Source organism: Ovis aries, chromosome 16 (genome assembly GCF_016772045.2).
Source record: "Ovis aries strain OAR_USU_Benz2616 breed Rambouillet chromosome 16, ARS-UI_Ramb_v3.0, whole genome shotgun sequence".
NCBI lineage: Eukaryota > Metazoa > Chordata > Mammalia > Artiodactyla > Bovidae > Ovis > Ovis aries.
The window spans coordinates 21,111,878-21,256,056 of NC_056069.1; positions in this window are offsets into that span (position 1 = coordinate 21,111,878).

The following is a 144,179-nucleotide window of genomic DNA, read 5'->3' on the forward strand; positions in this document are numbered from 1 at the left end:
TTGGTTTTGCCATACATCAACATGAATCCACCACAGGTATACACGTGTTCCCCATCCTGAACCCCCCTCCTAACTCCCTCCCCGTACCATCCCTCTGGGTCATCCCAGTGCACCAGCCCCAAGCATCCAGCATCATGCATCAAACCTGGAGTGGTGATTCATTTCATGTATGATATTATACATGTTTCAATGCCATTCTCCCAAATCATCCCACCCTATCCTAATTTTTAAAATGAAAAATAATTTTTATATTGTATTCTTCCTATGTTCTATATTTTTATCATCTTCTCTCTGATGTTTCTATATCTTTATCCTTTTTCCTCTGAAACCTAAGTGATTGTTTTCAAAACAATATTTATCAGAAATTCAATCTTCTACAACATAGATTGCATTTTTTAATTGATACTATTTTAATCTGCGATGACTTTACTCTTTAAAACTTTTCATTAGCTTGGCCAGCTATCATTTTATCTCAAGCCCTTGTTTTATTATTTTCTTTACATTGTACCATATTTTCTTAATTTTTTGAAGGGGGTCAAAGCATTTTCTACCTAAAAATTTAATTCTTCTTCTTGAAGTAAATCTTCAGAAGTTTCTTCTTTATCTGGTCCTTTCATGCCATATTTATCTCCTTTCATGTTGGCAGAATCTCTTCAGAGACTTGACGGCGATATTTTTCATTTTTTTGGTTCTCCATTCTTGAATGAGGACAAACTTGTCTGGTCTGGGTAGGTGGGCCAAAATTATCTGCGCTAATTCTTTTGGAGTTTTCTTCCTTTTGGGGGGTGGGGGAGCTCTGATTAAAGTCTTTTAAAAAAAGCAATCTGGATTTCTGAATGAAAATTAAGAAAAAAATTCTTTATATTACCTCTCCAAACTTGGTTGTCTATAGTAGCAGAGGAGCTGAGCAGGCATGGGTAAAGAGTTAGTTGCAGGAGGGCAGTTTTTCTCTGCGTGGTTTTCTTTCTTCGTCAGTGCCACTGTACCGTGGACCAGCCTCCTGGCTCTGTCTTTCTCTTGGCCTAACCTATACTTCAGATACAAAGTGCGGCTATGTCCTTCTGGATCTCCTTCATGGAGCAGTAGGCTTCTAGTTGAGAAGCAGCATTCTGATTTATACTAGGGATGCTTCTGTTTTTGAAAGCGTTCCTCCCAAGTCCAGGAGGATTGGCACGCTGACAAGAAGTTCAGTCTTGGGAAAGCACTGGCCTTGCTATTCTCCAGCACGACTACTTTGATTGCTCTTCACATGCAAGCAACCCTGAGTAAAATGGTCCCCATCTCTCCACAGTCCAGTAACACCTCTAGTTTTCCCCTCTTCAGGTTAGAGGATCCCTCTTTATTTCAGAAAGTGCTGTCCCCTGTTGGAGTCAACTCCTGACTCCACTGAGAAGCTGGATTATGAAAATCTATAATAGCCCCAAAGCATCAGTTGGGCATAGCTGTCATTTTCTCTCAAAGCTCTGTTCCTGGAGACACAGAGTGTTCCTAATCCCTGGTTGTCAGAGGTCCCTACAGAAGCGATGCATGATTGTCCAGTGGGCTCCAGAATTCCACCAAGCCCTCCAAAGTATGACTTTCTGCAATAATCTGCCAGGGCTTCCATCCCAGGGTTTCTTTTACTTATTCTCTGTAATCTTGCTCCATTCTCTTGGAAGAAGATTTGTGAGTCAGTCTTTGATGTTCCAAATCCACTATATCAAACCAAAATTCCTCACATTTTGTGGTTAGGGGTTGTTATGGGTCCTTAGTTCCATTCCAATAACAGTTTTTTACTTTAAAGATTTTACTTTGGTCTTTTTTGGTTAGAAGCTTCCTTATATTATAATCTTGTTCGGGGTTATAAATTTCCTCATATTATGGTCTTTAAAGAATTCCTGCATTCTTCCAGTAAAGTTTCTAAGATGTTTACTTGATCCAAAGAATTCAGTGCTGTATTTACCAGCTTTATTTAATTTGAGAATTGAAAGCCTGTTGCATCAGTAATGTAAGTCAGAAGCAACAACTATGATTGTCTCTTCTGTTTTAGAGATGAAATGTCTATAGTCTAGAGAGTAAGGTCAGTTGACTGTGCTTTATAGTGACCTGGCCAACATTCAAGCCAAGTGTCCTGATGCATCTTCCACTCCTGTTTTTTTTTTTTTTTAACTTTTTCACTATGATCTTGCCTGATAGTCTTTGGCTAAGATCAAACAGGTATATATTCTTGTTGGATCAAATAGGAAAATACCTATTTTGGCCATATATTAGTGAGCATCTTATTCAGAAGGTTTTAAAAACATATAATAAATAAAAAACTTTGATTATATTAAGAGCATGATGGTCTAATATGAACAGAATATGATAGTAAGACCTAAATGGCCTGGTGAAGTTTGTACTTTGCTCTCAACTGCTGACGGATCATAGATTACTCATTACCAAAGGTGGATTTTCTAGACAGCAATATTCATGTAGAGTAAATTAACTCAGGCTTGATTTCCACATCTGGTGCTACTTAGCTGCCTCCCCTCAGGCTTCTTTACTAGGTGTTCCAGCATGAAAGCTGAATCCACAGCCATCCAAAGGCACCCTGTGCTTGCAGCCATAAATGGAGTTTTCTTTCTGGAGACATCTGCTCGTCTGTCATGCTCCCTGTCCTCGTGTGAAATTTCTGTGTCTGATGCTTGTCTGTGGGTTTGTTGAGGTACCGCACTGTAATTCAAACCTACTTGCTGAGAAAATATTCTGAGATGATACATTTCATAATTATCTTGTTTAATCTTGCAGCATTTGGCCATGATGGGTACACTTTCTTTCTTAAAACTCAACTCTTCCAGAGAATTCCCTGGCAGTCCAGGGCTTAGGACTTGGCACTTTCACTTCAGGAATCTGGGTCTGTTCTCTGATCAGGAAAATGAGGTCCCCAAATCCATGTGGTATGGCCAAACACACATAGACAAAAACAAAACCCACAGAACCCCCAAACTCCACTTGTTTGATATTCCTGATATCTTTCAGGTCAGAGAAGAGCACAGAATTCTGGAATCATCTACCAGGGTTCATTTCTCCATCAGTTAGCTTTTCTTAAATAATGCTGGGTAACACACAACCACACAGTCTTGATGAATTGTAACAATAAGCATTTGTTTCTCATATTAGCTGGGATGGCTCTGAGGCTCTCAGATGATTCGGTCCTATGTCTAGGCATCAGCTGGGGGTCTGCTGATCTAGACTAGGTTTGCTAGGTAAGGGTAACTCAAGTTGCTGGTCCAGCCAGCATCAGATAAAACTCAGGTAGCTCCTTGTATAACCATTCTTAGAAGCAAGTTAAGGAAACCTGCAGGCTGGGAATGATGCCGGAAAACCAAAAGAGCAAGTGGAACCATGGCCTATCTCTGAGGTTCTAGGTTGGAACAGGTACACTCTCATCTCTGCCCATTGTCCTTTGACTATAAAACACAAATGGCTGAGCCCAAGGGTGAGGGGTAGGGGATCCACCCTGACTCCAGTAGGAGGGGCCACAAAGTCACATGACAAAAGGTATAGACACAGGGCATCATGCAGGAGTGGGGTCCGTGGTTTAATCTGCTACAGAATTCTAACAAGATTGTCCCCAGTGCTGTGACTGAGGCATATTTCTTACTCTTTTCTAAATCTTGTCTGTACTTTTGGGATAATAATAATAATAATCTCTACCACATGAGGTTGTTTTGGTGATTAGGATTAAAAAGTGCATGTGAAAAGATTAACATATGTTCTAGCACATAGAAATGTCAGTAGATGGTAGCGGATGGTGGTGGTGGCCTTATTCCCAGTTCTCTTCTCACCTCTCTGAACGCATCCTCTGCAGGCTACTCTTCGCTGCCCTGATCCTCACATATCTGTACTTTCCAGGAGTTCCGCCCAAGACCTCTTGTCTTCTCACATGTGCGGCTGGGTGATATCTTTTATATCCACAGTCGTCCATAGCATAAAGCCATGCTGATTATTTATCTCAAATCTCTTCCCCAGACCTCTGTGGAAGTCCTTGGGGCATTTGTCTGTGTTCTCTCTTCCCTCCTGGTTTTCATTTTCCGGCCATTGTACTTTTCCTGCAGTTAGAGCAGTGCCTTGTGTCCCCAACAACCTGTGTTTAAAGTAGATAGAGTCTAATGGAAGAGACTTCAGGGGCATGAATGAGTCTGTCTGAGCAACTGGTCCCCTCATTTGCCTGCTAGTGACAGGAATAAGCACAGTTGCTCTTCAGATTTACCTAGCGCTTTCTACAACTCCTTTGAATGGCCGGCCCAGTTTATCCTCCTAACCCACAGGAAGGCTAGCTTTTTGCACTAGGACTGAACTAAAAATGCTGTCTGCCATATCAGTTAAAAGAAGGATGCTGCGGCCAACAAGCCACACAGACTCATCCCTATGGTGCACCCTGAGGGGACCCAGGAAGAGCAGCACAGGATGCTGGCCCCAGATAGCTGAGGTCCACATCAAAGGCATAATTTTAATGAGCCCAGACTCTTGCACCTTCCTATGCATAGAAATGTGCTAAATTCCTTAATTTGAGATATCTGGTTTTCTTTAATTAACAGTAAACTCTTGATATTCTGTCCATCCTGGTCTTTGTTACAAAAACTCCTGTATATCCTGGCTGTCCCCCTTGCCTTTTTGGAGTGGTTCTTCAGAGTTATCTGAGATCCTGCATCTCAGGTTTAAGTCCTGAGTTTTGTCTGCCAAGTAAAACATAACACTCAACTTTAAGACTGTGCTTTTTTTTTTTTTTTTTTCACTTGACAGGACTGATGAAAATTCCTCTTAAAATGCAAACATGACAAGGAGGAGGAGTAAGACAGAAGCCCATTTTACCCACACAAGTCATCACTGAAGATTGGTGTACCTGGCTAGCTTCGTTAAGTGATCAGACCAAGGGATAAAGGACAGGTCTGGTGTATTTTGACAAGAGAGGTGGAGCCTGAGAGACTGGGAAGACTGGGATGGAGGAAGCTTATGGGAGTGAGTAGGTGCTGGGAACAGTCAGGAATGGAAGAGCTAAGGGCTCAAATAAGCAAATAAATATAATTAATTATAATATATAATTTCAGGGATTTCCCTGATGGTCCACTGGTTAAGACTCCATGCTTCCACTGCAGGGGGCTTTCAGCTGTTCAGAAAAAAACAAAAAAAAATTAAGAAGAGGACTAAAATTGAAGCTGAGAGAAGCATTAAGGGATTAAAAAAGGCATTGTTTGTAGAGTCTAAGGAGAAAGAACAGAGAAGGCAATGGCACCCCACTCCAGTACTCTTGCCTGGAAAATCCCATGGATGGAGGAGCCTGGTGCGCTGCAGTCCATGGGGTTGCTAAGAGTTGGACACGACTGAGCGACTTCACTTTCACTTTTCACTTTCATGCATTGGAGAAGGAAATGGCAACCCACCCATGTTCTTGCCTGGAGAATCCCAGGATGGGGGAGCCTGGTGGGCTTCCGTCTATGGGGTCACACAGTGTCGGACACGACTGAAGTGACTTAGCAGCAGCAGCAGCAAGGAGAAAGGAAATATTTGTTAAAAGTTAAAATGAAAACTGATAAAGCACAGTCCCAGTTCAGGAATACTTCATGGCAAAAATAGAGGCAAGAGCGGGCTGGAGGAGTACAGAAGTGCTTCCAAAGTGGGCCTGTGTGAACCCAAGTTTCCTTACGACAGTTGTCTGTGCCTAATGACAAAAGCATAACATGATGTTCTGTCCTTCTAGCGGAGGTTGCTGCTGGCTGCTTCAACTAAGCAGATGGCCCACGTGATTTTTTTTTTTTTTTTCCACATGATTGTTGACACAGGTATTTCTTTCTACTCATCAGGTCTGGAAGAGCATTTAGCAGATGTCTTCCATGTGCTCTGTAGAATTCCATCTTATAACCTATTGAAAGAGGAAAAAGGAAACTTCTTCAAAAAAGACACATGGGCACTATCTTTATAACCTAGATATGGTGGTGTTTTAGTTACTAAGTCATGTCTGACTCTTGTAACCCCATGGGCTGTAGCCCGCCAGGTTCCTCTGTCCCTGAGATTTCCCAGGCAAGAATACTGGAGTGTGTTGCCATTTCCTTCTCCAGGGGATCTTCCTGACCCAGGAATTGAACCTGGGTCTTGTGCACTGCAGGTGGATTCTTTACCAACCAAGCCACCAGGGAAGCCCCATAATCTCGGGATAAGACAGAAAATATTTAAAAATATAGAAATCACAAACCATACATGAAAAGAATAATGATTGACTCCATTAAAATTAGTAACATTTGTAAAATAAAAGAATCATACCACTCACTGTGAATTTTATTATTAGCTTTGGCAGAAGACAGCATTGTAAAACACTGCTCTACAAAAATATCTTGGTGTTTTGAATTTACAGACAAACTTGGATTTGAATCAATATAAACTTGAATTACTATGTTGATAATATATCTTTACATTTATGAACACAATACAGCTTTTCATTTATATAGGTATCTGTTTATGTTTTTTAAATAAAGTTTTATATATTTTCTCATAAGTTCTTATACTTTTATTAGATTTATTTATTCCTAGGCATAAAATAACTTTTGTTATTATAAATATTTAAAAATATATTTTCTAATTGTTATTGGTATATAGAAATTAAAAATTACGTACTGTATACATATAGCATTTTTAGTCCTAGTAGTTTCTCTACAGGTTATTTTAGCTTTTTATTTCACAAATATTGTCTGTGAGTAATGACAATTTTGTTAACGTCTTTCTATGGTAGTTAATGAGGCTTGCCACTTTCATATGCATTCTATCTTCCTAAATGATAGCTCCCAATTTTATTCACCAAAACCACAACTGAATTTCCTAAATTCCCTTGTATTGCAATCAGGGAAGGTGTTGTGGGTACACAGGCTTCCCAGGTGGCTCAGTGGTAAAGACACAGAAGCAGGAGACATGGGTTTGATCCCTCAGTCAGGAAGATGCCCTGGAGGAGGAAATGGCAATCCACTCCAGCATTCTTGCCTGGAAAAATTCCGTGGTTAGAGGAGACTGGCAGGCTACAGTCCATGGAGCCACACAGAGCAGGACATGACTGGGCATGCATGCATGCGCACTCTTGGTACATAGTTCTGACAAATATGTCATAAGTAGAAAATTTCCAAGAATTTTTTGGGTGTTTTGAAAGGGACAGGTTAATTCGGCATCTTAGCTTTTGCCTTTTACCCTTTGCCCGGAAGGTGCATGCGATGCCTAGGAATGCAGCAGTTATCTTGTGAACATGAGGACGAAATCGGCACACTGAGGATGACAAAAGAAAGATAAGAAATGCCTGATGACATTTCATAACTCTAAAAAATTTTGACTATCTACTTCTAGACCTCTTCTAGAAAGTGAGAAAAATAAACCCACATTTGGTTAAGTGCCTACCTGAGGTTTAAAATAGACAGCTGAACAAATATACTTTTAATTTCTTAGCTTTTATTTATTTTATCCTGTTCTAGTGTTTTGTTCTGTTTGGTTTTCCTCTCTCTAAACTGGCTCAATTTCAATTACTTCTTAAGATGGATAGTCATTGTAACCTTTTCAATGTATTTTAAAAATATTTTTTAACAGGCAAACAGTGGGTATAATCTTTACAACAAGGTAAATGCAGAAGAGATATCATATATTTGTATATGAGTTCATTTATCAATTGAGAATTAAAGCTGGCTGAATATATTTAGTCAATTTGTACTATTCAAGCCAGTAGGGATTAATTTATTTTTTTAAACAAGAATCAGTAATAAAAAAGTCATAGCCCTTCATCTTCTGTTATGTATATATAAAAATCACATGTACACTGGCTTGGTTATTGATTATCATATAAAAGACAGCAGTGTCAGTTGCTCAGTCATGTCTGACTCTGCAACCCCATGGACTGCAGCACGCCAGGCTCCTCTGCCCAGGAAATTCTCCAGGCAGGGATACTGCAGTGGGTAGGCATTCCCTTCTCCAGGAGATCTTCCTGTTCCAGGGATCAAACTCAGGTCTCTTGCATTGCAGGCAGATTCTTTACCATCTGAGCCACCAGGGAAGCCAAGAGTACAGGTTTTGTTTCGAATCCTTGTGCTGCTGTGTTCAACTGTGTGCCCTTAGACAAGTCACCTAGCCACCACTTCTGTAATGATCTCAGAGCTTGTCAGGGAGAATATGCACACTAAAATATGATTGAATATTGAGTTACTGGAATAAGATAAACTAAGGCTGGAGGTTATGACTCTAGGTGTGATCAGAGTGCTGTAGAATAAACAACGTAGACTTTGAAGCCAAATCAGAACTAGAACCACTACATTAAAATGATCCCATAATCAGCAATATTTGATCTTGATTTTTTTTAACTTTGTCTTCTATTTCCTGTGCCTCTGTTTTTTAAATTTTTATTGTGAAGTATAGTTGATTTACAATGTTATGTTAGTCTCAGGTGTCCAGCAAAGTTCTATACATATATCTGTGTGTACATTATTTTTCCTGTGCCACGAGAGTAGGTCCTTCATTGGTTATCTGTTTTATATGTAGTAGTATTAATCTCCATTAATCCCAAACTCCTAATTTATCTCCCACCCCACCCCCATAGGTTTTTTCGCTTTTCTGTGAGTCAGTTTCTGTTTTGTAAATAAGTTCATTTGCGGCATATTTTAGATTCCACATATGTGACATTATATGGTATTTGCCTTCCTCCGTCTTTCTTACTTCCTCCTGTGCCTCAGTCTTAAAAACTAAGCTAACATATGAATTTATTTTGTTGAGGGTTAATCTTGGCTTGCCTTGGGAGATACTATGTTCTTCAGGGGAAAGCACAGAATTCTAGCTGGAGTCCTTATTAACCAGAACCCCTTACTGATTCTGGAATCTTGGGAAGGTTATAGAGCTCTTAAAACTTCAATTTATTCATGTATGATTTCTAATATTACTTGCTTTAACTAAGGTGTAGAATTTTCATGATGATCAAATAAAATAATTCCCATGCAAGTTTTTCTGAGCACTACTCAAATGTCACAGGGCATTTAGCTTCATGATAGATTTATAGGACATTCTCAATAAAAATCAGATTATTGACTTCTGGATCCTTCCTTGTTTTTATGTTAGAGTTAGTTGCTAAAATAATTTATCTTGAAAGCATACAGATGAAGCATCCTGAAATGTCCAATAGGTTTGACCTCTGTGAATTCTCTATTGCTGCATCAATTTTGTTCTACATTGTCCTTTCAAGATTCAGGGAATGAGACCTGTAATACTAGAATAACCCACACCCCAGCTCATCAAAGAGGGAAAAAATGTCTTCACCAATTTGTCTCAGCTACATTTTACTATCCTGTTTCTCATGCAGGCTCAACCAACAATTAAAATATCCAGTGGGTACCTGTCTTGTCAACACCAGCTGACAGCCAAACTGATTTCTACTATTCTGAGCTTGCAAAATATTCTCAGCTCTTAGTTTTCTCATTCATATAACACTATGAAGACTCCTAAAGTGCATATATTAATGTTAGGCATCATCACTATTGCTCCACCTGTTTGTTCATAATAATTATTCAGTCTCATGAAAGCTACTGTTCAAATCTGTGATCGAATTTCATACTCATGGAAATTATTTGCATACGGAATTATCTTTCAAGTAAAGTATTAGTGTCATTGAAGCTTATATCCCATAAACTAGCCTGGGATTCTCCCCAGTCAAACTGCAGGAAATAACCTGGCGCAGATCTCAAAACTGGACAAAAATGTAACTCCTGTTTCTCACATCTTCCATACCTAGGAGAATTAGAAGCAGAGTTTGGAAACAGAATTTTAAAGTTATTGATTGTGAATGACTGTTCCTTACAGAGGAAAAGAGATTTTAGATGGCTAATGATTTCAAGTAGGTGATTCTTCACTCTACTATGAAAGCCAGTCAGATTTAGTTGAAACCATTACTTGCTATTATATCCATGTATGGATTGTCATATTGCTTCTTTCTTTGTAATGTCTTCTGTCTCTTGCTGTTTTAATTTCCAAATTTCTTGTCCACATACTTATCCATTTACCTGTATATTACTGCCTGAAAAACCTGATTCCTTTCTGATCTCCTTACACTAAATCCATACATCTCTAATCTGTTTGATATGTCACTACAGCTTATTTTTTTTCTTTAAAAAAATCCATTTTGTTGTGTCTCTTGAACATTTAAAAATCCTTAGTGGCTCTTTCTGTTTTTATCATGGGAAAGAGAGGGAATGGAGAACCAAAGACAGCTCTGAGGTTTGAGGTACGTGAAGGCGACATCACTCACACTGGGGTCCTGGGAGAAGGAGACAGGTTTGGGACCCAAGGGAGATCATGAAGGCAGTTGAGTTTAAGGAAATTGGTGCAACACAGAGGAAATAAATGGAAACTCAGATCTGAGGCTCAAGAGAGAAAGCTGGGAAAAAAACATATAGGAGTCGTCATGATACTGAGAATTATAAAGTCACAGGATAAATGAAACTGTTCAGGAAAGTATACAAAGTGAGAAGAAATAGCCTAAGATATATCTCTGATAATAGAAAATTTTCAATATCTGAAAAAGCTCACATGTGGAAGAAGAATCAACTTAGCATAATTAGGGCCAATAGGAAAAGGCATAAGAAATCAAATTTTATCTCTTTATTTGAGAGAAAAGTATACTAACTGGATCTGTCAATGGCAGTGAATTCACTATCCTAGGAAGCCCAGAAGTCTGGGCTGCCTTGGGGTAGTTTTTTACTATGTCACAGAGAGAATACCTCCTTGGAGGAACAATGCTGATCAGAGAGCTTCTCAGGTTCTTTCAACCCTCAGATTTTGTGGTTCAACATATGTTCCATTTCCCCCCCACCCCCGCCCCACTCTATAAACACCTTGAGCACCAGGATTAGTTCTGAGAACACTGAGAAGTATTGGGCATTTTGATTGCTAGAACTTTGAAAGGCTTTATAACATAAAATTTGCAAATGCTCTTCCAACCATACCTGTTTAAGGAATAGTGGGAAAAACATGATAGAATAAAAAAACAAATAGAATGAAGGAGCTAGGACTACTGGTGAAAGAGAGGTGGAGGGGACAAATAGTTGAAGGAGAGAGATAAGTGCTAGTAGAGGGGAAGATTGTGGTTGCTCGCTGAAAAAAAAAAAATCTGTATTCTAATATAAGCACTGGGAGATATTTGAACAGTATAAAACGCCGTTGTTGTGCTAGTCTGTGGGAGTGCCTAGCATATTATTAGGAGCAAACAACACACACACACAAATGCTTATAGACAAGCACATAGACTTCTGAGTTTCTCTTTTTCTGCCCTGCATTAGTCTCCTTATAAAAAAGAAGAGAGTCATGTTAAAAGAGAGTATCCTCCATGATGTTATTTTAAACCAAATACAGATCAAACCACATGTGTACACACACGCTTAAGCTTTAGCGGAAGATAGAAGGAAACCACATTTTATAGTTAACCAGGGCTTCAGTCCATGGGGGCAGATAGAGTTGAACATAACTGAGTGAGCACACACACGCACAGGAAGCTCTTTTGGCTTTTAGAAGCTGAAAGCATCACAGTGGGTCAGTACTTTGGAAAAGAGCAGAGTGCAGTCAATTGGTGAAATAGTTTCTTCAATCAGCACCTTTGGTGACATCTGGTGCCAAAATAAGCAGTTGATTTTTCGTTAAAACCTTAGTTTTCAAAGGAGTTCCTCTAGTTGCATTAACTGAAGCATGCACCAGCTAAGGCAAATTGCAGTTTAGAAATGTGATTTTTCCTGTTTTTTCCTATATTTTAAAAGGCCCATGAAACAACATAATTTCCCTGCAAAATGGCTGCATTTCTTCCCCGTCTTTGTTTTGTTGAAGACAATTATAGTCACTAAAGCAAACACTTATGCCTTAGATCTTTTGGTTCAGAAATAATCCTTTTGAATTGGGTCATTTTGCATGTGTCTGGCAGTTGTTTTCAGGGCTCAGCCAGTAGCTCATTTCAAAGGCAAATGATAATTTGCAGATTCCATGCAATGGAACTGAAATTAGTCTTGTATGTCCTAAATATTTTGTACTTTGTCTGCAGCTGCCAAAAATGATCATCTTTTCTTAATACTGAGCTAAATTGGGCTAAATTCAATTTAACAAATCTCCCATGATTGCATTTAGATTAATTGTTTAGAGAAATACCACATTGTCTTCTCAGAAAACCGGGCACTGACCGATCATGGATCCCAACACTGCTCTGAACCGTAGCTGCGGTTGCAAAGTGACTGGGAAGGAAGTGGATTTCCTGTGGAGGAAGAGACAGTCTTGCTTCATGCACCTGGCTGTGAGCACAGAACATTCCTGGTAATTTCAAAATGCATGCAAATTCTGACTGGTGGTGACGGGCAAGATTGTCAGATGACTGCTTATAAATCAATTCCTTAGAATGAGAAGATCCTCAGAATCACTGACTTGGTCCCAAAGAAACACTGGAAGCTGTTCCCACCCCCTCCATTGACCCCAACAAACAATAAACAAGAAGAAGTACCACCATCTTCTGCTGTTACTGCTGCTGCTAAGTTACTTCAGTCGTGTCCGATTCTGTGCGACCTCATAGACGGCAGCCCACCAGGCTCCCCCGTCCCTGGGATTCTCCAGGCAAGAACACTGGAGTGGGTTGCTATTTCCTTCTCCAATGCATGAAAGTGAAAAGTGAAAGTGAAGTCGCTCAGTCATGTCCGACTCTTCGAGACCTCATGGACTGCAGCCTACCAGGCTCCTCTGCCCATGGGACTTTCCAGGCGAGAGTACTGGAGTGGGGTGCCACCACTTTCTCTGACCACCATCTTCAACAAATTTCAATTCCAATAATAGTAATAAAGAGCCAATATGAAATGATGCTTACCTTGTGCCAGGTACTAGTCTAAGGACTCTGTGTGTACAAACACATTAAATCCCCACCAAGCCTAATAACTAGCTCGTATCAATATTTTCCCACATTTTACATGTGGGGATACTGAGGCTCAGAGTAGTTAAGGAAATGGCTCAAGTTTATGCAGCTATTAACTTGGGGAGTTAGGATCGGAACCAAGGCAGTAGAACTCCAGTATCCTAGCTCTTGACCACTTTATTGAAGTTACTTCCATTTTCTGGTGTGTAATAATTCTCACTATTGAGAAATCATTGTTTAAATCCTTTTTCAAGCATTTCTATTATTATTCAGGCTGTTTTCTTGTGGGCATATTTTTACCTCCCCAATCTGCCTTTCTCTTTCCTATTTTCTATCCTCCATTTGATCCTCTATCAGTGATTATGCACTAAGTACTTTTCTATGCACAGTTCCCTAACAGACACAGTTTTAAAAGAAGCAAGTTTGCACACATGCTCCATGTTAGTTCTTTGACGATTAACTCTAGTAACATAATGTTCATATTATATGTCATATGGAGTATTTACATGGTATGAAATTACTTTGAATACATTTTTTACTTCTTCTAAAAAAATCTTAGTTTTATACTTCCTGATCTTATGCCCCCACCTCCCCCCTCCAACAATGGAGCCCCATTGCCTTGTTTTAACTCCTGGTTAATTTCTTGAGTGCTTACCAAGCGTCGTGGATTGTTGTTTTCAGGTCTCATAACTATAAGCACTTCAGTTTGTCTTTAAGAATTTTACTTTCCTCATTTCCTCTTAAAAACAGTCTCTAAAATTTTAAGTTCTTCTAGACACCAAGTCATGTTTCTTATAGGTTTCTGCTCCATCCCCACTGCCGCTTTTGAAGAACTGACCCAAGTTACTCCTTGTCTGAACCACTGCAACAGACAATAGCTAGCTGCCTTACCTCTCTCTAGTTATATTACTTTAAACCCATTTTCTACCCAGATATTATAGGAGTTTCTCAAAAATACCAATTTGTCTTTATCATGTTCTAGCCTAAAATCCTTCAGCAGTTCCCTAGTGCTTATCGGGTAAAGCCTCCAATCCTTTCCAGGGATCTTCCGGCTGTATTCCCAGACTTGCAGCCTCTGTACAGGCCCTGAGATCTTCCTTGCTGTCTCTTTGCTCGTGCTTTCTCTCCATCTGAGCAATTTCCCTTCTTCTTCACCGAATTAACTGCTTATCACCTTTGCAGAGGTAGCTCCCAGGGTATTTCCTCTAGGATGCTTTGGGTCTCTTCCCTAAAGAATCTTAACTGCAGACCTCTCCCACTGGATCAGCTATTTCTTTATTTAAAAAAAAACAAAAACAAAACAACCTTTTAATTTTATATTGGAGAATAGCTGAATAACAATGTTGTGATAATTTCAAGTGGATAGCAAAGGGACCCAGCCATACATATGTGTGTATCTATTCTCCCCCAAACTCCCCTCCCATCCAGGCTGCCACATGACATTGAGCAACATTCCCTGTGCTATAAAGTAGGTGCTTGTTGATTACCCATTTTAAATATAGCATCTCCTGGGTCAGCTACTTCTTTCTGTGTTTTACCCAATCACACATTTATCACATGGACTCTAATGATCTGTGTCTTTATCTGTATCCTCTACTATATTAAGTCTTAGTCAACTTTCTATCCATTAGGTCGTGTTCATATTCAAGTGCTTAGCTCAGAGTGGTTGTAATAAATATTTGTGGGAACTGATGTTTCCCCATATTCTTCAATAAAGGAGGAGAACAAGAGTAGACTCCACAATTCTAGCAAGGATTGATTATTTTGTGAAGAGAAAGGAAGATTGTTGGAGTCACATAGACTCTGTTCCTTTATTGTGCATTTTAAAACTAGACTTTCTTTACCAGTACTGTCACAGGACTAAATCACCCAAGAAAAGATAACAAAATGATGATGTTAAAACCTCATTCCATTTGAATTTAAATCTCCTTTTGCCAGAAAGTGTCAGTGCTGATGATAGAATCAGACCTGACTTTTGCTTTCTTGCTGAGCTTAAGGGAGTCACAAGTAGGTCAAGTGTCTCACTCCCTGAGTCAATGGCTCTGCCTGAAATAGAATGCAGATGGATAAACTGCTTCTCTCAAGCACTGCTCAAAGCCAGCATTTCAATAAAAGACCAAGCATTTCAATATCAGACCAAACAAAGCTAGAAATCAACAAAGATGCCAATCCTGTTCACAAAAAAACATTTGTGACAAGGATTTATGATGAGGTGAGGATACGGATGTATTCCAAGTAGGTTTCAAAGAAAGTGATGCATTACCAATATTAGGGAAAATAATTCAATTATGCAGATTTGGCCTAAAGGAATAAACTTTGTCCATAAATATGACTTAATTAATCTTCTGCAAAAATGCTGCTGGCATTCAGTTGTCAATATTTAAAAGTACTATTTTATGTGATGCTTTTTAAATGGCATGACTAAGGAATGGCTGTAAGGAAAATTCAGTTCTCGAGGAGCAAATAAAAGAAGCTGGCCTTGCATAATCTGGTTGCCTCCCTCTCTTTCTTCCCTAGTTCTTATCTCCTGGCCAAAACCTCTAGATATCAGCCACAATATGCTATGTCTTGCCCCATGCCCTTGTTGTTGCTGTTATTCAGTCACTCAGTCATGTCTGACTCTTTGCAATCCCATGGACTGCAGCACACCAGGCTTTCCTGTCCTTCACCGTCTCCTGGAGCTTGCTCAAACTCATGTCCGTTGAGTCGGTGATGCCATTCAACCATCTCATCCTCTGTTGGCCCTTTGCCTATGCCCTAGCACATACTATTCCCCAAATTTTATCTGTCCTTGTCCATCTCATTATATCCCTTACAGCCCATTATTACCATACTTACTGTGTCTGAAAAGATTTTGTTTACTTTTTGCTCTTGTGGTTATTCAGTTGCTAAGTTGTGTCTGACTCTGTGCGACCCCATGAACTGCAATAGGCCAGGCTTCCTTGTCCTTCACTATCTCCTGGAGCTTGCTCAAACTCATGTCCATTGAGTTGATGATGTCATCCAGCCGTTTCATCCTCTGTCACCCCCTTTTCCTCCTGCCCTCAATCTTTCCCATCATCTAGACCACCTTACATGCTACCTTACTTGTATGCAGGTTTCTCAGGAGGCAGGTAAGGTGGTCTGTTATTCCCATCTGTTTAAGAATTTTCCAGTTTGTTGTGATCTACACAGTCAAAAGCTTTAGCATAACCAATGAAGGAGAAGTAGATATATTTTTTTTAAATTACTTTTTATGTAATCCAACAGATGGTGGCAATTTGATCTCTGGTTCCTCTGCCTTTTCTAAATCCAGTTTGTACATCTGGAAGTTCTCCTTTCATACTGTTGAAGTCTAGTTTGAAGGATTTTGAGCATTACCCTGCTAGCAAGTGAATTGAAGTATAGTTAATTTATGATGCTGTGCTAGTTTCAGATGTATAGACTGATTCAGTGATTATATATATGTGTATATATATAATATATACATTATATAAATTCTATCTTCAGATTCTCTTCCAGTATAGGTTATTATAAGATGTTGAGTATAGTTCCCTGCGCTATACAGTATGTATTTGTTGATTATCTATTTTATATATCGTAGTGTGTGTTTGTTAAACTCAAACACTTAATGCATCCCTTTCCCCTTTGATAACCATAAGTTTGTTTTCTATGTCTGTGGCTTGTATATGTTTATCCCAAACTCTTAATTTATCCCTCCCACCCCCACCTTTTCCCACTGGTAACCATAAGTTTGTTTTCTATGTCTGTGAGTCTATTTCTGTTTTGTATATAAGTTCATATGTATCATATTTTAGATTCCATATATAAGTGGTATCATATGGTATTTGTCTTGATCTGTCTGACATACTTCACTTAGTATGATAACCTCTATGTCCATCCATGTTGCTGCAAGTGGCCTTATTTCATTCTTTTTTATGGCTGAGTAATATTCCATTGTATATTTATATACCACATCTTCTTTATCTATTCATCTGTCAAACAGTTAGGTTGCTTCTACATCTTGGTATAAATAGTGCTTCAATGAACATAAAGGTACATGTATCTTTTTGAATTATAGTTTTCTCTGTATATATGCCCAGGAGTCAGATTGCAGGATCATAAGGTAACTCTACTTATAGGTTTTTAACAAACCTCCATACAGTTTTCCATAGTGGCTGCACCAATTTTTATTCCCACCGACTGTACCCTGTCCAGAATTTGGGGCTTCCCTGGTGGCTCGGAAGGTAAAGAATATGCCACAATACAGGAGACCCAGGTTCAATCCCTGCTTTGGGAAGATCCTTTGGAGAAGGGAATGGCAACCCACTGTAGTATTTTCCCTGGAGAATTCCATGGACAGAGGAGTCTGTCAGACTACAGTCCATGGGGTTGTAAAGAGTCAGACACAACTGAGCAACTAAAATACACACAGACTTTTTAATGATGGCCTTTCTGACTGGTGACTTTTGATTTTCACAACTGGGTGGGGAGGAGGGGCTTGTGCTATTGGCATTGCATGGGTAGAAGTGAGGGAAGCTGCTGAATAGTCTACAATGCACAGGTCCAGTAAAGCGATTCACTAAAGCTGATGTTGAGAAACTCCAGTTTAGAATATTTGCTACACCAAATAAGCTGAGCTAATGTTTAAGGAAAAAAGAAGGATCATTTAACCAAAAAGTATGTTTTTAGCAATTTCAAAACTATAATGATAACTTTTTTGAAAGTGATTCTTAATCATAAGAATCACTTATAAGGTCTGTTTAGGTTATGACAATTCAGTCAACCCAAGTTTGCAAAAACATTTTCAAGAAAAAAAATCTAGATCAGCTTGATTTTATTTCCAGATATAATACTTAAAAAAAAAACTCAGTTTGATGACTGAGTCTGATATATATATATTTATTTAATTTTAGTTTTGGCTGTGCTGGGTCTTTGTTGCTGCGTGCAGGCTTTTAGTTGTGGAGAGGGGGGACTACTCCCTAGATGCGGTGCTCGGGCTTCTCATTGTGGTGGCTTCTCTTGTGTAGCCCAGGTCCTAAGGCACACAGGCTTCAGTACCTGCAGCACATCGGCTCAGTAGTTGTGGCTTATGGGCTCTAGAGTCTGGGCTCAATAATTGTGGCACGCAGACTTGGCTGTTTTGTGTCATGTGGAATCTTTCTGGACCAGGGATCAAACATGTCCCCTGCATCGGCTGGCAGATTCTTACCCCCTGTACCACCAGGGAAGTACCGATATTTTTTTCCAAGAAGGAAAATGTTAGATTCTAGGAGGCCTAGACCTGCTAATTACACATTTCAATTTGGATAGGATCTGGATTTTTCTAAGGATTTAAAATATGGCATCTTGCTTTTTTGATAGGTGAAGCTCATTGTTAAAGGAATTTAGTTCAGTAAGTGTATATACTCTAGGAAGCATTCCTAACACCTTCCATTGGTCTAGGCCAAGGAATGTGGTACATCTGGAATAACTCCCCTCAAAAGGGGGGAATTCCTTTGCCATTGTATCTCTTTCTTTTTTTTTTCTCTTTTGAGTTGTTCTTTTGGCTATTGTGAATAGTACTGCTATGAACATTTGTGTACAAGTTTTGTCTGAACACCTGTTTTCAGTTCTTTGGGGTTTATACCTAGGAGTGCAGTTGGTTGATAATATGTTTCTTTTAACTGAAGTATAGTTGATTTACAATGTTATATTAGTTTCAGGTGTACAACATATTGATTCAATATTTTTATAGATTATTTAAAGTTGTTATAAAACACAGTCTGTATTCCCTGAGCTGTGTATTACATCCTTGTATCTAATTGATTTCATGCCTAGTAGTTCATACCTCAATCTCTTTTCCTTATCTTACCTCTCCCCCGACCCTCTTCCCCCTGGAAACTACTAGTTCTCTGTGAGTCTGTTTCTGGTTTGTTAATATACATTCATTTGTTTTATTTTTCAGATTCCACATATAAGTGAAAACGTACAATATTTGTTTTTCTCCGTTGTTGCAAATGGCAAAATTTCATTATAACTGAGTAGTATTCTATTCAATATGACTATATATATATATATATATATATATATATATACACACACACACACACACACACACACACACACACATTTTGCCTATTGTAAATAATGCTGCTATGAACATATGAACATTGGGGTGCATTTTTTCAAATTTGTGTCTTTATCTTCTTTTAGACATATAGTCAAGAGTAGAGTTGCTGGAACATATGATAGTTCTATTTTTAGTTTCTTGAGACCTCCATGCTGTTTTCCATAGCAGCTACACTAATTTACATTCTTATCAACAGTGAACTAGGCTTCCCTTTTCTCCACATCCTTGCCAACATTTATGATTTGTTGTCTTTTTTTGTATTTCTCTGTTCTTGTTTCATCTTCCCTGGGAAAATGGACTCTGTTCTATGTAGAAGCAATACAGGATAAAACCTGTCACTGTTTTATCACAGCTCAAACTAAGTTCTTTGTTTTTATGGGCAGGGAACATATTCAGGATGGACTTGGCCTACTGTACAAATCAGACATAAGGAATATGTTTGGTTCTGCATATGCTGGTTCTAATCTTCAAATCTGCAGTTATCTTTAAAAAATTCTTCCGGATTTATATAGAAATTAGAACATTATAAAAACTATCTTACATAGTCATATACCCAACAGAAAGAAAACTCACTATATAGAAAATTTGAGAGTCAATGCCTCTCCAAATTGAAATGCTCTTGAGCGATTATGGAGGCCTCTCCATCTTGCATGCTTATTTAAGATCAAAGAGGAGAAAGGAACATTTACAGCAACCTTGCTAGCTAGAACCCTGGATTTTAAAAGCCCTTTAAGAGCATTTAATGTCGATGCTTCTATGAAATAGCCTCTCACTACACAGGCAAAAGAACTCTTTCTACTATCCCTTCTTGGATTCTTAAGCCCCTTCAGGCTACAAGGGCATTGCTGCTGCTAAGTCGCTTCAGTCGTGTCCGACTCTGTGCGACCCCATAGACAGCAGCCCGCCAGGCTCCCCCATCCCTGAGATTCTCCAGGCAAGAACACTCGAATGGGTTGCCATTTCCTTCTCCAATGCATGAAAGTGAAAAGTCAAAGTGAAGTCGCTCAGTCGTGTCCGACTCTTAGCGACCCCATGGACTGCAGCCTACAAGGCTCCTCCGTCCAAGGGCATTAGTGAATCTCTAACAGTTCTGCTTTGGTCACATAGGGAATGGAAAATCCCACAGACATTAACAGTGCCAACCGAGGGTGGATGTGGAGGGTGGGGTTACTTGGGGTTGTGTGGGGAAGGGAGAGGCCCAAGATTCTGAGATGTGTTAAAGCAGAATTACCCATCTTGTCCATTCTGCTTCTTCCATTCTTACTTACAAAGAGCCATGTCTTAATCTGTCCAGAATGTAAAAGCCAGTCTGAAGGATTATGCTTTGATCAAAGAGGATGTAGGAGGCGGGGAGATTTGGCCCCGTTTGCAACTCAAGATTTTTCTCTAGGGGGAAGGCAAGGGAGCACTGAATCTGTTTGCCTTCTTTATTAAACATCAGCTACCCAAACAAAATTGGCTTGTCTAAAATTCACTGTTGGTATAAAACTTTCAAGTTCTAGTTATCATAGCTAGTGATGGAGTAAAATTAGAAGAGAAATTCTAGAAAAATCATCCAGTCTAGTTAATATTATAATAAAGCTCTAGTAATAGAAAAGAGCAAGTGCATGCAAATGAAACTACCTTAGTAGCAAAAGATAGAAATACAGTTTTGAAATTTAATTTTGTATTGAGAAAAGTGATAGGCCAGTCCAGTGATGGTATCACTAAGGTGAATGAGATTCCTGGAATGATGTGAGGACGTTTGCTCTCTCTGTCCGATAGAGAAACCTAGATTAGTTTTTCTGTATTCCACTCAGTATAGCCGTTCTAGATAGGAGTTTCTATTTCAAAATGAATCACGGTACAAGATATCTTGCTGATATGGCTGTTAATAGGAGAGCATTTCATTTTAATATTTCCCAGTAGAAGAATGCGTACCCTCTTTTCCAAGAATGCATGGTGAAGGTATTTGGGCCTTGCATTGCTGTTCAGTATCCTTAGGCAGAAATATGACAGATTTGCACTCTATTGCTGCCCTTTTCCAACAATGTATGCGTCATCCAAAGGAATGAGTGAGTCTGGATCATACCACCTTCAATCTTCTTGCTGGCTGTGCATTCTTGGTTTTATACTCACCCAGTCAGGCTGAAGTCATAACCTATACATGTTAGGAAGAAAGAACACCTGGATAGTGGCTGATGATAATCTACTTTATCCACTCAACTAAATTCCATGTAATATCCAACAACATATACTCCACCCTCCATAGTTTGACCAGACTTTGGAGCTATTAAACTGTTTTATGTTCTTTACTTTGCAAGTAGTGTTGATGTGCAAGATTTGTCTAAGATTTTTCTCTGGGCAGTTGGTCAACTCTGCATATAAGGAATTTGAATGAATTGACATATACCTTCTTGAAATTAATTTTAAATTCTTTAGTATATTTAGCATATCATATATGAATAGAGTGATCATCGAATTTATTACGGGGGCTTCCCAGGTGGCGCAGGTGGTAAAGAACTCGCTTGCCAGTACAGGAGATCTAAGAGACCTGGGTTCGATCCCTGGGTTGGGAAGATCCCCTGGAGGAGGGCACGGCAACCCACTCCCGTATTCTCGCCTGGAGAATCCCATGGACAGAGGAGCTTGGAGGGCTACAGTTCATGGGGTCACAAAGAGTTGGACACAGCTGAAGTGACTTAGCACGCAGCATGCACATAATTATGGTATTAGGAAAGCTTTCATCTGGGAAAATGGTCAAGGAGAAGGAATACTAGGTTAACAAACACGCACTGAGATGGCCCCAGGCAAACTGAAACTATAGGTCATCTCACATATGATGGGGCAAGGCCTGGGAGCAAGGGACTGGACTCCAGACATGTATTTTAAATGAAGGGTATGACAGAGAACTGCATCTTCTCCTCAACAAAGGTACAGAGTGTTTTTAAAATGAAATCTATGCCTATGAATTGTCCTAGTTGTTTGGTCCAAGAAAGAATGAAAGCCAGAAAGAAACAGAACCTGTGGGATGTTGGCTGACCTCCCAGATCATGGGAGATCTCTGGAGGTATAAGAAAGGTCTCTGCTAGCATTTGATTTCAGTTAGCTTAATGGAGAAAGCTGAATTTTGAAAGATGGGGCTGAAGAAACATATTCTCTCTCATGGTTCAAAGAACATACCACTAGTTCATCCTCAACACCAAAGGAAAAGTGAGATTATAATCTTGTCATTTTCACCAACATCAACCATGGTGTTATGAGTGAATTCTCCCATTCCTTTCTCCTTTTTCTTTTCACGGGACTTTAAGATGTATCACTGATTTTAAAACACCTATAAAACTTACTCTACACCTTTTATACCCTATGATAATGAAAGTCTTAGCAGCGTTAAGACTTTACTGTGAGTGCTTGAATATACATATGTTTTTACTGGCTGTTCCTATTTTGTTAAACTCATTGGTGGGTTGAAGCTGTTTTACTGACTTAATTTGGAATTTGACAGTTTCTCTCTAATGTTAGTTAGAAGCCATCTGGCCCTGATCATTTCCCTGGCAATAATCCGAACTAGCATTGAGCGGGTCATGTCATGTCAACTTTGCCAAGCTTTGGAGATCTTGAGCTCTGATGTGACTGATTGGTGGTTCCACTGCCTTCTTCCAAATGGCCTGACAGATGACAACCTTCTGCATTTAATAACTTTTCATTTCTCTGCTGGATTAATTTTTAAGGTATTTCGAATGGCAATTGGTGAATGACAATTTTGACTGAAATTTTTTCACAGGTAGTACTACAATTGTTAAGTATTACTACAAATATCTTAGCAGAGGTGATTTTACACGGGCAGGTACCTTTTTACATAATTAAGTTTGCACATGTTCAGGTAGTTATCACAAAGCCTAAGTTATGCTTCTAGGAGCTGGCAAGTGGCTTTTCATTTAATTATGCAATGAATACCTGATTTCAAAAAAAAAATCTTAAAATGTTGACAAAATATGCCCACAAAGCAAGAAAGAATGGTCGTGTATTTGTCTGGTTAGCTTCGCACAGGAAGTAAAAGCCACTGAAACAACCAAATGGCAAGAATTTTCATAGTGACAAAATAGACAAGGTAACAAAATAAGCCTTCACTTATCCTTTGGTTGTTTATATCCTGCTTTTCAGAACACGGAATAATTTCAGGTGATTGCACATTTTATTTTTAAGAAGCTCGACTATGGTCATAACTTTATAAGGTAGTCAAATCAGTTTTAAAATGGTATATTAACAACAGCAACAATGGATAACATATGAACTGTGAACAGTAGTGACACATGGATCTAGGGATATTGTGAAGCATGTGGTGGGGCCTCGTGACCTGATGGAGAGGATGACTAGATCTGCTCAGGATCATCACTCTTTCTTCTCCCAAATGATGACATCAATTTGCTTCTCATTATCTTTAAGGGACTCTGCACAATCCTTTTGTATGAGTTATGCCTAGAGCTTCCTCCCTGTTTGCAGAGCCTGTGTGTTGCGTTCTGCAGGCTTACCCTCCACCTGCTGTATCGATGTATCTTTGCATGTTTCACAAACTTAGAATGGCATTTGGGCTGCTTGGCTTCAAACCTCGCTTGGTGATTATGACAACAGAGTTGCTGCTGGAGAACTAGTGGGAGCTTCTTGTTTGCAACTGAGTAGGAGGTGGCACCTGCTGGGCAGGACAGTGCAGGGACAGTGAGGACAAGGAGGCACTCCCCCACATTTCTATTTCTAATGAGTCTTCTTCATGCTGCAGAGCCTATTACTGCAGAGTATTCTGCCTTGTTCATGCTCCCCTACTATTTACTGGATGTTTCAAGAGGCGCCAACTCAGCATTGCCCAAAAAACGTGGCCAAAAATCAATCGTCTCTTTAAGTGATTGCATGACTTCTATCATCTGGAACATATATGCTCCTGTATATTAAGAATGTACTCAAATACATCAAGTCCAAATGTGCCAAGAACAGACACCATAGGATAAAGATGTCCCATGAGAGTTGTAGTGTCTTAGCCTGTCGCTTGTCTCAACAAGAGCAACCTTGAGGCTGCCTGTAGATTCAGAAACTGGATGGCATCTCAGGGAGGTTGGGTACACAGGTCAAGATGAAGAGTGGGTGTGTCTGAATAGGATTAAATGAACACAGCAAAATCTTTGTATCTAAAAATGAAATATAAATGGAAGATAAAGTAAAACTGAAATAAAGGCCCTCCTCCCGTGAGTCTAGAGTTCACTAGACAGAGAGAGGGCTCAGTGCAGAGTGATGGCCTGGTCAGAGACACAGCAAAAACAGCCCCTTGAATGATGGAGGAGTTGGAGGGTCAGGTTGATGCGGGTCCCTAATGGTGTAATTTAAGTTCGCCATGTGAACAAAAGCTTATGAAACTCCCAGAATTATGTGGAGTCATAAAAACATGCATACATACACGTCCCAGCTTCGAGCAGTCTCGCTTATCATTCTTTAAAAAAACTTTAAATGCTAAAAGTCCTAGCAGTTGGAAAAACCACCATTTGCACACAGCACTCACCAGAGCTGTCTCTCACTGACTGGATGTCCATCCAGTTACATGGATTCTTCACGGGATTCTTGTTGATGCTACAGTGAACTGCACCATATCCCCACACCTGTGGAATGCATTTGCCGCTTCTGCTTTTACAGATGAAGATAACGACCCCTGAGGAGTGATGTGCCAGTTAAAACCTAAGGGGAAAATGGTAATTGGAATCCAAGACCTGTCTTACTTTTCTTTGGCCCTGCCTGCTGTGCTGGGCTGTGCTATTCACAGCTCTCACACTTCGCTTCCAGGATCTAGTGAACCTTGATATCGAAGTCTATAGAAACTGCAGGAAAGAAGAACTTTTTAGTTTATTTTTAGAGATTTGCTACCGATGAAGAACGACCGGGACCAGATGTGTTTTCTGAGCTGGCAGACCACTGCCTGCAGGAGGGTGCTTCTGTAGTCTCGGTCACTCTGTTCGTGTTTTTTTCTGTTTCCTCCCTTCCTTGCTTTGTTCCTTTCCCCAAGTTAAACCCAGACATGACATACGCTGATGAGAACAGGAAGAGGAGGAAAAGGAAATGCCTTTGATGCTTTTCCCTTGGAAGGTCTCATCCACATGAAGCTCTCACTCCACTGGGGTTGGAAGGTCTACGAAATAGCCTTTTTGGGAAGGCTGGTCCCCAGGGAGGCATCTACTGGCTTCTCTGGTAGTCACTGGACAGGCCGCATCACTGTGGTGCTGCAAATCAACGCGCCCTGCCCCTAACAGAGAGAAGCTCACAGTGTGGGATAGAAGTGTTGGTGAGGAAATGGTGTCTCCAGGAAATGGAGCTGAAGGAGATCACTGAGAAAGAGGAGTGAGAATGCAGGGTCTACTTTTCTGCTGTGAGGAGTAATAACTGGAAGCCTGGGGCAGGCTGCTCCGGGGTGGGGTGAGCTGGGGGAGTGTCTGGATGCTAAGACACTCATCCTGCTGCTCTGCACTGATCCACCCAGAACCTGCCTTTAGTTTAAAGGGGAGTGTGCTGGGTTCTATATTGAAAGGCTTCTATTTCCTCCATTGCTTTGAATGGATATCATCTCACATGCTCCCCCAGGGTAGCTTCTATTGCTCTCTTGGCATGATTATCTTAATTTCACACCGATTCTAAACTCAAAGTAAGAAATGTTTTAGACTTTGTTTTAAAAAGCTTCTTTTTAGCATCCTGCATGTTTCAAGATTCCTTTGTTTTTCTGTGGGTAGCCAGAGCATTTAGAGAAGAAAAGAAAGTTGTAGCTGGCTGTGTTAGCTGGTACCATCACATTATTAGACAAAATCATTATTAAAACACTTACTCCAATACTATACACTCCGCTTTGATTTGTGCACTAACATGTAGTTAATTTATTGGCTCCCAACACATGCATGATTAAAATGAACATCACTCTTTTCAGTATGAGAAAGTGACATAAGTTAGATATTGTAGAGAATTTGCAAAGGATAATCAAGCAAGCTTATAAAATGGTTAAAAGATTTAAAAGAAAGAATCACTAAAATATGGTATGATTAGAAAAAAGAGAGGAAACAACATATTTAAATAACTCAGTATGCTTTTCAAATTATAGCCTTTGAAAGGTCACAGTGGAATTTAACAGGCTTGTGTTGAATACTAATGCATTACACTGGTTGGGTTTCCAGCTGGAAAAGAGTTGGTTCATCTTGCAGTTCTGAGATGAAGTAGCTGGAAGCCAATCCCATGAGCATGCAAGAGTGTGTGCAGACAAGTTTTACTGGTATGGGCATTGCTATGATAGCCTACATAAGGTGTATCAACAGATGAAGGAGCAAGTGATTGACAGCAACAAAACAAACCCAGACCAATCCCTGGAATCGTGTCTGTCCGCAAGAACTTTTCAAAGGGCTGATATGGTGGGGTTTTCATTATTGGCCAGAGGGTGATGGTACTGGCAGTCTTACTGATCTCAGTGTTATTCATGTAAGACACTCAGGGTTACCTTGTGGCAAAATATTATAGAATGAATGCCCTAAAGAGAGTGCATTCCTGAAGTCAAACCTTGTTTCAGAAGGAATTAGTGAGATCCCCTGATAAAATTAAGTGTTTGATTCTTATTTTCTTACCAAAGAGCAGTGCCCAATCGAACCAGGGTTTACATTCTGTTTGTACCACTCAGAGTACCCTTGAGCAAAACCCTTAACCTCTCTGAGCCTGAGTTTTTCTCGCCCATATATGAAAATAATGACAGTATTTCACACAATCACTGTGAACTTAGAATCTTAGATGCACGACCCATGCTTAATATAATATTTTAAGAAAGCTTATAAGCGACCTCTAAGTGAGGTCTGTGAATTTGACTCCATAGACATGTACTGTGCACCTATCACTATTGTGAAGTAGTGAAAAAAGATTTTGGAGACAGAAAGATTAATTATACATAGATTCTGCTTTCAAGGAGCTTGCAATCTAGTGCAGTGGAAGAATGATGCATGGTCTTGATATGGTTGATGACAAAAGTGAAGTACAAGCAAAGTGGTACTGGATGGTCGATCAGGGAGCAATAGATTCTGATGGGTGGGACTGCAGAAGACTTCACTGGGGAGGTGGCATTTGAAGTGAGGCATGACTAATGGGTGTGTATTTTTCCCTAGTTCAATTTGTCAGCTCAATTGATTCCTGATCAGTTTGTCATGATAATTACGATGGCAGTGAATGGCACACCCTGGGCTAGGTGTCTTATTTGGGACATAGAAATCATATTCCTTCTTCCATATATTTTGTCTACTTCATCATTACCAATTGTATTGATTATCTATGGAGTAATATGGGTTTGAAGAGGGAAGATGGTCTGCAAAGTCATTTTGGGGGGATATGAAAGAAAAGGAACAAGAAAAGATTTTCAATTCTCATCCAAGATTCACCACTACCTAGCAACTAAACAGTCAAAGACAATAACTTGAAGCGTGTTTTAAAAAGAAAATTAATTGAAAGGCAAGGTCAGTCAGTTCAGTTCAGCTCAGTCACTCAGTTGTGTCCGACTCTTTGCAACCCCATGAATCGCAGCATGCCAGGCCTCCCTGTCCATCACCAACTCCTGGAGTTCACTCAAACTCATGTCCATTGAGTCGGTGATGCCATCCAGCCATTTCATCCTCTGTTGTTCCCTTCTCCTCCTGCCCCCAATCCCTCCCATCATCAGGGTCTTTTCTTGCATGAGGTGGCCAAAGTATTGGAGTTTCAACCTCAGGCAAGGTGGTAAGTAATAATAGCTAATGTTTACAGAGTGCTTACTATGTGGCAGGTGCTCTTTTAAACAATTTAAATATATAAATTTATCTATTCCTCATAACATCCTTGTGGGTTAGATATCATTATGCTGCCTATATCACAGCTCAGGAAACTGAATTAAGAAAAAGATCAATAAACTGTTCCTGAGACCACACTGCTAAGTAGAAAGAACTGTGCTCATGCTCAGTCGTGTCAGACTCTTTGTGACTCTGTGGACTGCGCTTATCTGCCCATGCAATTTTCTGGGCAAGAATACTGGAGTGCGTTGCCATTTCCCCCCTGTGGGATTTTCCTAACTCAGGGATCAAACTCATGTCTCCTGTGTCTTCTGTACTGCAGGCGGATTCTTAACCACTGGGCCATCAGGGAAGCTCAGTAGAAAGAATATTAATTTGCAAATTTGGAGATTGTGTTGTTTTCAGATCTGAATAAGAGATCTTGGACAGATCATCTAGATTTGCAGAGGAAAGCAATGAAGTGAATTTTCTTCTTTCTTCTAATTGTGCTAAAGCTTTTTATAATCATTGTTAGATGTTTCAAATAGTTTTTTATGTCATGCATTTAATATTTTAATTTAAAGAAATTTAATTGAAAGTAGTGAGGGAGGAAACAGAACAGGCTCTATCTTGAAAGCAGGACTCCATCTTGGGCCGGACTGTGGGGTTTGAGCTATATGCCCAGTATCTATGGAAATGATATATCAACTGGAAAACCAGGCCCTTGGAAGGAAGAGCCCCAGGGCTCTCCATTGCCTAAAAGAATATACTAATTATCTGTGTAATTGAATAGAATCATACATTCTATTATGCTTATTGGGGTATGACCACAAGCCTATTGATAATTGTCCACTGTTAATTACCTAGGCTTAAGGCATATGAATCACGGGTTAACTTTGATTGTATCTTTCTTTTTCTTTTGTTCAGACTAGTTTCAGGGAATTTGGAGAGGTGGGTTTGGGCACCTATGCTTAGGGTATATAAGGTTTTCACAAAAACTGGTTGGGGTCCTTGGCTAAGAGAAGATTCTGCATTGGGCCTGCTGGTGTAATAAACTACACTCCACTATCTGCATTTTCCTTCTAAGTGAGTTTGTTTCCTGGAAGGTGTGGCTACAACAGTAGCTGTCCATATTTCTTTGCCTTCCTTTGTAGGACAGTTAAGAACATTCACACAAAGGTTTTTATTAAGAAAAATTAATAAGAACTTCAGTTAGGAGAAGACAAAATGGAAAATACACCGATAGCAAGGAATGTGAGAATCATACCTATTGATTTTTTCCCTTGCATCTCTGCTTCCTATTTGTTTGCTTACATTTCTCTCTTGCTTCAGAGTGTCTCCTGGGGATAATATTTGTACTCAAATACATTAGAATTTAGATACATACTCTTAGTTAATATAGGACAATGGGGTCATTATTTTTATGCCATCTTTTTCTTAAAATTACATCCCTATTTTCATTGGGTCCTAACTAGACAAGTTAAACAACTGTATTTTATCATCTGTATGAATGAGCAATCCAAACAGAAAGCTGAAGGGGACAGGCGAAAGATCCTCACATGATGAGAAAACATTAAAAAAAATTGCCTGAGTCAAAATGGCAACTCTCTTCTAGGCTTTCTCAGAAGGCTTCACTTCAGTGAACTGGAGAAGAAGAAAGGGTCACACAGTCTGGCTGCCCGCTCCGATGAAAACCCGCCTTCCTGTAGACTGGGCTGGCTGAGTTACTCGGCCTCTGGCTTCCCCACACAGGCTGTGTTGTCAGAAAGCAGCCCAGAAAAAATTGATGGAGGAGCATTGTCTCACTCTGCGAGACTCCAGGAAAGGCTTCTGGGGTCCCACTTGGTGTGATTTCAGCTCATCCTGGAGGCAATATTCTCCTCAGAAGAACTTTAGAATGCACAAAAGCGTGGAATTGGCCCCAAACAAATGCATGAGATTTGGGGAGGAAATCTAAAAACTCCATGGGACATGATATTTTGCCAGCTTGTTTTCCTGAGAAGCCTTTAGCCTAACACAGCCATCCCTCCTGTACTGAGACATGAGAAGTTAATAGAAATTCTTGACATCTTACGTTTGGATGGACAGTCTTCTCTCTGACTTACTCTTAAAATGCGCTTCTCAAGTACAGGGATAAACTCGTAATCCTTTCTGATTTTAATCATGTGTCTTTCCTTCAGAAATGTCTGGCTTCCTTAAGGTCACTCCCTCAATTTAAACCATTCATACTTTATATTTTTTTCCTACTTCTCAGACTGTTTTGATTAGTCAGGACAGCTATCCCTTCCCTTCATGATTCACTTGTTATCCCTCCTCTCGTTTCCATTACTGGCATGCTTTAAACTTTGCTTCTTGACCCAGGTTATATTCCATTCCTCACTTCAGTGCTGGGGAGGGATCCTGTTTTATGCACCTTGTTCCAATTGGTGGCTGCTCATCCATTAGGAGCCATGAGGAATGTCGTGAGTGAGACACCCATAGTCAGCCCCTGAACTCACATGGTGCCTGGGCCAGTCCATGGCTGGGTGTAATTTTCCACTGCAGCTGACAGTGTACTGCAAACACATGCACAGTGCCCCTGGGCTGTGGCCACATCTGTAATGTGGGAGTAGGACCAGCCCAACTGCAGGGCCACTGCAATTCTAGAGCTCTAGGACCAAAGAAATTTATCATGCTTTGATGAAGAAATGCGAAATAGGCAAGTCCTCAAATTCCTTTCAGACTAACATCCCTCTCCTACATACACTCTGCCTTTGAGGATGCTCTGGAACAGTCAGCAGCTATCACCACATCTGCTTCTCTTTTGCTTTTCATCCTCATGCCTTAAAACCTCCTACAATCACCAGGGGTAGAAATGGAAATTGAGTTACCTATATTTGTTGATTTTACCTTTTTCTTTTTTTCTATCTCCCTGTCTTTCTTCCTTCCTTCTGCTCTTTCTTTCATTTTTATTCTGCCTTTCTTTCTGTCTCTCCTCACTCCCTTTCTTCCTTTCTCTTTATTTAGTGGAATGTGGAATACTTTTTCTTAGTAATAATTAAAAGATTTATTTAGTCTCTTTATTTAAGATAAGCTTGTTTTAAGTCATTAAAAAAAACCAACATTGTAATCTACTCTGTTTTATATTACTTTTGAAATGGAGCTATCTGTTGCTTTTATGACTATCCCTAGTATTGCTTGTTTTTGCCAGAATGTCAGTTACATGAAGCTTTTGTAGCTTCTGGAACTTGAGACATAAGATAGAATACCAAAGCTTAGAAAATTCTATAAAGTGTAAAAATACCTGTCTCTCAGGATACTCACAGGTCCTTCCACATTTCAAGAATGCCTTTCATATTTAAATCCCTTTAAAGAGTCATTCATTCTTTAAAATGGCAACATTAATACCTTTCTATTGTACCTGTTCAACAATATTGAGCTCCACACACAAAGCTAGCACACAGTCACAAACTCTTATTATCTACATCCTTGAGTAATCACATTGCAAGAAATAAAAACTTAAAGTGGTCCATTTTCAAGGACAACTAGCCCAGAGTGACAGCCTGCTGAGGAAATAGCCCTTAGGATACTTGCCTGGGAAATCTAAACAAAGGGAGAGTGGAATGCCTAGGACTTTTTCATGGGCTCATTTTATTGGTGAATTCAAAACATAAGAACGGGGAGAAGTGCATGGCAAGGTTAATAAATCCAGGTGACATTCTGGAAAGATTATTAACCCTGTAGTACCCAGCCAGTGAGGAACTAGGGGAGGAACTTGCCTGCGGAGAGGATAAAAAACCCACTGTAACGACTCCGGGTGTGCCTGCCCACCAGACACCAGCTCTTGCAAGACCGTCAGTTATTAAGGCCTCACTTCTTGCTGCACCTGGTTTGCCCCCAAGTCCATTCCTTGGGTTTGGGCCGGTGGGCTTTATTTCCCATAATGTAAAAGGATTTGTGTTTATTTTCTATAACTTTCTCTAGCTGGCTCAGTTGGTAAAAAATCTGCCTATAATTCAGGAAACTTCCTGCAGTGCAGGAGACCTGGGTTTGATCCCTGGGTTGGGAAGATTCCCTAGAGAAGGAAATGGCAACCAACTCCAGTATTCTTGCCTGGGAAATCATGGGTAGAGGAGCCTGGTGGGCCACAGTCCACGGTGTTGGGTTGCAAGAGTTGGACACACTTACTGATTAAACTACTACATAAAATAATACATAAAACATTAAAATGTATATTCACAAATATAGGGAGTTTGCTTTGTTTTTTTTAAATTTTAGTTTTGTTTGTTTTTACAAATACGTGTGTATAATTTATTCAACCACTTCCCTATTCATAGACATTAGATGTTTTTTGTTTTGTTTTACTTCCTTTTGTAACTACAAGCAATGTTGCAATAAATATCCATCTATATTATATACATTTAAAAAATCTGTTATTGCCTGGCTTCCAGATTTGGGTGATGGATTCCGAAAGTTGGCCCTTATATAAATCTGTTATGATACTTTTTCCTTACATAAAAAAATAAATAATGCCAAATCTCTGTGACCTTCTTGATAGACGATTATAGCAGAGGTTGGCATGACTTCAAATCATTTTAAATTTTATTTAGATATACAACCTTCTTCTTAGGACAAATTACTGCAGACTTCCACTCCTCTACCTCCATCTTTGAAAAATGTAAAATCTCCTGAAAATGAATAGATTTAAGAGATAATAAATTATATGTTCAAACTTTAACCATGAAGACAGAATGTCAACTAAATAGGGATAAATGTGTTAATGCAAGAAATCTATGATTTTCTAAAAGCAGATGTCAAAGCTTTATTCAGCCTAATTAAATTTTGTTTTATTCAGTCTTGCTTGTTGTACTGCATGAGACCAGCTGTGTGTTGAGAATTCTTAGGAGTATATGGGACTCAGTAGGAAAGATAATGATTATTTCATTCTTCCATCTAAATTTAACTTCACTAAATCAAGCAAATATCAACTTTACCCAGGCTTGTTCTATTTGTAACCAGTGACTAGGTGAACAACTTGTCATTTAATCATCAATACCCCTTGGAAGATCAAGCCAACCCTTAAGTACTGAATCGCCCAGCCTGGAAAGGGAAGTACCTTTGGCCTACATAGCAGCACGATTGTCTATCACTAATTATCTGTTTAGACACACACCAGCCTAATACAAAGTCCTTACATACTCTAATCCAAAATCTTAGATCCTTGCCAGGGTGGAAGTTCTAAGAGTTCAAAGAATATTATGCAATATTCTTTTAAAATCTTCTTTAGCGTGTCTCTGCTCTTTAAACACCTCCTGTTGACTGCTACCTCCATTCCTAAGCTTATTTTCTATATTCAAAAAATTTCTACTACAACTGTTATAGTTAGGGCATAAAAATGAATTTTTTTCAATGCCATTTTTCTGGGCTTTCTTGGAATATAGCTTCTGCTTGTCAAGAACTGATTCTAAACACACATGTATGCAGTACTGAACTGGTAGTCACTGAGTGCCTATTTGCAGTCATGCACTTATTCTCGCAAAAAATGATGGAGGCAGTTGCTATAATTATCTCCATTTTATAGACAAGGAAGTTGAGCCTCAGAGACATTAAGTAACTTGCCTTAGATCACATTTTTTGGTTATTGTGGCAGAGCTAAGTATTAAACCCAGCTCAAGCTCTTTCTACTAGAATTACTGGACGTCATAGAATGACTGCTAGCTGCTATAACAAGTAGACCCACCAATACGTGACAGCTCAAAAACAACTGATGTTTGTTTCATGCTTTGGTAATAGTCCAAGGCAGATGTTCCTGGTCTGTGGGCAGTTTTCTCAACAACATGATTTCAAGACCTAAGCTCCTTCCATCTTGTGGTTTTGTTATCCCTAAGAACTCCTTCTTGGGCTTCCCAGGTAGTGCTAATGGTTAAAAAAAAAACCCATCTGCCAGTGCAGAAGATGTGGGTTCAATCTCTGTGTCAGGAAGATTCCCTGGAGGAGGAAATGGCAACCCACTCTAATTATTCTTGCCTGGACGAGCCCATGGACAGAGGAGCCTGGCAGGCTACAGTCCATAGGATTGCAAAGAGTCAGACACAACTGAGGTGACTTAGCATGCACACAAAGACTCCTTTTCAGAAAAAGGAGAAAGAAACATGGAAAGGGCAACATAAGAGGTGTAAAAGGAGCCAGTCTGAGTATTGTACAGTCTAACATGGGGCTTGAACACCCTGCTGAGGAGGCTGGGATATGAAATCTATCTATTTGTCTAGAAAGAAGAGAAAGCAAATTTGAATGAACAACCTAGTAATCTCTGCCACAACCTCCCTATTGGTTCACTGGGTGTTTACAAAATGTATGTGTGGTGGAGTATAAGGAAGTAAAGATACAGAAAATAGTACTGTGCCCTTCAGGAATTCATAATTTAGTTTGGGAATGAGAAAACTAGTCTATAATGAAAAACAAAGGACAAGTTTACGTAATGGGAGACAATTGTGCGACAGGAATTCAAAGAATGGAAATTTGATTACGGGAGGGACTAGACAGGATTTCAGTTACATCTTGAAGGGAAAAAGCAAGGAAGATTTAGTTCCTGAGGGGAAGACAAAATTATCTTATAGTGAGGAAATAGTCCATATTTGAACTGAAGTCGAGGCCTCATATTAAAACTTCACTAAACACCATTTTGTCTTGGGCTCAGAATAGATGTAATACTTCTCTAATTGACCTCGGTCATGTCATATTCTAACATTTACATTCTAATAGCAGAGTAAACAGATCAGTAAAGGTGACTGGCCACAATTAGGAATATGAAGGAATTTTGCATGGATGATTTTACATTAAGCAAAAGGCTTGTTTCCATTAAGGCTTATTTCAGATAATCTATAGAGTAGTATTTTACTCTGAACTGCATTCTCCATTCCTTGATCTAGAGACATCATTTTGTCTTTAACAGAACCATACAATTCTTCCACTGATAGAAATAGTTTTATCACATTCTTAATTTATCTGGTTTTGCCCTAGTATGTAAAAGTCTCTTTTCAGACAGTATCTAATCACCTTCTTATTTTATCCTAGGAAGTGAGAATAGTGCAAAGACTATCAAATGCACAAATCTCCTAAAGGCATTTTCACTGGTGACTCAAGAACATATGTATTTGTTAGCAAGTGTGTAGGAGAAAAATATCCACTTCATCAAGGAATGCCATAAAATCCATATTCAACCTGTGGGGAAAGCCAGGGATATAGTTGGGATTGCTGCCCAAATATCTAAGACACAGAACAAGGAAGTTAAAGCAGATACCTCTTAAACGTGTTATTGAATTAGAAAAGAAGAAAAAGATTAGATATGGTGGTCTGTGAGGTTATTAATGGCTTTCTGAGCAGTTTGGATATCCCCGAGTGCTTCCTCATTAGAAGCGATGGTGAAGGGTAATCTTGGCAAACACATATTAGTTAGTGAGGTTCTATGTTTGTGACTTTGATTTGATCACATCCTATTCCAGAGCCTGCTTATAGAGAGAGTCACCTCTCTAGCATTCATTCATGAGTTGTGTCTACATTTCTTGACAAGTATTTCATATCATATCAGCGATTCCAACACATGCCTCTTATTCCAGTGGGAGTTGATCCGGGTCAGACATCAAGGATAAGACTGGGGGTTGTATATCTGAATAAAAATAAGATTTGGAGGGGGAAGGAACACACTTTGTAGATCATAGGAAAGATCAGTTCAGTTCTAGGTGGGTTTCTCTAAAAGCAATTATCCATCAATTTATTCACATGGAATCTCTGCTTGTGCCAGAACGATGACTCCTGATTAACTTGGGCTCTACACATGGAAGGGGGCTTCAGGACAAAGTAAATAAGGTGTGTGTAAGTGTAGCTAAGAAATTAAAAGATGCTTACTCCTTGGAAGGAAAGTTATGACCAACCTAGACAGCATATTAAAAAGCAAAGACATTGTCAACAAAGGTCCATCTAGTCAAGGCTATGGTCTTTCTAGTGGTCACGTATGGATGTGAGAGTTGGACTATAAAGAAAGCTGAGTGCCGAAAAATTGATGCTTTTAAATTGCGGTGTTGGAGAAGACTTTTGAAAGTTCCCTGGACTGCAAGGAGATCCAACCAGTCCATCCTAAAGGAGATCAGTCCTAGGTGTTCATTGGTAGGACTGATGTTGAAGCTGAGACTCCAATACTATGGCCACCTGATGCAAGGAGATGACCATTTGAACAGACCCTGATGCTGGGAAAGATTGAAGGCAGGAGGAGAGGGGGACGACAGAGGATGAGATGGTTGGATAGCATCACTGACTCAATGGACATGAGTTTGGGTGGACTCCAGGAGTTGGTGATGGACAGGGAGGCCTGGCGTGCTGCAGTCCATGGGTTCACAAAGAATCAGACACGACTGAGCAACTGAACTGAACTGAAGTGTATAGCAAGTTGTGTCTTTTCATCTCAGCCACATGATAGTAATCTCTGATGATGTTTGCTCATTTGACAAATATGAATTGAGCTCCTGTTATGTGTCTGTCACGGCAGTTAACTCATGCAGTGCTGTACAAATGAAAACCTCAGGACTCATCGAACACACAGTTTTATGGGCATGATAGACAAAATCAGTCAACAAACAAATAAAACTCATAAATTAATAACTTGTGGTAAGTGCAGTGAAGAGAAAGGATAGGGTGTGGAGAAAGAATGGAGGGCAGGTCCCTCTGAGGGGGTACCTGCTCCGAGAGGGTGGTGAAGAGAGCTCTCTGTGAGGAGGTGATATTTCAGAGGGGTCCTGAAGGGGGGAAAGGAGAAGAGGAGCCAGCCCACCATCTACAGAACAAGGGAGAAGAAGAATAGAGAGTTCAGGAAGGGATGCTACTAAAAATACTGAACTACTAGCAGAATAGATCCGGAGAAGGCGATGGCACCCCACTCCAGTACTCTAGCCTGGAAAATCCCATGGACGGAGGAGCCTGGTAGGCTACAGTCCATGGGGTCGTGAAGAGTCGGACACAACTGGGTGACTTCACTTTCACTTTTCACTTTCATGCATTAGAGAAGGAAATGGCAACCCACTCCAGTGTTCTTGCCTGGAGAATCCCAGGGATGGGGGAGCCTGGTGGGCTGCCATTTATGAGGTCACACAGAGTCGGACGCAACTGAAGTGACTTAGCAGCAGCAGCAGCAGCAGCAGCAGAATAGATCACCAGCAACCACAGTGCTGGAACGGTATCTCTGATTGTCAGATGTCAGTTTTACGTGTCAGTATACCTGGATGATAATAAAAATATTGAACTACTTACTAGTAGGGTAGACAACCAGTGACCACAGTGCTGAAACAACGTCTGTGATAGTCAGTGTAGCTAGTCTGACTATAAAATAGTCCCCAGTTATGCAAACACTAATTTAGGTGTTGCTGTGAAGGTGTTTTGCATAGGTAATTAACATTCATGATCAGTTGATTTTGAGTAAAGGAGATATCCTATACAATCTCAGTGAGTTTGATTCTATCAGTCAAAAGGCCTTAAGGACAGAACTAAAGCTTCTCAAAATAAAAGTTCTGCTATAGACTGCAGCTTCAGTTCATTCTGACCCTTCTAGTCTGCCCTTCCTGCCCTACAGATTTGTGGCTTATCTTGCCAGACCCTACAAGTGCATAACACAGATCCTTGCTATAAATCCCTTATTATATGTCTCCTGCTGGCTTTGTTTCTCTGGTTGAATCCTGACCAATGTAGGGTTTACAGGCCTCACATAGAGTCAGGCATTACTTCTTTAGGAGTGTGGAGATCTAGGACATTCCAGGAAAGGGGCAGGATGGATAAATATGGGAGTGGGTAGGGACATGATGTACTATCACTTCCCAAGGGGGTAGCGAGGTATTTCCCTGTTTTCATGACCAATCAAGTGTATGAGAGTATGCTGGCTGAATATCAGCTAAGTTTTTCAAAAAGAGGGAAAAAAATGTATTTTGACCCTGAAGACAGAAAGTATCTGGAATATTCGGAGAAACTAAAAGGAGGGCAGAGAGGCTGGATATTGTAAGCAAGAGAGAGTGGAAAGAAAAGAAGGAAGACAGGGCCAGGTGGTACAGGGCTGAGAAGTACAATGGCTCTTATCTAAAAGCTCAGTGGAGCAATTGAGAGGCTGCTTCCTGGGTAATAAATTGGCCTGGGGCTATAGTGAAGCCAGATGCGGGAGGACATAGAGTGCCTAGGCAAGACTTTATAGTGGTTTAAGTAAACATGACAATGGTGAAGATGCAGAGAAATGGATGGTTTCGAGATATACTTTGGAGCTAACAATGTGAGTCATGTGAGTGCTTGCTGATAAACAAAATAAAACAAAACAGTAGAGGAAGCAGATGAGCCCCCATTTCTATGGGGGGTGATAAAGAGATGAGTCTCTGTGAACGTCTCGGGAAGGCTTTGCAAGTCCCAGTTGGTAATCCACTAAGTGTAGGGTGAGGAGTGGTGTTGTTTAGGGTTGGGGGTGTGACAAAAGAGCCTCCTGCACTGTGACCAGGCATCTTGTGATTATGGGATGGAGATTTCACCTCCCCTTCAGATTTCCCACACCCAGTCTTTGTTCCTCTAACCCATTTCCTTCTGCCTTGCGTGTAAAGTGCTCGTTTCCCCACGGTGATTTCCATGTTGTTGTGAAGGAGTGTGTTGTATGTTTGATTGCTGGACTTGTTTCATGCTATGGAATTTTTGAAACACCAAGGTTGTTTCTATATGACTGCCAGATATATTGGACCAGGCCCAAGAAATGTGTTTTGTCTTCATGCAAAATGAGTGAGGGACTCTTTGACATCCTCCAGAAGAATGTTTTGTGGTGAGGTTTTAAATACACCTTAACTGATCCTCGAAAAAGATTAGAAGCACAGGGTTAGTTGACATGGACCTGCTTAAGAAAAACATCAGTGAGACCAACATGATGATGAATTTTAAGGGTCTGTGGCTACTATTTTGATTTATACTCAAATATTAAATGTTATGTGCTGAATTATGTTACTCTGAAAAAAAAATGTGTTGGAGTTCCAATCCTCAGTACCTGAGAATGTAATCTTATATGGCGATAAGATTTTTATAGTGGTTATTACATTAAAACAAGGTCATTAGGAAGGACCTTAGTCCAATATGACTGGTGTTTTCAGAAGAGGGGAAGTCTGAACACAGGTGTGCATCGAGGGAAGGTGAAAGGAAGAGACAGAGAGGAGACTGCTGTCTACAAGCCAAGGAGAGGGGCCAAGAGCAGTCCTTCCCTCCCAGCTCTCAGAAAGGGACTACCCTGGTGACACCTTGAGCTTGAACATCTGTCCTCTAAACCATGAGACAATACATTTCAGTCAGCGAAGCTACCCAGTTTGTGGAACTTTATGAAGGCAGCCCTAGAAGACTGATTCTGCTAAGTCTATATATTAAACATTCAAAAAGACAGGCCAGTGCTTGGGCTAATCAAATTCAGCCTCTTTAGCCTAGAATATCTAGATCAGTGCTGATTTAGAAAAGAAGTGCATTCATGTAGTGTTATTTTGCTAAATGAATTTAGATAAATGTTCTATAAAAATTGGCTTCATCTGATGTAAATTATATAATTACTATGTATGATTAAGGGCATTTCTGGATTTTCTGTATGGTCATACAGATCAACTTTGGCAGCAATGCTGTATCATTTTAACGTCTGTTATCTTACAATATTAAGTGAGTTTCTTCTTTTTCTTTGTTGTTTTTCTTTCTCATGTTATTATTTGATACAGCCCAGTGTCATGGCTAAGTATTCAGTCTTTAGGTATACTGATTAGCCTTGTGGACTTAGGCAGATTCCTTTAACCTCTTGGTGCTTGTACTCCTTGAAGGGTTGCTATGAAGAAAAATAAATAAATATAAAGTAATTAGAACAGTGCCTCATGCATAATAAACACCCAGTCAATGTTACCTGTCATTGTTACTATGAGCCAAGCATTATTCTAAGGTCTTTGCAACTCTAATAGATGGTACAAATAAAACACCTGTTTGTAGATGAGACAGTTGAAGCCATAGAGAGGCTCAGTAGTGAGCAATTTGGGATCCAGAATTTACCTGGCTGTTTAGAGGCTGTTATCCTCACCAATATACAGTCAGTCCTCATGAAAAGTCTCAACAAAGCTAGCTTTTTAAAAAAAATCATATCCTTACATGTTTATTTTCCCAAATTAACTCTAGAATTTTCTAGAGTTCTAAAATGCCCTGGTTGAATTTCTATTGGTTTAGCTTTAAATTCATGAATTAACTTGGAAAGATTGTTATCACAGTATTTGTGTCTTCTTTTGTATCCCTCAACAAAATTATTCTGTTTTTTTATGCACATCCTTTTCTAAATGCATTCCTGAATATTTTGTTTTTGTTATGTCGAATATTTTCTTACCCTTTTGTATTTCCTAGAGAATGAAATTGAAGGAAAAATAAATCATTTAGTGTGAAATTACCTGATACATGCATTATCTTACACATTAAATCTCAATTAACGCTCACGAAACGTTGGCTAAGTACAGCTCCTTGCTTACTTTGTGCATATACCTGCCTGTGCAGTGGCTTCATGTTGTCAGAAAACGCACAAAGCTCTTTTGCTTGAGTTGTTTCCAGACTCACAAGCAATCATTCCCAGTGGGATTTTGATGCTGCCTGGCAGTTCTGCACATTTCTTCAGTCCTTGCCCTCTGCCTACTCCCCTGCACAACTATTAATACCGCAAATCTGTGCTTTTTAATGAAACTCCCAGTACCTCTTTCCTATCCTCCTTTTCATTTCTACTTATCTGAGAAAAAATGAAGAACTCAGAAGAGACCACACATCATTCCCAATCCATCTACCAAGTACCCGCCTGTGGTCCACACACTCCTCTTTCAGTCCTGTCCCCCTGGATGCACTGCCGTGCTCTGACTTAGGCCAGCTCTTCTCTTTGTGTACTAGGTCCATTGCCTCTCACCTACTCTTGGGAATTGTTCCAGTAATTCATTGCTCTTCCTCTGTCCTGCCTCATCAATTTCCCCTTCTCCACTGGATCACTGTCAGCACACATAAAGCACACTGTAACATCTCCTGCATTGAAACACAACCAAAACAAGAAAACAAACTTCTTTCTACTCCACACTCCCTCTCCAGCAATCACAGTGTTTCTCTTCAAGGGACTGTGCATTTTTATTGTTTCCAGTTTCTCTCCAGTTTGGATTCTCTTTCTCAAGTATATTATAAATCTAAAGATGTTTGTATATTAGATAGTTTTCCATCTATTGCAGCTGCTGTTCTTTTTGATTTTAATATTGTCCCTCTTTCTTCCACAGTGAGAGCCCTTTCAACTTGGCTCCTGTGTTCTTTTGATAATAACCCATTACTCTTTTAAAAATTATATCATGAGTCCATACTGCTTTTACAAATTCAAATGTAAGATTACAGACTTTTACTTGGCTTCTTTGACTTTTTATTTGTATCCCATTTCCTTAAATTGAAAAATTTTGATTCCTAGCTGTAATATTGACCTAATTATTTATTTTCTTCTCACAATATATAATTTTTATTTCAAAGACAAAATATAAATACTTTAAAATTAAAAATATAAATAATTAATATAAAATAGTAAATGAATATCAATACTAATGAATGCAATTCAAGCTTTATCTGTCATTCATGTTGCTCTTCAGTTCAGTTCAGTCGCTCAGTCATGTCCGACTCTTTGCAGCCCCATGGACTGCAGCAGGCCAGGCTTCCCTGTCCATCACCAATTCCCAGAGTTTACTCAAACTCATGTCCATTGAGTCGGTGTTGCCAACCAATCATCTCATCCTCTCTCATCCCCTTCTCCTCCCGCCTTCAATCTTTCCCCAGCATCAGGGTCTTTTCCAATGAGTTAATTCTTCAGCTTCAGCATCAATCTTTCCAGTGAATATTCAGGACTGATTTTCTTTAGGATTGACTGGTTGGATCTTCTTGCAGTCCAAGGAACTCTCAAGGGTCTTCTCCAACACCACAGTTCAAAAGCATCAATTCTTCAGTGCTCAGGTTTCCTTATGGTCCAATTCTCACATCCATACACGACTACTGGAAAAATCATAGTTTTGTCTAGATGAACCTTTGTTGGAAAAGTAATGTCTCTGCTTTTTAATATGCTGTCTAGGTTGGTCATAGCTTTTCAGCCAAGGAGCAAGCATCTTTTAATTTCATGGCAGCAGTCACCATCTACAGTGATTTTGGAGCCCAAAGAAATAAAGTCTCTCACTGTTTCCATTGTTTCTCCATCTATTTGCCATGAAATGATGGGATGGGATGCCACAATTTTAGTTTTCTGAATGTTGAGTTTTAAGCCAGCTTTTTCACTCTCCTCTTTCAATTTCATCAAAAGGCTTTTTAGTTCCTCTTCACTTTCTGCCATAAGGGTGGTGTCATCTGCATATCTGAGGTTCTTGATATTTCTCCTGGCAATCTTGATTCCAGCTTGTGCTTCATCCAGCCCAGCATTTCTCATAATGTACTCTGCATGCAAGTTAAATAAGCAGGGTGACAATATACAGCCTTGACATACTTCTTTCCCTGTTTGGAACCACTGTGTTGTTCCATGTTCAGTTCTATCTGTGGCTTCTTGACCTGCATACAGATTTCTCAGGAGGCAGGTCAGGTGGTCTGGTATTTCCATCTCTTGAAGAATTTTCCGGTTCATTGTGATCCACACAGTCAAAGGCTTTGGCATAGTCAATAAAGCAGAAATCGATGTTTTTCTGGAATTCTCTTGCCTTTTTAATGATCCAATGGATGCTGGCAATTTGATCTTTGGTTCCTCTGCCATTTCTAAATCCAACTTGAATGTCTGGAAGTTATGGTTCATGTACTGTTGAAGTCCAGCTTGGATAATTTTGAGCACTACTTTGCTAGCATGTGAGATGAGAGTAATGGTGCGGTAGTTTGAACGTTCTTTGGATTACCTTTCTTTGGGATTGAAATGAAAACTGACCTTTTCCAGTCCTGTGGCCACTGCTGAGTTTTCCAAATTTGCTGGCATATTGACTGCAGCACTTTCACAGCATCATCTTTTAGGATTTGAAATAGCTCAAGTGGAATTTCATCACCCCCACTAGCTTTTTCATAGTGATGCTTCCTAAGGCCCACTTGACTTCACACTCCAAGATGTCTGGCTCTATGTGAGTGATCACACTGTCATCATTATCTGTGTCATGAAGATCTTTTTGGAATAGTTCTTCTGTGCATTCTTGTCACCTCTTCTTAATATCTTCTGCTTCTATTAGGTCCATACCATTTCTGTCCTTTATTGTGCCTATCTTTGCGTGAAATGTTCCCTTGGTATCTTTAATTTTCTTGAACAAATCTCTAGTCTTTCCCACTCTATTATTTTCCTCTATTTCTTTGCATTGATCACTGAGGAAGGCTTTCTTATCTCTCCTTGCTTTTCTTTGGAACTCTGCATTCAAATGGGTGTATCTTTTCTTTTTTCCTTTGCTGTTAGCTTCTTTTCTTTTCTCAGCTATTTGTAAGGCCTCCTCAGACAACCACTTTGTCTTTTTTCCTTTCTTTTTCTTGAGAATGGTCTTGACCACTTTCTCCTGTACAATGTCACGAACCCCTGTCCATAGTTCTTCAGAGCACTCTCTCTGTCAGATCTAATCCCTTGAATCTGTTTGTCACTTCCACTGTATAATCATAAGGGATTTGATTTAGGTCATACCTGAATGGTCTAGAGGTTTTCCCTACTTTCTTCAATTTAAGTCTGATGTGACAATAAGGAGTTCATGATCTGAGCCCCAGTCATGTCCTGCTGTTGTTTTTGCTGACTGTATAGAGTTTTTCCATCATTGGCTGTAAAGAATATAATCAATGTGATTTTGGTATTGACCATCTGGTGATGTCCATGTGTAGTCTTCTCTTGTGTTGTTGGATGAGGGTGTTTGCTATGACCAGTGTGTTCTCTTGGCAAAACTTTGTTAGCCTTTGCCCTGTCTTATTTTGTATTTTAAGGCCAAATTTGCCTGTTACTCCAGGTATCTCTTGACCTCCTGCTTTTGCATTCCATTCTCCTATGATGAAAAGGACATCTTTTTTGGGTCTTAGTTTTAGAAGGTCTTGTCGGTCTTCATAGAACCATTCAACTTCAGCTTCTTCAGCGTTACTGGTTGGGGTATAGACTTGGATTACTCTGATATTGAATGGTTTGCCTTGGAAATGAACAGAGATTGTTCTATTGTTTTTGAGATTACATCTGAGTAGCGCATTTTGGACTCTTTTTTTGACTGAGGGCTATTCCATTTGTTCTAAGGGATTCTTGCCCACAGTAGTAGATATAGTGGTCATCTGTGTTAAATTCACCCATTCCAGTCCATTTTAGTTCATTGATTCCTAAAATGTTGGTGTTCACTCTTGTCATCTCCTCTTTGACCGCTTCCAATTTCCCTGATGCATGGCCCTAATATTCAGGTTCCTATGCAATATTGCTCTTAACAGCATCAGACTTTACTTCCATCACTAGTCACATTCACAACTGGTTGTTGTTTATGTTTTGGCTCCATCTCCTCATTCTTTCTGGAGTTATTTCTCCACTCTTCCCCAGTAGCATATTGGGTGCATACTGACCTGGGGAGTTCATCTTTCAGTGTCCTATCTTTTTGCCTTTCCCTACTGTTCATGGGGTTCTCAAGGCAAGAATACTGAAGTGGCTTGCCATTCCCTTCTCCAATGGAACACGTTTTGTCAGAACTCTCCGCCATGACCTGTCCATCTTGGGTGGCCCTACACGGCGTGGCTCATAGTTTCATTGAATTAGACAAGGCTGTGGTCCATGTGATCAGTTTGATTAGTTTTCTGTGATTGTGGTTTTCACTCTGTTTGCCCTCTGATGGGTAAGGATAAGAGGCTTATATAAGTTTCCTGATGGAAGAGACTGACTGGAGGAAAGCTGAGTCTTGTTCTGATGGGTGGAGAGGTCCAAGATGGTGGAGCAGAAGGACGTGCGCTCATGTTCTCCTGTGAGAACTCCAAAATTACAACTTGCTGCTGAAAGCCGTCAACAGGAGAATGTTGGATCCCACCAAGAAAATTATCCCACTTCCAAGGGCAGAGGAGAAGCCCCAACAGGCAGTACGGGGGGTGAAATCATGTTTAGAATCAAACCCCATACTCTCCAGTGATGCTTGGAGGGCTCAAACAAAATTTTGTGTGCACCAGGAGAACCCACAGAGACTGAGCCAGACCTGCTTTTGAGTGTTTGAGTGTCTCCTGCAGAGGTGTGTGTCAGCAGTGGCCTGCTGTAGGGACAGAGGCTTTGGGTGCACCAGAGCTGGGAATGGCATAAGCCCTTATGGAGGAGGTCACCATTAACCCCACCATAAAGCCACCAGAATTTACATAGGACTGGGAGAACAGATTCTTGGAGGACACACACAAAACCACGTGTGCACCAGGACCCAGGAGAAAGGAGCAGTGACTCCACAAGGGACTGGCCCAGACTTGCCCATGAGTGTCCAAGATTACCCAGCGGAAGCATTCCTTGGTGGTGGCCTGCTCCAGGGGTGGTGGCAGTGAGTGTGGCAGTACAAGGGACCTTTTGAAGGAGGTCACCATTATCTTCATTACCTCCACCATAGTTTGGCCTCAGGTCAAGCAACAGGGAGGGAACACAGCCCCACCTATCAATAGAAAATTGGGTTAAAGATTTACTGAGCATGGCCCTGTCCATCAGAATAAGACCCAATTCTGCCCATCAGAACAAGACTCAGTTCTGAGGGGGAACTTCAGTCAGTCTCTCCCATGAAGATGCTTCCAGAAGCCTCTTATCCTTATCCATTTTGCTCTTATAATGCGTTTTACTAGAGATATACTAATGATGTTTTCTGAACATTACATTTAAAAGTCATTTGAAAGAATTGTCTGTGTGAGATCTTAATATGCATTTGGGCTCCTGCCCCTCACCCCCTTCATTATTTTGTAAAATTGTTTTAATCTAAATTTCTTTTCTTATGATTGTTTTTATTATATTATGTTAATATTTCATTTAAATTTCATTTCACTTAATTTCTTTTGAATTTTTATTTTATAATTATGTAAAACATTTAAACGGTTCAAAACCAAAATTATGCATAAATTTGAAATTGTACAAGGCACATTCATGTAAGCCTAACTAGGATCCTGTCTCTTCTATGGTATTTCCTTCCTCCAGCTATAGGTAACTATTTTATAGTTTTATTTTTGTATTCTGTTGTTACTCTTTTTAAAGTATAAGCATTCTCTTACCTCTTCCACAAGTAGTATTACATGTTAGACTACAGTATAACACTGTTCCACACATTGCTTATTAACTGAACACTGAATCCTGGAGATCTCCCTTAGCAGACAGAGATCTTTCTCACTCCTTTTTATACCTGCATAGCTCTTCAGCCTGGTGGGAGTTCATGGGGCCACAAAGAGTCAGACATGACTGAGTGACTGAAGACACACACACAGCATTCCAGCCACTGTTAATGAGCACTTAGATTCTTTCCAGTCTTGGCTTTTTCAAGTATTGCTGCAATGAAAGCATCTTATGCATCTATCATTCCCTCCTTTTGTCAGATTATGTTTGAGATAGTCCTCAAGCCTATTCCTATGTTTGAGCTAGACTTATAGATTGAGATTTTGAGGTTAAAGAGGTGAGAATAAATAAATAAATAAACACACACACACACACACTATGAATAAATAAATAAATAAATAAATAAATATAGGAATGGCTACTCATTCCATTCTTGTCTGGAGAATTCTGTGAACAGAGAAGTCTGGCAGGTTATAGTCCATGAGGTCACAAAGATTTGGGCAGGACTGAGAGACTTTCTCATATATATATATATATATATGTCTATTTCTCCATAGCTTTGCAACAGAGTTTTTCATTTTAAACTTTTAGAATTTCACTAAACTGATAAATGGTATCTGAATATGGTTTTATTTTGTATTTCTCTTATTGTGAGTGAAGCTGAACATGTTTTCTCTGCTTTGTGTTTTGTTTGCTACATGCATTTCTTTTTCTGTGAGCTTTTTTATGTCCATTTTTTCATTTTGCTATTGATTTGTTAAGTTTTCCCCTAATGTTTACCCTTATCTTTTGAGCACATGCCATGTAGTCCTTTGCATCCATCACTCCACCATTGCCTCCGTTTAGCTAAACTCAGTGATTATTTGCTAGGTCTCGTCTTATTTGAGCTTTCAGCAACACTGGATACAGCTGACTTACTCCCTACCTACTGGCACTGACTCAGCCTAGTTATACTCCCTCCCAGAAAGCGTTCAGTCAGTCTCATGGCCTTCAATATCATCTATAGCCTGATGACTTTCCAGTGTAGACCCTCTATCCTGAACTCTACCTCCATGTGGCCAATTGCCATCTCAAAGTTAACATGTCTTAAGTCCATCTTCTCTTCACACCCAGCCTCCCAAGGTTTTTTTTTTTTTTTTTTTTAATCCTTCTATTAATGTGAACAAAGAATTTGAATTCATGTTTGATTCTTTTCTTTCTTTCAGTGAAAGTGAATGTGCTTGTTGCTTAGCTGTTGGACCGCATGGATTAGATAGCCTGCCAGGATCCTCTATCCACGGAATTCTCCAGGCAATAATATGGAATGGGTTGCCATTCTCTTCTCCGGGGGATCTTCCTGACCCAGGGATCAAACCCAGATCTCCCATAATGCAGGCAGATTCTTTACTGTCTGAGCTACCAAGGAGAGTCTATAATCCAATCTCTCAGCAAAACTCATTGAGTATTTCTTCAAATCATATCGGACTTGTTTTAATGATCATCTCTCCTAGGTTACTGCAAAATCATCTTAACTGGTCTTCTAACTTCCACACTTACTGCCTTTATACTTTATTCCAACATGACAGCCAGAGTGATCCTTTTAAAATGTAAGTCATTGTGGCCCTCCTCTGCTCAAAGCATTGCCATAGCTTCTCATTTTATTTAAAAAGAAACCAACGTGTTCACAGTGGCTACAGATCTTAGAGGATATCCCCCTGGATTCCCTCCCTGGGCCCAATCTCATTCTCCTGCTTTGAGTCTGGTTTACTTCACTCCAGCAACATCACCCCTGAGCTGTTATTCTAACACACTGAGTATGTTTTCCCTCAAGGGGGTTTGGCTTGCTATTTTTCTGGAATGTTCGTACCCCTCACTTTCTTCACATATCTGTTCAACTATCCTTTTATCAGTAATGCCTTCCTAGGTTACCTTATTTAAATACAAACCCATCTGCCCCTATCTCTTTGAGCTGGTAATACTACTCCCATTCTCCATTTTTGTCTGTGGTACCCAACATACTATATATTTACCATTTATTCACTTATTATCCCTTTGTGCTCACTGGGATACAAACTCCATAATGGCAAGAGTTCTCATTTTGTTCATTGCTGTATTCCCAGTGCCTTAAAAGAGTGATGAGCTCCAAGTAGCTGCTCAAATATTTGTTGAACAAACTACCATAAGCACAAATGTTATCCTCATTTTCAACTTCGGAGACTGGGGCTCAGACAGTTTAAATAACTTTCACAAGGTCTTACAAACGGAGTCGGGATCTGTGCTCAGGTACAGCAAACTCCCAAGTGCTTCCTTCTTGTTTGGTACCGTGCCACCTCTCAGGAGGAGGGCTTTGTATGTACAGTTCAATTTTGAGGAAACAGAGTACAATAGATAAATCTTTAGAGAATCTGGGCTCTGGTCCTAGCTTGGCCACTAAATGATGATGATATCCTGGGGAAGCAATTTAAGCTTTTTGGTTCTCAGTGATCACCTTAGTCTTGAGTAATCTGAAGATAAGAAAAATGTCTATAGTCGCTTAAGTTTCTTCCAGAAAGCATAGTCTACAACCCCTGGCATTTACACTAGGCTTAAGTGGATAATATACCCAGTTCTTCAGTTCTTAAGGTAAAAAGTACAGAGAGATCTTACTTTTGTTTTGTTTGTTTTGGTTTAAATCCTTTTGCTAAATGAGATGGCAACATACGACAAGGGTTTCATTGTTTTTCTCTGAAGCTAAAGATACAGCTGAGATGCAACTTAAAAATAATAATAATAACTTGCTCCATATCCTTGTCAGTGTTCGATAGGGTCAGTCTCTCTCTGTCTCTCTGAAATTAGATGTAATTTCCTATCACTGCCCTCAAAAGTTGGTGCATGTTTTACAAAATCTGTAAATAATATATCATACCTTGCCAGATGAAAGGTCTTTTACAAAATTTGTTAAAAATGTAGGCATGCAAGCATAGCACAATAATTATAACTTGAAAAGCTTCTTTAAGAGCATGTGGAAGATTAAAAAGACTATAAAAGTGACACAGGTAGCAACAGATTGGCTGGTCTCTTAGCAGTTACTGGATTCTCCCTCTGTTCCCAGGTCTCCACTCTGCTAGTTAAAAACAAAGAGATGCTCACAGAGAAATCTCAGAACTGACAAGCTGGTTCCTGCCACCACTGGAGAGTGGCACTTGGGATTGGAATGTGTTAGGTGAATTATAAAGGAAATGAATCTCATTTGTAGTCTCTCCAGTCTTTCAATTAGAGAAGAAAGAGCAAAGGCACAACAAGCTGTCCTAGGCCCCACAAACTACAGCTGGCAGAAAGTGATTATTCTTGGAGCCTGTGCAAGCGCTCAGGGGCCAGGTATGAAACCAGCTGCAAACAGGCACACACAGTATTAAACAGCATCAAAGGTCTTGGTGCAGTGATCATGTTTTACTTTCAGAGAACTGGCTTCTTGTTCATTCTTCCCGTATTTGAGAGGGCCAAATGGGAAGCCCCTTCCTCACCTTGGTTTCTAGAGTCTCTTTTGTGATTTATCCAGGGTAGGATTTCTGTTCTAGAATAATTTCTGGATGAACCTGAAAAAAAAAAAAATCCTCTCACTTGTCCATTGCAATGACTCAACAGGTTAGGGGGATTCACACCATGTAAAATTAATTTCTAAGCTCCTATTTCCTCACTGAAATTGTCACTGCTATCAATAACGCAGAAGCTAATGGTGCCAGGCATGTAGTTTTCTGGATAATTGGTCAATTCCTCTCGTTTTCTAGTGAGCATCAGGATCACTGGTTCATATATTCAAAATTCAGATTCGTGGGCATGTCCCTCAGAGATTATAGGATATTTAGTCTTGTATAGTGCCCAGGCATCTGCACTTATACTGGCAACCTAGGGGCTGGAGGTCACCCTGGATGCACCTTCTCCCAGACCCTGTGTTGGGTTGGAAGAGGGGGTGAGAACCACTAAAAAACAAACCAAGAAGTCTCTCTCAGGTCTTCCTGGAGCTCAGTCCAAGTCCTCTTTTAAGAATGTGTCTCTCTGATGTTTTTTTTTTTCTCTTGCTAGTTGCTTCCAACATTTGGGCACTTGGAATTTTTATCTCTGCCCCTTTCTCCACACCAGCACTTACACAAAGTGGGACAGACAGCCCAAGGTTCCCCTTCCTTGCATCATCAAGATAAGCAAACATATTCTTTCCACTGTTAAAACTTGTGTTGAAAATACTATGGATAACAAACTGGACACAGATGCAGGGAAATTAAAAACACCCTGAGTTTAATCAAAGGTCTTGTAAGCTTTATAAAGCTCCAAGTCTGCTTCCCACCTGAAAGGACTGAAGAAACTTAGGGTTTTAACCTTTAATTCTTGGGCTTCTCTGGTGGTGCTAATGGCAAAGAACCCATCTGCCAACACTGGAAATGTAAGAGAAGCTGGTTTGATCCCTGGATTGTGAAGATCCCCAGCTTGTGAAAATACCCTGGAGGAGGACATGGCAAACCACTCTAGTATTCTTACCTGGGGAATCCCATGGACAGAGGAGTCTGGCAGGCTGTGGTTCATAGGGTTGCAAAGAGTTGGACATGACAAACGATTTAGCATGCACACTCTAATTCTTACTCCTGAAACTTGAAATTTCCAGCCTTTTCTTCCTTCCTCCCTTGCTCCTTGCTCCAACTTTGGTAAAGGCCCTAAGATCTGCAGTATTTCAGGGACCTCTGCCAACTGAATCATTCATTCTCTTTATTTCAACTGTTGGAGCAGTAAGACAACAACCAATTTTCATGTTCTTAGGAGACAAATTTCCTTAGTCAGAGGAAATTTTAATTTTGGAAAAATGAGAACTATCAGGAAGAAATAATTTCTTTTAGAAATTGGCCATCTTTTGTAACTGGCACTTCTTTATGATTCTGAGAACAAGAGCCCACTGGGACAAGCCTTTATGTTCCTTGAAAATCTTAACAAGTCCAGATTTTTAAAAGTTAGCTTGGCAGTTTAAAGCTCAAACATGGCCAGCGGGGTTAAACTGCCAGTTACTTGCTATGCCATAGGGAACTCTTTCCTTCCTTCCCTCCACCCATGATTTTTTTTTTTTTTTTTTTGCATTCACAGTACGTTAGGCCCCAGAGGAACAGAATTCAACTGGTCAGAAAGAATTCCTAAATTAATAGACAATTTAAAACTACGCATAATTAAATAATATTTTTCATAATTATATGCACTTAAAAATAGGAAAATGGGATGGAGAATGATGGACATATCAGTCCATTAAGATATGCAGAAAGTGGAATTTTAATTTAATTCAAAGTATTGATGCTTTTGAACTGTGGTGTTGGAGAGACTCTTGAGAGTCCCTTGGACTCTAAGGAGATCCAACCAGTCCATTCTGAAGGACATCAGCCCTGGGATTTCTTTGGAAGGAATGATGCTAAAGCTGAAACTCCAGTACTTTGGCCACCTCATGCGAAGAGTTGACTCATTGGAAAAGACTCTGATGCTGGGAGGGATTGGGGGCAGGAGGAGAAGGGGATGACAGAGGATGAGATGGTTGGATGGCATCACTGATTCGATGGACATGAGTCTGAGTGAACTCCAGGAGTTGGTGATGGACAGGGAGGCCTGGCGTGCTGTGATTCATGGGGTCGCAAAGAGCTGGACATGACTGAGCGACTGAACTGAACTGAACTGAATTTAAAATACTTATTTTAGAGAAAGGGCACTACTGGAGAAGAGAGACATGGGAATAGCTATGAAATGCAGGTAAAGGCTTACGGACCTGAGGCTCATGCAAAGGGGAGGTGAGGGTAAGGAGAGAGGAGAAAAGATGTGGAATGAAGCTCTCTATTAAAAAAAAACCTACTTTTGATTTTGCTTGGTTTGCAATGTCACTTGGATTCCTTATGATAATTATCTCATAAATAAACATCTGTCTGTAAATAAACATCAAACCTGAAATAATCAGCTCTTCAGTCTGGATTTTCCAGACTCCCAGCTCCATGTCCCCAATAAGGAAAGTCCACTGAGCTCTGCCTGGGATCTCCTGACTCAGCTGTGCCCTGGTAATTCTCTCCAGATGACAAACTGGGTCAATTGTAGGGCTCCTCTGATTTGTTCCCCCTCTATAAGGATTCACTGTCTTTCACCAGCTGATAATCCAATGTCTGGACATTATTATTTCACATGTTGTGCCTATTTAAAAAAAAAAAAAAAACACTTATTTTAGGCAGGAGAATAAATCTGGTCCATTGTGGCCATGAATAAAAATGAGTCCTCGTGCTTGTGCCAGGAGCCAAGACCCACTTTGCATCTGGCCACACACAACTGATTCTACTTGAGGTCTGTTCCTGAGCCTAGGATGGCACCTACGGGCTGGCTAGGGAACAATGTCTAATGTTTCTTATACTTTCCTCCCTTGAGGACAATGAATATACAACATCCAAGAAGACTGTGGGAACAGAAGGATCAGAAGTCATGGACACGGAAATAAAGAAAGTGGCAATCAGAAACCAGGTGGGAGAAGAAGCCTCAGGCAAGAAAGAAGCATGGAGTGGAGAAAAGGGGAGACAGCTGGCAGCGGGCAGCTTGAGGAGAAACAGAGACAGAAATTATTTGTTTTAGCTCTGTGAAAAATACCGCTGGTAGCTTGATAGGGATTGCATTGAATCTGTGGATTGCTTTGGGTAGTATACTCATTTTCAAATCAAACTTGAAGGAAGAATCACGTGAAAGGCAGACTAGTGATTCTACATGTGTTTCTACACGATTTTCCCATTTTCTCTAAAGCTTGGCTAAACTGCCTATAAGATCTTCCAATGCGTCCTTACGTTCTTCTGAATGTTGCTAGTGATAGTCATCAGTTGAGGTAATCTGACCCCCCAACTGTTAAACTCAAGAGAGCTTGAACTCCCCTGTTGGATCACTGGTCACGGACACTGGTTGAAACATGAGGCAAGGTATCAGCTATGTATACACACTGGGTTATAAAGCCATATAATGGAGACCCGTGTAATGGGAGATAGAAATATGTGCCATTTCATTTCATTAATCATCCCTTCTTTGATAATTAATCATCTCTTTCTTTGAAATTTCTATATTTCTATCAAAGAAAGGAAGAAAAAACTGTTTCAGGATATGGTACTCAAAGTATATTCATTCTTCAGATGACAGCTGAAGCATCCCTTCCTCAGAGATACTTCATCTGATCCCTCACTCTAGGTAGAGTATCCTGTGGTGTACTCTCACACACTTGGTCCCTTTACTCCAAGCATTTGTGTGACCATGTAATTTGTATGCCTCTTCCCAACTAGATTGTAAGCAATAGAGGGAAGAGAACCCATTAACCCACTGAATAAACAAATTGATATTTTAGTGTCATGGGAAAGCAGAATCCGTATAATAGAAACTGTTAGTTTTCACCAAAATCCCTTTTGGTTTTATCCTGGAAATACCTAACTCTGTATCTCAGGCTCCCTTACTCATAGAAGTGGCCATATGCTTAAGAGCAAGTCAGGTGGTCATTGCCAGGCATGGTCTATTAAAATTTCCTACATGCTCTCTCTTCCCTATATTTTCTTATTTTGAATGATTTGAATAATAAACTCTGACCTCCCTCCACTCCTTTCCTTCCTTGTTCCCTACCCTAGGAAAACCTTGGGAGACACATGGTGAAGATGATGGAGCCACAATATGAAAGGAGCCTGGGTATATGAGTCCCCACATGGCATGGAGTTACCTCATGGTAAGGAGCACCTGATTTGAACTATTAAGTAAGTGAGAAACAAGCTTTCATTGTGTTTGAGTCAATGTACATTTGTGATTCTATTAATTATAGCTTAACCTACCCTATCACAATCCATATACATGAAGGTATTGGGGAGATAATAGGATGGAAAATGCATCAAACATGAAGAGCCACAATGGCCCTTCCATAAGTAAATGTTTGGAATTAGAAATTAGAGATGCCAAGGTTCAGACAGTGCTGGATGGTAAGTTAGAGACTGCTTATGGTCCAAGGGCTTTAAAGCATCATTTGGCAGAGTACTGGCGAATGAATCAGTGATTTCTTGATATTTCTTACAACTTTATTATTCTATCTACCACTGCTACTTAGAGGAAAATAATTCATCCTTGTTTACAAAGGGGTACATTTTCATGTCATCATGAATGGCATCAGGCTCTCTGGAATAATTGAGAAATCTATTATCTTGTTGGATGAAGTGCCAGATTCCATGCCAACAGAGCTCTTGTGGGAGCTTTGTTGACTTCATAAAAATAAAAGGCAACAGAAAAAATACCCATGCATATTCCCCAAATATGTTTTCAAAACTAACTTTGATAAAAATTCTTATGGCTGAAGGACATAGGAGTCTACCTATCAAATAGGAAGGATCCATTCAATCCACCTGTACCAAAAGGAATCTTCATTTTATGTCAAACTTATTTCATGTTACTATGAGGTAAAACCATATACCCATGCTCTGCTTTGGGAAACAAAAGGTAAATTCAGTCATTATTTATTCTTAGAAAGCAAATGATGAAATGCCTATGTATGTGGTCTTTTAAAAAGTACAAAACAGCAAAAATAACCTACTAACTCAGCCTAAAACTCTTAGATGTCTGTGCCTTACATTAATTACATAATTCAGTTTGCCTATATCTTTCAGATCATGAAAACTTTTATTACAGGAAATAACATCTTATTTTTAAAATATATATACTTTAAATTTGAAAAAGAATGGATACTTGTATGGGTATAACTGAATCACTTTGCTGTATGCCTGTAACTAACACATCTTTGTTAATCAAATATACTTCAATATAAAATAGGTATTAAAAAGTAAACTACATAATCTAAAAAAGTACATGCTTTATATCAGGCAGTCCACAACTATCTCTATCACAATGTACTGTGGACCCCATAGGCAAATGGAATATGGTCTCTCATATAGTTTATAATCCTGTCAGAGAAATCTATTATGAATGTAACAAGGGATAAACAATGTTTAAACTGCAAATTAGAGGTAAGCATAAAATGAATAATATAAGAATTCAAAGGAAGGAGAGAGAGGTCCTGATTCAACTGAAAAACGAGTTGGAGATAGGACCTTTTAAAAGATTTGAATTTGAGATGGACTTTGACTTTGGTGAACTTCCCTGGTGGCTCAGATGGTAAAAGCATCTGCGTACAATGCAGGAGACCAGGGTTCGATCCCTGGTTTGGGAAGATCCCCTGGAGAAGGAAATGACAACCCACTCCAGTATTTTTCCCTGGAAAATCCCATGGATGGAGAAGGCTGGTAGGCTACAGTCCATGGGGTCACAAAGAGTCGGACGCAACTGAATGACTTCACTTGACTTGGATACACTATTTTATCAGTTAAGGGTCAAGTTTAGCTGCATGTAACAGAAAAAATTTAAGTAAGGTAGCTTAAATAAGATAGCTTTTTTCCTCTCCCACTTTAAGCAACATGAAGATAGGTAATCCAGGGCTGGCACAGTAGCCCAGGAATATCAGGGCCAATGTGGCTATGATGGATGCTCTTGACCTGCCCTTATAGTTGCAATGCCTACATTTCAGCTCCAGCCATCTCTTCCTCAGTGATAGGCCACTGGGCCTTTGGGTCAGTCTGTTAAGGCCAGTGTTATCACCTTTTAAAAATATATATTGGAAAATACCATGGGGGCAGTTAAATTTTTGCCCCAGGAAAATACAGAGTGCAGCAGCAGCCTTGGGAATCACATGAATGTATGAATAGTTTGCTTTCAGAAACCATGCTATTAACCATTGTACTATATTGTCCTATATACTAGTCTTGGCAAAGACCACGTGGGCCCAAGGTGGTAGTAAGGATAGAAAGTAGAATAGGGTAGAAACAGAAGTTTCTACCAAAATTTCTACTTTAAACAGGAACATGGCCTAAAGATGAAGTTTATAGTGTTTGTAATTAAACAACAACAAAAAATCTCACGGGATTAGAGAAAGACCAAGCAAGGAAGTCATTGAAATATGATGCTCATTTACGTCAAAGCAAAAGGAGAAAATGTAAACAGGAGGAGGGGGAAAAAACTGTTCAAGGTACTTAAACTATAACCCAAACATTGTTGCCATGGGATTTCAATTTTCTCTGCAAGTTTCTTCTATCTGTCCCACCCAGTTTATAATTATTCATCACCAAAAGCTTGGCCTTTTTTTTTTTTTTTTAAATCATTGCTCCTTCATTTTCTTCCAGTTTATCCTGAATCTCAAGGAAGTTCCTTTTGTCCATTTCTTATTTCCTGTTTCTCCTCATCACCCTTCAACCTACAGATCTCCCCAGCCTTCTGCGATCTTTTATTTTATTTAATTAATTAACATAATTATTTATCTTATTGAAATATACTTGACATTTAATAATATATTAGTTTCAGGTTATAAAATAATTATTTGATATTTGTATACACCATGAAGTTATTACCACAGTAACTAACATCTATCATCACATAAAATTGCACAATTTTTTTTCTTGTAATGAGAACTTTTAAGATGTACTCTGTTTGCACTTTTCAAATATATTGTCCAGCATTGTTATCTATAGATACCATGCTGCATCTCCAGAGAATCTATCTTTGAACTATTCCACAATTTGAAGGTTTTAATTTGGGGTTTTATCTGTCCTGAATTACCACCATATCACTTTCCTGTGCATCCACTTGTGTCTTTTCCTGACATTACATCTGTCTGACCACTGGAGTGTAGTCATTTTTATTTTGGGTGGAAGTGGAAGGTATTTGATTCATCTGGGCCATGAAGTTTGGGGTTTTCTGTTCTTACTATACATAAGAAGGGGGCTTCCTTGTTAGCTCAGCTGGTATAGAATCCTCCTGCAATGCAGGAGACCCCAGTTTTACTCCTGAGTTGGGAAGATTCCCCTGGAGAAAAGATAGGCTACTCACTCCAGCATTCATGGGTTTACCTGGTGGCTCAGACAGTCAAGAATCTTCCTACAATGCAGGAGACCTGGGTTCAATCCCTGGGTTGGGAAGATCCCTTGAAGGAGGGCATGGCAACCCACTCCAGTATTCTTCCTGGAGAATCCCCATGGACAGAGGAGCTTGGTGGGCTACAGTCCATGGGGTACCAAAGAGTCGGGCACCACTGAGCAACTAAGGACAAGCACACAAGCACAGAAACAGGAATACAAGAGTAATCTCATATGTATATGTTTTTGTAGGCTTTAAGAATGTTGAATCCAGACAAGTTACATGTTTTATCAGATAATTTGTGTTAGGACTGTTAAAACTTGTCCTAAAGAAGCCAAAGCTCAGTTTCTTTGATATGTCCCTAACATGGCACCCAAAATGATTCATGATCTTGAACTTGATTCCCTCTCCAAGTTCATGTTTTAGCCTGCTGCTTTTCTCCCCTGCTTCTCCAGTTACTATGAACCATTCAGACCAAAATCCAGTGTCAATTTATTTATTTATATTGCTGATTTGGCAGACTGTCAATTGTTGCTATCTTACCACATTGACATTGATTACATGTTTGTTTGCCCAGTAGACTGTGAGCTCTTGGAGGAAGAGTACATTTGATTTTTGTATCCCTAACCAAGCATAATGCTTGACACCTGAATGAACTATGAAGCTGTTATCATGAATATCAGTTAGCTTCACACAGGGAGAGCCCAAAGGGCTGATTTCAATTATTGTTCAGGGACAAAGTTTACCCAGTCAAAGCATAATTATATTCCAAGAAAGAATCCTGAAAACCAATGGGGGAAAATGCATTTATTCCTATTTCAATTATTTTCAAACTTAATCCTGAGAATTTCATTGCTCTCATCCTCATGGAGGTATCATTTTGATTCTGAAAATCATTACACTTTGAAGTCAGAAATATTATCACCTCAAATTCAGTTACTGATATATAAAAGAATAGAAATAAAATTTAGTAAAATAGGAGGGCAAAAACCCTCAGGCTAACGTGCAGTCTTTATATGGCTTTTTGCTGAAAATGACAAAACAACTCCCAAACTATGTCTTTCTGGTAGGAATTCAGGAGTACATTCAAAGGATAATGCATACTGAGAGTACTTTCAAAGTTCTATTTTAACCTTTTCATGAGATTTAACACCACAAAGAAGAGAGATTCTGTCAAATAAAAAGCCACTTTGGCTTTTCTTTTCTTTTATTCACTATTTTCTAGGCTTCTTTTCTACTTATCACTTCACTTAACTTGTTGACAAAAGATAGGGCATAGCTGAAGAACAGTGGCCTCCAACATAATTCAAAATTTATACAGCTACAATACTTTCTGATCTCAGTAGGCAGCAAAGATCTAGAGCTGGGCCATTAAGGAAGATGAATGATTATTTAATGCATTTTAAAGGGCTGCTGGTTGGCAACCTCACATAGATGCTTTCAAAAGTGGAACCTTGGCAGACTTGGAGAACAGTAGCTCCAGGTCATAGCAAATCGAAGATGGTGTTGAATTCCCTTGAATCATTGTCTTTTGACGCATTTGGAGATGTTACTGCAGCAACAGATTATGTTACCTGAAGTTTAGAAGAACGTTTGAAAATGTCAGAGGAAATGAGTAATTTTTACCTGGAGAATTAAAGCAGGTAGCCACACCTCTTACCAGAAAGTGACAGTGGTAACTACAGCACTAATTACCCCCGTCTTTTATTAAAAAGATATACACAGTCATGGAATTTGCCATTAATGAGCACCCATAGAAAATCCATAAGAATCACATTTTAGGCCTTTTTCTCTTCTTTTTAAAACACACATAAAGGTCTAATTTGGACATTCTTCTTACTTTAAAAAATGGCTACTAATCTTTTTTTCTATTTTGGCCTCTTGTGGTTCACTTTACAAACTTGTTCGCTAATGCATATACTATAATTTTAACCTATCAATATTTTAAGAGATGGAAATTATTATGCAAACTGTTTTTTTGTTGGAAAGGTAAGGTGAATTAGAATAACTTTCATTAGAATGTGATTGATGATTTTCACTACAAAGTGTTTAAGATAACTGAAAGTGATGTGTAAGATGCTAGGATAGTCTTAAAAACAGAGTTACTAAAGGTGATAGACATACATATATATAAATTCGTACACACATATTTATATACTTACAGACTTAAAAAAGAAAATTTGTTTCAAAAGTAGGTTGCCTTTATTTGTGTGAATGTTTCTTAAATCCATAGGTTCAAAGCCAATGATGCATTCTTCATTCAATTCTACTTCAGTTTCTTAAGTTTTGAAATGTGTCACTTACACATAGCTCTCAAATAGAAAATACAAATTCAGCTTCTTTGAAAAAGTTGGACTGGCGACTGCAAGATATTTCTGGAGGCCACAAAGCAACTCTTTATTAGCACCTAAGTAGAACATCAGTGGAGAAGGCAATGGCACCCCACTCTAGTACTCTTGCTTGGAAAATCCCATGGACAGAGAAGCCTGGTAGGCTGCCGTCCACAAGGTCACTAAGAGTAGGACACGACTGAGCGACTTCAATTCACTTTCATGCATTGGAGAAGGAAATGGAAACCCACTCCAGTGTTCTTGCCTGGAGAATCCCAGGGACGGGGGAGCCTGGTGGGCTGCCGTCTATGGGGTCGCACAGAGTTGGACACGACTGAAGCGACTTAGCAGCAGCAGCAGCAGCAGAACATCAGTAACTGATCACTATTTGCATATTTTGTCACACCAAACTTTATCCTGGGGAAAATTTTTAAACTATATATAACTTTAAAGCAATTATGTCCTAGTTCCCTGGACCATGGTGATTTGTTATGTCTAGACCTGTTTGTAACATTCACAATTATGTCAGCACTGGTTTCATGGAAAAATAAGGATACCTGTTGAAAAATGTGCTTCTGAATTTTCACTTAGGCCAACCAGTAAAGACAGACAGGAGGGTTAAAAACATTCCTCAGGGTTAGGTTCATATATGACCCCAAAGCTAACCACTTAAGTCTTGGGGTCAGTGGTGAATAATGCTTATTGTGGTTTTTTTCCCAGTAACAAAGCCATTTTCTCTTCCCACTATTACCAAGTTCCCACCCAAAAGACTGGGTTAGGTGTCCCATTTGCGAGCATTCATAGTACCCTGTGCAGGTCTGATGTGGTCTTCTTAACCTATGCTGTAATTTTCTGATAACTTGCCCCCAGCACATACTTGGTATTTATGACAATTAAATGATTGATTTCTTAAATACTGTATTTCAGTTCTAATAGGTACATTTTAACATCACTGATATGTCTTGAAATCAGTGATGTCCCATCATTGCTCTTGAACGGAGGACCATGATCATAATTGAAATAAAAGTTGTTTATGCAGACCAGTGGAGTATAATTTGGTTTTAGTGAAGCATTTGTTCATTTTCTGAGGAATAATCACAATGTTCTCTATTCTCGCAAAGCAACCACTGATCGCTTCTGTGGCCTTGCTTCTGCAGCATGTGGTCCATAGACAGCAGCGCATCAGCCCTGAGTGCTCTCGAGGAAGGCAGACTCTCAGGCCCCACCCTAGACTTTGTGAATCAGAATTTGCCTTTTAAAAGGGATCAAGCATTGCTTTAAGGGACCTAAGAAATGAAGACACCTACAAGTTGATGAGGCTGTGTTAGGAGTTCACTGAAGCATTGAAGTATGGAGCAGAGTTTGCCTTTCTCCCAAGCTGGAAACCATAGCCAAAGGCAGGGGAATGGCTGCAAGCCCTCAGATTACAAGGAAGAAAATTCAAGAACAAACTAAGCTGGTATCAGCAATTTATATGGCAAGCATACCTTCTTTAAGGCACTGCCATACTGTTCAGTTAAAAGTTATGCTTTCTTTTTCAGTGATATTTAAATTATTTTTCTATCTTTGAATTCATGATATTGTACCATTTGATGACACAAGGTATTTCTTTCTTCTGATGACCAGCTTTCTGAGGGTAGGGACAGGGTCTTGGCTGAGCACCTAGCTCTGTCTCTAGCAATCAGCACAGAATGTCTGGCTACTAGAGAGCACACAATAGCTGCTTATTAAGAAGGAGAGGAGTTTACACTTTTTAAACCTATTTCTTTCTCTGAAAAAGATTTGGTAAATGTTTCTGTTTTGAATCACTAAATCCTGTGAATAAGATGGGTATGATATTATAGTTTATAGGTCTCAAAGATAAGCTAGGACAAGGAGGAACATTAACTAAAATATGATTTAGTTAATCATACAGGTTCAAGCATAGGACTTATATGGATTACGGGACAGAGATCCAGAACCTAAGTTCCAGTTCTGGGCCCACAGCTTTATGCAAAGCTCCACCTGCTGCCCCTGTGTTTCCTATCCTTCTAAGGAATTAGACCACTTGAGGTCTGCAAGATGAGCTCTCTATCTTTTTCCAGGCCCAGCCCAGGTGTGTTGTCTGGCCTTCTAAAGCTCCCATTGTCCATCCTCATCCTACTTGGTGTGTTTCCCTGCCTGTGTATAAATTTGAACTTCTTAGTGAGATAAAAATATAATACTTGAGAAGGTAAAAGTCATGTTTTTTATTTTACTTTACAATACTGTATTGGTTTTGCCATTCGTCAACATGAATCCACCACAGGTGTACACGTGTTCCCAATCCTGAACCCCACTCCTACCTCCCTCCCCATACCATCTCTCTGGGTCATCCCAGTGCACCAGCCCCAAGCATCCTGTATCCTGCATCGAACCTAGACTGGCGATTCATTTCTCATGATATTATACATGTTTCAATGCCATTCTCCTAAATCATCCCACCCTCTCCCTCTCCCACAGAGTCCAAAAGACTGTTCTATACATCTGTGTCTCTTTTGCTGTCTCGCATACAGGGTTATCATTACCATCTTTCTAAATTCCATATATATGCATTAGTATACTGTATTAATGTTTCTCTTTCTGGCTTACTTCACTCTGTATAATCGGCTCCAGTTTCATCCACCTCATTAGAACTGATTCAAATGTATTCTTTTTAATGGCTGAATAATACTCCATTGTGTATATGTACCACAGCTTTCTTATGCATTCATCTGCTGGGCATCTAGGTTGCTGCTGGCTATTATAAACAGTGCTGTGATGAACATTGGGGTACATGTGTCTCTTTCAATTCTGGTTTCCTCAGTGTGTATGCCCTGCAGTGGGACTGCTGGGTCATGAGGCAGTTCTATTTCCAGTTTTCTTAAGGAATCTCCACAATGTTCTCCATAGTGGCTGTACTAGTTTGCATTCCCACCAACAGTGTAAGAGGGCTCCCTTTTCTCCACACCGTCTCCAGCATTTATTGCTTGTGGACTTTTGGATCATAGCCATTCTGACTGCTGTGAAATGGTACCTCATTGTGGTTTTGATTTGCATTTTTCTGATAATGAGAGATGTTGAGCATCTTTTCATGTGTTTGTTAGACATCTGTATGTCTTCTTTGGAGAAATGTCTATTTAGTTCTTTGGCCCATTTTTTGATTGGATCGTTTAGTTTTCTGGAATTGAGCTGCATGAGTTGCTTGTATATTTTTAAGATTAGTTGTTTGTCAGTTGCTTCATTTGCTATTATTTTTTCCCATTATGAAGGCTGTCTTTTCACCTTGCTTCTAGTTTCCTTTGTTGTGCAGAAGCTTTTAATTTAAATTAGATCCCATTTGTTTATTTTTGCTTTTATTTACAGTATTCTGGGAGGTGGGTCATAGAGGATCCTGCTGTGATTTATGTCGGAGAGTGTTTTGCCTATGTTCTCCTCTAGGAGTTTTATAGTTTCTGGTCTTACATTTAGATCTTTAATCCATTTTGAGTTTATTTTTGTGTGTGGTGTTAGAAAGTGTTCTAGTTTCATTCTTTTACAAGTGGTTGACCAGTTTTCCCAGCACCACTTGTTAAAGAGATTGTCTTTTATCCATTGTATATTCTTGCCTCCTTTGTTGAAGATAAGGTGTCCATAGGTGTGTGGGTTTATCTCTGGGCTTTCTGTTTTGTTCCATTGATCTATATTTCTGTCTTTGTGCAACTACCGTACTGTCTTGATGACTGTGGCTTTGTAGTAGAGCTTGAAGTCAGGCAGGTTGATTCCTCCAGTTCCATTCTTCTTTCTCAAGATTGCTTTGGCTATTCGAGGTTTTTTGTATTTCCATACAAATTGTGAAATTATTTGTTCTAGCTCTGTGAAAAATACCCATGGTAGCTTGACAGGGATTGCATTGAATCTGTAAATTGCTTTGGGTAGTATACTCATTTTCACTATATTGATTCTTCCGTTCCATGAACATGGTATATTTCTCCATCTATTAGTGTCCTCTTTGATTTCTTTCACCAGTGTTTCTATATATAGGTCTTTAGTTTCTTTAGGTAGATATAGTCCTAGGTATTTTATTCTTTTCGTTGCAATGGTGAATGGAATTGTTTCCTTAATTTCTTTTTCTATTTTCTCATTATTAGTGTACAGGAATGCAAGGGATTTCTGTGTGTTGATTTTATATCCTGCAACTTTACTATATTCATTGATTAGCTCTAGTAATTTTCTGGTGGAGTCTTTAGGGTTTTCTATGTAAAGGATCATGTCATCTGCAAACAGTGAGAGTTTTACTTCCTCTTTTCCAATTTGGATTCCTTTTATTTCTTTTTCTGCTCTGATTGCTGTGGCCAAAACTTCCAGAACTATGTTGAATAGTAGTGGTAAAAGTGGGCACCCTTGTCTTGTTCCTGACTTTAGGGGAAATGTTTCCATTTTTCACCATTGAGGATAATGTTTGCTGTGGGTTTGTCATGTATAGCTTTTATTATGTTGAGGTATGTTCCTTCTATTCCTGCTTTCTGGAGAGTTTTTATCATAAATGGATGTTGATTTTTGTCAAAGGCTTTCTCTGCGTCTATTGAGATAATCATATGGCTTTTATTTTTCAATTTGTTAATGTGGTGAATTACATTGATTGATTTGCAGACATTGAAGAATCCTTGCATCCCTGGGATAAAGCCCACTTGGTCATGGTGTATGATCTTTTTAATGTGTTGTTGGATTCTGATTGCTAGAATTTTGTTAAGGATTTTTGCATCTATGTTCATCAGTGATATTGGCCTGTAGTTTTCTTTTTTTGTGGCATCTTTGTCAGGTTTTGGTATTAGGGTGATGGTGGCCTCAGGATCTCATTCAAATATGAAGGAGAAATCAAAAGCTTTACAGACAAGCAAAAGCTGAGAGAATTCAGCACCACCAAACCAGCTCTCCAACAAATGCTAAAGGATATTTTCTAGACAGGAAACACAAAATGGGTGTATAAACCAGAACCCCAAACAATAAAGTAAATGGCAATGGGATCATACTTATCAATAATTACCTTAAATGTAAATGGGTTGAACGCCCCAACCGAAAGACAAAGACTGGCTGAATGGATACAAAAACAAGACCCCTATATATGTTGTCTACAAGAGACCCACCTAAAAACAAGGGACACATACAGACTGAAAATGAAGGGCTGGAAAAAGATATTCCACGCAAATAGAGACCAAAAGAAAGCAGGAGTAGCAATACTCATATCAGATAAAATAGACTTTAAAACAAAGGCTGTGAAAAGAGACAAAGAAGGACACTATATAATGATCAAAGGATCAATTCAAGAAGAAGATATAACAATTATAAATATATATGCACCCAACATAGGAGCACTGCAATATGTAAGACAAATGCTAACAAGTAAGAAAGGGGAAATTAACAATAACACAATAATAGTGGGAGACTTTAATACCCCACTTGCACCTATGGATAGATTAACTAAACAGAAAATTAACAAAGAAACACAAACTTTAAATGATACAATAGGCCAGTTAGACCTAAGTGATATCTATAGGACATTTCACCCCAAAACATTGAATTTCACCTTTTTCTCAAGTGCTCACAGAACCTTTTCCAGGATAGATCATATCCTGGGCCATAAATCTAACCTTGGTAAATCAAAAAAATTGAAATCATTCTAAGCATCTTTTCTGACCATAATGCAGTAAGATTAGATCTCAATTATAGGAGAAAAACTATTAAAACTTCCAACATATGGAGGCTGAACAACACGCTTCTGAATAACCAACAAATCACAGAATAAATCAAAAAAGAAATCAAAATATGCAGAGAAATGAATGAAAATGAAAACACAACAACCCAAAACCTGCGGGACACTGTAAAAGCAGTGCTAAGGGGGAAAGTTCATAGCAATACAGGCATACCTCAAGAAACAAGAAAGAAGTCAAATAAATAACCTAACTCTACACCTAAAGCAACTAGAAAAGGAAGAAATGGATAACCCTAGGGTTAGTAGAAGGAAAGAAATCTTAAAAATTAGGGCAGAAATAAATGCAAAAGAAATAAAAGTCATGTTTTTGTCCATATTGTTTTCAGCAATACCTATAAGTTTGCAGGGCATCTAGTTGAAAATTAAATACAGAACTGAATTGAATAACTGAAAATTGAGCTAAATAGAAAATTTGAGCCATCTTTTTTGCGCTGTTTCTATAAGCTTTAATCTTGGCATATTTAGCTTGAAGATTTTTTGATTCTGACACTAATGGCTTTCTGTCTTTAAACAAGATATTGTTTCTTTTATACTCATAACTTTTTACAGAATGTAGGAAATAATGACAACTTTATTTCTAGAAGTTTCCAAAGATCAAACAGTTCATTTATGCTTATAAAGATGAAGCATAGCTGGGACGACATTGAAAAGAAAAACAGAATTGAACTTATGTTTCAATCAGAAGAACAGTCAATAAAGATAAGTCATACAGGTGTTGGTTATGATGAATTTTCCACAACTCTAGTTAATATTCTAATTATTTTCTTGAAAAGATGACTTTATTTTCCTTTGTGTTATGAATTGCATACTTTTCACTAAATTGATTGGGCTAGAACTGGTATGAAAAGGATTGACAAATGTACATCCTTTGGATGGAATGGATTAGATGACAAGCACTCTCTTTCAGCTTCCAACAGCTTTGATTCTGTGTTCCTGTTTCTGGCTTTGATTTCCAGATGTAATTGTTGCACATATGTTTGGGGCACTTGAAGTAAGTCTAAAGTAACAAGTGTCTTAGGATTGTGTTAAAAACCCCATTTTAGCTGGTTTTTATCCTCACCTTCTTAGAAGTTGATTAGTATAACTGTAATTACCCACTCTTCATGATTTAGCATATGTGGAATACAATCTATTTCCAGGCAAATGTAAATTAACATGCATCTGGTATTTTCAAAAGAAGATTTTTGAAATATGCAAATATCCTTCAGAAACCCTGAAGGACTGTAGAGTCATCAGAGGATTTCTGGCATTGCCTCTTCTCTATGGCACTTCACCTGGATTTTTTTTCTTGCCTCACTCTTGTATTTTAAAAATGTTATTGGCTTCTTCAGTCTTTTTCCTTTGCTGAACTTACACTTCTTATTTCTTTGTCAACTAGTTTACCTAAAGTCTTTTAGCCTAGGCCTGAAAGCATGGGCTCATTGTTATAGTGTTTTTCCTCAGAGAAGTCAATTCTGAAAGCATACTTCTTCCTCAGATACAACTGCTAAAAACTTCAAGACAGATGTAGGAGAAAGAAAGGCTAGAGTAACAGCACTAAAAAGAATCTTAAAAATCAAATAGTCCAGAAATTGCAAACTGATGGCCTTCAGGCTCACACTTTTTTAAGAGTTTTATTGAAATGTGACTTACATATCTTAAAATTCACTTGACTCACATTATTTTCTAATGGATTTGGTTTCAACACTCATAAAATCCAAATTGTTGGTTTATATTGGAAACTTAAAGCATTTAGGAACACAGGGTCTGAATTTGCATCAGGATGAATTGCATTGGCTGGAGCTGAGTTCATTTATTTTTTCTGGGTGGGACATAAAGTGTCCAATTTGACAGTTTCCTCTGTACCTTTTTGTCTTACACTCAGCCTGCTTCATTCTTTCAGTTGCCCTCAGGATCCTCTAGGCCTTTTGCCTGTGATACCGGTAGGTCTAGTCCAATCCCCATTGAATAAATAAATGCGTTTGGGCCAGAGGTAAAGGGAGTTGCCAAGTAAATTAAAAACAACTTATCTATTTGGTACCTACCGTAAATTACTTTAGAAATATTTAGTTAAACAAGTTTTAATTATAATTCTTACTGACAAAAATAGAATTCATGTAACAATGCTTGTATACCACTAAATTAGTTCCATAAGCTACTAATGGATTTCAATCTGCAGTTTGAAAAGCATTGCTCAAAATAATGCCTACATATTTGAATCCATCACAACAGATCCTCAAAATATTCTAATAATCTTAAGTTTTTAAGAATTAATTTAAAAGGTCATAGGTAGGTAGTATATTAGTAATAACAGCATTAACAGCTAACATTTATTGAGTACCTCCTACTCTGTGTAAAACATTGTTAAGAGATGAGAATAAGAGAGAAAACTTGAAAAGAGTACAGGACAAAAAAATCACTCTATTATATTTATGTGATTTAATTCTAGGACATTAATAGAAAAGTGGGCTCTTCATTTGGTTTGAATTACAGAGATTAAAGATTTCAGAACTGTGCTATCCAGTATCTTAGTCACTAGTCATATGTAGCTATTTAAATTTCTATTTAAATTAATCAAAATGAAATAAAATAAAAAATTCATTTTCTTTGTTACATTGGCCACTTTTAAAATACCCAAAAGAGCTGTGTGTGGCTAGTGGCTACCATTTGGACAATACAAGTATAAAATTTTCCATTATCACAGAAAGTTGCTTTGGACAGTACTGCTCTAGAATAGTTATATCTTTTTAAGTATTTGAATCATATTTAGAGAAAAATTTAAATTGCCACTTGTCACTGTTTACAATAGCCAAGACATGGAAGCAAACTAAATGCCCATCAATAGAGGAATGGATAAAGAAAATGTACACGTATATAGTGGGCTATTACTCAGCCATTAAAAAGAATGAAGTGATGCCACTTGCATCAACGTGGATGGACCTAAAGATTATCATAGTAAGTCAGCCAAAGAAAAGTAAATGTCATATGCTATCACAAATATCATATGCTGTCACTCATATGTGGGATCTGATTTTTAAAAAAGATTAAACAAAGGAGCATATTTGCAAAACAGAAACAGACTTACAGATACTGAAAATAAACTTATGGTTATCAAAGGGTTAACAGTGTGGGGTGAGATCAATCAAGAGCTTGGGATAAACATACATAAACTACTATATATAAGCTGGATAACCAACAAGGATCTACTGTATAACTACTGGGAACTATGATCAATATTCTGTGCTGTGGGCTTAGTCGCTCAGTTGCGTCTGACCCTTTGTGACCCTATGGAGTGTAGCCTGCCAGGCTCCTCTGTCCTTGGGGATTATCCAGGCAAGAATACTGGAGTGGGTAGCCTATCCCTTCCCAACCAGGAACTGAACATGTGTCTCCTGCATTGCAGGCGGTTTCTTTACCAGCTGAACTATCAGGGAAGCCCCATTCAATATTCTAGGATTACTTAAATGAGAAAAGAATCTAAAAAATAGCAATTATATGCATATGTATAATTGAATCACTTTGCTGTACACCCCTAACACAATACTGTACACCCCTAACACAATATTGTACTGTATAAATCAAACTCTAATAAAACTAAAATTAAAAAAACAAAAATTGCTATGTGCCAGCTGTATACAAATTAACCCATGCATACTTTATAGTCTTTTTAAAAACTGAGTGTTAGCTGTCATCAGCCAGCCAATATTCATTTCCTTTAGAGAAGTTTAAAAGTAAACTAATGTGGAGTTAGCTTAAATAGGTTTCTTTAAGCCTATATTTCAAGCTTTCCTCCACCTTAAGAAGTTCAAGTATTTGACATGATTAACGATCATTAATGTCAAGTAATTCTCATTTCATGAGAAGTACTTAGAGCAAAGGCAAGTGTTGATAACTTTCATGGAATTTTCTGGTCTGTCAGAATACTAAATCTCTTGCAGTAGGTTCTGAAGGTGAAAGCTAAAGTAGCAGGTAGACACATGCCTTGTCTCACTCCAATTTTCAAGCCCCCATTGGCTTGTCAGAGGAAAAAAAAAAACATTACTTTGGTCCTAACATCAGGAACAGAAGAAAAGATCTTAAAGCTACTAGAATTCTCCTGCTTAAGGCAAGAGACATAGAAAAACTGATCCATCTCATCATTTTCCCCTAATATGTTATCCTGATTTGGAGAACAAGGAGCTAGATGTATTGAAATTCTGCAGTTTCTCTGGCTCCAACTTCAGACTCAAGGCTTTCTCTTTTCATCTCTATTGGAATCTAGTTAGAACTCACAACCCCAGACCAATGCTTCTCTGCCTTTTCAACTACTGCTCACAAAAACAAATACCTTCTTCATTGGAACAAGCAAAAGCACACACCTGGAACAGAAGTTTTACAAATAATATTTGTCTTTAATACTAGATGCTTGCTGACATTTTATATTTATTTGGTGTCATTATTTTAAAATGCTTGTGACGACCTATAAATTGCTTTCATGACCACAAATGGGTTGCCAGCTGCAGTTTGAAAAATATTGCCTTGAGCAATACTGGAGTTATCTTTATCCATTCTTGGATATGAAGCCTTCTTGAAAATTGGCTAAAATATGCACAAACGTGATAGCTCATGCCGATTGGTTGATCTTTCTGAAACATGGATGGAAATACTTGTCTGCAGCTGCACTTTTGACCTGAGCTTTGCTGATGATTTGTTGGGACTGATGTTTCCACTTGCCAGAAGTTCAAAAGCTCTTCTTGAAACCGGCCTGTTAATGTTTCCACTTGCCAGAAGCAAGTTCAAAGGCCTTTCTCAAACTAGCTCATTATGACTCGGGAGATAAATGGGCTAGCCTTTTGTAGAGAGCTATTATCATGAATTATTTTCCCCTCTCCTTATAGTCTATTCCAGTATAGTTATGGTAAAGTTAGAAAAACAAAAGTTGATTTTTTTGAGAGGCATGGAAAACATGCCATCTGAAAGACTCTGTTGAATATGACACAAGGAAAATATACTATCTGATTTTAGAGAATAAAATTCTTTTTAAAATAGTTTGTATTCAAATAATCTGTAGCTAAAAATATATTAATCTAACAACAATATCCATTTTAAAAATTATTCCCAAAGTTCAGTTACTATCTGGTTTATTTCCAATAATTATTATAGCAAGTTTTCAAAAAAGAAAAATGCTTTACAGGTCTTTGTAGTTCTCTATTATCACTTTGTTTATGGTGCCTTGTGGTCTATAACATAATTTTTATATGATTAATATGACCAAATAGTAGTAATAATATTCTCAAAATAATCCCAAGGCCTCAAAGGGCAGGTATTTCTGTGTCTGTTATGAAGTAAAGGAAAGACAGGAATTGACTATAGCAAATGAAGGTCCTAAACTTTGCCAGTTACCAGGTAGGTAGGTGATGCTGGACAAGTCACTTGATTCCCCTACTAAATATGCAGGGTGTTCTGTAAATTTAAAGGAGATCATTTAAATTGCCAAGCTCAGCAGAAGGAGCATGGTAGGTTCTGAGATATTTGTTGTGCTGAATCTGAACGTGGGGCAAGTGGATTTTTGTAGCTTCACAACCTTCTTTCTTTCCCTTTTTCAAGGCTTCCTCTGTCTTCAATAACATTTGTAACATAATTTAATGAAGAAAATCCGCAAGCTAAGTCTACATATAAGTTGAGAAAATGAGAAATCAATAAAAACTGTACATTTTTTTATAGAAGGAGAAGTAAAGAAAGATTATTTCATTAATCTTCATTGATTTGGGTAATGTGGTTTTCTAGTTTGCTGAACTCAAATTGGTTTCAAACTGTTGTCTTGATTTGCATTCTACTGAGAATAGATGGCAGAGAGAGCCAGGAGTAAAAATCACAGATGGAAAAATAATATGCTGAATCCACCCTGCAATGTGGGAAAACCAGGTTCAGTCCCTGGGTTGGGAAGATACCCTGGAGAAGTAAATGGCAACCCACTCCAGTATTCTTACCTGGAGAATCACATGGACAGAGGAGCCTGGTGGTCTACAGTCCATGGGGTCCCAAAAGAGTCAGACCAACTGAGCAAATAACACTAATGCTTCCCCAAATATATCATTGATTCCTGACAAATTAAAAAGGAAAGTATATTCATTAAATAAAAACCCAAATGGGGTTATTAACAAATCAATGTGTACATACTTCATACTGGGCATATCACTATTTGCTCTTACATAATAATGGTGATTTCAGTTCCTCAGTTGTGTCTGACTTTTTTTGACCTCGTGGACTGCAGCATGCCAGGCTTCTCTGTCCATCACTAACTCCCAGAACTTGCTCAAACTTGTGTCCATTGAGTTGGTGACTGAATTCTTACTATGTCCAAGGCATCATCCTAAATGTGCCTAGATACTGTTGATACTGTTGTTACTAAATCATGTCTGACTCTTTTGTGACCCCAAGGATTGCAACCCACCTGGCTCCTCTGTCCATGGGATTTCCCAGGCAAGAATATTGGAATGGATTGCCATTTCCTTCACCAGAGGATCTTGATCCAGGGGCTGAACCATGTCTCCTGCATTGCAGGCAGGTTCTTTACTGTTGAGCCACCAGGGAAGCCCATATGGATATTAAAAAAGTTAAATCCCCCAGTGATTTATAAATGGCCATTATTTTTATCTTGATGAGGAAATTGAGGCAGAGAAAATTTAAATATCTTACCCAAGATAGTAAAGAAGCTGGAATCAGGCCCCTAAATCTGACCTCAGAGACCAAATTTTTCACCACTAGTATAGGTGTTATGTACTTAATCCTTATAATAGCCCTCTAAGATAAAGTCTAAAAGGCTATTTTTACCGTTCTACAGGTAAGTAAACTGAGGCTTAGAGAGGAGATGAACCTGAAATATCATTAAAAATTTTTTTGTAGGAGCTTAGCTAGAATTTAAGCCAAGATTTTCTGACTTTAATTCCCACATTTTTTTCATATAGCATATTCACACACATGCACATAAATATATACATACATCTATATCATATACATATATATGTAGTATATTTATACATATATATTCACTGGTAGACCACAGAAGAAATTTAAAGAAACCCAAATAATGAGACAAATGGAATATTTCCTTCTATAATTTAAGAAATTTCTATTTTCACACTTCTTTTATTAGAGAGTAGTTTTATTCATTTCATTTCTGAGATAGGACTTTTCAGAGTCATAAACAAAGGTACATCTTGTTTTTTTTTTTTTTTTCTGCTCTTGATCTGAACATCTCACAACCCAAATTCTGAGACATCCGTTATCATTTCTAGGCTAAAGACATCAAATGCATTTTAAAATATACCTGAATAATAAAATAGTTGCTTTTTTGACAATTTTATCACAATTCAGTTCTCAATTGAACTACTCTGATTTAATTGATTTCTTTTTATAACTCAAATAAAGGTGTAAACATTTGGTTTTAACCTTTTACCTACAGCATATAGCTGACATCCATGATACTGAATATAGACCTCTTCATTTAGAACTACAGCCTTAAGGGAACAGCCACAGCAAATTTAACACCCAGATATGAACATGCTCCATAAAATCATAAGATATATTTTGTTTCTAGAAGTTTATCTGTGAAACGGAATGAACTTATACATAAGAACAAAGAAGACGTAGTATAGATAACCTTTCCCTCACCCCTAAATATTTGCTGAAGTAGATTGATTTCTAGTCAAGGACGTTCAGCTCTTTATACTGCCTAACCCATCTTTTTTGTCTTATATCTTTCTTTTAACTTTCCCTTAATCTCCTTTGCCTCAGTGACAGGCAGTGGCAATAATTCTGGGAGAAATGACTAGTGTGCTGAAAAAATTTCATGAAGGTCACACTGTTCGCCTGAGAGATGAATTTTAATATTTTTGTTGAGAAGTTCTTTCTACTCATCGGTGAGGATAGAAGGGGAAATGATACTGCGATTCATGATTTGTTTTTCTGCTTAGAAATGTTCACAGAATGAATGCTGTGTTGTTTCCCAGTTGACTTCTTCCTGGTAGGATCAGTGTCCCTAGGAAGAAGCCAGAGGAGAGTGTGATTTCTCAGCCATCTTGTTATCTGTCTGGAAAACCTCTTTTCCCTTTGCTTCACTTCCAACTTTTCTTTGTTAAGACAACAGTGTGAAGTGACTATAAGGCTGTTTTGTAGCTCTTCCTGAGGTTTGCAGCAGGTTCAGTTTCACCTGGAGTTTGCTTTGTTCAGAGCAGGTTGCGCAGGGAATTTTTGCTGTGCGTGCATATGTGTGCTCAGTTGCATTCAACTCTGTGACCCCATGGACTGTAACCCCTGGTCTCCTCTGTCCATGGGATTTCCCAAGCAAGAATACTGCAGTGATATGCCATTTCCTTCTCCAGGGGGTCTTCCCCATCCAGAGATTGAACCTGCATCTTCTGTGTCTCATGCATTGGCGGGTGAGTTTTTGCTAAGGAGCTGTCAAATTCAGAGCGTTAATAAAGCAAATTAGATGGATCCTCTAGTTGAGTACACAAGGATTGTTTAACTATCTCATTCAGATGAATAGCTAAACTCACAGGGAAATCTAGCTCTTGTACAACTGGATTAATCTAATAATTGTCAAGGAACTAACTTTCCTTCAGCTCCTGCCCTTACTTTTTTCCCTCCTTTCTAGCCATTAGTCAGAGCAGAGCAGAATATGGCTAATGAGAGAAACTGATTGATACAGAGTTGAGAAGACAAGATTGATAGACTATTAGGTATTAATTTTTTAATAGAGCTTTAGGGTTATCTTAACTTCACCAGGATGATCATAGCCATCCTTCTTTGATTTGAAAGAACTAAATTTCTTTTCCCCAGGAATACGCCAGATGAAATACTGGTAAATCAGAAACATATGTTAACACAGCTTGTCATATTTTGAATAATTAAGTGCAAACTGTTGAATAAATATTAAAAGTTCAGTGACATGATAACAAGTTTCCCTGGGCTTAAGTAAAATGATATCCTAATAGAGATAATAAAATGTTATTACTTGTCAAAAAAGTTAAGAAAAAAAGAAAAAAATACAACATAACCTCTAAAACTTATTATCCTCCAATCTAAAAATTTCTCTCTTTACTCTGTAGCCTGTAGAAGAATGATATAGATCTGTATGCAGAAAAAGATTAACATAAATAATAAGTGAAAAGTCCAGGCAATATTCAGAGTATCAATTCAGCTTTCCAATAAGAGCAATATTCATGTTTGAAAATCCGAAGACAGTGTAAGGAAGGATTCCTCATCAGACACGTCTCCTGTAAGAATCCAGGTCCTCTCAGCCTCACCCATCTCCTATTCTAGGTACTGCTGGATGGACGTCCTGAGATGTACTTTATAAGGCTTTTTAGAGAATGATCCTGAGAGATGAGAAATCAGTAGCACTTAGCTATGTCTCCCAAGTATATAATGTCTTTCTGTGAGAAATCCCTCTTCCCCAGCTTCACTCCCTTTCTCAATTCCTGTCCCATGGACTGCACACCTTAATAAAGGAAAATGTATGTACCTTTGTCTAAGACCCACACACAAATTTAGGAGTGGTCACATAAAAGAATAAGATTAGGGGTGAGGAATTTTTCACCTTTCTTTTTCTGTACTGTTTTCACTTTAGTTTTGATGAGTAAATACTGCTTCCTTTTTTCTTAGAAGCTTAAATCAATATACAGGTACTATATCATTGTTCCCATGGGTTAGGAGTCTTGGCACAGCTTAAGGAGGTCCTGTGCAATTAAGATGTCCTGGGCTTTGTTTCATCTGGAGCTCAGGATCTTTGTCCATCTCACATGACTGTTGGCAAACTTCAACAGGCCTTAGGTTTTGTTTTCTTGCTGATTGCCATCTTTCTGGGGTTCACTCTCCACTCCTAGAGGTTGCCTGCAATTTCATCATATGTGACCTTTTCCATATGTGAAACTTTCAGTTTCATCAGATAAAGGTTTTAAGGGGAACTGTTTTCTATTTCTAAACAGATTCCTGGGTTAAGAAAAGCTTCCATGTTAATATTGCTCATTTTGTATGTTATTCAATGGTGTCCAAATGTCATCATCCCCTCCAATCTACTTCTTACTGTCCTTAGCCAAAAGAGACTTAAAAAAAACAATCACAGCCTGTATCTATTCCTTGATCTGCCTTTTTAGTCAGTGATTTAGGACATATTTGAAAATGAACCCTTGTTCTTGAAGCTATACTAGGAAAAAGAAGCAGAGACAGGTAAAAATGTGTTCTTTGGGTCTAGGTTCCCTTTGTTGAAATATTTTTATCAGCTCTTTCCTGGTTACTATCGGCTCAGTGGCTGTTAGTGGCTCCAAGTTGTGAGGCAAAGGGAAAATTCTATGAATACTGTCTGCATCTTCTAAAAATTAAATGCTTCTAAATGTGAATGAATCTTATAAAACATAGTCAATCACTATCCTTTAAACCTTGTCTTGATCATCGTTAAGTATCTCTAAGTTTTATAAACTCAAATAATCCTTTGATTCTGTCATCAACTATTGGAAAGCCAGCATTTTCAAGATCCTCTGTTAGTAAGAAATTCCAGGTAAGGAATCATACTCACCATGTCACTCAGACACGTGGGTCTTTTCCACCACTTAGAGTCACAATGTCCAACAGAACCTTCTGTAATGATGTAAATGTTCTCTATTTGCCCTGTGCAATATAGGAGCCACTAGCCACCTAGGAATACTTGGACTACTGAGCACTTGAAGTATGCAAATGAAATAAACTTTAAATTTTATGTAATTTTAAATAGCCACACACGGCAGTTGATTACCATATTGGATAGCACAGACTTAAAACAATTGTTTTCAAACCATGTACCCTACTTGGTAGGGCTCATAGATTATTTAAAAATAAATCCATAAATACTGTTAAATGTATGGACTTAGAATAGAGCAGCACGCATCATGAACTTGGGCAAATTACTTAGTCTCTTAGTCTCTCTAAATTTCTACTTTTATTATATTTGGAATAACAAAGATGCCAACTACATAGAATTATTGTGAAAATTACATAAATTAGGTAATATTTGTGAACACAACATAGTGACTAGATTTTAAGAAAGAACTGAAGAAGACAAAGTGGTGAAAAAAACTTTGGATGCGTATACATTTGTTTTGAATTTTAAGAGCTTTTATTTATAAGAGTTACTGATCTACAAAATATTTTTGTCAATTTGTATTTTATCTATCAATAAATATGATAATGGTAACTTCTAGGTATAAGGACAGTTTTTAGCATTGGAGTTGTACTTACGAGTAATAAATATACTGAAAAAATGCACTGTCTAGAAATATTTATATTGGAAAATAAACAGAAAGTCAGGTCTTTTTTTTATGATTGTAAATAAGTCACTGACTTTGGGGCACTGAAACAGGCTAACTCGAGCAAACATAAAGATTCAGTTACTTTTACTGACACATATTCTAGTTGATTGTTTACCAAATACATATAAATCTCTAAGATAAAATGTAAGTCAAACATACAGTTTTCAACTTCCTTCTCTTAAATGTATAATTCTTTTTCTACATTGTTGGATTTGATTTGCTAGTATATATTACTGAAAACGTTTGCATCTATGTTCATGAAACATATTGGTCTGTTTTCTTGTGATGTCATTATCTGGTCTTGATAGTCTGGTAATGTTGGCCTCATAGAATGAATTAGGATATATTATTCCCTTTACTTCTATATTCTGGAAGACGTAGTAAAGAACTGGTATAATTTCTTCCTTAAATGTTGATAGAATTCACCAGTGAATCAATATGGGCCTAGTACTTTGTGTTTTTTTGAAGGTTATTAATGGTCAATTCAATTTCTTTAATAGATACAGGCCTATCAAATGTCTGTTTCTTCTTGCATGTGTTTTGGCAGGCCGATTTTAAGAAATTGGTCAACTTAATCTAGGTTATAAAGTCTGCACAGAGTTGTTCACAAAATTCCTTTTTATCCTCTTAATGTCTATGGGATTTGTAGTGATGTTCCCTCTTTTTTTTAAATTGGCAAACAATCGCTTTATAATGTTGTATTGGTTTTTGCCATACAACAATGCAAATCAGTCATAACTATACATGAAAGTGAAGTTGCTCAGTCATGCCCGACTCTTTGCGACCCCATGCACCAAGCTCCTCTGTCCATGGGATTTTCCAGGCAAGAATACTGGAGTGGGTTGCCATTGCCTCCTCCAGGGAATCTTCCCGACCCAGGGATCGAACCCAGGTCTCCCGCATTGTAGACAGACGCTTTACCATCTGAGCCACCAGGGAAGTCCAACTATATATGAGTCTCCCTCTATTCCCCACCCAAATCCCACCCATCAGGGTCTCCCCGTGTTGTATAGCAGTTTCTTGACTAGCTAGCTATCTATTTTCACACGGTGGTGATACATATGTCGATGCTACTTTCTCAATTCATCCCACCCTCTCCTTCCCCTGATGTGTCCACACACCTATTCTCTACATTGGCATCTCTATTCCTTGTCTGCAGATAGTTTCATCAGTACCATGTTTCTAGATTCCATGTTGTTGTTCAGTCGCTAAGTTGTGTCCGACTCTTTGCCACCCCATGGACTGCAGCATGCCAGGCTTCCTTGTCCTCTACTGTCTCCTGGAGTTTGCTCAAATTCATGTCCATTGAGTTGGTAATACTATATTACCAACTCATCTTCTGCTGTCCTCTTCTTTTGCTTTCACTCTTTTCCAGCATCAGGGTCTTTGCCAATGAGTTGGCTCTTTACATCAGGTGGTCAAATTATTGGAACTGTAGCTTCAGTATCAGTCCTTTCAATGAATATTCAGGGTTGATTTCCTTTAGGATTGACTGGTTTAATTTCCATGCAGTCCAACAGATTCTCAAGAGTCCTCTCCAAGACCACAGTTTGAAGGCATCAGTTCTTCATTGCTCAGCCTTCTCTGCAGTTCAACTCTTACATCCATATATGCATGACTACTGGAGAAACCATTACTTTGACTATACAGACCTTTATCAGCAAAGTGATGTCTTTGCTTTTTAATATACTTGTCTATGTTTGTCATAGCTTTCCTCCTAGGGAGCAAGTGTCTTTTAATTTCATGGCTGCAGTCATGGTCTGCAGTGATTTTGGAGCCCAAGAACATAAAATCTTGTCACTGCTTCCACTTTTCCCCCATCTGTTTGCCATGAAGTGATGGGACTGGATGCCATGATCATAGTTTTTTGAATGCTGAGTTTTAATCCAGCTTTTTCATTCTCTTCTTTTACTCTCACCAAGAGGCTCATTACTTTCTCTTCACTTTCTGCCATTAGTGGTATCAGCTGCATATTTGAAGTTGTTGCTATTTCTACCAGCAATCTTGATTCCATCTTGTGATTCATCCAGCCTGACATTTTGCATGACATACTCTGCATAGAAGTGAAATAAATAGAGTGACAATATACAGCCTTGTCATACTCTTTTCCCAATTTTGAACCAGTCCATTCTTCCATATATAAGGTTCTAACTTTTGCTTCTTGACCTGCATAGAGGTTTCTCAGGAAGCGGGTAAAGGTAGTTTGGCATTCTCATCTCTTTTAAGAATTTTCCATAGTTTGTTGTGATCTACACAGTTAAAGGCTTTCACGTAGTCAATGAAGCAGATTTTTTCTGGAACTCCTTTGCTTTCTCTATGATCCAACGAATGTTGGCAATTTGATCTCTGGTTCCTCTGCCTTTTCTAAATCTAACTTGTACTCCTGGAAATTCTCAGTTCAAGTACTGCTGAAGCCTAGCTTGAAGGATTTTGAGTGTAACCTTACTAGCATATGAAATGAGTGCAATTCTACAGTAATTTGTACATTCTTTGGCACTGCCCTTCTTTGGGATTGGAATGAAAACTGACATTTTCTAGTTTTGTGGCCACTGCTGAGTTTTCTAAATTTGCTGACATATGGAGGGCAGCACTTCCACAGCATCATCTTTTAGGATTTTAAATAGCTCAGCTGGAATTCCATCACCTCCACTAGCCTTGTTTTTAGTAATGCTCCCTAAGACCCACCTGAGTTCAGACTCCAGGATGTCAGGCTCTAGGTGAGTGACCACACCATTGTGGTTATCTGAGTCATTAAGACCTTCCCTCCTTGAGGTTTGCCATTCCCTCCTCTGGATTCCACATATATTAATTTAATATATGATACTTGTTTTCTCTTTCTGACTTACTTCATTCTATAGTAAGAAGGCTCTAGGTTCATTCACATCACTACAACTGAGTCAAATTTGTTCCTTTTTTATGGCTGAGTAACCTCTTTGATTTCTGATATTAGTAATTTGTGTTTGCTTTCTTTTTTTCTTAGTTTGGCTATAAGCTTGTCAAAATTGCTGATAAAAATCACTGATATTTTCAAAGAAACAGCTTTTTTTTCCATTTCTAACATATGCATACATGTTATTCTATCATATGCATTTAGTATTATCAATGTCCCTCTGTATATTTCACTGCATTTTGCAAATCTTGATAAATAATATCTTATTTTCATTTAGTCAAAAATATTTAAAAATTTCTCTTGAGAATTCTTCTTTGACCTATTATTTTAAAGGGTGTTGTTTAATCTCCAAATATTTGTGAATTTTCCAGCTATCTTTCTGTTATTGATCTAGTTTAATTCCACTACGGTCTGAGAACAGACATTATATGATTTCTATTCTTTTAAATTTGTTAAAATGTATTTTATGACACAGAATGTATTCTATCTTGGGTGAATATGCATGTGAACTTGAGAAGAATGTATATTCTGCTCTTGAATGAAGTAATCAATCGATGTCAGTAGCACCTAGTTATTGTCAGTATTATTGAGTTCAGTGATGTCCTTACTAATTTTCTTTCTGCTGTATATGTACATTTTTGATAGAGGGGTGTTGAAATCTCCAACTACAATAGTGGATTAATCTACTTCTCCTTATAGTTCTATCAGTTTTTGCCTCACATGTTTTGATGCTCTGTTTTTTGTTACATACAATAAAAATTGTTAAGTTTTCTTGGAGAATTGAACCCTTTACTATTATGTAACGCCCCTCTTTACCCCTGATAACTTTCTTTGCTCTGAAGTGAGTTCTGAAATTAATATACTTACTCTTGCTTTCTTTTGATTATTGTTAGCATCATATATCTATTTCCATCCATTTATTTTTAACCTATGTGTATCTTTTAAAAAATTTTATTAATTTTTTAAATTGAAGAATAATTACTTTACAGAATTTTGTTGGTTACCGCCAAACATCAACATGAATCAGTCATAGGTATACATATGTATACCTATGTGCATCTTTATATATAAAGTGGGTTTCTTGTAGATAACCCACAGGTCTTGTTATTTTGATCAGCTCTGACAGTCTATCTTTATATACCTGTTCTAACCATTGCACAAAGTAGTCAACATGTTTGTTTTTCTGTATTTTGAGACCTCCTGACTTCTAGCTTCTAATCATGCTTGAATCCCTTAAAATTTGTTATGATTATTTTCTCACTGTTAGTATTTGTCTTCCTTCAGACTTGTTTTCCTTTTACATGTGTCTTTTAATGGATTTTATTACTTTCCATATTTTATCTTCTCTGCCTATTTGTTAGAGTATATTCATATTTCACCTATCACATTTCCACACAGAATATTTTTTCCACTGATCATCTCACATAGCTCTAGAAAAAAAGCCTTATGTTAGCCTGGAAGAGTGCACATTCCGATATGTTGGAACCACTTCTTGGGGAGGTGTCAAAGTGAGTCACTAAGTATCTGATAAGAGTTTCCTTCTAACTTAAGCCATCAGTCATATGTGGAGCAACACTCCCTGATATCAGTGCATTAGATGACTAGGAAAGCACCCACCATCCTGAACACACATAAAGGAAAATCAAGCAGTGAATTGGTTTGAAAGTCTCATAATAGTCAATGACTTAATCCAGAGGGTATTCTGTCTCTTGCCTCTAGATAGTTAAATAAATGAAAAGACTCCATACAGTCCAGAAATGGAAACCTTTATCTTTGACATGGTAAACTGCTAAATAGCAACTTGTCATTTGAAATTTCTAAATCACAAATGTGCTAACCATTAGGCATACACAGGTTTCCATTTCATTTTATGGTCAACTTTTTTTAAGGTTGTTTTCAAGGTACAGGTTGTCAGATTTAGCAAATAAAAAATATGGAAGTATACCATTACATCTAAATTTTAGAGAAACAATGAGTTGTGTATTTATGTCCATTGCAATATTTGGTACCAACTTATACTAAGAAATATTAATTGTTTTTTTTTCTCTGGCATTCAGAGTTACTTTGGTGTCCTGTATTTTGTCTTGCAAACCTACTCAGGTTATACATATGGTTGGCAGATGTTTGGGGAATTGTTGCTCCTATTGTTTAAATTAAGAGTTTGATTTCATTTGTGTTAAGAATATCATGGATGAAAGAGTAAGATAAGTTACATAAAAGCCAAAGAAGTAAGTGAGAATTGCAGTAGGAAGTATTTTGATTAGGGTTAAGGAAAGCTATTTTGATTCAACAGATACTTGGTTTTTGATATCTTGGAATAGAAACTTTCTCAACCTAACTTTTTCAAAATCCCAGATCCTCCAAAACATTATTGACTATAAACTCTAAGGCACCTTAAGAAAGTAGGCTGAATCTTTATGAAAACTTAGATTGTTAATGATTTCCTGGTTATGTCTCACATGAATAGATGAAAGAAACTGAAAGCACCTTTCAGTAGAAATCCTTGTTAAGTGAAGACTCCAAAAGAAGTTTAAGAGAAAATAGCTCAAAAATTAAAAAAATAATTTTGAATTTAGGATTTCATCTGACAGTTTTCCATTTGAAAGTAGATTGTAAGCTTCAGATGGCATGTCTTTATCTTCTGCATCTTCGAATCACCCACAGTTCCTTGCAAAGCAGATGCTCAGCAAATACTTCCCAGCTAAGAAATCAAAATCCAAAATTTGTATGGAAGGAAGCATCTGCCCTTGATGACAATGTGTGCCATAATAGCTGATCTTCCAACCATAAATATGGATAGATTACTACCCTATTCATAGTATTGATGAGCTGTCAAATCATCTTTGAGCTTCTTTTGTTGGTATGTTCTGAGTTTTATTTATTTTGCACTGATGTCATCTAAACAGTCTTGTTTTTCTGGTTCCTCTTTGAGCCCTTTGATATCCTCCTGCTTTCCTCTAGCTGTTTCTAGCATCCATTATGTTCCTTTTGCCTTTCTGATTTATCACTCCCGTTTCCTGCTTGTGTTCCCAGAGTGGTGTTTGCTTCATTAGAGGGATTTCCTTGTGGACGGTTCTGCCCAGAATATGTGATGCAATATGGACAATGGAGAGAGTCTATTTAGCCGGCCATGTTTTTTTTTTTTTTTTTTTTCCTCTTCCTGCACCTTCAATTAAACGTGTTTATCACCAACTAGTGTTTCTTAAGGACACTCATGCTCAGCACATTTTATCAGTAACTGCACTTGTCAAAGTAAGACAATCTTTCCTGAATTTTATGTTGTTTACACAAGACTACTTTGACAGTTAATTTTCAAAATGACATTTCCTTTGGTCCTTTCTTCCATCAACTCTCTCCTTAAAAGCACAAATCCTTAACTCTCTCCTCAAGTCTTTTTTATAATTTTTAATTTATGTCTTTGAACAGGTAATGCAAGTACATCTTATAATTTTCAAAAGGTGCAGATATTTTGGAAAGAAAATAAGTACCCAACCCCCAGTCCAGCCACTGTGCAGTTCACCTGGCAAGGAATTGTTATTAGAACAGGAATCTCCATGGATGAGCTACACTCATAAAGTATAAACATTTTTTTAAGGGCAAAACATAGTATACTTTAAACACTGTTTTGCCATTTGCTTTTAAAAACAATATTTATCAGGAATATAAAACCACTTTTGTGTATATATATATGTATATACATATATATGTGTATATATATATATATATCAAGCTTCCCCTTTTTAAAAATGACTGTATAGTATCCCATTTTATAGCTATGTAGTGATTTGTTTCACCAGGCACTTTTTAATAGGCATTGAGAATATTTTTTTAATTTTTGCTATTACACAAAATATTGCAGTAAATATCCTTAAACACATGGTACTTCATGTATGTTGTTGTTGTTTAGTTGCTGAGTTGTGTCCAAATCTTTTGTGACCTTGTGGGCTATAGCCTGCCAGGCTCCTTTGTCCATGGGATTTCCCAGGCAAGAACACTGGAATGAGCTGCCATTTCCCTCTCCCGGGGATCTTTCCAACCTGGGGACTGAACCATATTCTTTATCACTGAGCCAACAGGGAAGCGCATTTCACATATGCAAAATGTTGGGTCAAAGTCAAAATCTCGAGACTGTTTTAGTAATTATTGCAAAAGAATATTCTCAAATAAACTTATATTATTGGCATTGATCAAATTCATGAAATATTCTCTTTATAGTTTTCCTTCCCATGGGGTGCACCTTGAAAGGTGAAACTATGAAAGTGAAAGTCTTTCAGTTTTGTCTGACTCCTTGAGACCCATGGACTGTAGCCTGCCAAGCTCCTGCTCCTCTGCCTATGGAATTCTCCAGGCAAGAATATGGGAGTGGATAGCCATTCTCTTCTCAAGGGGATCTTCTTAACCCAGGGATGGAACCCAAGGTGCACCTTAATTCAGTTATTAATCTACGTTCCAAATACATGTAGAATTAGATCAAATTTTAGATGCTCTGAGAAAGCTTACCATTCAAGGGAAACCTAAGGTGAATTTGTGTAGAAGTGTAAAGAGTGAAAAGCAATTTGTTTAATTTTTGATTTGCTGAAATTTCTGAATTGTTTTATTTTTTTTAAACTTTCTATGGACCCTGGAAGAAGACACTTGGGAGATATTTTAGATGCAGAACTACAGAGATCTACAGATCACATTTGATCTATGGGTCAGTCCTAACACTGCCTCAGAATACTCAGCCACATAAATCCATTAAACCCATCACAAGAAGAAATTCTCATTGTGTTTCTCTTTTCACCTCTCTTTATAAATGGCTTGCGCAATCCACAGAGGCCTCCCTAAGTGCCTCAGAGAATCTTTTCTCCCTTGTTTTCAGAGGGTAGCTTAGATCCTTGAGCTACAGCTTAGCTTCTGCTACCACCCAGATAGATCAACCCTGTGCTGACTTCCAGCAAGGAAGCAGGAATGGAAACCTTTTATATGAACGATTCTCTGTAACTGAGATTGCATTAATCCAGACAAAATATCCTTTCTCTCTGTCTATGCTCAGGGAATGGATACGGGCCAAGACTTTGTATTAACCATGTTTAAGCCTATTCTCTAGACTTCAATTTACAGTATTCAACTGAAGTAGGTGTTTTGGGAGCTGAGTTTTCTTGTGACACTTCCTACATGTATGTGTCATGTAATTAAAAAATAACAGGCCAAAGTGTGACTGGTTTCACATCAAGGTTGTACTAGTTGTGCTAGTTACTGTCATAGGCCTCTTGTGCTATATTTGCATATCACCTGCAGATAGAAGTATGATGAAACTTACAGTAACATTTCCTCTTCAAGGGAAATCCAAATTTGCTTAAGTTTGGTGGCTTCCAGAAGGTCAAAGCCTGAGAAGCCCCTTGTTTTTTCTCATCCAGAATGAAAGAGAATACTGAGCCACTCTCAGTCATATGGTCCCTGCTGTATGAACTTTTGGGAAAATAGGAACAGAAGATTATACAGTCTTGAAAAGAAAATTACAATGGAAAATGGCAATAGATATACCTCAGAAGAGACAAGCTCAGTTTTGCAGATAACTTCCAGTGATATTCCTTTACTCTTTCCCTTATAAATCTTCATCATTGTAAACTGCAAAAATTCCTGAGTTTAGAATAGACACCATCATATTCATGTGCAGTTTTGGCTAAGGAAACACACTTACCTGAGGCTCCCTGAGATAGCTGAGTCACTGTCATCATCCATCAGGTAGTCCTCCTCCATTTACTCAATGTATTACCTGTAGAGTCAGCCCTTTACTCACTGGGGCAGTCCTAGACAGTTTATCTAAAATGTACTTTGTATCAAATACAGTACTGACTTAGAATGGTTCGGAAAATTACATTAGAGCATGTTGCTAAAGCTCTTGAATTCACAGTACTCTCTAATAAAAATATAATGCTAGTCACAAATTTCTGATGCATGAATTTTCCAGTTTTGCATATTCACATACATTTCTGAATAGTAGTTTTCAATAATATTGATGGTTTTTAATAGGTTTTTCTTTTTAATTAATAAGCCATGGACTTAAACAGTAATGGCAATATTTGATTCAATATTTAATTTGATTGATAAGAGAATTTAGTCATAGATCTTTCTTTGTTAATATGCAGAGTGATTGCTTCACTGATGGATTCTTATAAGATCTGCATTTCCACTGAGAAGAATAAATGTGGCACTAGAATATCAACTTTATTAGAAATAAACAAACAAAATAGGGCATTTTTATGTAGTGTTTTAACTGGTTAAAAAAGCTATGCAAATGTTAGTTGTTGCTAATATTTTTGTTAATGGTCTGCAGCAGTTTTTACTGTTTCATACACTGTATGACAAGATATTTGGGAGAAATATCCCTGGTGGCTCAGAGGTTAAAAGCATCTGCCTGTAATATGGGAGACCTGGGTTCGATCCCTGCGTTGGGAAGATCCCCTGGAGAAGGAAATTACAACCCGCTCCAGTATTCTTGCCTGGAGAATCCCATGGATGGAGGAGCCTGGTGGGCTACAGTCCATGGGGTCGCAAAGAGTCAGACACGACTGAGCGACTTAACTTAACTTAATGAGGAAGTAGATGCTTCCCACACCATGTAAATCTCAAAGTAGTAGATGTTTTTTGATAAAGCATAATCACTATCTTGGAGAAGGAAATGGCAAACCCACACCAGCATTCTTGCCTGGAAAATCCCATGGACAGAGGAGCCTGGTGGGCTACAGTCCATGCAGTTGTAAAAGAGTTGGACATGATTTAGTGACTAAACAATAATCACCATCTACAGTTTTTTATGTGGTATTATCTTTGTATTATACATATGTAAAATAAAAAAGATTTTGTATGGATCATCTGATAAGATGATAGCAGACAAAAATTATTATGCACTCTTATGAATAAGATATTCTCATCACAATACAAATGCCCAAGGAATAGAATAGATCTTACAGTTCACTATGGGGACCTTTAATATGACTTTTGTTCCATTCCATCCAAAATGCTCCACATGGAGCATTTACCAAAACTGAATATGCCCTGGGACAGAAATCAAGTCTCAAATTGTGAAGGATTAGAGTCACAAATAATTGATTCTAAGGCATAATAAAGCTACAGATAGATAACCATATTTATCAAATTAAAAAACTAACAATACACTTTTAAATAATGCATTGATCAAAGAACAGAAAATTGGAAAACATTTTGTGCTGAAACAGTTCAGTTCAGTCACTCAGTCGTGTTCAACTCTTTCCGACCCCATGGACTGCGGCACGCCAGGCTTCCTTGTCCGTCACCAATCCTGGAGCTTACTCAAACTCATGTCCATTGAGTTGGTCATGCCATCCAACCATCTCATCCTCTGTTGTCCCCTTCTCCTTCTGCCTTCAATCTTTCCCAGCATCAGGGTCTTTTCTAGTGGTGGATCAGTTCTTTGCATCAGGTGGCCAAAGTATTGGAGTTTCAGCTTCAGCATCAGTCCTTCCAGTGAATATTCAGGACTGATTGCCTTTAGGATGGACTGGCTGGATCTCCTTGCAGTCCAACGGACTCTCAAGAGTCTTCTCCAATACTACAGTTCAAAAGCATCAGTTCTTAGGTGCTCAGCTTTCTTTATAGTCCAACTCTCACATCCATACATAACTACTGAAAAACCATAGCTTTGACTAGATGGATCTCTCTTGGAAAAATAATGTCTCTGTTTTTTAATATGTGTATAGACACATGTATACAGTATGTATATACATACACGTATACCTATAGCTGATTCACTTTGCTGTACATCAGAAACTTAGACAACATTGTAAAGCTACTCTACTTCAGTAAAATTTTTTTTCAAAACATTAATGTTGACAGGGGAAAGATGCATTTGTTAGGGAGGCTAAGCTAATAAAACATGTATGTTCACATTGTTTGACAGTATACACATTCACATAGGTGGAAAGGATAGGACAGCTACACAATGTCATATTTTAACAAGAATAAGAAAATAGTGAACTGAACTGAAGAAAATAGTTAAACTATCGAATAATTGCAAATTATTTACATTGTATATTATCTGCTCTTACTTGCATTCTAAAATGCTTTTGTCTATTCAAATGCATCAATTCTTTGGTGCTCAGTTTTCTTTATAGTCCAACTCTCACAACCATACATGACTACTGGAAATATTGTAGCTTTGACTAGACAAACTTGTTGGCAAAGTACTATTTCTGCTTTTTAATATGCTGTCTAGGTTGGTCATAGCTTTTCTTCCAAGGAACAAGCATCTTTTAATTTCACAGCTGCAGTCACCATCTGCAATGATTTTGGAGCCCCCGAAAATAAAGTCTGTCACTGTTTCAATTGTTTCTCCATCTATTTGCCATGAAGTGATAGGACAGGATTCCAGGATCTTAGTTTCGAGAATGTCGAGTTTTAAGCCAACTTTTTCATCAAGAGGCTCTTTAGTTCTACTTTGCTTTCTGCCATAAGGGTGGTGTCATTTGTATATCTGAGATTTTTTTATATTTCTCCTGGGAATCTTGATTCCAGCTTGTGTTTAATCCAGCCCAGCATTTCTCATGATGTACTCTGCATAAAAGTTATTTAAGCAGGATGACAATATACAGCCCTGACATACTCTTTTCCTGATTTGGAACCAATCTGTTGTTCCATGTCCAGCTGTAACTGTTGTTTCTTGACTTGCATACAGATTTCTCAGGAGGCAGGTCAGGTACTCTGGTATTCCCATCTCTTGAAGAATTTTCCAGTCTGTTGTGATCCATGTAGTCAAAGGCTTTGGCATAGTCAATAAAGCAGAAGTAGATATTTTTCTGGAACTCTCTTGCTTTTTCTATGATCCAACAGATGTTAACAATTTGATCTCAGGTTCCTCTGCCTTTTCTAAATCCAGCTTGAACATCTGGAAGTTCACAGTTCATGTACTATTGAACCATGGCTAGGAGAATTTTGAACATTACTTTGGTAGCATGTGAGATGAGTATAACCATACCATAGATTGAACATTCTTTGGCATTGCCTTTCTTTGGGATTGAAATGAAAACAAACCTTTTCCAGTCCTGTGACCACTATTGAGTTTTCCAAATTTGCTGGCATATTGAGTGCAGCACTTTCACAGCATCATCTTTTAGGATTTAAAATAGCTCCACTGGAATTCTACTACTTCCACCAGCTTTGTTTATAGTGATGCTTCCCTAAGGTCCACTTGACTTCTCAGTCCAGGATGTCTGGCTCTAGGTGAGTGATCACACCATCATGGTTATCTGGGTTAATCACGAAGATCTTTTTTGTATAGTTCTTCTGTTTATTCTTGCCACCTCTTCTTAATATCTTCTGCTTTTGTTAGGTCCATACCATTTCTGTCCTTCATTAAGCCCATCTTTGCATGAAATGTTCCTTTGGTATCTCTAATTTTCTTGAACAGATCTCTAGTCTTTCCCATTCTATTGTTTTCCTCTATTTCTTTGCATTGATCACTGAGGAGGGCTTTCCTGTCTCTCCTTGCTGTTCTTCGGAATTCTGCACTCAAATGGGCCTTTCTTTCTTTTTCTCCTTTGCTGTTAGCTTCTTTTCTTTTCTCAGCTATTTGTAAGGCCTCCTCAGACATACATTTTGCCTTTTTTCATTTATTTTTCTTGAGGAAGGTCTTGATCATTTTCTCCTGTACAATGTCATGAACCTCCGTCCATAGTTTTTAGGCACTCTGTCTATCAGATCTAATCCCTTGAATCTGTTTGTCACTTCCACTGTATAATCATAAGGGATTTGATTTAGATCATACCTGAATGGTCTAGAGGTTTTCCGTACTTTCTTCAATTTAAGTCTGATGTGACAACAAAGAGTTCATGATCTGAGCCCCAGTCATGTCCTGCTGTTGTTTTTGCTGGCTGTATAGAGCTTCTCCATCATTGGTTCTAAAGAGTATAATCAATGTGATTTCGGTATTGACCACCTGGTGATGTCCATGTGTAGAGTATTCTCTTGTGTTGTTGGAAGAGGGTGTTTGCTATGACCAGTGTGTTCTCTTGGCAAAACTCTGTTAGCCTTTGCCCTGCTTCGTTTTGTACTCCAAGGCCAAACTTGCCCGTTACTCCAGGTATCTCTTGACTTCCTACATTTGTATTCCAGTCCCCTATAATGAAAAGGACATCTTTTTTGGGTCTTAGTTCTAGAAGGTCTTGTAGGTCTTCATGGAACCATTAAACTTCAGCTTCTTCAGCATTACTGGTTGGGGTATAGACTTGGATTACTCTGATATTGAATGGTTTGCCTTGGAAATTAACAGAGATCATCTGTCATTTTTGAGATTGCATCTGAGTAGTGCATTTTGGACTCTTCTTTTGAGTCTGAGGGCTACTCCATTTGTTCTAAGGGATTCTTGCCCGCACTAGTAGATACAATGGTCATCTGTGTTAAATTCACCCATTCCAGTCCATTTTAGCTCAGATTCCTAAAATGTCGACGTTCACTCTTGCCATCTCCTGTTTGACCACTTCCGATTTGCCTTGATTCATGCACCTAACACTCCAGGTTCCTTTGCAATATTGCTGTATACAGCACTGGACTTTACTTGCATCACTAGTCACATCCACAACTGGGTGTTGTTTTAGCTTTGTCTCCATCTCTTCATTCTTTCTGGACTTATTTATCTGCTGATCTCCAGTAGCATATTGGGTACCTACTGGGAGTTCATCTTTCAGTGTCTTATCTTTTTGCCTTTTCATACTGTTCATGGGGTTCTCAAGGCAAGAATACTGAAGTGGTTTGCCTTTCCCTTCTCCAAAGGACCATGTTTTGTCAGAACTCTCCACCATGACCCATCCATCTTGGGTGGCCCTACACGGCATGGCTCATAGTTTCAGTGAATTAGACAAAGCTGTGGTCCATGTGATCAGATTGGTTGGTTTTCTGTGATTGTGGTTTCCATTGAGCTGAATAATTGATACTAAAAAAGAAGAGTTAAAATATCCAAATATTTTAACTGTACAGCTTAAAGGATAGAAAGAAAAGCATTAAATTAAGTCCAGAAAAAGTAGAAAGAACAAAATAACAAAGAACCGAAATGAATGAAAAACATAAAAGTACAATAAAGTAAATTTTTAAAAATTGGTTCTTCAAAAAGGTATATAAAGCATTAAAACCTGTCAGATAAGAAAATAAGAAAGACAAGAAACATCCTACAGACATTAAAATGTTAACAGAGGATGTTATGAATGACTTTCTAACACAAACAAAATTTGAAGATTTAGGTGAAGTGAACATCTTCCTTAAGAAATTACAAAACTAAAGAAAATCTCATTGAAATAATTTTACATTTATTAAATATGCTAAATATATACTTTAAAATCTCTCTAAGAAACTCCAGGCTCAGATGGCCTCACTAGAGAATTCTTTTAATATTTAAGAAAGAAGAAACATTTATCTTACACAAACTATTTCTGAGAATATAAAAAAGGAATGTCCTCAACTTATTTACAGATGTAAACAGAGATGCAAAATTTCTAAGAAAATATTAGCAAATCAATTTCAATTGTATATGCAACAAACTGGATTCTTCTCAATACAAAAAATGTTGTTTTAAAATCCAAAAATCAGCTATTATAATTTACCACTTTAAGAGCAACAAAAGGATACTAATCACATGGTCATCTGACTAGATGGAGGGAAAAGAGCATTTGATAAGATCCAACAGCTATTCGTGATAAAAATAAAGAAAGCAAAACTCTTAGCATACTTGGAATAGATGAAAACTTCCTAACTTGATTTAAAAAATATGCAGAAAATTAAAACCAACATTTTATAAGTTTAAAAACAGCTTCCCTGGTGGCTCAGCGGGCAAAGCATCTGCCTGCAATGTGGGAGATGCAGGTTCGATCCCTGGGTTGAGAAGATCCCCTGGAGAAGGAAATGTAGCCCTCCAGGCTCCGCTGTTCAGGGATCGAACTTGGGTCTTCTACATTGTTGGCAGATTCTTTACCATCTCAGTCACTAATGAAAATTATACAAGATCAACACGCACACACACACATGAACCCATTACATCTTCAGGAAAATTAAAGAACCAAATAAATGAAAGATTTAATGTTTATGGATTGAAAAAACTTTTATTGTTAATATGGCAGTTTCCCCCCAAATTGACCTAAAGAACAAATACAATCACAAATGAAAATCCAGCAAACTTTGAGGGTAAAATTTGGGCAAGTTTATTCTAAAACTTGTGTGCAAAAGGCAAAAAAAAAAAAAAAAAAATCTCAAATATGTTGAAGTAAAAGAACAGCAGGGTATGACCTGTTTTGCCAGATGTTAAGGCTTATTATAAAGCTACAGTAATTGTGACAATATGGGATTTGCACAAAGTTAGACAAATAAACCAATGGGATAAAATAATCTAAAACCAGACCAATATCTAAATGGAAATTTGGTTTTTGACAAAGGTGGAAATTACTATGTGGAAAAATAGAACTCTTGACCCCTATCTGATACAATAAGTAAAAATTAGTTCTAGGTTAGTTGTAGATTTCAATGTAAAAGGAGAAAGAAGAAAGCCTCTATACAGTAAAACATAGAATATTTTTATGGCCTTACATTAGGCAAAAATGGCTTAAATAGGAAATAAAAAGACTAAAGAAATAAAGAGTATCAGAAAATTGGGATAAGAACTTATTATTTGTTCAAATACGCCATTAAGAGACTGAAAACACGAGGTATTGAGCGGGGGCAGATATTTGTAATCTGTAATACCAACAAAGCTCATACCAAGAAGAATAGCACAATACATTTAATTTTTAAAAGTATCCATTGTTAGTCATCTGGAATGCATATTAAGCCACGTTAGTATACATCTCTCTAAAAAGCAGAAATTGCCACCAGTTGAGAACCACTGGTTTCCATGATATGGAATTTTGGTTTTAAAGTTTATCTTTTTGGACAAAGATTTCTTCATGTAAAATGATAACAATATATACTCAAAAGTGTTTTATTTTTACTTTCTGTTTTACAAGCCAACTTCAAAAGTTAAGTTCTATTTTTTGGATGTTTTTAAATGGAAAAAAAAAATCCACCCTACATTCCAGGCAACGGATAGAAGGGATTTAACATTTGGAAAACACATTTTAAAGCTTGAGGCCAGGTTATAACTCTCAGCCAACCAATGTGTGTTTTATAGTTCCCATTTGTGGAATAATGTGAAAATATACTCAAAAATTTGTCACTCTTTTAGTGTTTAATAACTAGCAAATTTAACTTTGCTATTAAAACCATCGGCAGTGTATTCTTTACCACTGGAGCCACCTGGGAAGCCCAAAATCAAGGGAGGGGCAGCCAAGAAACCACCTGAGGCAAGAGGAAAGGGACTGGAGAAGCTCATCAAGACTAGGAGAGGACAACCTGAGATGCACATGCTCTGATCTCATCAGCAACCCCACCCTTGAACTACTGCTATAAAACTCCTCCACAAATCCTCCGGGATTACCTTACTGTTTCAAGATAAGAGCTCCCCGTCCCTCTTTGCCTGGCAAAACAATAAAGCTATCCTTTTCTGGAGGCTTCCCTGGTGGCTCATATTCTGAAGAATCTGTTTGCAATGCAAGAGATCTGGGTTCTATCCTGGAGAAGGAAATGGCAACCCATTCCAGTATTCTTGTCTGGTGAATCCCATGGGCAGAGGAGCTAACTCTATTGCTGAGGTGAGATTTGGCATCAGTGTACAAGTGTACAGAAAATCTTAGCTTTCAGCATCACTTTGTTGTTGTTCAGTCACTAAATTGTGTCCAATTCTTTGCCACCCCATGGACTGCAGCATGCCAGGCTTCCTGCTACTTCACTATCTCCTGGAATTTGCTTAGATTCATGTCCATTGAGTTGATAATGCTAACTAAGTATCTCATCCTCTGCTGCCCTCTTCTCCTGTCTTCAATCTTTCCCAACACCATGGTCTTTTCCAGTGAGTCAGGTCTTTGCAACAGGTGGCCAAACTATCGATTCAGCTTCAGTCCTTCCAATGAATATTCAGGGTTGATTTCCTTTAAGATTGACAGGTTTGATCTCCTTGCAGTCCAAGGGACTTTCAAGAGTCTTCTCCAGCAGCACAATTAGAAGGTATCAATTCTTTGCTGCTCAGTTTTCTTTATGGTCCAACTCTCACATCCATACATGAGTACTGGAAAACCACAGCTTTGACTATATGGACCTTTGTTGGCAAAATGATGTCTTTGCTTTTTAATATGTTATCTAGTTTGGTCATAGCTTTTATTTCAGCATAGCTTTCAGCATCACTATGTTAACATAAAATAATTCTTGGACTAGAGATTTTCCTGTTAGTTTTGTTACATTTTTGTTAATATCTATTAATTATCAAATGTATATTTACAAATGCACACATTCAAGTGCCTCATATAATACTTATATTCTTATTTTTGTACATGTAGAAATTATATTACTGACTTTGAAAGCCTGAACTCAATTATTAAAGCATTTGCTAATTTGAAAACAATTTTTAAGACTTTCAAAGTCTCAAAAATTTCATTCCTTTTTCATTTTTATCCTCTTGTAAAACTTTACAACACTCAGTTTTGAATTCTTGCAACATAAATGCCTAGGGGAAAACTATATTTTACACTGCTATCTTAGGATTGTAAAGACCTGAGGGTAGGAACATATGGTTGTGGGGAGAAATAGCATCGATTACTGAAAGTTCTTTGGAAAGTACCAATTATCCTAATAACCAGAGAGTTCCCTTTCTAGCCTCTGTGAAAACTGTCCAAACGTTGTATTCAATGTACTTCCCTTTTGGACAATGTTGGTACAGAGAGAAAAATGGGCTTTGAAATTAGGTAGACAGGTGAACTTGGTTTTAAATACAGGCTTTCTACTTAACATTTGTATGATGCTAGGAAAGTTCTTGGTTTCTCAGAAAGTCAAGTTACTCATTAATTAAATCTGGAGATTATATATCATTTACCCTTCTTTTCAGTTAGAATAATGAATGGGAGATATACAAAGCTGTACCTAATAGATGAAAATATGGAATAATTATAAAATTTCTTATTCTTCCTTAATCTTTCCTATCTGCTTGGATAGTCCTTGCAGTCCTGAAAGGTAATTTGCATCCTGGCTCCACTTCTCTTCTTTAATAGCCATTTCTCAGACTTTTCTTTTATTAGCTTACTGTGAGAATTACCTTCCTTTCAGTTTTTAAAAATTAACATAAATTAGCAGAGTCTATTCCCTAATTTCTTAACTGCTTGTACTAATTTCCTCTTCCATTGTGAAGCCGTTATATAGTCCTTTAATATGGAATCCACCTCAGCTTCTTCACTTTTTTCTGAAAGTTAACACATTCCTCCCAAGGATTTGTGTGATTTTTATGCCCCTTGGTATTTCAGCAGTATTTCCACCAGCTCAGAATGAGTTCTGCTGTTACCTATTTTCCTTTCTACATGAAAGCTCAGTGGGAAAACAATGCAAGACCTCCAAGCTGAGTCTGAGATGCTGAAGCTGTAATTAAGATTGGGGCTTGAACCTACGTGGTGGGGACAAGTTCTAGCCACTGTTCAGAGAGGAACTGTAGCCCAATAGGCAAGTAGAGATCATGCCCTTTGAGGCTCCACACTGGGCACCAGAAACGTTGTTGCAGGAAAGAGAGTGGGGCATGAGACAATGATCACATCCCAGGTCATATCTGAATCCCTGAGGACGTCACTAAGTGTAGGTTCTTGACTGAGTGCAGGAGAGAATTCAAGAGTGAGCCACAGTAAAGTGAAAGAAGGTTTGTTCAGGGAGGAAACACAATCCACAGACAGAATGTGGGTCATCTCAGGAGTCAAGAGAGGCATGGGAGGTGCCAGGGTAATGGTGTTGTCAGTTTTTATAAGGGTGGGTATATTTATAGGCTAGTGAGTGGGAGGATTCGGCCAGCTATTTTTTGGGGAAGAGATGGGAATTTCTAGGAATTGGGCCACCACTCTTACTGTTGGCCTTGGATCTGTCAGGCACCTTCAGCTGTGTCATTTAATATGAAATGTGTGCTGATGTATGTGTTAAACAATGAACTTATGCTGAGGCTCAAGCTCTAGTGGAAGTCAATTTATCTGCCATTTTGGACCTATTTGCTTCTTATCCGTCTATGTTGTGTCCTTGGGCTATGTCATTTTCTTAAAGCTTGTGCCCTGCACCCTTCCCTCCTGTTTTAATGCCAAGTGGTCCTTAGAACAACCCAGACACCCAAGTCTTAATGTCTTGATAAGCTTTGATGTTTCTACTTAGGGAGAATAGACTGACATTCTTAGACTTGCGTTTCTAAGATATATGTCTTATGAATAACTATTCCTTGCAGCAACATGAGTTGGTGGGCAGAGAAGAACATATTGGTTGTGCAGTGAGACATCAAACCAAAAATATTTTATGTGATTCAATAAACAATATATGACAAATGTCTTGAGATGACTCTGTATTTTAAGGCTGATCTTCATAGTGTTTTTAAGAGAGAAGAGAACATTCTTCGCCTAATTACAATTTGCCTGTAACTCGATGTTATTGCTATGGGTGCTTGCAACAATGAATCCACACCTCCTTTGTTGTAGGCCCCTGAGATGCTTGGCTTCTGGTGCCAAAACTTTTCTTGAGAACTCACAAGTCAAGTGCCTTGAGGAGCACATGCATAAATTTGAGAGATCCATGGAAATATAAGTCAAAATGTATTTCATTCAAATACTCAAAGTAGTTATTTTCAAATAAGCAAAATGGAAAAAATAATGGCTGCCTCTGATTATGTAATAAAAGCAGGGAAAAAAAAAGATGAGCTAAATATATGAGTTTAAGGAACTAGGATTCATTTCTCAGAGGCGTCTGACTCAACTGCTTGTCAAAGGAAAAAAAAAGTTACATTTAAGTTAGTTTGTCCAATTGGACAGGAATTTTTATAAGCTGTTTCAAAGTAAACTTTACAATGAGCAAATTTCAGAAATAATCTCATGATGTATGTTTAAGGAAACAGGGAATGCGGCTATATTCTTCGGTATAAAACAGTATTTTACTGCCTAAACAAGTGTGGTATTTGCTGAGATACTGAAAGTTATTTTGCTTTATCAACAATTACATCTTCATCTGTATAGCCTTCTTTAAAGGGCGGATGGAAAATGCTCCAGAGTGACATTAAAGTACAAAGTCTGCCACTTGTAGGCTAAGTTTGCATGAGGTAATGGGATAAAAGTATAGCTGGGTAGAGGTGGGGGGAGATAGCCCAGAGTCCCTTGTGACACTGCTTAATTATTAATAATAACTGCCATTTCTTCAACTTTGTAAGTAACATCTCTTTTTCTTCCAATACATTTCTAAGGTAGACATTAAGAATCACAATTTGCAGATGAGAAAACAGATCAACTAAATATGTGACTTGCATTTTCAATACAAACTGTAAGCCATCAGAGCAGGATTTGAACCCAAGGTTCTCTAATAGGTCTTCTCTTTCCACGCTACCATGCTTCCTCCATATTATATACATTATTATATGCAGTAATATACCCTCTTTATTATTCATATAATATAATGGCTTCCCTGATGGCTCAGTTGGTAAAGAATCCTCCTGCAATGTGGGAGACCTAGGTTCTAACCCTGGGTTGGGAAGATCCCCTTGAGGAGGGCATGGCAACCCACTTCAGTATTCTTGCCTGGAGAATCCCCATGGAAAGAGGAGCATGGCAGGCTGCAGTCCATGGGATCTCAAAGAGTCGGACATTTCTGAGTGACTAGCATATCATATTATTCACAAATTCTCCTAGATACATGTCTCTCTCTGCTTCCTCAGCAGAATGAAGATCTGGACTGAGAAAATGAACTTTTTCAGTGAGTTAATCAGAGTCAGCCATGTTTGAAGGAAAATGGTTCTCTGGCTTCAGAGGGACTGCATGGAGGAGGCAGCAGTCTTTCAGAAGACAGCAGGCTCTCAGAGGTGGAGTTCTGCTTGGTCTGGCCATCATTCCTCTTCAGCTTTTGTTTAGAAAGGAATGCGGAAATGGGAGGATCACAGTTAGAAAGACATCCAGGCTCCAGAACAGTCTTTCTGAGTCAGCACAAAGCCTGAATGACCAAGTGCTTATGTACTTAACTTCCCATGAAGTTCTGCATACTCAGTTATACATCTGTTGCGTGTGGGCAGTTGCTTTGCTCAAAGTTATGTTTTGCACTTGTAGTAGGATTCCATTTGAGTCACCACAGTGCATTATCTATCCTACCATATTACAGTCTTGAATTAATGCAACTAATCCTCCAGAAGGCTGCCATACAAATATTAGAAGGGAAATTGGACTATTGTTGAGTTGTTTTTGTTTTTTTTTTTTTTTACTTGAATGCCAATGGCATACTGACTCTTAAATTCAACAAGGGTGCACTCTGTATTAGTGATGACTAATTTTTCAAAAGCGTAACCAGATTTCAGACCTTATTTTATTCTAAAGAAAGATGAACACGAATCAGGTGAAAAATGTTGGCTAGTTTAAAGAATAGTACAAAAATGATACACTGTTTCTTTTAAAAGTCCCTTCTCTTAAACACAATTAGTAAATAGTCCAACAAGTTGTTCGAAAGAGATAATTAATGGAAGAGGAATATTAATTCAGCATAACTTTGAGTCCAATAATTGAGGTGAAGTTTTTGAAATCTTCAGAGGGTGCAACGAGACATCATTAAACTAAGGAATAGAGGCTGCTTCTCTGTCACTTACCTTGTCTCAATCACAGGAATTCCCCAGTTTATCAGGTCCTATTGCTCATTACGGGCTTCCCTGCTGGCTCAGAGGTAAAGAATCTGCCTGCAATGCAGGAGCCACAGGAGACGCAGGTTCAATCCCTAGTTTGGGAAGATCCTCTGGAGTAGGGCATGGCAACGCACTGCAGTATTCTTGCCTGGAGAATCCTCATAGACAGAGGACCCTGGCTGGCTACAGTCCATAGAGTCACACAGAGTTGGACACCACTGAAGCAACTTAGTGTGCATGCAGACATTGCTCATTATACCGTTCTCGTTATTTGGGTTGTGCCTGTCTTCCTTTGTGAGCTCTTATGTTGAAGCAAATGATTTTTTATTGTTGGTGGAGTAGGGAGTTGTCTCCACCTTCAAGTGTTTGTGAATTTATGTTTGCTTTCACCTGGAGCTGCAATACTGGGATAACCCCAGTGTGAGAAGCAGAAGTGGAATGAGCAAAACTCAACTGCTATTTCCAGCACTTCAGAGAAGTGATTTTCTTTTAACTAAGTTCCCATTTCCAATGGAAACTGTAAAAACACATAAAATGTCAAAATAGGAACTCTTTTAAAGTCTCAAATCAAGTCTCAGAGAAAAACATTTTGTTAAATTGCATTTCTCGATCTGACAGTAACAAGTCAAATGACAGGACTCCAAATAGAGCTTTTATCAAAATTTTTCCCTTAACAAGAAGATTCCCGGTTATCCCCGATGGCCCACTTGGAGACAGAAAATCAATCAAGAACCAAATAGGTTGGCTTTTTAGAATCTGCTGCTGTATCATTTGATCAGTTTGCATCTTTCGCAACTAGGACCCTGCTAGTGCATCGGTCTTACCGTGAAGCCTTTAAGAGTACAGACATCAGCTGTTAAGTCTCCACGACTCATCCCCAACCTTATCCTGACAGTACTTTAGCAGATCCAGGGCATGACTTGGGGGATCTTGGTTTTAAAGAAATCTGAATGTAATTCTGGCTGTCAGCCAGATTGGATTTTGGCTTGATCACTCAGTAGCCATGTGATTCTGAATCACTGAACTCTCATTTCTTCATCTGGATAACACGTGCTAATTCAGATTAAGTAATAAGTTATATTAGAATGTATAAATATAATTTCAAGGTAGCTTTAAACAGTCATTTGGTTCATGATTTTAAAGTCTCATCAACTTACTCCTAATGTATTTGTAGTAACATTTGCACTCAAGTTTACAGAATGAGTGGGGTTATTTATCCTCAGAACAAGGGAAATAACGAACTGTTTCTCGTCCACAATGTAATGGAGGGGAAACCTTCCCAAGGATTTTCATCTCATTTTTAAGTTTAATATCTAGCAATGCTCAAGATTGCATTGTCCATGAGAACCCAGTGGTTGAGCACATCGACTAAATTCTTGGTGCCTGGGGTTTTGTTCAGATTCTACCACTCTCTATGTATTGACCTTGTATAAGTTCTTTAACTAGATATTCTGACTGGACAGATATTTTGTTCTAATGTTCCATTCCATGTACCAATTTATCTTCAGAAATCATTGTTAGTCAAATCTACTGACCTTGCTATAAGTCAGTATATTATAATATCTATCACTTTTACGACTCAGTAGTTGACTTACTATTAATTACTATGACAGATAGACTCCTTTTAATTTCTTCCATTATTTAATCGTTTTCAAGCTCTTTAAGAAAGGTGGGAGTGCTAGTTTTTCCCTCTTTGGCTCCTCTCTGACTCCCATCTCTATCTATTCTTCTCTCTGCTCTTCCCTGGAGGCTGCCCACAAAGGACTGGATCCCCCTGGCTCCCGTGCCTTCTGCTGCCCTTTAGGCCTGGTCAATGGGAGGTGTCATCAGGAAAGCAGAGTGTCTCCCACAAGAGTCAGAGCTCTTGTCATGTGGCCACACTCACCTCCCCCATCTCCATCTCTGATGGATTTGATAACTGTTTTCTCATCTAATTGTTTTAGCTCCACGGCTGGTAATGTTTTCCTGTTGGTGCTAGTTACTGGGTTATTCATCATGTGTTACTAGTTCCCTAACCGTACTCACATCTTTGTATTAATATATGTTCCCTTCACCAATATATTTGAATAAACCTTTAGTGTATATCATCAATTTCCTCCTGAGACTGATAAACAACAAACATTGTCCTTTATTCAAATCACTGGCTTTGCATCCTCCTGGGCACAGAGGAAAAAGAGATGCTGGTATGTTTTGCCTGTATGCAGGTCAGGAAGCAACAGTTAGAACTGGACATGGAACAACAGACTGGTTCCAAATAGGAAAAGGAGTATGTCAAGGCTGTATATTGTCACCCTGCTTATTTAACTTATATGCAGAGTACATCATGAGAAACACTGGGCTGGAAGAAGCACAAGCTGGAATCAAGATTGCCGGGAGAAATATCAATAACCTCAGATTTGCAGATGACACCACCCTTATGGCAGAAAGTGAAGAGGAGCTAAAAAGCCTCTTGATGAAAGTAAAAGAGGAGAGTGAAAAAGTTGGCTTAAAGCTCAACATTCAGAAAACGAAGATCATGGCATCTGGTCCCATCACTTCATGGGAAATAGATGGGGAAACAGTGGAAACAGTGTCAGACTTTATTTTTTTGGGCTCCAAAGCACTGTAGATGGTGACTGCAGCCATGAAATTAAAAGACGCTTACTCCTTGGGAGAAAAGTTATGACCAACCTAGACAGTATATTCAAAAGCAGGGACATTACTTTGACGACTAAGGTCCATCTAGTCAAAGCTATGGTTTTCCCAGTAGTCATGTATGGATGTGAGAGTTGGACTGTGAAGAAGGCTGAGCGCCGAAGAATTGATGCTTTTGAACTGTGGTGTTGGAGAAGACTCTTGAGAGTCCCTTGGACTGCAAGGAGATCCAACCAGTACATTCTGAAAGAGATCAGCCCTGGGATTTCTTTGGAAGGAATGATGCTAAAGCTGAAACTCCAGTACTTTGGCCACCTCATGCGAAGAACTGACTCATTGGAAAAGACTCTGATGCTGGGAGGGATTGGGGGCAGGAGCAGAAGGGGATGATCCAGGATGGGATGGGTGGATGGCATCACTGACTCGATGGAGGCGAGTCTGGGTGGACTCCGGGAGTTGGTGATGGACAGGGAGGCCTGGCGTGCTGCAATTCATGGGGTCGCAAAGAGTCGGACACGACTGAGTGACTGAAATGAACTGAACTGAACATTGTCTAAGCCAGTGTATTCATGTGACTACAAAGTGTGGAGACCCTGCTTTACACATCCCCCTGGAAACAGCTTCCTTCCAACATGTAAGAACATTTGGAAGTACAGTAGAGGGTGTGTGAGTAAGGCAATGGCGACGGGAAAGGATAGTTAACAGATGTTATAGCTGTCTATTTACCAAGGCGAGACTTATCACCCACCATCTTCTGTGATATTTCCATTTCTCGTAACTTGACCATCCTTGAAACATGAAAGAATCTACAAAAGATGTGCTTGCTGTCATTCTGTAGACATTTATTAGTTGGGTCTTCATCCAGAGAAGTACTCTGTTATTCCCTAAGTAAGTCCTGGGTCATCTCCTATATATTCCTATGCTTATAATGTTATATTAATGTACTGTTTTTGCATCTTTAAAAAAATTAATTTTATATATTAATAAGGATTATTTTTCCTGGTAAGGGATTTAAAAGCGAGTTACCTGTTTTTTGCATGTAAATTCTAAAATACCTTAGGCCAGTAATTATGATTAGTCTATTTTACATGCATTACAATGTATCACAGGGATATAATCTTTAGGTATGGTTCAATTCCCTTCCGAGTATATACTACATCTTGTGCTGGGTTAGTTGATCCATATGCAAGTGTGTCCTTCAGCTCCAGGTGTGGAGGTGGAGGCAGAACCCGTTCCAAACACAGGGCAAACATCTGTACATAAAATTTATAAGTATGAGCATTCAGCTACAAGAAGTAGCAGGGACAAGCCACATGGACAGTTGATTAAAAAAATATTTTTGAGAAATAGTGGTATTGGCAAGGGTGACATTAGATATTTGAGGAAAAGTAGTATAAAAGCTAGGATTAACTAGGAAAAATTTATGGACAGACTTGACTACTGTTCTCTACAGTTGAGATCATAGTAAATGGAGCCAGCTCTAACAGAGAAATTCGTAAATGGTGTATAACAATTACCACTTATTTCCTTTAGCATACACATACCAGTGTCTCAAAGTGACCAAAGAGCAACACCGGGAAATTTGATACTGTGTTCTTTAGGCAAGGAAGAGCTGTTAAGTATTGTTGGAGCAAGACCACCTATGTTGTACTTTATAATTTTTGGAATGATGTGTAGGATTTACTGAATCAAGGATAATCTGGGTGGGGAGATCAATCAGAGAATTGTTGCGATGGTCCAGGCATGAGGTAATGAGTACCTGAATGAAACTGTTTACATGGAACAGGGAATAGGGATGAAGAAGGGCAGGCTGTGTTAAGAATTAACCAAATGTGAAGCTGATGCTGGGAGGGATTGGGGGCAGGAGGAGAAGGGGACGACAGAGGATGAGATGCCTGGATGGCATCACTGACTCGATGGACGTGAGCGTAAGTGAACTCCGGGAATTGGTGATGGACAGGGAGGCCTGGCATGCTGCAATTCATGGGGTCGCAAAGAGTCAGACACGACTGAGCGACTGAACTGAACTGAACTGAACTGAACTGAACTGAAACTGTATGTGGTAGCTTGGGTCTAGTGAGAGGAAGAAGCCAAAATCTTTATGGGATATTTTAGTCTGTGTTTGGAACAATGGACAGAGAAGAAAAGGTAAATGATGAAGAGAATAAAAGGTAAACTATGAAGAGAAGGTGGGGGGATGGAGGAGATAGTGAAAATGTCTCAATTTTTAAAAAAAGTGTTTATTAAATTTACTATACTACTGTTTCTGTTTTTTTCATGTTTTTGATTTTTGGCTCTGAGGCAGGTGGATCTCTGACCAGGAAAGGAACCAGCTTCACTGCTTTGGAAAGTGAAGTCTTAACCACTGGACCACCTGTGAACACGTTTTAAACCAGCTGATTTTGAAAGGTTGGCAGTATTTGTTGCCTATGAAACAATTGGAAATTCTGATGTGAAATTTGAAAAAAACGATTTGGAGCTATAGATGTCAACCTGAGAATCTTATGCCTCGAGGGGAAATCTTAAGCCATAAGGACTATTGAAATCTCCAGAGAAGAGAATATAATGCAGGAAAAGAAATGAGGTAAGGGTAGAAGGAAAAACTTTAGAGAATGCTTATCACTTGAGGACTCAAGAAAAAGCAGGTGCAAAGAGATTACATTCCACTCTTAAGCTTTAGAAGTGCTTCCTCATGCATTTCCTAATTTGACCAACGAGATAACCTTGAGAGGGCAAATGGTACTAACCCTAAGAAAGGAATGTCCAGGCACTTGAAATAACTTGAAATCTGAAAAAGCTTGCCAAGAGAATCTCAAAAAAGTATATTCCTTCAACAATTAAAAGCTTTAACCAGCAGTAGAACATATTTACATACAGAAAAAAATTAGACTCCCCAAAGTTTTACAGGTTCAACCAAACTTTTAATGAATAATCATTCCAAATTTAAGTAAATTTTCTGGAGAATAGAAAGTGAGGGAAGAATCCCTGACTGATTCTAAGAGATCAATATAACCTTGATACAAAACAAGAATAGAATTAGAAAGGAAAATTATAATATCCAGTTTCTCATGAATATAGGTGCAAAAATCCTAAACAATATGTTTACAAATAGAATTCAACAACATATAAAAAGATAATACATAGTATCCAGGTTTTTGTTGCATATGTATATGCTAAGTCACTTCACTCATGCCCAACTCTTTATGACCCCATGGATTGTAGCCCGCTAGGCTCCTCTGTCCATGGGATTCTGCAGCAAGAATACTGGAGTGAGTTGCCATGCCCTACCTCCAGGGTCTCTTCATGACTCAGGGACAGAACCCACGACCTTGCCTCTCTTACATCTCAAGCATTGGCAGGAGAGTTCTGTACCATTTTGCTAAAAAGGAGAAGTCAAAACGCTGAGAAGCCAAGGTTTGCAACAAAGAGAACAGAGAGGGTTTATTTACAAGGCAACCAAAGGAGGAGACAGACAAACATATCTCAAGCTTACCTCCCTGGAGGTGAGGGCCTGGGTGTATTTATGGACTAAAGAATAAAGTCATGGGACATTCTGAGGTGTGGGAAGGGGTTGGGGGATGGGGGAATTTGATTGGAGAAAGGTATGATAATCATCCTTTTGTGCAGATGCAACTAATCTACAAGCCCCACCCCCACCGCCCGAGCCCCCCCAACAACCCCATTCAAAAGGTCATGGAACGGCCACACGTGCATGCCCAGTTGGAGGGTCAGTGGTTCTATCCTGTGTTAACCAGTTTAGCTCAAACTAGACATAGCTGACTGGAGAAGGCAATGGCACCCCACTCCAGTACTCTTGCCTGGAAAATCCCATGGATGGAGGAGCCTGGTAGGCTGCAGTCCATGGGGTTGTGAAGAGTCGGACACGACTAAGCGACTTCACTTTCACTTTTCACTTTCATGCATTGGAGAAGGAAATGGAAACCCACTCCATATTCTTGCGTAGAGAATCCCAGGGATGGGGGAGCATGGTGGGCTGCCGTCTATGGGGTCGCACAGAGTCGGACACGACTGAAGCGACTTAGCAGCAGCAGCAGACATAGCTGACTCCAGGTTCCTAGAAAATAACTTGAACAACATCTTGTTTAGGCTCCATGCCACTTGGAGTAAGTACATGCAAGTGTTAAAATGACCTAGATTAGTGAAAGCAGGTGAAATGGATTTAACTAATTACAATTTCAAGTTCTCATCTTGGTAATAGGTTCTCCATTCCCCTACTTGGGGAAGATAATAAGAATGTATCTATGTATACATATACATAGATATATATTTAAATTAAAAATTCTTTTACATCTAGATGCTATCCTGCTGCTACTGCTGCTAAGTCGCTTCAGTCGTGTCCAACTCTGTGTGACCCCATAGATGGCAGCCCACCAGGCTCCCCCATCCCTGGGATTTTCCAGGCAGGAACACTGGAGTGGGTTGCCATTTCCTTCTCCAATGCATGAAAGTGAAAAGTGAAAGTGAAGTCGTTCAGTCATGTCTGACTCTTCTTGACCCCATGGACTGAAGCCTACCAGGCTCTTTCGCCCACGGGATTTTCTAGGCAGGAGTACTGAAATGGGTTACCATTGCCTTCTCCAAGATGCTATCCTAATACAAAGCAAATTAGTGGACTGATTCTTTTTCAGTTATATAGAAAGTGACAGACTGACCATAAAAAAACAAAAAATGACAAACTCAAAATGGCTAAATCAGTTTTTGTTTTTTTTTTTAATCTTTCAACTGACATCCACTGACTGAAAGTCTTTGAAAGGCAGGACAAGACGGGCAATGACCGTGTGGATCTTGGAAGGCTCCCTGGGTGCCCTCTGGGTTTTCAGCAACTCTTCTGGGATTGTGGTTTCCTTTTCTTTCCCAGACTACCCCATTACCTTTTATTCCAAGCTTAAAAGATCAAGTCTGTTTTCTTAGATTTCAATTTTGCCTGCCTTGGATTCATTTCTTGGCCGGTGTACTCGAAAGTTTCATTTCAAAACTTCTTCAGTGCTTTTTTCATTTCACTGACCTTTAAAGAATAATTATGAACTCAACATTCCCTGAGGGTCTCAGGCTATACTGTGGTTTACTCTTTTTTCACAAGGATGTGCAGAAAGTTGGCAAAAGACCTCACACTCACTTCTGAATGCTTTTCTGTGGCTTTCTTTGAGCATTTCAAAAGAACACTCAGCAGTGTCAATTTGAGAATACATAAGAGAAATTGACTCTTTGATCAAGCACATATGAGCCTCCAGAATCACTAGAGTGGAAAACTAGGAAAGCATTGCTTTTCTATTCAATACTTGGTGTGTTTTTCACATTTGCTATTATATTCATAGAAATGGAAATGAGGCTTAAAGAAATTAAAAATATCAATCACAAACTACCAAGAAGACAAAAAATTTCTTTTATTAACTTTTTATTATTTGTATTATTATTGTTTAGTTACTAAGTCATGTCTGACCCTTTTGTGACCCAGTGGACTATAGCCCGCTAGGCTCCACTGTCCATGGGATTTCCCATGCAAGGATTCTCTTCCACCTCCGGGGGATCTTCCTGATCCAGGGATCATACCTGCGTCTCCTGCATTGGTAGGTGGGTTCCTTACCATTGAGCCACTTGGGAGGCCTGTTTATTATTTAGGCTTTTATTATTTATCATTTAGGCTCTGTGCTGCTTGGAGGACATGCAAGTGTTGGAAAAAAACCTTGATTAGTAAAAGTAGGTGAAATGGATTTGGCTATCAGCCATTTCAGTTCCCAAACCAACAAATTCAAGCCAATCTTTTTTAAAAAAACTTTTTATTTTATATTGATTAACGATGTTGTGATAGTTTCAGGTGGACAGCAAAGGGATTCAGCCATATATATATATATACATATATTCACTCTTCTCCAAGCTCCCCTCCTAACCAGCAACACTGAGCAGAGTTCCAGGTGCTCTATAATAGGTCCTTGTTAAGTATCCATTTTAAATATAGCAGTGTCATAGAAAGATATAGGCACTCGGAGGCAGAAATTCTGTGGGATATAGTCTAGCATATATGGTGGCAGATAGATCTAGCTCCAGAGATGACAGTGCTGGGGACACAGTCAGGGATAAGAATGCATCCAATGACTGCGGGCACTGGAATCGGGCTTGAAAGTCGGGAATCTCCACTGGGGTAATTCTGTAATGTGTTTTGGGCATGGTTTCTGAAGTATGTAGCTCCTTACCAGTTCTTCGGCCATCCAAGAAATCCTTTAGCAACCCAATATTCTTTCATAAATGTCATTTTTAGAGTTGGTTTCTGGTTTTAAAACTTAGGTCTTTTCAGATACAATAATGCAACACCTGTTTATGATCCTCACCTGTTCATGAACCACTGATGCAATGAAATAAAGGCTCCATTCTCACTGGGTACTTTCCTCCATCTTGAAGCCATCCGGAAATTTTTCTTAAGATGAAGAACCAAGGGCCAGGCAGGGGCTATGTGGCACAGAAAACTGGAAGTGCTGTTGAGAGTGGAAAAGCATTTTGACGATATGACCTTGTTTTTGCTGCTTCAAGAGTATACTATGACGAATATGATATTTAAAAATTTTCCATGATAATTATTTTAGTGGAATGAAAGAGTAATCATATAGACTAGGAGAAAAGTTGCTTAATTGAATTCTCAAGAACTTGAGAATTAAGTCAGTGATCCGGTACATATTTCCACCTTAACTTCTAATGGCAAAATCTTAATTCTTTTTAGCAATAAACATTTGGGATCAAATATAAATAGGTGAATGGTCAAGAATCAGAAAAAAATTCAACTAGTTATTTTCAAGATCGTTTTTATTATATGTGTCTGTCCTTTTTTCTTTTTATTATATGTTTTTTCCTTTACAAACTAGAAAGGGTCCTACAAAGCATTTGATCAAGCCCTGTTTCACTCTATTTTACTAAGTAATCTGGACTTAGGAGGGTTAAATGAACAGTTCCAAAACAGGCATCTGGAGCGTCAGAGTATTTTTCAGCAAGCTCACCTTATTTATTCTCTTATTACTTAAAAAAAAAAAAGCAACATGATTAAGTGTATTTTGCTTCCATTTCTCAAATGAACTGTCTCCATTTAACAATAAGTAATAGAAACTAGTAATTTGAAAAATCATCCTGATATTGTTCAAGGAAATGAGAGAAGAATTGTTAATTGGCTCTCTTCCAATTTCAGCTCACCTAACAATTTTCTTGATTTTTGGAAAAATATTTTGAATGATTTAAATTTGTATTGTTCCTTAGTTTATTCTCTATTGTTTCTGCAATCTCTCATTTTTCTGAAGCCACCGAAGATCAGACTTATTGGCCATGTGCACAGTTAGAAAAGTGATTGCGCTTGTTTACAGCACATGTGGGCTGTACGATTCCACAGAATTGTTTGTGAAAAACCTAAAAAAATTTCCAATTGCAAAAACTCAGAGTCTATCTAGTTCAATGAACACTTTATTTGATATTCCAAAACCTTGAAAGCTTTATGGCAGAGCTTTTTAAAAATTGTGTAAAATGACAAAACTGTGGGCTTTTAAGTTACTTCTACCTTCTTAGGTGGAAATGATGATAGGGGCAATATACTAAATATTTTAATTCTTCTTAATTTTAGCATTTTATATTTTACCTGAAGAATTAGTTAAGTAAAATAACAATGCACACGAGATGTGTAATAATCTATAATAAGTTATGATGAGACATGTTTAATTCTGTGAAGAAAATTATGTTTTAAGGCTATTTTGCATGCAGTTACTTTAGAATCGCATTTCTAATTGCATTCTAAATATATTTTAAAGTTTCAATAAAACCAATTGAATCTTATTAAAAATCTTATTTTTTAATATAGACCATTTTCTTTTATATTGCACGTGTGCTCAGTTTCTCAGTTGTGTCCAACTCTTTACAACCCCATGGACCGCAACCCACCAGGCTCCTCTGGCCATTGGATTTCCTAGGCAAGAATACTGGAGCGGATTCCCACGCCCTCCGCCTGGGGATCTTCTTGACCCAGGGATCGAACCCACATCTCTGCGTCTCCTTCATTGGCATGCAGATTCTTTACCCCTGCACCACCTGAGAAGAGAGAAGTCTGTAAATAATAAACTCTTACAATTTAATTTTAAACAAAATTATCTGAATCAAGTGACTTCCCTAGTGGCCCAGTGGTTAAGACTCCACACTTTCACTGCAGGGGGCACAGGTTTGTTCCCCGCTCAGGGAACTAAGATCCTGTGTGTCTCAGGGCCAATAAATAAACAAATATTTTGAATCAAGTTTTGTGCTCTCTGTGTATATATATTTGACATTATTATTATATTTGAAAGAAATTCTTGACTAGCTGCTAACCTATCTTCAACATATTTTTCCTTTTTTAAAAAAGACTTTTTATTTTGTATTGTTGTATAGCCAAGTATAGCCAGTGTTGTGATAGTTTCAGGAGAACAGGAGAGGGACTCAGCCATACATATACATGTATCCATTCTCTCTCCAATTCCCCTCCCATCTAGGCTGCCACATAACACTGAGCAGTTTCCTGTAGTATACAATAGATCCTTGGGGTGATCCATTTTAAAGGTAGCAGTGTGTACATGTCCATCCCAAACTCCCAAACTATCCCTCCTCCCATCCTCCCCACCTTCAGGCAACCATGAGCTTGTTCTCCAAGACTATGAGTCTGTTTCTGTTTTGTCAGTTCATCTGTGTAATTTTTTAGATTCCACAAATAAGAGATGTCATGCAACATTTCTCCTCTGACTGACTTCACTCAGTATGATACTCTCTAGGTACATCCATGTTACTGCAAATGGCATTATTTCATTCTTTTCAATGGCTCAATAATATTCTATTGTATATAAGTACCACATCTTTATCCATTCCTCTGTCAATAGACATTTTAGGTTGCTTCTAAGTGTTGCAATAGACATTGGGGTACATGTATCCTTTCAGATAATGTTTTTCTCCAGATATATGCCCAGGAGTGGGATTGTAAGGTCATTCTATTTTTCATTTTATAAGGAACTCCATACTGTTCTCCATAGTGGCTGTATCAATTTACATTTCCTCCAACAGTGTAGGGAGTTGGTTCCCTTTTTTCCATACCCTCTCTAGCATTTATTGTTTGTGGATTTTTTATTCAATATCTATTCTTAAGGAAGGTTACCATAGCAAGAGTAAATAGAAATTATTTAAACCCAGAAATACAATATCATAACCAGACTCAGAGAAGGCAATGGCACCTCACTCCAGTACTCTTGCCTGGAAAATCCCATGGACGGAGAAGCCTGGTAGGCTGCAGTCCATGGGGTCATGAAGAGTCGGACACGACTGAATGACTTCACTTTCACTTTTCACTTTCATGCATTGGAGAAGGAAATGGCAACCCACTCCAGTGTTCTTGCCTGGAGAATCCCAGGGATGGGGAGCCTCGTGGGCTGCTGTCTATGGGTCACACAGAGTTGGACACAACTGAAGCGGCTTAGCGATAACCAGACTTCTGAATTTTCAAATATTGGAAGACTTTCTATTTTCTATCCTTTGGAGTTTTGATTAATAGAAAATCATTTTCTTATGTTAAAGTATTAATTTTGCTAGACTTCTTTTCACATAAATAATATTATTAAACTTTGAAGGCTTTCCACTATTTCCCAGTAATTTTATAGGAAACAAGGTATCATATGAGGTCAGTGGCGGTTATTTTTAAAAATAGAGTAAAAATAAAATACCTTTAAATATAATTACAGAAAAATTTATTGTGGAAAGTTTGGAAGAAACAGGAAAGTTTAAAGAATATAAAATCCAATTTTACCTCAATAGTAAAAACAACCATCATTCATGCTTCTTTTCCCTCTAATAGTTATATTCATATTATACATAATGGGATATATATATGTACTTATATATCCTTTAATACTATTAAGGTCGTATATATGTATATAGGTATGCTGCTGCTGCTAAGTCACTTCATATATACATTTCTTTTTATACTGTTAGGATTATATACATATATTTCTGAGCATTTTTTCACTTCATATATACTCTTGACATTCATATTATTAAAATTTTCATTAAAGCATGATTTTAATGGTTGTAATGAATTTCAGAGTATGGCTCTTCCACTATTTATTTGGTCATTTTCCCATTACACAACATTTATGTCTTAAATTTTTAACTCTTTGAACTAATGCTATGATAGATAACTTTGCTTTTTTTCCTTAATATTTTTAGGAGATGGAATCATTGAAGCAAAGCCTATGAATCATTTAAAGACTCTTGATATATTGCAGCACTGCCTTTGAGAAATGTTTACCTTGTAACACAGCATTTATTACTAAGGTAGCTAACATGCCACAATGGGGAGGTGAGACATTGGACCAAACCATCACAAAATGTGCCTCTTTACTGCTGAATCATTCCTTTGGGCCTTTATATGTTTCATGAATGGGCTGGTTCATCTCCGAGTGGAGACAACAGCTTTTCCTATTTATCTTGCATAAATAATTAAAAGATTAATTTAGAGAAAAAAGAATTCCATTTCAACTGTAGTATATGTTATATTAATACCTGGCATTATAAATTTTCATATTTTTCTCACTGCTATTTTTCTTTTTTCTTAGTGAAGTATAGAATTCACCAAACTTTGTCTGTTTAGTAGTTGGAGTGACAGTAACACATGATGCTGAAGATAAATTAAAATTATGAGTTGTGTTCATATTTTTGGCTCCTGAAATCTTAGTTTGTAAGGCAGAGATGGTTAATTACTAGTCAATAAATATATTGGTAATAATTAATGATAAACACACGTGACAAAAGAACAACAATGGGAAGAGAGATATATTCTGTGAGCTGTGTTCAATACAGTTGTATAATCTGGTTCTGTATGTTTTTGGTAAGTTTTGTGCAAAATGAAAATATGTTTTGTAATATTGACATCAGACATTCGAAACGCAGCTGCAAACATTGTATTGTTTCTAATTTCAATGAAAGCTAAAGTACATTTCCTTTCTACTAAGGAAGATGGTGAGTGACAATGGTGGGTTGGGATTTCACTCCAGTTTTCCAGATTTCTCTGGGTTTGCTCAAACTTGGCAGATAAACTCTGTGTGTGTGTGTGTGTGTGTGTGTGTGTGTGTGTGTGTGTGTGTGTGTGTGTGAGGAAGGAAGACAGGAATTCCTTTCGGAAGAGTGACAATCAGTCTTGGTTGAATGCTAGTTTAGGGCAGATGTTCTTAGCAGAAATCTGCTGTAGTAGATTATAAATGCTGTCTGGTTGCCAGAGCTCAGGCTCACATTTCTTTTTGCCTTAATTTCAAAATGATGATCCTGTTTCAGAAGAATATAAATAATACCCAGTCTCCCAATATCTCCTCACCTCCCTTTCTGCCACCCCATCCTTTAGTGAAGAGGGAACACACTTTATTTATTATGCATGAATTTGTTCATTTAGGTGAACTGCTGCTGCTGCTGCTGCTAAGTCACATCAGCCATGTCCGACTCTGTGCGACCCCATAGACGGCAGCCCACCAGGCTCCCCTATCCCTGGGATTCTCCAGGCAAGAACACTGGAGTGGGTTGCCATTTCCTTCTCCAATGCATGCAAGTAAAAAGTGAAAGTGAAGTCGCTCAGTTGTGCCCGACTCTTCGCGACCCCATGGATTATAGCCTACCAGGCTCCTCTGTCCATGTGATTTCCCAGGCAAGAGTACTGGAGTGGGTTGCCATTGCCTTCTCCATTAGGTGAACTGAGTCTTCTTTAAATCTACTAAAATTTCTTCACAGCCACAGTAAATCTTGGAAATGTAATCAAAGCTATGAAAAGTAAGAGACATCACAAATCCTTTCTGAAAACTTTATGCTCTAAGACTATAGAGCCCACCTTCTCAGTATCAATTTTGATTTTATATTATTTTTGAACCTTAAAATTAACAGCATACTGGTGTGGATATGTGTTTTATTTTTTGATAAGTCCTTTCTTTTAAAAGAAATATTTTTGTATCACATATTTTTCCCTAGAGTTGAAGTTAATTTGTTAAGACTAGATGGCCTCATGCCATTGTATACAGTTTGGCTTTTATCACTTTATGGAAAAAAATCATTAAAATTTATTTTTTGAAGCATATATTTTTCATTTTTATAAGGATTTGATATAAATAATCACAGCTCAAGCAATCACCTCATCTCCTTTTCTACACAGGAAGGGAATAGGCCTCTTGAAATTATGATGCATTTTATGAAAAGAAATTTGCCTTTCATTTTTAAATCATCTCATTGTTTGAAAATTTAAACTGTTATTGTATGTCCTAATATAAAAAGCAGCGAAGCAATGTTTTGCTTTCCTTTTTAGCCATGAGAAAAATGATGCTGTCCTCAGTATAATAACAGTGAAACTGCAGAATCTCAGCATAGAATTCTCATACATCCCTTTTTCTCTTGCACCTTCTCTCACTAAATTGTGAACAAATGCATAATTCAACAAAAGTTTATACTTGAATAAATCTACTTCAACTGTGTATCTGTTCAGCCTGAGGAAGTCGTTTAGTTTCAGGATCCCTAAAGAAGGAAAAGTGGCAGAGTTGTCTTCATGATAATATGTGCAAAAGATTATTTACCAAAAACAAACTTCAAAGCATCTCAGCCTTAACACTGTGAAGCATTCTGAGATACTGGACTTAATTAAATGTAGCTAAATACTGTTTTCAGATGTTCTTAAGAGAGGCAGGAGACTCTAGGGTAGTTTCAGAAATGGGAATGTGTTGTCTCTCTCAGATTTTCCATGTGTTGCCTCCACGCATGAGCCAGCAGCAGTCTGTTGATTTCCCATTGGAGGGATAATGAGAGGTTGGGCAATGCTCCTACAAGACAGTGGTTTGTCTCCTGTGACTTACTGACTCTGACAGTCCACACAGCCACATGCTTCAAAGAAAAGCAAACTTTGTCTTCTGTGCATTTCAATTATTGTGCACCAATTACTGTGAAAATAAATGAAATATCTTCCCAACCCTGGCTAGAAATACAAACTTTCAACAAGGAGATACTGAAAATTATCTCTACCTGTCAGTACCCAGGCCTTGTCTCTAACGAAGCCAAAAAGTATGCCACTCTGGTTTTCTGAATATTAAGTCAATGTCAAAAGTACTGAAGAAAAAAATTCTTTATTACGTTATTACATAAACTATGTTAGTTTTTTAAAGAATCAGTTTAGTTCAGTTACTCAGTTGTGTCTGACTCCCTGAGACCCCATGGACTGCAGCACGCCAGGCCTCCCTGTCCATTGCCAACTCCTGGAGTTTACTCAAACTCATGTCCATTGAGTTGGTGATGCCATCCAGACATCTTATCCTCTGTCGTTCCCTTCTATTCCTGCCTTCAATCTTTCCCAGCATCAGGGTCTTCTCAAATGGCTCAGTTCTTTGCATCAGGTAGACAAAGTATTGGAGTTTCAGTTTCAGCATCAGTCCTTCCAATGAACACCCAGGACTGATCTTCTTTAGGATGGACTAGTTGGATCTCCTTGCAGTCCAAGGGACTCTCAAGAGTATTCTCCAACACCACAGTTCAAAAACATCAGTTCTTCAGTGCTCAACTTTCTTTATAGTCCAAACCTCATATCCATACATGACTATGGAAAAACCATAGCCTTGACTAGATGGACCTTTGTCTGCAAAGTAATGTCTCTGCTTTTTAATATGCTGTCTAGGTTGTCCATAACTTTCCTTCCAAGGAGTAAGCATCTTTTAATTTCATGGCTGCAAGCACCATCTGCAGTGATTTTGGAGCCCAAAAAAATAGTCTCCCATTATTTCCACTGTTTCCCCATCTATTTGCCATAAAGTGATGAGACTGGATGCCATGATCTTAGTTTTCTGAATGTTGAGCTTTAAGTCAGCTTTTTCACTCTGCTCTTTCACTTTCATCAAGAGGCTCTTTAGCTTTTCTTCACCTTCTGCCATAAGGGTGATGTCATCTGCATACCTGAGGTTATTGATATTTCTCCCAGTAACCTTGATTCCAGCTTGTGCTTCCTCCAACCCAGCGTTTCTCATGATGTACTCTGCACGTAAGGTAAATAAGCAGGGTAACAATACACAGCCCTGACGTACTCCTTTCCCTATTTGGAACCAGTCTGTTGTTCCATGTCCAGTTCTAACTGTTGCTTCCTGACCTGCATACAGATTTCTCAAGAGGCAAGTCAGGTGGTCTGGTATTCCCATCTCTTTCAGAATTTTCCACAGTTTGTTGCGGTCCACACAGTCAAAGGCTTTGGCATAGTCAATAAAGCAGAAGTAGATGTTTTTTCTGGAACTCTTGCTTTTTTGATGATCCGATGGATGTTAGCAATTTGATCTCTGGTTCCTCTGCCTTTTCTAAAACCAGCTTGAACATCTGAAAGTTTATGGTTCATGTACTATTTTTAGAATAAACATCCACTGAAAATTCTTATTCTAGTATCAACATAAAAAAACACAGACACACACTCATAGTCTAGTGTGCCTTGCAGAGCTGAAACTTGATAGCTATTTGATCGTTACTTGAATATGCTCTTTACTCAAATAACCATCAACAAATTGCTATACTACTTCATTTCATTGGACAGTGAATTGATTATAAAGGAGAAAATACAGTGTTTGGAGTATTAAAATAGCCTAAATAGTATAAGCAAGGTTGAGGAATGTGTGATAATTGCATATATTTATAACTACCCTTGGAAATTCCTTTGAATCAACTGTAGGAAGGTTGTAAACACTGAAATCCCATTAAAGGAAAGAGGGGTACTCTTGCTAGGAAGCAAGAGGAAATAATACCCTCTACAGGTGATGACTGTCCCTCATGTGTTAATTGGGTGGAATGGCCAACTGAATGCCCCACAGTATTTACATTGTTATTTTTATTTCAAAAACAATGTTCTTGTAGCATGTGCAGTTGAGTTTTGTAAGTCAAATGTGTGTCTCATGGCAGTCCAGGGAATCACTTTTATTACAGATTTGTGTTTCCCAACAGCATGTCTTTCATCATTGCTTCTATTCTCCTTCCAGCTTTCATACTCAGAACCATGTATTTTGGAAAGTAGCTTAGCTTTGATTACTTCGTTTGGTTAATTTTCTCTTTTCATCTGGATTATAAATTTCTTATAAGAAATGTCAGTGTCAGATGTTTCTGTAAGGTAGTTTTTGTCCAATAAATGCTGTTTTACAGGCAGATTAACCCTTAAATATTTGGTGGGGTACTGTTAAAAGAATATATCTTATTTACCTCTTCAATGCATCTTGCTTTGTTTGGTATTCCAGTATTTGATTATTCCCCTTTCTTTCTCTTTCCTATCACTACACTTTTCAAATCCCACAAATCCCAGTCTTCGAAATTTATTTACTCAACAGATACTGAGTGGCTTCTAAGTGTCAGGAAATGTGCAAAGCACTGATCAATGGGCATAACTCTTTTATATCGTTTCCAATGCATATGATTGTTAAACAACAGTCAGGAAAGGGTCCTTTCACTTCTTATTTTAGACCTGTAATATTCATGGAAAATGAATTAAAGCCTGTACCAGATTCAACCCATATGTACCTAAATCCCTGCAGGAACATCAGAGGTCATCTTTTCACCCTTTCTCACTGCACAGGTGGGTGGGGAGGAGGCGGGAAGTTGTTATGAGACACCCACATCCACAGGATGGAGAGTTGCCAAGTGCTTCGCTGGGTCCCTGCAGAGGCCAAGGTGAGCAGGAAACAGGCTGCAGGAGTGACGCAGGGGAAGCTGCCAGAGCTGCCCAGCCTCTCACTTGACACAGAGCTGCAGAATTAACGGCCAAGACCACGCAGATGGAGGTTCATGACCTCGAGGGGCCCTTACAAAGTCAAAGGGATTCTACCTTCCAGATTGCAATGGCTCTTAATGAATAGAATCCCCACCTTCTCTGACAGGCTAAGATAGGAAAGGGTCGCTCCAGAAGAAATTGAATTCAAGCCAACCAAACTGTTGATTTTTTTCCTAGTGACTAGCAGAGTTTTCTACTATCAAGTATGATTTCATCCATGCAAGCAAGGCCAAAATCCAGCCCCTCATAGTTTGCAGATGAGGACATTTTACTATCAGGCTGGCCTATGAACTTATATTTCCCAATTCCATTGTTTAGAGTTCCACTTTGAAATGCAAATATTTATGTGTGCATGACTTACCGGCTTTGCTTTCTTTAGGACTGAGAGGCCTAGGATGGAGAGGAAATAGAAAAGAGGCTGGAGAGAAAGGAGACATGTGTGAGCAGAGAAAGGACAGGAAGGGGAGCTGGATAAAGTTCCCGAAGACAAGTTCAGACTGCATGAGTTTATTCAGAAAATCGGTGTCAAGAACAACTTAATGCGAAGCTATCAGACATGGAAGTGCCATTTTAATCTCCCTTGACATCAGTAAAACATAAAATAGGTATCTTCATGATTGATGTGTGTGTGCTCAGCCATATCTGACTCTTTGCAACTCCATGGACTGTAGCCTGCCAAGCTCTTCTGTTCATGGGGTTTTTCAGGCAGGAATACTGGAGTGGGTTGCCATTTCCTACTCCAAGGGATCATCCTAACCTAGGGATTGAACTTGTGTCTCCTGCATTGGCAGGTGGGTTCTTTACCAGTTGCCACCTGGGAAACCCCCTTTATGATTCGGAACACTGATTTCAAGTTTCCTTTAAAGTTAAAAAATCTTGGAAGCATCACTAAGGTAAACAGCAGAGATTTATGTGGGAATTAAACTTTCAAAAAGGCCAGAGATGCTGCCAAAGGAAACATATTTTTCATGCTGACTGACACACTCAACCAGACAGTTATTGTGATTAGTTTGGTTTAACCCACTTGACACATGCCTTTACCAAATCTTGGCCAGCAGTTATTGCTGCAAGTTCCATGCTTTAATTTTTGCATTTAAAAAACATGTAATGCTAATTGGCATTGATGCATACAGAAGGTTTATTTTACTTGATTACTTCAAATCAGGTATGTCTTTTATTACTATTATTTTATTTTGGTGGCTTTAGGAAGTACAATGAAGGTATAAGTGACTGCAAGGCTACCATTTACCTTCATTCATTCAGTGATTCATCAAGTATCTCAGTTCACTGTGCGAGATGTCAAGAATTTAATGAGGGGTACATCTAGGCAGAGTTGCTCGTAAGCTTTGCAATTTGTAGGAGACATTGCATTTAATTAGGCTTTCCTGGTGGCTCAAACAGTAAAGAATCTGCCTGCAAGGCAGGAGACCTGGGTTCAATCCCTGGGTCCGGAAGATCTGTTGGAGAAGGAAATGACAACCCACTCTAGTATTCCTGGCTGGAGAATTCTGTGGACAAGAGGAGATTGGTGGACTACAGTCCATAAGGTCACAAAGAGCTGGACGTGACTGAGTGACTAACACTTTCACTTCACTTTCAATGCACTTAATCAAATAATTACCACCTTAGAAGTATTTACAAGGGAATCTTGGCCTCAATTTGGGGATCAGGTTGATTCTTATACTTCTGCGTCTGCATTCTCCGATAATGGCAAGTGTTGCTTAGAAACCATCTTCAATTTTTGTTTCATTTTTATTTTATTTTTTAGGAAAAGCACTTATTGTAAGTAGCCAGAAGAACCTATCATGATATTTAAAATAGTACCATTTATTAAATATTATTTTAAAAGCTGGCAATCTACTCTATTAATAGCTGATACAGTGAAACAACTTGAATTTATTAGTTTTTTAATTAATTTATTTTAATTGGAGGCTAATTACAATATTGTGGTGGTTTATACCATACATCAACATGAATCAGCCACAGCTGCACATGTGTCCCCCCCATCGTGAACCCCCCATCCCACCTCACTCCCCACCCCATCCTTCTGGGTTGTCCCAGAGCACCAACCTTGAGTGCCCTGATTCATGCATTAAACTTGCACTGACCATCTATTTTATATATTGTAATATAAATGTTTCAATGCTATTCTCTCAAATCATTCCACTCTTGCCTTCTCCCACATAGCCCAAAATTCTGTTCTTTACATCTGTGTCTCTTTTGCTCTCTCACATATACGGTCGTTATTACCATCTTTCTAAATTCTATATATATGAGTCAATATACTGTTTTGGTGTTTTTCTTTCTGACTTACTTCACTCTGTATAATGGGCTCCAGTTTCATCCACCTCATTAGAACTGACTCAAATGTGTTCTTTTTTAATAGCAGAGTAATATTCCTTTATGTATATGTACAAAACTTGCTTATCCATTCATCTGCCTATGGACATCTAGGTTGCTTCCATGTCTTAGCTATTATAAACTGCTGCAATGAACATTGGGGTACATGTGTCTCTTCCAATTCTGGTTTCCTTGGTGTGTATGCCTAGAAGTGGGATTGCTAGATTGTATGGCAGTTCTATTTCCAGTTTTTTAAAGAGTCTCCACAATGTTCTCCATAGTGGCTGTACTAGTTTGCATTCCCACCGACAGAGTAAGAGGGTTCCCTTTTCTCCACACCCTCTCCAGCATTTATTTTTTGTAGACTTTTTAACGGCAGCCATTCTGAAGCAACTTGAATTTAAAAAAAAAATGGCACATAGCTTCTTTTCTTTTTTGGACACTTTTAAGTTTGCATTTCTGTGACTATGTCAGAATGTTCTGAATGCTCTAATTACTGCATCAGTTCAGTTCAGTTCAGTCGCTCAGTCGTGTCCGAGTCTTTGTGACCTCATGAATCACAGCACGCCAGGCCTCCTTGTCCATCACCAGCTCCTGGAGTAGCCACCAATAAATTGATTTATTTTAAAAAACACAGAGTGGTTTCTGATCTTACATTTAGATCTTTAATCCATTTTGAGTTTATTTTTGTGTGTGGTGTTAGAAAGTGATCTAGTTTCATTCTTTTACAAGTGGTTGACCAGTTTTCCCAGCACCACTTGTTAAAGAGATTGTCTTTACTCCATTGTATATTCTTGCCTCCTTTGTCAAAGATAAGGTGTCCATATGTGTGTGGATTTATCTCTGGGCTTTCTATTTTGTTCCATTGATCGATATGTCTGTCTTTGTGCCAGTACCATACTGTCTTGATGACTGTGGCTTTGTAGTAGAGCCTGAAGTCAGGCAAGTTGATTCCTCCAGTTCCATTCTTCTTTCTCAAGATTGCTTTGGCAATTCGAGGTTTTTTGTATTTCCATACAAATCTTGAAATGATTTGTTCTAGTTCTGTGAAAAATGTGGCTGGTAGCTGTAAAACTCCTAGAGGAGAACATAGGCAAAACACTCTCAGACATAAATCACAGCAGGATCCTCTATGATCCACCTCCCAGAATTCTGGAAATAAAAGCAAAAATAAACAAATGGGATCTAATTAAAATTAAAAGCTTCTGCACAACAAAGGAAAATATAAGCAAGGTGAAAATACAGCCTTCTGAATGGGAGAAAATAATAGCAAATGAAGCAACTGACAAACAACTAATCTCAAAAATATACAAGCAACTTATGCAGCTCAATTCCAGAAAAATAAACGACCCAATCAAAAAATGGGCCAAAGAACTAAATAGACATTTCTCCAAAGAAGACATACAGATGGCTAACAAACACATGAAAAGATGCTCAACATCACTCATTATTAGAGAAATGCAAATCAAAACCACAATGGGGTACTACTTCACACCAGTCAGAATGTCTGCGATCCAAAAATCTGTAAGCAATACATGCTGGAGAGGGTGTGGAGAAAAGGGAACCCTCCTACACTGTTGGTGGGAATGCAAACTAGTACAGCCACTATGGAGAACAGTGTGGAGATTCCTTAAAAAATTGCAAATAGAACTACCTTATGACCCAGCAATCCCACTTCTGGGCATACACATCGAGGAAACCAGAATTGAAAGAGACACATGTACCCCAATGTTCATCGCAGCACTGTTTATAATAGCCAGGACATGGAAACAACCTAGATGTCCATCAGCAGATGAATGGATAAGAAAGCTGTGGTACATATACACAATGGAGTATTACTCAGCCGTAAAAAAGAATTCATTTGAATCAGTTCTGATGAGATGGATGAAACTGGAGCCGATTATACAGAGTGAAGTAAGCCAGAAAGAAAAACACCAATACAGTATACTAACACATATATATGGAATTTAGGAAGATGGCAATGACGACCCTGTATGCAAGACAGGAAAAAAGATACAGATGTGTATAACGGACTTTTGGACTCAGAGGGAGAGGGAGAGGGTGGGATGATTTGGGAGAATGGCATTCTAACATATATACTATCATGTAAGAATTGAATCGCCAGTCTATGTCTGACGCAGGATGCAGCATGCTTGGGGCTGGTGCATGGGGATGACCCAGAGAGATGTTATGGGGAGGGAGGTGGGAGGGGGGGTTCATGTTTGGGAACGCATGTAAAAATTAAAGATTTTAAAATTAAAAAAAATAAAAATTAAAAAAAAAACCTGAAAAAAAAAAAAAACACAGAGTGATTATTTATCAATTCCATAAAAATGTTCCAGACCTGACTGGAAACATTTCCTACTGAAGGAGGTGGACTCTAAAGCAGATAGTTCCTGGTAAGAAAAATTGTGTTCCTTTAAAAAATAATCTGTGATTACTTTTCCCTTTCTATGACATTCTGATGCCATTTATTTCTTCCATTTTCTTTTGTTCTTTCTTGGTGTTATGTGTGACTAATGCAATTCAGATGGGCCTGTAGCCATGGAAACTATAGAAGGCAGAAATATAAGTCTGTTCTCTTGGAGGCATCTCTCGTATTACCCATACCTGTCAGTTTCTTGGTCACTGATATACTAAAATACACTTTGTTTGAAATTTAAAATGTTGTGATTATTCTTTTATTTTTTCAACTTCCTGCCTTATTCTTTAAATAGAAAATATTGTTGTTTTATGAATTATTAATGTATCCAGGCTGTCTTGGGATTACTAAGGGAAAGGTGTTATATTCAGAGATCAGTTTCAGGTTGTGATTTCCATGAAAATGTTGAAAAACCACACAAAACATACCTTACTGGTATATATTTGTTGAACTACTTACTTCTGGGATTTACAGCTGTCTTGGGAATAGCTCATTCAACAAACCCTCTATATAAATTAAAGCACTTGGGAAAGTCATTCATGAGCAGGAGATTATTAACTTCAATGTCATTTGATAATAAGAAATTTACTACCGAGCATTCATTTTGAAAACTTTTGTTCTAGCTTTCATGGAAACCTAAGTTGTACATATCAGATAGGAACTATTCTATTCTTATTCCATTTTAGTTACACCTCCCATTTTGGCAAATTACTTTTGTCTCTTCTCTAAATGGATGCTTTTGTTCATCTCCATTGAAAATTGATTTGGTTCTCTTTCCTACTCTTTTATTCTTTAGTTTACAGTTTCTTTCATCTGCTTTGACTTTAGTTCTTAGCATCACAGAGTATTGGAATTGAAAGGGTCTCCCCAATAAACCAATTCAACCTATACATTCTACACTGGAGACCGAGTTCTAACCTTAAATGAAATGGCCTTCTCCGTGTCTCCTCTCTGATCACAGGCAAGGCACACATAGTCTGTCCCAGAATGAATCCTGACATTCCCCAAACTTGCTCTTCCCACAGCGTTTCCAATCAGAGAAACATCACGAGCACATACTAGATTGTTCAGGCCCAAATTCCTAAGGCCTCTCATGTCTCTTGTCTCTCCCTCTCAGCCTCACATCCCACCCATCAGCCAGTCTAAATTTGTGTCTCAGTTCTAAATGTGCAGGCTGTCCTTAGAAAGCCATCCCTGACTCCTATTCCCCAACCCATTGTATCTCCACTAGGACTTGTTTTACTCTGAGGAACTCTTCATCGTCTGCAATTGTGATGTATGTCAATTGACTAACTCACCTTCAGTACCCTGTAATGTAAACTCCTTGAGGACAGGGACTACGCGTGCCTGTTCATCACTGTGTCTCTAACCGAAGAACTGCTGATGCACAGAATGTGCTCAGTAAATTTTAACAGAATGATTGTAAAACTGCATTAGCTGAAAACCACTGAGCAGCTGTGTTATAAGACTATTTAGTAGCAAAATTGGAAAGAACTTCAAAATTCTTTCCTTTCTAGTGCTTTCCTCACTCTAAAAAGCTGCTTCTCAGTGTTCTCTCATTTTGTTCTTACACCTTTAATATTTTGCTTATAAATTTTTTTTTTTGCTTCAAATATAAAGAGTAATCATGCATTTACAGAGTTAGTTTTATGGAGCTTCACAGATTCCTTGATTTTTTTCTAAACGCTACCCTATCTTCACAAAATCTAATGATGTCATGTTTTCCTGTTCATTCCACACCTAGTTTCATCCCCTTTCCCTAAAGAGGAAAAAAATAGCTCTGTTATTGTAAACTAGTATCCTTATTTCTGGGCTTCCCTGGTGGCTCAGACGGTAAAGCATCTGTTTGCAATGCAGGAGACCCAGGTTTGATTCCTGGCTCAGGAAGATCCCCTGGAGAAGGAAATGGCAATCCACTCCAGCACTCTTGCCTGGAAAATCTTATGGACGGAGGAGCCTGATAGGCTACAGTCCATGGGGTCGCAAACAGTTGGATACAACTGAGCGACTTCACTTGACTTCATCCTTATTTCTGGTTTCGCCTGTGGCTCTGTGGTAAAGAACCCACCTGCAATGCAGGAGCCACAAGAGATACGAGTGCAATACCTGGGTCGGGACATTCCCCTGGAGGGAGACATGGCAACCCACTCCAGTATTCTTGCCTGGAGAATCCCATGGACAGAGGAGAGTGGCGGGCCATACCCCATGGTGTCACAAAGAGTTGGACATGACTGAAACAATTGAGCATGCATGTATATCCTTAATTCTTTATCCAGTCCACTGATACAGCTTTGGATGGAATAGTTAAGATATTGCAAACCAGGGCTGTTTATTATTTTAGTCTTGTAGTCCTCTTCTGAGTTCATTCAAGTTATTGGCATAGCTCGGTTCCTTGTGTTATAGGACTGAGGTCTCTGTTTTCTTGCTGCTAATGCTGCTGCTAAGTCACTTCAGTTGTGTCTGACTCTGTGCAACTCCACAGATGGCAGCCCACCAGTCTCCCCTGTCCCTGGGATTCTCCAGGCAAGAACACTGGAGTGGGTTGCCATTTCCTTCTCCAATGCATGAAAGTGAAAAGCGAAAGTGAAGTCACTCAGTCGTGTCCTTCCCTCAGCGACCCCATGGACTGCAGCCTTCCAGGCTCCTCTGTCCATGGGGTTTTCCAGGCAAGAGTACTAGAGTGGGGTGCCATTGCCTTCTCCGGTTTTCTTGCTAGCTATTGCCAAAGAATTGCTCTCAGCTCTCAGGGACCTTTCTACAGGCAATTTATAACTGGTGTTGGATTTCAAGCTACCAGAAGAACAGCCTCTTGGATTATTCCTCTGTAACCAGCCAGGAAAAAACCCTCTTTTTTAAAGAGTTTAGCTGATTAGGGCAGGCCCACCTTATATACTTTCCTTCTGCCCTGCAACATAATAATCACAGAAGTCATGCCTTATTATATGCATAGGTTCTGACCACATTCAAAAGAATTATACGTAACATGTATCCCAGGGTGGGACACTTAAGGGCCATCTTAGAATTATACCTAAGACTTTACAATTTTCAGTAAAAGTCAGAAGTGCTTAGAGTATACAGAGAAGTAAATAAATCAACAGAATCAAAATCCAAGCACCTGATTACAATCAAAAACCTTTTAAGACTTGGATGTTTCCCTTTCCCTCAACATCTCTAGTAACTGTGTCTTATGAGATGCTATTTAATGTTAACAGAAACATTCTATGAACCCATTAGTTTGGAAAATCTGTCAACTCATGTTGGTTCTTAATTGCATGGCCCTTTAGAGCCTTTCATAATCCTGCAGAATCTTTAATAAGAAGCATTTCCAAAACTTATGTGACCAAAGGATATGTTTTCGTGCTAGAGTGTTGGTTGTTTGGTTGGCTCACTACATGGCTATCTAGCTATTTACGACCAGAATGCTGCTGCTGCTGCTGCTGCTGCTTCTGCTGCTGCTGCTGCTGCTGCTAAGTCGCTTCAGTCGTGTCCAGCTCTGTGCGACCCCATAGACGGCAGCCCACCAGGCTCCCCCATCCCTGGGATTCTTCAGACAAGAACACTGGATTGGGTTGCCATTTCCTTCTCCAATGCATGAACGTGAAAAGCAAAAGCAAAGTCGCTCAGTTGTGTCTGACTCTTTGCGACCCTATGGACTGCTGCCTACAAGGCTCCTCTGTCCATGGGATTTTCCAGGCAAGAGTACTGGAGTGGGTTGCCATTGCCTTCTCTACTACCAGAATTCTTCCTGATTAATCAAGTTTTCTTTCTAATTAGGGAAGAGGGGTGCCTGTGGGGCACCTAAGTATTTTTAATACCACACTTGCTCCAGAACTGTAGTTCTCAACTCTGTCTTCAAATTAGAATCAATTAAAGAGCTTGTAGAAATAACCATTAACTAGGTCCTAACTTCAGCTCTCTCATATGTATGAGCTGAGGCCAATATTCTAGGAACATGTTTTAATACTACAAATATTTGGGAGTAATAGCAATACCTATGCTTGTTGAGGATATTCTACATATTAGGCAATATGTTACATGATTTGAATCAATGGCATTTTTTATTTCATCTTCACCTCAGAATCCTATGAGGTCAAGATCACTACATTGATTTTAAGAAGAGAAAGTTGAAAATTTGAGAAGTTGCTTGTCCAAGGTCTCACGGGGTAAAGACAGGATTTGAAACTAGCTTGTCCTGTCTCTAAAATCCATGCATCTATTGCATCATTCTGCTACATTTCTTAGTAAACTAGACTTTTGTGAAAAGATCATAATATAAAATTTGCAACAATTTCAAAAGAGCTCCTCTCTCAAGACCTGTGATTACTTGATGAGAGGAAAAGAAAAGCACCCTGCCAGAATCTGGCATTGTCTCTCATTGAAGCAGGAAATCCCGGTCTTGCTGAATTGAGAGCATGGAGCTACCGCAGGATAAAGAGAACAGATGGAACTTGGGCCAGGAATAGAGTTTGCCCAGTATACATTTCCAACTGGTTTAAGCCTGCTTCCTTCCACCATGATGTTGAGCTAGTAAGGAGTCACTTTCTAGGCAAATATTACGTATCTCTTGCCAGGGAGAACCATTCCATTTTCTGTAAAAGGAGTATCTTTTAATTTCTGTCCACTCCAACTATTTCAACAGAGCACTTGCTGTTGGAGATTTGGAGTAAAACTGTTGGGTGTCAAGACATAGTAACATAAAAGTCATCAAGGGTAAATTTATTTTATGTTTATTAAATTTTTCATGTTCCTTTTAAGAGACTTAGTAACACATCATTGGTGAACACATCACCAGTTTCAGCAAGCCAAGGCTAAGATATCAGATTAATATTTACACTTTCAAAGCACCCTTCTTTCAGACAGTCTTTGGTATGTCACACATATCCTTTCTCTTATACTATTTCTAGAAGATGGAGAATCCTGAGGCCTCCTAATAGGTAATGATAATAAAACCACAAAGAGGAAAGAAGCCCTAGACTCCATTCTCAATGTTTGCAATAATTCACCATGTTTCCTTGAGCAAATATGTAGAATAGAGTTACAGCTGTCTTCTACCTTGTAAAAATGTGGTAAACAAACGGATTGAAGGTGATCTTGTCTAATCTAAAATAGTAGGTGTTGGCGATCCAGTTAGAATCAATAGGACATTTTGTTGAACATTAAGGACACTGTGAAGCTAGTAAAATTAAACAAGAACAGAGTCTTGTTCAGGGACTTGAACAGAGTCCAGTCTCACAAAACTCAAAACCTAGGTAAGCAAGGTAAATAAGTGGAGTATCTGAGAGAATTTTGTAAACTCTATTGTAAAAATGCAGATACAAAGTATGTTGGGGAGATAGCGTAGTTGATACCAGAGCTTTAAATCCTAAACTTGATATTTACTTGGATGAGTACATATTAAATGACTTAATTCAAGTGAGCCTCTAGTATTATCAATCAAGGGGCCATAATTATATCAATCTTCAGGAATGTGGTGAGGATAAAGTAAAAAGTGAGCTAATGAAGGTGAAGAAAGTAGTCTGGAAAGTGTAAAGCTCTTTATAAATGCTGGTTGTTGCTATAATCATTGGTATTTGGACCTAGAAGTGAGAGACTCAGGGAACCTTCAGAGAAGAAGTGATGTTTAAAAAATAGGTGTCTGAATACCCTACTGATGATTGGTTGCTGTTCACCTATAACTCAAACGTAACTAGGTATTCTGTGTTTTATCCGGCAGTCCTGCCTGGAACTGGGGGCCCAGCATTGGGCGAGTCAGCCAGGCTGTGTGAGCCAGGCACAGTGCACTGGGGATTATTTTGTTCTTCCCTCCCTACCCCTTCACACTCCACACCCCAGCATCAGGCCAGGTTCTTTTTGAACAGCCCATATTGCTGACTCATGCCGGGCTTGCAATCACAGGACCAATGAGTAGGCAAGACTGTCCTTTGTCACTGACTGAACAACAGAGCTGCAAATGCCCTTGGAGAGCAGCCTGCCTAGCTACCTGGGTCACATTCCAAAGGAATGAACAGAGCACAGTGTGAGATCCCTTTGAACTTGGGAAAGTCCCTCTGAAGAAATCTGACACTTTAAACACAGGGAAAACTAGCTGTTACCTAATCTGGATTCAGTTCAGTTCAGTTCAGTCACTCAGTCGTGTCCAGCTCTTTGCAACCCCATGAATAGCAGCACGCCAGGCCTCCCTGTCCATCACTAAATCCCGGAACTCATTCAAACTCATGTTCTTCGAGTCCGTGATGCCATCCAGCCATCTCATCCTCTGTCATCCCCTTCTCCTCCTGCCCCCAATCCCTCCCAGCATCAGAGTCTTTTTCAATGAGTCAACTCATCCCATGAGGTGTCCAAAGTACTGGAGATTCAGCTTTATCATCATTCCTTCCAAAGAACACCCAGGACTGATCTCCTTTAGAACAGACTGTTTGGATCTCCTTGCAGTCCAAGGGACTCTCAAGAGTCTTCTCCGACACCACAGTTCAAAAGCATCAATTCTTCGGCACTCAGCTTTCTTCACAGTCCAATTCTCACATCCATACATGACTACTGGAAAAACCATAGCCTTGACTAGACGGACCTTTGTTGGCAAAGTAATGTCTCTGCTTTTGAATATGCTATCTAGGTTGGTCATAATATTCCTTACACAGAGTAAGCATCTTTTAATTTCATGGCTGCAATCACCATCTGCAGGGATTTTGGAGCCCAAAAAAATAGTCTGACACTATTTCCACTGTTTCCCTGTCTATTTCCCATGAAGTGATGGGACCAGATGCCATGATCTTCGTTTTCTGAATGTTGAGCTTTAAACCAACTTTTTCACTCTCCTCTTTCACTCTCATCAAGAGGCCATTTAGTTCCTCTTCACTTTCTGCCATAAGGGTGGTATCATCTGCATATCTGAGGTTACTGATATTTCTCCCAGCAATCTTGATTCCAGCTTGTGCTTCTTCCAGCCCAGCATTTCTCATGAGGTACTCTGCATAGAAGTTAAATAAGCAGGGTGACAATATACAGGCTTGAAGTACTCTTTTTCCTATTTGGAACAATTCTGTTGTTCCATGTCCCGTTCTAACTGTTGCTTCTTGACCTGCATATAGGTTTCTTAAGAGGCAGGTCAGGTGGTCTGGTATTCCCATCCCTTTCAGAAATTTCCACAGTTTATTGTGATCCACACAGTCAAAGGCTTTGGCATAGTCAATAAAGCATAAATAGATGTTTTTCTGGAACTCTCTTGCTTTTTTGATGATCCAGCGGATGTTGGCAATTGGATCTCTGGTTCCTCTGCCTTTTCTAAAACCAGCTTGAACATCTGGAATTTCACGGTTCACGTATTGCTGAAGCCTGGCTTTGAGAATTTTGAGCATTACTTTACTAGCATGTGAGATGAGTACAATTGTGTGGTAGTTTGAGCATTCTTTGGCATTGCCTTTCTTTGGGATTGGAGTGAAAACTGACCTTGTCCAGTCCTGTGGCCACTGCTGAGTTTTCCAAATTTGCTGACATATTGAGTGCAGCACTTTCACAGCATCATCTTTTAGGATTTGAAATAGCTCAATTGGAATTCCATCACCTCCTCTAGCTTTGTTTGTAGTGATGCTTTCTATGGCCCACTTGACTTCATATCCAGGATGTCTGGCTCTAGGTGAATGATCATACCATCGTGATCTGGGTCATGAAGATTTTTTTGTACAGTTCTTCTGTGTATTCTTGCCACCTCTTCTTAATATCTTCTGCTTCTGTTAGGTCCATACCATTTCTGTCCTTTATTGAGCCTATTTTTTGCATGAAATGTTCCCTTGGTATCTCTAATTTTCTTGAAGAGATCTCTAGTCTTTCCCATTCTGTTGTTTTCCTCTATTCCTTTGCATTGATTGCTGAGGAAGGCTTTCTTATCTCTTCTTGCTTTTCTTTGGAACTCTGCATTCAGATGCTTATATCTTCCCTTTTCTCCTTTGCTTTTGCTTCTCTTCTTTTCATAGCTATTTGTTAGCCCTCCTCAGACAGCCATTTTGTTTTTTTGCATTTCTGTTCCATGCAGATGGTCTTGATCCCTGTCTCCTGTACAATGTCACGAACCTTTGTCCATAGTTCATCAGGCACTCTATCTATCAGATCTAGTCCTTTAAATCTATTTCTCACTTTCACTGTATAATCATAAGTGATTTGATTTAGGTCATACCTGAATGGTCTAGTGGTTTTCCCTACTTTCTTCAATTTAAGTCTGAATTTGGCAATAAGGAGTTCATGATCTGAGCTACAGTCAGCTCCCAGTCTTGTTTTTGCTGACTGTATAGAGCTTCTCCATCTTTGGCTGCAAAGAATACAATCCATGATTTCGGTGTTGACCATCTGGTGATGTCCGTGTGTAGGGTCTTCTCTTGTGTTGTTGGAGGAGGATATTTGCTATGACCAGTGTGTTCTCTTGGCAAAACTCTATTAGCCTTTGCCCTGCTTCATTTTTGTATTCCAAGGCCAAATTTTCCTGTTACTCCAGGTGTTTCTTGACTTCCTACTTTTGCATTCCAGTCCCCTATAATGAAAAGGACATCTTTTCATTATAAATAATGAAAAGATAAATAATCTGGATTAATAATCTATATTATTTATAGGCAAATTTTGTTACTCTCTGAAGCTTGTGATTTTTAAAATATTTTTATTCTCTGAAAATATCAGACACCTCGGAAAGTGAGTGTTTCTGTATGTGTGATTGTTGTTTTAGTTGTGTTTGATTTCATTCTCTAGATGAAAGAACAGTGTCAGTAACCTCTGGCTTGAGGGGGAAGGTGACCAGAAGCAGTGAGGACACCCCTCTTTATCTTGGAGTGGAGGGTTCCTGTCCAAGCACCCTTCTGTGCAAGTGATCCCAGAGGGACCAGACTTTGGAGCAGCTTGTGTTTTGCCATTGAGTTTTTAACTCAACTGTTACAGAGCAATAAAAACAACCACAAAGTTTCTAAAGATGTCTTTATGCAGGCTGTACGTAAGTATGGGAAAATGACAATCGTTCCCGTGAAGAGCTTTTATTACATTTTTTAATTTGAGGCGGTAGTAAGTGAGGTCCCAACGGAGCATAATGATGAAAGGCCTCTACCCTTCACCTAGCTAGCCCTGGATGCACCCCACTGAGAGGAAATAAAGGAACTAAAAGTAACTAAGATATGCTCAGTAGCTCTTCCTAACAAACAGCAAATCAAACAGCTCAACTATTCCTCACAACACCACTTCTCCAAATATTTGCTGCAAATACCATTAGGAAAGTTCACAACAGAGGGACATTGGAAAAAACCATCTGACACTGCCACACACAAAAATCACTTCTTTCAAAACGCTGGGAATTTCAGGAGATATTGTGTGCCGAGGGAGTTTCATTTGTTAAGCCCTGTAACAATGCCCTCAGAATTAAGTGCTTTCTGCCAGACATCTGCCATGGCTGGAAAAACATCTTAAAAACGATCAGGGTATGTGCCTGCTCTTTCAAGAACAGGAGTCTGAGTGATTTATGCTGGGTGCAACCTTGACCATGAGAACAGTTAGAGAAAACAACTTAGTCTGGAAAATGGCTCACATCAAAACCCAACGAAGTTCAAAAACGCTGTTAATTACACAAGCTTTTTGCAGTGTTCGTTCAAGTCTCTCAACCTTAGAATTTTAGAGGCAGAGCAGTGTGGTGATCAAAACACTGGAAATGCAGATTTCACTAATATGCACAGGACTATAGGCTTATAAGCAATTATAAACAGGGGTTTACACATTTTAAGTTGTAGTCTAAAGTTCATTAATCCAATGTACTAGGGTTGAAGTACAAAAAACCTTATTTTCCAGGTTCCTTTTAGATTGTTTTTGTGCATATGTGGGTATATATATGCACACACACACACACGCATACACACACACTCCTACCTCTTTTCTAAAAAACAAAGTACTTGCTAATCAACAAAGGAAACTTTGAAAATGGAAATATGTCTCCAGGGTTCTCCATCACTAGTCTGTTCTAACTTTGTTCCCTTAGTACTTATTAAAAATAGGAACATTTAGGTCTAACAATAATACTGCAGCTTTATCACTGGAAAAAAGTAGGAATCATAGTTAGTCATACCAAAGAGAGGTGGCCTCCCTACCTCAGTAAATATAGGACTAAACAGATTCTCAAGAGTTCTTTCTCTGGAGATCCCAGAAGATTATGTTTTCTGATACCTGCTGTCAAGGGGTTCTTGTTTCTGACCTAAAGCTCTTTGCCTGGGAGTTGCTGTTGTTCAATTGCTCAGTTGTGTCTGACTATTTGCAACCCCATGAACTGCAGCATGCCAGGCTTCCCTGTCCTTCACTACCTCCTGGAGTTTGCTCAAACTCATGTCCATTGAGTTAATGATGACATCCAACCATCTCATCCTCTGTTGTCCCCTTGTCCTCCTGCCTTCAATCTTTCCCAGCATCAGGGTCTTTTCCCATGAGTCAGTTCTTCACATCAGATAGCCAAAATATTGGAGCTTCAACTTCAGCATTCCAATGAGTATTCAGGATTGATTTCCTTTAGGATTGACTGGTTTAGATCTCTTTGCAGTCCAATGGACTCTCAAGAGTCTTCTCCAACACCACAGTTCAAAAGCATCAATTCTTCGGTGCTCAGTCTTCTTTATGGTCCAACTCTCACATCCATACAGGACTACTGGAAAGACCATAGCTTTGACTAAATACCAAAATAATTATGACACGAGTCTGAGTGCAAGGTAGGGGCCAATGGACCCAATAAGCAATGGGCGGCATGGTCCATGATACGTTTAGGGGCACAGCAAAATGTTTAATTAAAAAAAATCAAAGCTAAAAAATGAACAGCATAATAATGGATATACAATGATGAGTCCAGCTCAGATTACATTTTTCTTTATACTAATGCAGTTATAAAGTATAATTTTTGATATTTTCATATGGAGAAAAGAGGCTCATGAGGCAAAAGAGGTTAAGAGGCCAGAGAAGCCATCCAGCCAATCTGGGAAGGCGCCTCAGATTAGGAACTGGTCAAGTCCTGTAGGGGCTCAGAGGAAGGAGGCAATTTACAGCTAGGGAGTAGCAGGGAAGTCTCAATAAAGGAGGTGATGTGCAAACCAGGCTTTGAAGCATGTATAGACCCTTACTTGTGATGATATGGAAAAGACATTCCTAGCAGAAGAAAGATATAAACAGAGACTTAGAAATAAACGGCATGGACTAATAGTTTCGTAGAAAACAAAGCATGCTTTTCAAATTTTCTTCGAGTATAGAACATAAAGGCACTATAAAATGGTAAGTGTGAGCTGGTCGATTTTCTTACGATGACGTTCAAATTTTTTCCATCTATTCCCGTTCTGTCCTTAAATGAGATGTCACAGCCTTAATGCAAAAGTATTAAATCGGGTCTTTGAAACAAAAAATCCAAGCATATCAAACATGCACCGCCTTTGAAACGGGTGACAGAAGATGCAAAACAAATCAGCCTTAGGGAAAAAACCTTTTCCTTGCCCCACCCCATCTTTTGTCTGTGCCTTCTGTTGGCTTTCACAGAATTCAGGCTGTTGATATGATCTTACATTTTTTAATAGAACTGAAACACAATATAAGGATACTTTTAAAAATGCTGACTGACATGGAATGAAGTATGGGACTTTCCACCTTAAATCAGAAGTTGATGCTCTTTCAGAGTTTATTTAAACACTGTATTCGATCTTACAAAGTTCTTAGACTGGGCCTTTAGCCAAAAATGTATTTCCCTTTATCTTTTGAATGAGGTACATCTTAGTGGAAATTTAATGTGGATGTTTTACGCTTATTAAGTATTTTTCCTCAGCTATATCTAGTGTTTATATGAGATGCCAGGTAATTTTGACAAATAGGAAACCAAGTACTTTTTTTTTTTTTTTTTTTGATAACTGAGATACCTTAGTGCCTCAGAAACATCTTTAATAAACTGGACTCAGGGACATTACCTCTTTGTCCATGACCCACTCAAATCATATATTCAACTGGACACCTATCGGGTGACTGCATGGCAGAGAGAGAACAGTGGCCAGCGTTTCTTCTACAAACAGACTCAAATTAGTGTTCCAGTTTCTCACTTATTCTTGGGAAGAAACAAAGAGCTTAGAGGGAGAGGAGTAGAGATCAAATATCTGGACGTCAAATAACAGAATCATAGCTTGATGTAAGCCTTCTCTGAACCAAGTACTGCATTGTGAGTTTTATATACATGCCATTTAAATGCCCACAACAAACCTGCCAGATAAATATTGTCTCCCTTTTTGGTGGAAGGATGAAAGTATTTGAATTGTTGCCAAATAAATGGTACCGAAAACACACACTACAGAAATTTCAGAAGATAAGGAAAACATTGCTGAAATAGAGTTTCCCAGGACAATCTCATGGTAGAGCTAGAAACCTGTGTATCATCTGGAGTAAAGAGGTCAAGGAAGGGGTATTTCAAAAGATGAGTTAGAGATCAAAAGGTGCTTCTGGCTCCAGTGATCTGGGATTTGAGTTTCTATGGGGAAAATGGAAGAGAGAAGGCTAGTCAGTTTGGGGACACATTAAGGGGATGATTCTGATCATGTTTCTGAAGCAAAGTCTGAAGCAGGGGTTAGGATCTGAGTCTGGAGTGTTGGAAGAAAATCCAGGTGGATGCATCCAGAAGGTAATTAGCAGTCTGTTACTGGTGCTAGGAGAGCAGAGATGTGGATTCAGCATTGTGAGTAGGAAAGGATGGGTGAGGCTGAGAAAGTCACCATTACATGCAGAACACTGCCTGAAGCATGAGGGCTGGCCTCACCTCCCTGTGGGATGTGCTCTGCCTGTCTGTTTTTCCTCTTATTTGGTGCAAGACAGCACCTACTCAGGGCTACACTCCAGGTGTTCCTCTAACTCCTGCCAATCTCTCCTTCCCTGTGATTCACAACTTCTGCTATACACAGTATGGGCCCACCGCCCCTCTTTCTTTCAGATCCCAACCTAATTCAGTCTTGTCCCCTTCCCCTTTCACCGAGCATCCACTTTCATCATGCCTAATCCATTACCTGTCTTTTCTCTTCTTTGCAAAATGACTATCTAATTATGGGCTTTGTTTTCCTTACCTGGTTGCTTTGATAGGAAACACCGTCTTATCGCATGCTGTAGGCTCTTCCCTCATTTCTGTATCAAAGCTAGAATAATGGGTTTATCCACTTCTCACACTCGCTATTCTCTCAGACTATTGAAATACAACTATTGCCTCAAAGTTCTTCTTTTGAGATCTAGAAGGACTAGTTATACCCTTACCGCTCTTCATTTCTAAAACTCTCTTCTTCTCTGTCTTTCCTGAATCTGCTTCCAGCTTCTGTTACCTCTCTAGTGCTCCATTCATGCAAGTATAGATTCCAGCTTTTCAAGTGCTCTATCTTGACAACATCTGATTGCACTTGAATCTCTACTCAGCTATAACATCATAATATGAGTTACATTTCTTCAAGGTTTCATGTTCTGTACTCAGTGCTATGGGATATGAGATGAATCTGACACAGTCCTTGTGGTTAGCAGGTTCACAGTCAAGTAGACAAGTACACAGCAACTATCATGTACATAGAATATGCTTCAATGAAAAGAGAAGGCTAATTGGTGAGAAACTCTGGAGTATAGAGAAATCACTGTAATGAAGGAGAGATCAGGGAAGGCTCAAATGAGAAGGTGGCCTTTGAGCTAGGTAGGATATAATCATAGAAAGAGAAGGAAAGGGTATTCTGAACTTAGGACGTATTATAGGAAAGGTAAGGGACGTGCCGGACACAAATATTTCAGGTTTGCTGGAATCCATGTGTTCAGGCTGCCACACTCTGGGTGTCTTACAACAGAAGTTCATTTTCCCACCATTTTGAAGGATAGGAAGTTCAAGGTCAAGGCGCCAGTGGATTCAGTTCCTTGGTGGGGCCCGCCTCCTGGCTTGCTGATGGCTGCCTTCTTGCTATGTCTTCACACGGCAGAGAGACAGGATCTCTCTCTTCTTGTTTTTATTAAATCACAAATTCCATCACAAGGGCCTCGCCCACATGACCTCATCTAATCCTGATTACCTCCCAACGACCTCATCACCAAGTACCATCACACCGGTGGTAAGGGCTTCAGTATATAAATTTTACAGGCGACACAATTCAGTTCATAGCACCATAGGACAAAAAAAGGAAGTAAAATGGAGAACTAGGAAAGATAGATTGGGGTTACATTGTAGAAAGTATTAAAGACTTTTATCTTACTTGACAAGAAATGTGGAATCATTAAGGCTTTTTTAGCAGACAGTGCCGTTATTCAGTCCACAATTAATTCAGTAAGCACTTACGATGTGCTTGCTGTGTTTAAGGTACTGCCCCTAGTATGAGTGGCTGCAACTCTGTAATATGATTTTAACTTCAATGAGCTCAATTTTAGTGGAAAGACAAGACGACATGTATGCATAGTTAATGTGTGAGTATATATTATGAATGACAGAGTTATTAATGAAAAGCAGTTTTAGCCTAAAAAGTCAATAGTGGTGAAAAAGGATCTCTTTCGGAGCTGCATTTGGGGCATTCATGGGCCAACTGTTGTTAGGAAGGTTTGGAAGGGTCAAATAATGGAGGCAGAGAGTAAGTCTGGCTTTTACTAAGCAGTAGTCTAGGTGGGAAGTAACTAAGACCTTAAATACAGGGTTAGGTGTTGGAAATGAACTTGGGAGACACTGAAGGGACATGTGCTTTGAAAACTACCCAAGTTGAAGGGAAGGGAAAAGAAAAACAATGGAATTTATTATTTTAATGTTTCTCCTCTGGCTGCCTAGTTAAAGAAAATTGTCACTACTAGAAGTGAGAGGGTTGGAAGACTGTGTTCAGGCATAAATTGAATTGGGATTTGAACTTGAGTGTATAGTGACACAGGATATCTAGACATGGGTGTTGGAATATAGCACTGGAGCTTAGGATAGCAACCAAGACTAGAGCTGCAGATTCAGGAGGTATCAGCTAGAAAGGATTGCTTCAGCCGTGGAGAGGAATGTGATCATGAAGCAAGGAGAGGAGTCAAGCGCAGAGCTTGGGAAACACCTACATTTATTGACCTGGAAGAGAAACCAAAAGAAATTAGGTAAAAGGCAGCCAGAGAGATTAGAATAGAACCTAGAGAGTACATCACAGAGAGAGGAGTTGTTATAAGGAGGGGATCAAAGGAGAACGGTTCAGATCGAAGAGGTTGAGGACAAAGCATAGGTTGCTGCCTCTGCTTACTTTGTGCTTTGTGTTACCTTCGAAACAATATCAGCACATTGTGATAGATTGTATTCTGAGGAGTGTCTGAGTGCCAAAAAATGCAGGAATAAGACTATCTTCAGCATTCTGAGAGCAGGAAGGAATGAGTGAGTAGAGATCAAAGCTTGATTTATCTGAGAATAATAATAAACAATTGGGTACTTAGAACATATCAGACTTTCTCATAAATGTGTTATATGAATTTATGTATTTAAATATTTTCATGAGGTAAATTATTTTTTGTTACCTCCATATGAATTACCATACAGCTGAGAATCAGGGAGGTCAAGTAAGTTGCCCAAGACAACACAGCTAGTGATAACTGACAGAGCTGGGGCTCAAGTTCATGTATAGTTGACTCCAAAATCCTGGGTCAGGAGAAAGAATTGTACTCCTGGGCAAACTGTCTAGTATGTCTGCAGATTTAGTGAAAGAAAGAGAAAAGGATTGTGAAAGACAAAGCAGAAAGGACGGTCCCAGAGGTGGTCAGCCACTTCCCTGCTACCTTTATAACAAAATAGATCCCAGACTCCCCTGCCCCTCTGACCTCCTCCCTGTCTGCCATGCCAACTTCCAGTCTGATATCACTGCAACTTTCTTGCTTTTCAGTTCCCACTTTCTTTTTTTTTTTTTTTTGAGAAATATGCAAAACAAGCAGATTCCATCCACTGCATTTTTAGTAATGAGCTATTTCCTAAGAATATTTCTTGTCATGTCATCTCTTGTGGGTTACCTCATTGGTTCCCCACAATAGCCCCTGAAAAAGTTAATTTTCTGAAAAGCAATAAATGTATATACTCTAGCTTATCTAATAAATGCCACATACTATGACCAGACCAACCCTACAGAATAATATCAGCTCCCTCTTTGGAAACATGAAACATTTCCCCATTGTTTATGGGATTTCTGTTCAAATTTCTCAGCATGTAATTCAAAACCCTCTCAAGCTTGATCTAAGCTTTCTTATTCCTTATGTTTATTATTCCCCTACATAAACCATCCAGAATACTCATTATTTCTGGAAGTCTGGCTGTGTTTTTCCCTCTTGGGGTCTTTTATCTTGCTATTCCCTTAGTCTTGTGTGCCTGCTATGTCATTTTCATTCATTGAAATGCTAACTACTCTTCCACTCCAAAGTCAAATGCAACCTCTTTGAGAAGTTTGATTACCGCAATAAGGAAACTACCCCTTTCTCTTCTGAACTCAAAATCAAATAGGCAAAACACAGATCTTATTGCCATAGAACTTCCATACCATTGCCTTTTTCACTTACTTGGAATAATAAGCCTGCTTATTAAAGGGTCACAGAGCAAGTGACATGGGGTAACTATTTAAATGCCCATACCATTTATATATTCCAAAGTATTTTGAGAGTATGCTCTAAGCTTAACTTATTCTTCAGTGCCCAATAGAACTGACCAGAGTGATTTGTCCTAAGCCAACTCAGTAACGATTTATTAAATCAAAGAATGAATGAGTGATGCTTTTAGCTGTAGAGAAATGATGATGAAAATAACATGATTATTGTTGTTGAAGTTAATTCTTTATTAGAGTGTGGAGGAATCTTCCCCTGCCCCATTGTTGCTGTTCAGTCATTCAGTCCTGTCTGACTGTGACCCCATGGAGTGCAACATGCCAGGCTTCCTGTCCTTCACCATCTCCTGCAGGACATCTCCTGCAGGACATCTCCTGCGGCAAGCTCATGCCCATTGAGTTGGTGATGGCATCCAACCTTGTCATCCTCTGTCATCTCCTTCTCCTCCTGCCTTCAATCTTTCCCAGCATCAGGGTCTTTTCTGAAGAGTCAGCTCTTTATATCAGGTGGCAAAATATTAGAGTTTCAGCTTCAGTATCAGTCCTTTCAATGAATATTCAGGACTGATTTCCTTGAGGATTGACTGATTTGATCTTGCAGTCCAAGGAACTCACAAGAGTCTTTTCCAGCATCACAATTCAAAAGCATTAATTCTTCGGCACACAGCTTTCTTTATGGTCCAATTTCCACATCCATATGACTACTGGAAAACCATAGATTTGACAAGACAGACTTTTGTCAGCAAAGCAATGTCTCTGCTTTTTAATACACTGTATAGGTTTGTCATAGCTTTTCTTCCAAGGAGAAAGCATCTTTTAATTTCATGGCTGACGTCACCATCTGCAGTGATTTTGGAACCCAAGAAAATAAAATCTCTCACTGTTTCCCTTGTTTCCACATCTATTTGCCATGAAGTGATGGGACTGGAAGCCATGATCTTCATTCTTTGAATGTTGAGTTTTAAGCCAACTTTTTCACTCCCCTCTTTCGCTTTCATCAAGCGGCCCTTTAGTTCCTCTTGGCTTTCTGCCATAAGGGTGGTGTCATCTGCATATCTGAGGTTATTGATATTTCTCCCTGCAATCTTGATTCCAGCTTGTACTTCATTCAGCCCAGCATTTCGCATGATGTAATCTGCATATAAATTAAATAAACAGGGTGACAATATACAGTCTTTTTTTTAAAAAATTTTATTTTATTATTATTATTATTTTTTTTTGTATATACATTTTCTTTATTCAGCCATCTGTTAATAGACATTTGTAACACTGCCATATCTTGGTTAACATGAATTATGCTTCAATGTATCAAATCATTGTAGTACAGGTTATCTCTTCAAGGTCCTGACTCTATTTACTTTGTTTGTTTTATTATTATTATTATTATTTTTTTTTAATTTTAAAATCTTTAATTCTTACATGCGTTCCCAAACATGACCCCCCCTCCCACCTCCCTCCCCACAACATCTCTCTGGGTCATCCCCATGCACCAGCCCCAAGCATGCTGCACCCTATGTCAGACATGGACTGGCGATTCAATTCTTACATGATAGTATACATGTTAGAATTCCCATTCTCCCAAATCATCCCACCCTCTCCCTCTCCCTCTGAGTCCAAAAAGTCCGTTATACACATCTGTGTCTTTTTTCCTGTCTTGCATACAGGGTGGTCATTGCCATCTTCCTAAATTCCATATATATGTGTTAGTATACTGTATTGGTGTTTTTCTTTCTGGCTTACTTCACTCTGTATAATTGGCTCCAGTTTCATCCATCTCATCAGAACTGATTCAAATGAATTCTTTTTAATGGCTGAGTAATACTCCATTGTGTATATGTACCACAGCTTTCTTATCCATTCATCTGCTACATTTTTCACAGAACTAGAACAAATAATTTCAAGATTTGTATGGAAATACAAAAAACCTCGAATAGCCAAAGCAATCTTGAGAAAGAAGAATGGAACTGGAGGAATCAACTTGCCTGACTTCAGGCTCTACTACAAAGCCACAGTCATCAAGACAGTATGGTACTGGCACAAAGACAGACACATAGATCAATGGAACAAAATAGAAAGCCCAGAGATAAATCCACACACATATGGACACCTTATCTTTGACAAAGGAGGCAAGAATATACAATGGAGTAAAGACAATCTCTTTAACAAGTGGTGCTGGGAAAACTGGTCAACCACTTGTAAAAGAATGAAACTAGATCACTTTCTAACACCGTACACAAAAATAAACTCAAAATGGATTAAAGATCTAAATGTAAGATCAGAAACTATAAAACTCCTAGAGGAGAACATAGGCAAAACACTCTCAGACATAAATCACAGCAGGATCCTCTATGATCCACCTCCCAGAATTCTGGAAATAAAAGCAAAAATAAACAAATGGGATCTAATTAAAATTAAAAGCTTCTGCACAACAAAGGAAAATATAAGCAAGGTGAAAAGACAGCCTTCTGAATGGGAGAAAATAATAGCAAATGAAGCAACTGACAAACAACTAATCTCAAAAATATACAAGCAACTTATGCAGCTCAATTCCAGAAAAATAAACGACCCAATCAAAAAATGGGCCAAAGAACGAAATAGACATTTCTCCAAAGAAGACATACGGATGGCTAACAAACACATGAAAAGATGCTCAACATCACTCATTATCAGAGAAATGCAAATCAAAACCACAATGAGGTACCACTTCACACCAGTCAGAATGGCTGCGATCCAAAAATCTGCAAGCAATAAATGCTGGAGAGGGTGTGGAGAAAAGGGAACCCTCCTACACTGTTGGTGGGAATGCAAACTAGTACAGCCACTATGGAGAACAGTGTGGAGATTCCCTAAAAAATTGCAAATAGAACTACCTTATGACCCAGCAATCCCACTTCTGGGCATACACACTGAGGAAACCAGAATAGAAAGAGACACAGGTACCCCAATATACAGTCTTGTCGTACTCCTTTCCCAGTTTGGAACCAGTCCGCTGTTCCATGATCGGTTCTAACTGTTGCTTCCTGACCTGCATACAGGTTTCCCACGAGGCAAGTAAAGTGGTATGGTATTCCCATCTCTTGAAGAATTTTCCACAGTTTATTGTGATCCACACAGTCAAAGGCTTTAGCATAGTCAATGAAGCAGAAGTAGATGTTTTCTGGAATTCCCTTGCTTTTTTGATGATCCAGTGGATATTGGCAACTAGATCTCTGGTTCCTCTGCCTTTTCTAAATCAAGCTTGAACATCTGGGAGTTCTTGGTTCATGTACTGTTGAAGTCTCGCTTGGAGAATTTTAAGCATTACTTTGCTAGCATGTGAAATGAATGCAATTGTGCGGTAATTTGAACATTCCTTGGCATTGCTCTTCTTTGAAGTTGGAATGAAAACTGACCTTTTCCAGTCCTGTGCCACTGCTGAGTTTTTCACATTTGCTGGCATACTGAATGCAACACCTTAACAGCATCATCTTTTAGGATTTGAAATAGCTCAGCTGGAATTCCATCACCTCCACTAGCTTTGTTCGTAGTGATGCTTCCTAAGGCCCACTTGACTTCACACTCTGAGACGTCTGGCTCTAGGTGAGTGATCACACCGTTGTGGTTACCTGCATCACTAAGATCTTTCTTGTATATTTCTTCTGTGTATTTTTGCCAGTCTTCTTAATGGCTTCTGCTTCCGTTAAGTCCATACTGTTTCTGTCCTTTATTGTGCCCATTGTTGCATGAAATGTTCCCTTGGTATCTCTAATTCTCTTGAAAAGATCTCTAGTCTTTCCCATTCTATTGTTCTCCTCTATTTCTTTACATTGTTCACTTAGGAAGGCTTTCTTTTCTCTCCTAGCTACTCTTTGGAACTCTGCATTCAGATGGGTATATCTTTCCTTTTCTCCTTTGCCTTTAGCTTCTCTTCTTTTCTCAGCTATTTGCAAGGCCTCCTCAGACAATCATTTTGCCTATTTGCATTTCTTTTTCTTGGGGATGGTTTTGATCACCACCTCCTATACAATGTTATGAATCTTCATCCATAGCTCTTCAGGCAGTCTGTCTATCAGATCTAATCCCTTGCATCTATTCGTCACTTTCACCGTATAATTGTAAGGGAATTGATTTAAGTCATACATGAATAGTCTAGTGGTTTTCCCTGCTTTCTTCAGTTTAAGTCTGAATTTGGCAATAAGGAGTTCATGATCTGAGCCACAATCAGCTCCCGGTCTTATTTTTGCTGACTGTGTACAGCTTCTCACCCAAACTGTTGAACACTATCTGTTGTAAAACATGGTAGGATTTACCATGAATTCTGCCAGTTGCTAATAGATAAGAAGCACCAAGTTATATCAGTATTTGTATGATAAAGACATAAGTTACTTGACTTATAATTCTGATAGGGAGAAAAAAAACTAGAGAAAATTTAAACCCCAAACTCATAAAAGGCAATAATGTCCTTTCATGTCAAAGTTTGTAAATTTTACAAATATAATTCAGAAAGTCATATTTGACTCATAATTTTATGAAGTCTATTGAAAATGAATCTAAATAAAATTCGAATAGATCTGTTTTAATCTTTGTCTCCCAGGACCTTTTTTTTCCCCGACAGTAAATAATGTTGGTGCCTTGTACAAATTAAGTTGGACTTTGCTAATTTCATTCTGCAGAAATGTGCCAAATGATTAAAATTTGAAGCAAAATTATTGTGTAATTACATTCAGTGTTCAAAGTACATATGAGTGGGTTATATGAATTCCATGATAGTTAATTTATTTCCATAAAATTATTTTTTCCATGGTCTCTTTAGAGGAAATGACTCCAAATTTTTAAACTAATTACAATCAAACATCAACTAACTGGAACCTAAAATTGGATAATATTTGCTGCAATCAGCTTTTATGAGAAAGAAGGAAACACCAAGAAAATAGTTCAGGAATAATTTATCCTCCCTGGACATGCAAATTCCATGGTGTGTCTTGGGTCCCATACCAGTTTATTCTTTATTGCTATAGTTATTTCATCTTCAATTTTTTTTTTCAACATCATATATACTGAAGTTACTCTACACTATGTACTATAATCCCATGTTGAAAAGTTAGTATTTGTAATAAACATTCTCAAATATTGCAAGGATCTCAAACAAACATTAAATATATCTAGTGTACTGCACTTACAAAGGCGAAAATATGGATTGTAGCAACTGTTTGGGAGAAGGCGATGGCACCCCACTGCAGTGCTCTTGCCTGGAAAATCCCATGGGCGGAGGAGCCTGATAGGCTGCAGTTCATGGGGTCGCGAACAGTCAGACATGACTGAATTACTTCACTTTCACTTTTCACTTTCATGCATTGGAGAAGGAAATGGCAACCCACTCCAGTGTTCTTGCCTGGAGAATCCCAGGGACGGTGGAGCCTGGTGGGATGCCCTCTATGGGGTCGCACACAGTCAGACACAACTGAAGTGACTTAGCAGCAGCAGCAACTGTTTATAATGTACCATTCAGCTTGCCTGCTGCATGGAATATAATTAACTAACAGCCCCAGCTGCCACTCCTTTACATCCACCATACTTCCTACAAACTGTTCCTAGTTGATGACTCAGCATGGCTGAAATACTAGTCAAGAAAAATCCTGTGAACATAGGACTCTGATGGATATATCTGGCTCGGTTTTCCATATGAGGAACTGTAAAATGATGCTCCTCCAATGTACTCTTCCTTCCTACTCTCTTTCTTAACCAAGTCACAGTTTCATTGCAGTTTGAGGACTCTTCTCCCCTCTCTGGTTCTTCCCTTCTCTCCCCAGGGTTTTCCATAAATCTCTTGCTTATCTCTAACAACTTGGCAGCCATGTCACTGAAATTTGAAATAACACATTGACTGACATGTGCTGAGACTCTCAAAGCCTTGCCTCTTAAAGCACAACAGAACTTTGACTTCCCCTGAGACCTACTGAGTTAGAATCTGCATTTTAGCAAGGTATTAGGTAATTCCTATGCACAGTTAAGTTTAAGCAACATTGGTGTAAAGTATGGGCTAGTCCAAACAAGTTGACCATGTAAATGGATTTCCTTATCTTTAAAATACCATTTCATAGAGGTATATATGATCAGAATATGTACGTAATCTGCCTTAATTGATATTTGTTATAGAGAACTTGAATAATGACAGAAAGACAAGACTACATTTTCTTGTTTCGGAATCCAGCTCTCAGTTCTCCAAGGCCAGATACGCAGCTTCGCTCGGTTAATTTGCTCTTGGTTTCATTTTAGACTCACCAGCTAGATCATCTGCCAGATCTAGACTCATTGCCAGATCATCCTTCAGCATGTTTCTTCTGCTCGCCAGTATGATACTTCT